Source organism: Phacochoerus africanus, chromosome 2 (genome assembly GCF_016906955.1).
Source record: "Phacochoerus africanus isolate WHEZ1 chromosome 2, ROS_Pafr_v1, whole genome shotgun sequence".
Classification (NCBI taxonomy): Eukaryota; Metazoa; Chordata; class Mammalia; order Artiodactyla; family Suidae; genus Phacochoerus; species Phacochoerus africanus.
Window position 1 is genome coordinate 147,502,676 of NC_062545.1, and position 114,482 is coordinate 147,617,157.

Consider the following 114,482-nt stretch of genomic DNA (forward strand, 5'->3'; position numbering starts at 1 on the left):
GAGATAGTGCACATCAGGTGGATATCAGGTTGGTACCCACCCTACCCACAGACTCAGCAGGATGGTGTCTTGTCCCAGAACTGAACCAGCTCCTACAAAGTAATTCCAGTAACTTTAAAGCTCAGACCAGATCTTTATGAAGCCAAGAGGTCAACTGTTAAAAAGCATATGGTCTCAGCCACTGCAATAGCTCAGGTTGCCACGGTGGCATGGGTTTGATCCCTGGTCCAGGGAACATCCACATGCTGGAGATGCGGCCCAAAGAGGAAAAAAAAAACCATATAGCTCAGTCATGACCCCAGTTTTTTGATGGCAGATAAAGAAATGGAATAAACAGGTCCAGAAACAATGTAAAATGTTAACTCACATATAAGCGGGAGTTTTGAGACAGAGGGGAATTTAAGATGCCACTCCTCTTTTAATATTTTTTGAGAGCTAGAATTTTTGAAAATTAACATTTGTCCTGGGGTGGAAATATGTGTTCAAACAGTTCCCTGATGGACATGCACAAGAATACAGAGGTGTATCTACAACTCAGATAGGAAGAATTTTCCTTGTTTTTCCAGAGGTGGAGTATAAGGAGTATGTGGAACCCCAAGTACCCCTCCCCACAACCTGATAATGTGGGTCTGCACAAATGACTCAGACTTTGGAGATTATTCCTCCAATATTTAGGAGAATGGTCTTTGATGACAGGGAGATAACGTTAGGAACTAAGGTATAAGTACCTTGGCTACTTTCCCTTGAACCCTGGAGAAATCAATATTTACCTTACAATGAAGTTTTTTTTGTCCTAACTCTGTTTTTTTGGGTTTTTTTTGGATTTTGTTTGTTTTGCTTTTTAGGGCCACACCTGCAGCATATGGAAGTTACCAGGCTAGGGGTCAAATGTGAGCTGCAGCTGCCGGCCACAGCCACAGCCACCGCAACACAGGATCCAAGCCAAGTCTGCGACCTACACCACAGCTCATGGCAACGCTGGATCCTTAACCCACTGAGAAGACCCAAGGATCAAACCCACAACCTCATGGACATTAGTTGGGTTTGTTACCACTGAGCCACAATGGGAAATCCTTCTTTTCCTAATTCTTAATCCCATTTAACCACCCCTAGGAGACCACTGTGGAGAAAGTTTCCACCTCTCTCCACTCCCTTCATACCTTCTCTAATGGGGTCGTATTTTTATTGGCAGCCTTGGCTGGTATGTTCAAAAGGCAGGAATCCAGGGTCCACCCTCTTGTTTTCTTGTAACTCAGGAAAACTGGCTCACAACCATTTTTGACCATGGTTCACTTCAGGCAAACAACTCCCAAGGTCATTTACCTCACTCATTTCTAATTTCTAGTGCAAAAGAACTCCATAACAACAAAGAATTATTATTGTTATTTTGGGCAAACATAACCAAGATGTAAAAACAAAGCAGTTATAAAAGAACAAAACTATCAACAAAGGTAGTATCTAATAATCCTTCTACGATATATTGATTCCATAATATCAGCAGTTGACAGCTACAACCAAGTCAAGATAACACTCATGAGTGATAGCAAAGCATCAAGCATCATTTCCCCCAATCGAGAAGAATTCCAAAAAAGGGTATAAGAACAGGAGCCTTGAGATACTGTTAACTGTAGCAGGGCAGCTGACTTTAGAAGGATACTAAATCCTTCTGAAGGAGTCCTCAGTAAATGCTAGCAAAATGCTAATTTTTGCTTACGCATATCAGACTTCAAAAACCTTAACAGCTCACTGAAAAGGTTTATATTAAATAGCCCTTAGCTGTAGTGATAAATAGTAATGTGTGGAACCGCCTATAATTTGCTTATTAAAGAAACTAAAGGGAGTTCCCCTCGTGGCGCAGTGGTTAACGAATCCGACTAGGAACCATGAGGTTGCGGGTTCGGTCCCTGCCCTTGCTCAGTGGGTTAACGATCCGGCGTTGCCGTGAGCTGTGGTGTAGGTTGCAGACGCGGCTCGGATCCCGCGTTGCTGTGGCTCTGGCGTAGGCCGGTGGCTACAGCTCCGATTCAACCCCTAGCCTGGGAACCTCCATATGCCGCAGGAGCGGCCCAAGAAATAGCAGCAACAACAACAACAACAAAAAAGACAAGAAGACAAAAAAAAAAAAAGAAACTAAAGAAGGGTTTGGATATAGGTCCCATACCTCTGTGACCTGTGAATGGACCACGGGCCATCCTGGGATAAACAACATCCTATCAGACACTTTCCCATCTTTTTGTTCAATCTCTCCTTCTGGACTGGCATGTCCTTGCTCAAATGTATTTCCAACCCCAAGAACTGGCATGAGACCTTATGTGTGACTCTGGGCAAGCCAATGACCTCGTTTGTAAAATTGGGGAGATATGGCACCCACCTCACTGGGTGCTATAGAGTAAATGAGAGGATGATGGGAAAGCAGTCTACAGGGCCTGCCAGGGAACAATCTCAATGAAGAGCCACTCTTCTTATTTTGGGAATCTGATTGTCAGATGACTACCTGAATGGATGAATGGATACTGGTGACCTTCGCTAATTACCAGGAGAAAGAGATTTAGAAGCATGATAATGCCAGATCCTTAACCTGCTGCACCACCAGGGAACTCCATAAGAAAATGAAATAACACTTTTCCCCCTAAGGTCAGGGTAAACAAGCCTAAAAGGACTCAATGCAACAATCAAGACTCTGACAACAATAAAGTTATTATGAAAATATTTTTCATGTTTCACCTAAAACAGACAGGAGTGACAATTATTTGGGCCTCACATTCAATGAACAGCAAGGAGCTGGCCAAGGTACCTACACTGGACTCAACAGTGCCCTCCTCCCTACGCCTCCTAAGCCCATGAATGTGACCCTATTTAGAGAAAGGGTCTTCATAGATGTCATTAAGTTAAGGCTCTCAAGATGAGATCACCCTGGGTCATCCGGGTGGATCCTAAATCTGTGACAAGTGTTCTGATAAGAAACAGAAGAATAGAAGACACAGACACACGGAAAAGGCCATGTGAAGGCACAGAGACTGAAGTGATGCTGCTGCAAGGAAAGCTTGGAGCCACAGACACCTGAGGAGACGAGAAGGATGCTCCTCAGAGCCTGTGAGGGAGCATGGTCCTGCCGACACTCTGATTTCAGACTTCTGGCCTCCAGAACTGTGAGAGAATAAATTTCTGTTGTCTATGGCCATCTGTTGCAGCAACTCTAGGAAATACAGTGCCGCACTGCTTCTGTTTACCACCAGCAATTACTGGAGGCCCTCAAAGCAGGCAGCAACTGCATATGCATCCTCGTGGATCCTAATAGGGTTCGTGAACTGCTCAGCCACGAAGGGAACTCCTGAGTTCCAAGTTCTTGAACAGAAATGACTCAGAACCAAATGCTGCAAACTCTCCTACTTACTAAATTTCTTGGAAAAAGAAGACAAGAAGAAGGCTGCACTGATGCAAGTCTGGCCACTTGTCCACTTCAGTTTCTACGTAAAATGGTCGGCAAGCATAGTACTCCTGAAAGGATTCACAGAGCCACTAGGAAAAACAGAAAGATATTGCAAAAAGCAAAGCAGATGAGCCCAAATGACCAAACCAGATAGAAGTGTGTGTGGGGCCAAAGCACTAGCCCGATCAACCTGAACCTTCACTTAGAGGGCATAAGCTTTGCAGGCACGCAGTATTCCCACACAAACTGTCAACGGTTAAAAGAGAGAGAAGCACTGGAAGCATACACCTCACCACAAAAACCTTCACCTGAGCCATGATCAAGGATCAGGGTAGGTTCTCACATCTTGGTGCTCTGCTCTGGGTTTCCACCCATCACGCTGGAGTCAGACCCATATCCGCATATCCTCCAGCCACAGAGTGGTGCTGTCCATCTCAAATTCTCTGTGTGCAGTTGCTAGGACAGTGGCAAAATGAAATGTCATCTAGAAAATACATTCCAGAAGATGTAAGGAATCCATATTCTCCAACTTAAAAAAGGACTATACACAAATCATCAAAAAGTACTAGAGCTCTGGAGAGTGTGCGCGCACCCTACCTTGCCCCTTGAGAAACCAGATGAACATCTGCAAATCTACTTAATATTGAGTGGAAATTCTGAATGCTCATTTAAGATTGTGGAAAAGCACAACAAAATCCTCCTGCTCTTTCCAGGCTGCCTCTTTTTAAGACGTTTTTTAATGCTAGCCCCAGTCATTGCCTGCCTTGAACGTGACTCTCTAGAGGAAAGATGTTCTTTGTGTTCTCTTCACAAACTCTTTATTGGGGAAAGCAGTTGTGGAAACCGCCCTCCAGTGATCAAAAAGAATAAACCTGCTTTCTTGACCTTGGGACCTTGGGACCAATTGCTGCTAATATTCATACCTAACAGCTCCTCGAACATTATCTCCATATCTTGGTTTTTAGATGTAACATCAAAAAACTTTCCTTAACTTTCTTTCCCAGTTACATATTATTAAGAATTCATTTAGGAGTTCCCATCATGGCTCAGCAGTAAGGAACTTGACTAGGATCCATCAGGATTCAGGTTTGATCCCTGGCCTTATTCAGTGGGTTAAGGATCCGGCATTGCTATGAGCTGTAGCTTAGGCTGGCAGCTACAGCTATGATTTGACCTCTAGCCTGGGAACTTCCATATGCCACGGGTGTCACCCTAAATAGACAAAAAAGAAAAAGAAAAAAGAATTCATTCATTTAGGATTCCTCCTGTGGCACAAAGGGATGGACAGCATCTCTGGGCTAGGACACAGGTTCAATCCCCAGCCTGGCACAGTGGGTTAAAGGATCTGGGGTTGTCGCAGTTGTGGCTCGGATCTGATCTCTGGCCCAGGAACCCCATATGCCACAAAAAAGGGGAAAAAATCATTTATTCAATACACATCTTTTGAGAACTGATTTTGTACTAGACACTAGCTGCAAGGAATTTAGTAGTAAACAAAACAGACAAAAAGCCCTGGCCCCATGCAACTTACATTCTAGGGCGAGGGAGAAGTGACTTACATAAAACTTTAGTAAAATATGTAGTTTGTTCAATACTGATCAGCGCTCAGAAGAAAAGGTGGATGGGGATTAAGACTGTTGGTGTGGACCTCTGTTGTTTTTGCTGTAAACATTCATCTAAAAAGTTATCTTCAATTGTTACTTCTTTTTACTTCATGATATCACCATATCCTTTTTTTTCCCCTGCACTAGAGTCATGTGGAAATTGCCAGGGCCAGGGATCCAGCCCACACCACAGTAGCGACAACACTGGATCTTTAACCTGCTTCACCACAAGGAACTCCCCGTGACATATTTTTGATGTATTTACTAAAACCCTCTTCCATGGACATTTCTTAATTACAGCCAACTTTTATCAGCCTAGTCTTCCATGTGTTGACACTTGCTGTTCATCAAATTAAAATACCTTCTGCAGAATAAATTTCTGTTTTTAAACAACTGGGAGGCAGGGAGAGGAAGACACTAACATTTACTTGGCACCTACTATTTGGCCAGGCATAGAAGCAGGCAGGCACTTTGTATTTACCAGGGCTTCTGATCTCCATATGACCCCAAAAGATAGGTAACATCGTTCTCCTGTTACAGAGGAAGAAACAGATACTCCAGCAACTTGTCTAAAGTCACACAGTAAGAGTGGCATGGCTGAAATTTGAACTTCGAGGCCCATATTTTTCAGTCTTTCCTCCAAAACTTTGCACTACTGGGATTTTTTTTTTAATCTTCTGTTTTTCTTGGCTGATCGATCTTTATATTCTTTGGATCGTTATTATATTTTGTCTTATATAGCAAAAATTTTACTTTTCTCCAGTGCCTAAAAGCGGCCTCACATCCCTTCTCCATAACCTTAAAATTAAACTGGACTATGTTTAATGTTATCGAATAAACCTCTCTGAACCATATTAACCACAATTTAAAAAAACTTGAAGTGACCCCTGAACTCGAAGATCACTGGCACCTTTTTTCCCCCTACAGTCACCATCCCCTTACCTGAGCACTCCTTTTGCTATAGAACCTCACATCTAGGTCCTAAGTCGATGGAATGAATGCCTAGGTAGCCACTGGGATTTCACAGGGCATATTTAAACGCTAATAAAACGCAACACAATCAGAGATAATCAACTATGAACATCAGATATGGATAACCCCACATATCTTTCTTAGGGGTATTCTTCCCCATCACCCCAACAGCAGTTCCCAGGTTGGAAGAACTGGACCGCCCGCAGGTAAATTACAGTCCCCGAAATCTCAACAATGACCCGCCACTGACGCCCCGAGCGAGGGAGCGGCGCGCCCTTGACCGCGGACCGGGCAGAGGATGGATTCTGAGAAAGCTCAGAAAGCGCTCACTGATGATACACGGTTCGCTGCCTCCGCGTCAGCCCGGCTGGAGATTCTCAGCCAGAACCCGCAGCGGCGGAGACCCGGGAACCCGCCCCGCCGTGGGCTGCACACTCACGGTAGTCCAGGCGAGGGTCGTGAACGCGCCCCGCCCCCGTCCCCCCACCCCCTTCCCCGACCCTGGTCCGCGCACCCCGCGCCCCGCGGCCCTTACCACAGCTTCCTCTTGAGCGGCAGGAGGCTGCCGCGGTTGGACGGCGTGACGCCGATGGCCATCTGCAGCACCGTCAGGTATTTCTGGTACTTCATCTTGTCCCCGCTCCGCTCGCGGCCAGGGCCTCGCCGCCGCCGCCGGCGCCGCAGACACAGCCCCTCCAGGCGCCGCATAGGTCAGCCCTGGGCCATCCGCCGCCCCGCTCCGCCGCCAGGCTCCGCTTTCACCACCGCCGCCGCCGCCGCCGTGCGTGCCGGCCGTGCGCGTCCGGGCTCCCGTTCCCGCGTGCGTGCGTGGTCTCCGCTCCCGCCGCCGTGCGTGGCCGCCGCCCCCTTCCTCCCCTACCCACCCAGCTCCAGCCCCGCGCCGCGCGGCGCTTCACACCCGCCCGCGAGCCCGCGCCCGCCCCTGTGCCGCCTGCTAGTGGGTTTCTGGCTCCCAACTGCGGGCGAGGCCGCCCCTTCAACCCCGCGCCGCCCCGGCGTCCTCCGGTCGCACAGTGCGTTCACTCCCACAAAATCCCAACCACAATCTTCCAGAGGAGAAAAAAAAAAAATTTTTTTTTATAATTACTACTTGACACCATCATTTATGTTCTCCACCCAAAGTGTGTGCACGTGTTATGTGTCTATATAATGCACGCACATACACATGCTGTTTGTATGTATAATATGTGTATATATGTCGGTCCTCTCTGGCAGGCAGACCAACTGTGGAAACAACCCTGAACCGTGCAAAACTATCTTAAAAAGAATCGACGGGAAAAAATGAAGACTGTTACACCGACCTTGAAACATTTTGTCCAAACATTCCTAACTCTTCACTGGTGGTTATAAGTGTATAGAGAAATGGGAAAATAGCAAAACGAATCATTTGTTGTACTGTAAAACAGTGCAAACGTTGAGAACTGAAGTGTTTTATTCCTTTTCTTGTCTTTTTAGGGCCACACGTAAGGCATATGGAAGTTCCTAGGCTAGGGGTCAAATTGGAGCTGTAGCTGCTGGCCAATGCCACAGCATAGCAATCCTAGGCCAAGAGCTGCGTCTGTCACCTACACTATAGCTCAACGTGGAATCCTTAACTCACTGATGGAGGCCAGGGATGCAAGCAGCATCTTCATGGATACTAGTCAGGTTCCTTACCTCTGAGCCACAGGGGAACTCCAAAGTGTTTTATTTCTTGTAACAAAAAAGTAACGAGTAACATAAAGGGTGCTTGTCTTTTCCTAGAAGAGTTGTTATATACCCACAGAGCCTGTTTTCTGTGTCTTGGCAAAGAGTCATGTTTGGATCACTTTCAAGATTTTATCCTCTGGGTGATCACTGTGGTAGGGTATATTAGAGTTCCTTTAGCCTTATGTCCTCTGGGACATCATCATCCTTTCTGTCACAGCCACTGTCCTCATTCAAGTTTTCATTTGGTACATTCCTCTGGCAGCATGTCCAGAGTCTCTGGAAAGGTGGCAATGTCAGCATTCCCACAGTTGCCTATTTTTTTAATAACTCCAGTTACATTCCATTCATATTTCATGTCTCTTCCATCTTTACCATTTTTGTTTCTTTGCTGCACTTCCATCTTTGTTGGCTAATTCACTCTTTCATTTAACCTGATTTTTTTTTTTACAAAGCTGTGTACGTTTACTACTGGGAGAAAAGAAGGCAACATAATTGTACACTTTTCTGCCAGTGGCTAAGCTAAAAAGTGCTCAAAGAGGAACACTGACAATTTTGAAAGAACTACTGATTGGTCATTGATCGTGATGTATGTGTATGTCGTGATTTGTGGACTCAAGAGCTGACATCAAGTTTCTACTATATGCACTGGTACTAGATGAATTTACTCACAGTTAATATGCCATGATAATGGAAATGTGAAACATACTGTTGAGCAACTGGTGTTAATTAAAATGTGGCAGCTAACATCAGACATATCTGAACCTGCAAAGCAAGGACTGCCTGGAAGTATGTATATATTGTATGTGTATGTGAAGAGTACAGACAACAAGTGCCTATACACCCACCAAGCAGAATGATCAAATGTCAACCCACTCCACCACAGTGCATCTCTCCTGTATGACTACTTAAACACTTCAATTTCAAATTAATTAGCACATAGGAAAATTAGAACAAAACAATCTCCTTCTGGTTTAGGCTCTCAGCCTAATTTCACAGTCACTTTGGTAGAAAAGCAGGTCTAAATCTATTTCACTTTTGCTTATTCTGAAGTTTTAGCTCTCACATAAAATGAGGAATTGGCAGATCTTTCACACTTCAAATGTATATTCGTACCTAGGAGAGGATCTTTTAAAAATACTGGGAGCAGTGCTTTTTAAAAACTTATCTAGTCACCATGTCTTAGATGCGCTTGGCCTTTTGCACCGCCTTACTATATTGTTGTAAGATATTTGATGAAAATACTGCACTGAACTCAAGGATTTAGGTAACTAGAGGCTAAGGGGATCTATTCAGGATAATGATTGATAAAAATAAATCTGGCAGAAGCACTTGCAGAATGACAGAAAAATCTGCTTTTCCATTAAAAAAAGAGGGAGAGAGAGAGAGAGAATACTGCATTAAATTGTCAAATCAACCTTTCAGAACTCCAGAAATGAACCAAAGGCTTGCAACAATCCAAAGTTTGTTTTTCAAGGAAAATGACTGAATCTTGGTAAGAACAGTTAGCCTTATGGCTTTTTAACTTGCCGAAATTCCCAGCCTCTTCTACCCAGCTCTGTGGTAGCCTTGAAAACTAATAGCCTCAAAACTACAGTAGCTTTGAAATCCTGTAGATTAGCAGCCATTGGAGGGGAAGAATGTGTTTGGAGGTCCCCAAAATCCATATTTCCAGAGAATTGTCATTTTTTGACCTGTTGGCAGCTCCATTCATAAGGCTTGTCTCTATTTTACCTGGCTCAGTATTTACTCTGTGTACAAAGTACAAGCCCTAGGGCATTTTTGAAAAACAATCGGTAGCAGTTGTTTGACATCACACTGCCTGTGATGGTGAAATCAGTTAGGGCTAACAAGAGGTTAACCCAAAATGAAAACAAAAATGGGAATGAGAGTCCATGGGATGCCTTGAAAGCTCTGACATATTCTTGGGAATCCAGAATGCTATGCACACATGCAGAACTGTGCACACAGTCAAGAAACACCTAAAAAGGCCCTAATCTCTCAGCTGATTTACAATGATATGCTAATTCCTGCTGTACAGAAAAGTGATTCAGTTATACACATTTATAGATTCTTTTTTAAAATAATCATTTCCATATGGTTTATCCCAGGACACTGGATATAGTTCCCTGAGCTATACAATAGGACCTTTTTGTTTATTCATTCTAAATATAATTGTTTGCATCTACTAACCCCAAACTTCCAGGCCATCCCTCCCCCTCCCCCTCCCCCTTGGCAACTACAAATCTGTTCTCTATGTCTGTGAGTTTGTTTCTGTTTTGTAGATAGGCTCATAAGTGCCATGTTTAAATTCCATACTTAAGTGAGATATAGTATTTGTCTTTCTCTTTCTGACTTACTTCACTTAGTATGAAAATCTCTAGTTGCATCCATGTTGCTACAAATGGCATTTGGCTGAGTAGTTTTCCTTTGTATATATGTAACATCTTCTTAATCCATTCATCTGTCATTGGACATTTAGGTTGTTTCCATGTCTTAGCTATTGTGAATAGTGCTTCCATGAACATAGGGGTGCATGTATCTTTTTGAATTGTAGTTTTGTGTGAATATATGCCCAGGAGTGGAATTGCTGGATCATATGGTAGTTTTACATTTAGTTGTCTAAGGAACCTCCATACGGTTTTCCATAGTGGTTTGTACCAATTTACATTCCCACCAACAGCGTAGGAGGATCCCCTTTTCTCTATACCCTCTCTAGCATATGTTATTTGTAGACTTATTAATTATGGCCATTTTGACTGGTGTGAGGTAGTCCCTCATTATAGTTTTTATTTGCACTTCTCTAATAATTAGTGATGTTGAGTATCTTTTCATATGCTTACTGGCCCTCCATATGTCTTCTTTGGAGAAATGTCTTTTTAGGTCATCTGCCCATTTTTCACTTTGTTTGTTTTTTTTGTTGTTGAGTTGTATGAGTTGTTTGTATATGGTGGAGATTAAGCCCTTATCAGTCACATAGTTTGGAAATATTTTCTCCCAGTCCATAGGTTGTCATTTCAGGTTTTTTATGATCTCCTTTGCTGTACAAAAGCTTGTGATTTTGATTAGGTCCCTTTTGTTTATTTTTGTTTTTATTTATATTGCCTTAGGAGACTAAGAAAACATTTGTATGATTTATACCAGAGAATGTTTTGCCTATGCTCTTGTCTAGGAGTTTCATGGTATTATGTCTTATGTTTAGGTCTTTGAGCCATTCTGAGTTCACTTTTGTGTATTATGTGAGGGTGTGTCCTAACTTAATTGATTTACATCTGGCTGTTCATCTTTCCCAGCACCATTTGCTGAAGGAGACTGTCTTTTTCTCACTTTGTATTCTTGCCTCCTTTGTTGAAAATTAATTGACCGTACACATGGCGGTTTATTTCTGGGCTGTCTATTCTGTTCCATTGATCCTTATGTCTGTGTTTGTAACAATACTGTTTTGATTACTGTAACTTTGTAGTATTGTCTGAAGTCTGGGAAAGTTATGCCTCTTGCTTTATTTTTTTTTTTCCCCAGGCCTAATTTTTCACTTCTGGTTGACCTCAAGGTTCAGTGCAAGCACAAAGTAAAGGCTAAGGAAGAGTTGTAAATTGCCTACCAGAATACTGAAGGTATGGCCTGATACACACAGCTTCTCAGCAAAGGCTAAGAGATTTACTGGTTCAAAACATTTAGTTTAGTTGACCACTAAATTATCCAAGCAGAGACTTTAGTGGCCACATATGACAAAGAATACAGACTTTACAGAATTAGTCCAGACAAGTCACTAATCAAACAAGAGCAAGAACAAACTTTGGGGTGGAAGAAGAATATTGCCACATTTTATTATTAAAAATGTCCACACTCCAACAAAAAAAAAATTTACAGGACATGCAAAGCAACAGAAAAATATAGCCCATATACAGGGGGGGGGAAAGATGTTAATAGAAACTGTTCTTGAGAGAGCCTAGGCATTGGACTTACTGGACAAATACTTTATATTATAGGTATCCTAATTATAGGAAACCATGAGTTAAGATTAAAGGAAAGTATGACAACAATGTCTCAAACAATAGTAAATATCAGTAAACAGAAATTAAAAAAAATAGAAACTCTGGAGTTGAAAAATATAATATCTGCAATTAAAAATTCACTAAAAGGGCTCAAAAATGTATTGGAACTGGCAGAAGTAAGAGTCAGTAAACTTGAATATAAATCAACAGATTATCCAGTCTGAAGAACAGAAAGAAAAAAGAATGAAGAAAAATGAACAGAGATTCATAAACCTAGGAAAAAACATGTAGCATACCATTATATGCATAAAGTCTCAAAGGACAGGAGCAGAGAGAGGACCCAAAGAGTATTTGAAAAAACAATGACTGAAAACTTCACAAATTTTGTGAAAAATGTTAATCTGCATTCAAGAACATTCAAGGAGTTTAAAGAACTCCAAGTAGAATATATTCAAAGCAGTCCACACCTAGACTAATAGTCAAACTGTTGACAACCAAAGAGAATGAGAGACTCTTAAACCAGCAAAAGAAAAGCAGCTTATCACATATAAGGGATCCTCAATAAGATTAACTTCTGATTTCTCATCAGAAATCATTTAGGTCAGAAGGCAGAATGAAGACATTTACAGGGCTAAAAGAAAAAAACTATCAACTGAGAATTATACATTAAGAATATTATCCTTCAAAAATAAAGGAGAAAGTAAGGCATTTCTAGATAAACTAAAACTGAGAAATCACCAGTAGCATACCTGCACTATAAGAAATACTAAAAGACTCCTTCAGCCTGAAATGAAAAAATACTAAACAACTTGGCTCCACATGAAGAAATATAAAACACCGGTACAGATAACTATCTAATTGAATGTAAAAGAGAGTATAAAATATGCAAAATTTTTTAACTTTTAAAATCTTTTAATTAAAAATATTTTTATTTCAAACTCTTTAATCTGATTTAAAAGACAACTCCATAAAGCAACAATTATAAACTTGTTGATGGGCTTATATGTGTGCATATATCTACATATAGATGTAGATATATAGATATATACATAATTTGACAATAACAGTACAAAAGAGGAGGGAGAGAATGGAGCGCTACTGGGGCCTAGTTTCAGTGCACTATTGAAATTAAGTTAGCGTCAATCCTACCTAGATTATTTTAAGCTGAGAAGTTAATTATAATCCTCAAGACAACCATTAAGAAAATAACTTTTTTTGGATGACTAAAATTTTGTTGAGAATTTTTGCATCTATATTCATCAAAGATATTGGCCTATAGTTTTCTTTTTTGGTGGTATCTTTGTCTGGTTTTGGAATTAGGGTGATGGTGGTATCATAGAATGTCTTTGGGAGTGTTCCTTCTTCTTCAATCTTTTGAAAAAGTTTAAGGAGGATGGGTATAAGTTCCTCTTTGTATGTTTGGTAGAATTCACCCGTGAAGCCATCTGGTCCTAGACTTTTATTTGTAGGGAGTGTTTTTTATGACATATTCAATTTCATTTCTAGTGATCGGTTTGTTCAGTTGATCTATTTCAAGAAGATTCAGTTTTGGCAGGCTGTAAGTCTCTAGAAAGTTGAGATGTGGTATATATACACAATGGAATACTACTCAGCCATAAAAAGAACAAATTAATGCCATTTTCAGCAACATGGATGGAACTAGAGAATCTCATACTGAGTGAAGTAAGTCGGAAAGAGAAAGGCAAATACCATATGATATCACTTATATCTGAAATCTAATATACGGCACAAATGAACCTTTCTACAGAAAAGAAAATCATGGACTTTCGGACAGACTTGTGGTTGCTAAGGCGGGGGGAGGGAGTGGGGTGGTTGGAGAGCTTGGGGTTAATAGATACAAACTATTGCCTTTGGAATGGATTAGCAATGAGATCCTGCTGTGTAGCACTGGGAACTATGTCTGGTCACTTATGATGGAGCATGATAATGTGCGAAAATAGAATGTGTACATGTTTGTGTAACTGGGTCACCATGCTGTACAATAGGAAAAAAAATGTATTGGGGAAATATCTATTAAAAATTAATAATGAAAAAAGAAAATAACTTTTTAAAATATAGTAGAAGAAAAGAGGAAATTAAAATACTACACTAGAAAGTATATAACACAAAAGAAGGCAGTAATAGGAAAATAAAGGAATAAAATCACAGGATATATAGAAAATAAATCACAAAATGACAGCCATAAATCCTACTTTATAAGTAATTTCATTAAATTTAAAAATACTAAATATTCTAGGGAGTTCGCATCATGGCTCAGGGGTTAACGAATCCGACTAGGAACCATGGGGTTGCAGGTTCAATCCCTGGCCTTGCTCAGTGAGTTAAGGATCCGGCGTTGCCCTGAGCTGTGGTGTAGGTCGCAGACGCAGTTCGGATCCTGCGTTGCTGTGGCTCTGGCATAGGCCAGCGGCTACAGCTCTGATTTGACCCCTAGCCTGGGAACCTCCATGTGCCTCGGGAATGGCCCAAGAAATGGCAAAAAGACCAAAAAAAAAAAAATACTAAATATTCTAATCAAAAGACAGATTGATGGAACGGATATAAAAACATGATTCAACCTACATGGGAAAAGAATCTGAGAAAGAATGCATATATGTATATGTATAGCTGAATCACTTTTCTGTACACCTGAAACTAATACAACACTGTAAATCAACTATACTCCAATAACATTTTTTAAATTTAATTTTATTTTAATTTTATTTATTTATTTTTGTTTTTTAGGGCCACACCCGTGGCATATGGAGGTTCTCAGGCTAGGGGTCAAATCAGAGTTACAGCTGCCAGCCTACTCCACAGCCACAGCAATGCCAGATCCTTAACGTGATGCGGGAGGCCGGGGATCAAACCTGCAACCTCGTGGTTACTAGTCAGATTCGTTTCTGCTGTGCCACCACAGCAACTCCTCCAATAAAACCTTTTTTTTTTTAGGGCTGCTCCCTCGGCATATGGAGGGTCCCAGGCTAGGGGTCTAATCAGAGCTGTAGCTACCAGCCTATACCAGAGCCACAGCAACACGGGATCCGAGCCAAGTCTGTAACCTACACCATAGCTCATGGCAACACCAGATCGTTAACCCACTGAGCAAGGCCAGGGATTGAACCCGCAACCTCATGGTTCTTAGTTGGATTCGTTAACCACTGCGTCATAGCAGGAACTCCGAATAACATCTTTTAAAAAATAAAATAAATATGTATGTGACGGCTAGGTTAATTAAAAGGGAGGAATCCTTTCACAATGTATATGTATATCAAGTTATCACAACATACAATTTAGATATCTTACAATTTTGTCAGTTATACTTCAGAAGGCTGATTTTTGTTCCTGCAAAAATCTTTACTGCTTCCATTTGGCCCAAGCGTGGGAGAGGGCTCCAGGGTGGTTAAAAAGCTGCCTAGTGGCTGCAAAGAGGGGCTTCAGGCAGAAACCTTAACAGCAGAAGGGTTCGCCAAAGGCCCCTGGGCTCCAGAAGCTCCTCATGTTGCCTGAGGATGAATCTTTCAAAGAGATACTTGCCCACCCCAGCCTGGAAATAAGCCAGCCTGCGGAAGTTTGTCAGATGGTCGCCGCTCTTCTTGATGAGCTGCACCTGCTCATCCGAGAAGCGGCTCTTCAGGAAGTCACAGAGGTGGGGGGCTGCACGGGCAGAACCAAGGGCATGCAGATCCAAAAGGGCCTGGTTCAGGTTCTTCATGAAAATGGCTGCTTCCATAGCATCCTGGGTCTTACCCCACTCATTCTGAGATGGCCTCTGCTTGTCCTGGAAGAGGATGTGGCTGCCACATTAGTTTTGCATTTTCAAGAGACGCTTGGCATTCTTGCACTTCTCCTTGGCCAATTTGTGAAAAAAGTGGCCAGTACCCTCCAGAGCCACATCCTCGCATTTGAAATAGAAGCCCAGAGAGAGGTAGGTGAAAGAGGCCTAGAGGTACATGTTGACTAGGTGGTGACCTTCACCTTCAGTGGAATAATTCTGACAAATCTGGAAGTTCCTGGATGCTCAGCAAAAAGGGGTTAAGCCCCCAAAATGGTATTGGCTTGTCCTGGAGGCCGAAGATAGCTGAGTGGCTTATTCCCAAGGTTGTGACTTGGAAAAAAAGGTTGGAGGGTGGTCGGAAGTTGGAGCAAGGAGCATCCCCATGTCTGCTCCATCCAAACACTGTTGAAGCAAAAGACAGATCTGCAGGCCCACCAAGCACACTGCTTGAATTTTTTTTAATGATAAAAAAACATGATCCAACAATATGCTATCTATAAGAGACACACTTTAAAGTCACCAATAGGTTGGAAGAAAAAAAAAAAAGGAAAGACATGTACTAGGTAAAACATAGTAAAAGAAAAATGAAGTGGCTATACTAATATCAGACAAAATAGACTTTCAGAGATAAATTATTCTTAGACACAAAAAAGAACACTTCATACTGACAAAAGCGTCAATCCATCAAGTAAATATAACATTTAAGAAACACATGTATAAGTAACAGCTGAGCCCCCAAATAGCAAAAACTGACAGAATCAAAGGGGGAAAATAGGCAACTCAATAATAATAATTGGAAATTTCAACACCCCCACTTTCCGTAATGGATAGAACAAGATAGATGATCAACAAGGAAAAAGAAATCTTGAACAGCACCAAAACCAAACTAGACCCAACACATCTGTGGAACATTTGCACCCAACATAGCAGATACACCCTCTTTTAAAGTGCACGTGGAACATTCTTCAGGATAAAACATATATTAGTTCACAAAACAAGTCCTCAATAAACTTTTAAAGTACAAAAATCATACTAAGTATGTTCTCCAACCACAATGGAATTAAATTAGAAATCAGTACGAGAAGGAAATTTGGGGAATTCACAAATACATGGAATTTAAAAAAACAAAAAATACTTCTGGAGTTTCCTACGTGGCACAGGGGAAACGAATCCAACTAGGAACCATGAGGCTTCGGGTTCCATCCCTGGCCTCACTCAATGGGTTAAGGATCCAGCATTGCCGGGAGCTGTGGTGTAGGTCACAGACAAGGCTGGGATCTGACGCTGCTATGGCTGTGGCATAGGCCAGCAGTGACAGCTCCAATTAGACCCCTAGCCTGGGAACCTCCATGTGCCACGGTCGCGGCCCTAAAAAAAGACAAAAGACAAAAGAAAAAAAAACCAAGAAACTCCTAAACCTAAATAAGTACCAGAACAAAGAAGAAATCATAAGAACATTAGACAATATTATGAGTGAGATAAAAAGCAGAACATAGGACTAAATGCAGCTAAAGCAGTGCTTTGAAGGAAATTTATAATTGTGAACATGCATTTTAAAAGATGAAAAGACTCAAATTTATAGCCTAACCTTCCCCTTAACAAGTTAGAGAACACTAAACACAAAGCAAGAAAAAGGAAAAAATAAAGATTAGAGTGTAAATTAATGAAATAGAGAATAGGAAAACAATAGAGAAAAATTAACAGAACTGCAAGTTGTTTCTTAGCAGAGATCAATAAAATTGACAAACCTTTGGCTAAACACCAAGGGGAAAAAAGGGAGAAGACCCAAATTACTAAAATTTGGGATGAAAGGATATCGCCAATAATCTTACAGAAATAAAAGGATTATAAGGGAATTATATGCCAACAAATTAAATAACCTAGATGAAATGGAAAAAATCCTATCAAAGACCAAACTACTGAAACTGACTCAAGAACATATAGAAAATCTCAGTAAAACTGTAATAAGTAAAGAGATTGTATTTTATTTTTTTAATTTTTTTTGCTTTTTAGGGCCACATCTGTGGCATACGGCAGTTCCCTGGCTAGGAGTCGAATCAGAGCTGCAGCTGCTGGCCTACACCACAGCATCTTTGACCTATACCACAGCTCACAGCAATGCCAGATCCTTAACCCATTGAAGAAAGGCCAGATCGAACCCACATCCACATGAATACTAGTCGGGTTCGTTACCACTGAGCTGCAAGAGGAACTTCCAAGAGATTGAGTGTGAAAACCTCCTTTCAAGAAGAGCCCAGGTCCAGGAGGAAGGACTGATATCAGTGTTGTCCACTGCTATATCTCTAGTCCTGAAAACAGGGTCTAGCATGTAGTAGGTACTCAATAAATATTTGTTGAACTTGGGTGAGGGCATGAATGCAAAACAAAAGACTCCATGGCTTTTCATAAGGTGTATCATTTTCCTAACAAATGACACAACTACAGGTATAGTTTTGCACACAGTGCATATAAATACTACAGCTGGAAATCTGACAACATTTTACAAAGTCAAAGAAATAAAAATGTGCTATTGGTTTGCAGAGGCTAGCCAGTGCCTCAGAAGAAAGGAAGGGGCTGCCACAATGACACTGTGAAGGCTCATAGGAAACCATCCAGCAAGCAAGTCACTGGGGATTGTAACACCTGAAACTAGCTGTTGCCCACCTTCCTCTCATGTAGGGTCCTTAAAGTTGTTTTGACTACCACCCCCAGTAAAAAGCACATTTTATTTTTTCTTTTATTTATTTTTAAATTTTATTTTTATTAAAGTATAGTTGATTTACAGTGTTTCTATACAGCATAGTGACCCAGTCACACATATACATCCTTTTTCTCATACTATTTTCCATCATGTTCTATCCCAAGAGATTGGATATAGTTCCCTGTGCTGTACCATAGGACCTCATTGCTTATCCATTCTAAATGTAATAGTTTGCATCTACTAACCCCGAACTCCCAGTCCATCCCACTCCATCCCCCTGAACAACCCCAAGACTGTTCTCTATGTCTGTGAGTGTTTCACTTTTGTAGTTACGTTCTTTTGTGCCATATTTTAGGTTGTGCATATGAGTGATATCATATGGTGTTTGCATTTCTCTTTCTGACTTGCTGCACTTAGTATGAGACTCTCTAGTTGCATCCATGTTGCTGCAAATGGCATTATTTCATTCTTTTTTATTGCTAAGTAGTTTCTATTGTATATATGCATAGCATCTTCTTAACCCATTTATCTATCATTGGACATTTAGGTTGTTTCCATATCTTGGCTATTGTGAATAGAGCTGCAATTAACATAGGGGTGCGTGTATCTTTTTGAATTGTAGTTTTGTCTGACTATGTGCCCAGGAGTGGGCTTGCTGAATCATATGGTACTTATATATTTAGTTAGTTAATTTGTTTGTTTTTTGCTTTTCAAGGACACATTTGGAAGTTCCCAGGCTAGGGGTCAAATCAGAGCTGCAGCGGCCACCCTAGGCAACAGGCACAGAAACTCGGGATCCAAGCTATGTCTTCAACTACACCACAGCCCATGGGAACACTGGATTTTTAACCCACTGAATGGGGCCAGGGATCGAACCCGCATCCTCATGGATACTAGTCAGTTTCGTTACTGCTGAGCCACAACAGGAACTCCAATATTAATTTTCTGAGGTACCTCCATGCTGTTTTCCATAATGGTTGTACCAATTTACATTACCACCAACAGGTGGGCTCCCTTTTCTCCACACCCTCGCTAGCATTTGTTATTTGTAAACTTATTAATTATGTATATTCTGGCCAGTGTGAGGTACCTCATAGCAATTTTGATTTGTATTTCTCCAATAATTAGTGATAAGTACATTTAAAAAAATTTTTTAGGAGTTCCCTCTGTAGCTCAGTGGGTTAAGGACCCAACATTGTCTCTTTGAGGATACAGGTTCAATCCCTGGCCTTGCTCAGTTGGTTAAGGATCCAGCATTACCACAAGCTGCAGTGTAGTCTACAGATGCTGGGTGGATCTGGTGTTGCAGTAGCTGGGGCATAGGCTTCAGCTGCAACTCCAATTCAGCCCCTAGCCTGGGAACTTTCATATGCTGCAGGTGCGGCTGTTAAAAAATTTTTTTCCTGGACCCAGCCTTCCGGGAGCCCTCCATCCTGCTGCTCCAATGTGCACGGATTTGCTCTCTGGCCTTATGATATTCTCTTCATTCCTCATCTGTGTTGGGTCCCATGGGTTCTGGGCCTCATATCTTCTGTCTTGGTTTACTTGTTTTGGTGGATAATCTCTTTTAATAACTTCCTGAGGAAGAATACATGAGACCTAGATATTTGGAGACCTTGCATACCTGAAAAGTCATGATCCTACCATCATTTTGATTTATTATTTGATTGAATATAGAATTCTAGGTTTCAACCTAATTTGACTCAAATTTAAGTCATTGCTGCGTTGTCTTCCATTGTTGCTTTTGAGAAATCCATTGTACTCTGTCCATTGTTTGTTTGCTTGATTTTCCCACTTTTTTTTTTTTTTGTTTTTTTGCTATTTCTTTGGGCCGCTCCCGAGGCATATGGAGGTTCCCAGGCTAGGGGTCGAATCGGAGCTGTAGCCACCGGCCTACGCCAGAGCCACAGCAACGCGGGATCCGAGCAGCGTCTGCAACCTACACCACAGATCAGGGAAACGCCGGATCGTTAACCCACTGAGCAAGGGCAGGGACCGAACCTGCAACCTCATGGTTCCTAGTCGGATTCGTTAACCACTGCGCCACGACGGGAACTCCGATTTTCCCACTCTTTGGAAGCTTACAGATCTTCTGTTCATCCCACTGCCCTTACAGTTCATAATGATTTCTTTGGAGTGGGTCTCTGGTCAGTAACTAAGGCCCTTTCAATAGAAAACTGTGTGTTCTTCAGTTCTGGGAAATTTTCTTATATAATTTCTTTGATGTTCTCCTCTCCACTTTTTTCTCTCTTGACTCTTTCTGGAACTAACTAACTCCTTATTAGCTGAATGTCCGATGTCCTTTTTGAATCCTTATTGTCTTCTTTTATCTCTTAGATGTTGTTTTTTCTGCTTTGTTTATTCTTCTTTCTGGGAAATTTCTTCAACTTTACCTTTCAAACCTTTTACTGACTTTTAAATTTTTGCTATTACATTTTTATTGACGTATAGTTGGTTTATAACGCTGTTAGTTCCTAGTGCACAGCAAAGTGATTCACTTATACATATATATTCTTTTTTAGATTATTTTTATATGTATTACAAAATACTGATATAGTTCCCTTGCTATAAAGTAGGACCTTGTGGTTTATTTTATGTACAGTAATGTGTATCTCTTAATCCCAGAGTCCTAATTTATCCCTCCTTCCTTTCCCTTTGGTAACCATAGGTTTGTTTTCTATGTCTGTGAGTCTGTGTTTTTTGTTTTGAAAATAAGTTCATTTGTGTCATATTTTAGCTTCCACACATAAGTGATACATTATGATATTTGTCTTTGAATTACCTCACTTAGTATGGTAATCTCTAGGTCCATCCATTTTGTGGCAAATGGCATTATTTCATTCTTTTTATTGCTGAATAATATTCCATTATATATATACATTTATATATCACGATGTCTTATTCTCTGTTGATGGACACTTAGGTTGCCTCCATGTCTTAGTGATTATAAATAGTGCTGTAGTGAACATAGGAGTGCATGTATCTTTTTGAATTATGGTTTTCTCTGGGTAGATAGATGCCTAGGAGTGGGATTGCAGGATTATATGGTAGTTCTATTTTTAGTTTCTTAAGGAACTCATACTATTTCTCCATAGTGGGTTACCAATTTACATTCCCACCTACAGTGTAGCAGGGTTCCCTTTTCTTGACACCCTTTCAGCATTTATTATTTGTAGACTCTTTGATGATGACCATTCCAGCTGGTGTGAGGTGATACCTCATTGTAGTTTTGATGGCACTTCTCTAATAATTAATGACGTTGAGCATCTTTTCATGTGCCTGTTGGCCATCTGTATATCTTCTTTGGAGAAATGTCAATTTAGATCTTCTACCAATTTTTTTGATTGGGTTGTTTGTTCTTATATTGAAAACTGTATGAGCTGTTTGTATATTTTGGAAATTAATCCCTGTTGATTGCATAACTTGCAAATATCTTCTCCCAGTCTGTATGTTGTCTTTTTTTGTTTTTTTTCAGTTTCACCCTTAGTTTTTTTAAAATAAATTTCCAGTGGAACTGGTCTTCAATAGAGCAGGCAAGCAGGCACCTGGGAGGGAGGCCTGTCTTTTTTTTTTTGTAATGGTTTCCTTTGCTGTACAAAGCTAATGTTTAATTAGATCCTATTTATTTATTTTTGCTTTTATTTCTTTTGCCTTAGGAAACTGACCTAAAAAAACACTGCCACTATTTATGACAGAACATTTTGCCTGTGTTCTCTTCTAGGAGTTTTATGGTGCCATGTCTTACGTTTTAAGTCATTATTGCTATTATATTTTTAATATCTAAGAACTTTTTCTTGTTTTGATTGATCGATCAAATATCAGATATGTGTATGTACGTGTGTGTGTGTGTGTGTGTGTGTATGTGTGTGTATGTATGTTATCTCATGTATGCAATATCTTTTAAATATCTCTCTGGGATATTAATTACAATTTATTCTCCCCATTTTCTGTTCATCTGTTGCTTTTGCCTCTTAAGGTCGTATTGGAAGCTTTGCTCAAATATTTGGTCTTCCTTGCCATTCATATTCAAGAGTGAGTCACTAAATCCTGATGGGATGAGGTTCCTTTACTGGTGGCCCTCATTAGAGGGCAATCTTTATCACTGTAGGTCCTTCTCCCCCCACAACCAAAAGTTGTAATCTATAGCTCTCTCCTTCTCCCTGACAATGCCATTTATCCAGAAAAGGAGCCTCTAAGGAGAGGAAAGGGAGTGTGAGAAAGCTTAACAGTTCATGTCAGAGCAGGAAGTAAATAAGTAATTGAAACGAGAAACAACAATATTTGAATATTACTTAGAAATAGAGGGGTGATACCTTTAAAAAAAAGCTAAAAATTCAGTGACTACCCTTGGGGGTGGGATGGGACAGAGTGCTGTTGGAGTTGTTTCCTTAAAAAACTTTTAACAATATTGTATGTCTGTTATTGTGATTGAAAGATTTTAAGGATGTTTATACTTTCCAATGAGTTTTTCTAAAAAAATCAGATCATATGACTCTCTACCTAAAATCCTTCCAGTGTCTTTCCATTCCACTTAGAATAACCTTCAGACACTTGTCTATGGCCTAGGAGGCCCCACCGGCTCAGTGACAGCCCATGCTATGACCTCATCTCCTGTCACTCTCCTTCTCACTTTCTAGAGTTTTTGCTTTGCCAACTCCTTCTTATCCATCCAATATCATCTCCCCAGATCTGCCTTCTCTGAGTGCCCAATTTAAATGTCTCCCTTACATTCTATTTCAGTAGGGAAGCCCATCTATTTCCTTCTTATCACAAAATTATCACAATCTATAATTCTCTCTATAAATTTTTAAAAATTCTGTTTAAAGATTATATTTTAAGATTATATTTAAAATATATTTAAAGATTATTATCTTTCCCGCCAAAATGTAAGTGCAGTGAACTCAAGTTGGTTTGTCTAATAGGACACTCTTCTCCATAAAATATACTAGGTCCCCAAAGGGCTCCATCCTTATTGTGATTTAAATCAGATTTAAACCTATCCTATATCCACGTTCAGGAGAAATATTATCTTGGTTCTGAGTTACACCAGAGGCCAAAAAAAAAAGAGTGGGGGGAAGCCCATAAAGATCTATCGCTCCCACCAATGTGCAGCCCAGAGCACACAGGTGATCTGAAGTAATTAAGGTGTGTATTTGGTTTAAAGCCACAGGATGGTGTTCTTGACAGGAATACAATTTCTTTTAGAATACATCTCTGTACTGAGACTTTAAAAATCCCCACAAATGATTTTTCCAGAGAAATTAGCAGTTCATACAAATGTTTGTTTACATTACAAGGAAACAAGTTACCATGAGTGAGAACTACAGTAACAACAGAGTAAAGACAAGCACAATGCCTTAAGAAATTGGAATTAATACATACAATTGATAAAGTAACTGTGTTAAAGAAAATAAAATTTTAGAAATGTGTGAAGAAAACTATAAGAACTACATAATTTATATAATCCCAAAGTATTTCTCCACACATTACTTGTACATTACAAAGGGCCAAAAAAATATATCTTTACAGTGGCAAAATGTGTCGGTCACCTTAACTAAATGATCAAAGTTAACCTCATCAGGAGTTCCCACAGTGGAGAAGCGGAAATGAATCTGACTAGGAACCATAAGGTTGCGAGTTCAGTCCCTGGCCTCACTCAGTGGGTTAAGGATCCGGCGTTGCCATGAGCTGTGGTGTAGGTTGCAAATGCGGCTCAGATCTGGCGTTGCTGTGGCTCTGGTGTAGGCCGACAGCTGTAGCTCCAATTAGACCCCTAGCCTGGGAACCTCCATATTGCACGGGTGCGGCCCTCAAAAGACAAAAAAAGTTAACCTCATTAATCATGAGACAAATTTATATCATGTGCCTTCTTATATGGTGGAATGAATTCCTGCCAAAAATATGTAGGAATTCTCACATTCACTAGGATGGCTACCATAAAAAAAAAAAAAAAAAAGCAGAAGAGAACAAATGTCAATAAGGACATGGAGAAATTGGAAATTGAAATCATTGCGTTGGTAGGAATGTAAAATGGTATAGCTGCTTGGAAAACAGTATGGCAGTTTTTAACTCAAAAAGTTAAAAATAGGATTACCATAATATCCAGTGCTTCAACTTCTTTGTATAGACCCAAAAGCCTTGAAAGCAGAGTCTTAAAGAGATGTTTGTTTACCTATGTTCATAGCAGCATTATACACGATAGTTAAAACGTGGAAGGAACGTATGTCCATCAATGGATAAATGGATAAGCAAAATATGGTATATACATACAATGGAATAATTATTCAGCCTTAAAAAGGAAGGAAATACTGACGTAGTGGTGGATGTACTTTGAGGACATCCTTATTTGAGAAATAAACCAGTCACAAAAAGACAGGAGTTCCCACTGTGGCTCAATGGGATTGGTGGCGTCTTGGGAGCACTGGGACGTAGGTTCCATCCCCAGCCTGGTATAGTGGGTTAAGGATCCGGCATTGCCGCATCTTTGGATTAGGTCGAGACTGCACCTCAGATCTGATCCCTGGCCCGGGAGTTCCATATGCTGCTGGGTGGCCAAAACTGAAGGAAAAAAAAAGAAAGACAGATACAGTATGATTCCACTTATATGAAGCACTCAGAGTAATCAAAATCAGAGAGTCAGAAAGTGGAATGGTGGTTGCCAGTGCTGGAGGCAGGAGTCATTGTTTAATGGGTATAGAGTTTCAGTTTTACAAGATTAAATGGGTTCTAGAGATGGACAGGGAGATGGCTGCACACATAATGAGTGTATTTAACACTGCTGAACTGTACACTTAAAAATGGTTAAGATGGGAGTTCCTGCTGTGGCACAATGGGATCTGTGGCATCTTGAAAGCACTGCGACGCAGGATTAATCCCTGGCCCAGCATAGTGGGTTAGGAATCCTGTGGCAGCTGCGACACAGCTGTAGTTTAGATCTGATTCCTGGCCAGAGAACTCCATATGCCACAGGGTGGCCAAAAAATTTAAAAAAAAATGGTTAAGATGGTAAATTTTATGTTATGTGTATTTACCACTATTAAAATTTGGAGGGAGAATGCAGTACTTGATTCATGAAGTGATATTCTACAAAACAATGGACCTGTACTATTCAAAATTGTCAGTGTTGGAGTTCCCGTCATGGCGCAGTGGTTAACAAATCCGACTAGGAACCATGAGGTTGCGGGTTCGATCCCTGCCCTTGCTCAGTGGGTTAAGGATCTGGCGTTGCCGTGAGCTGTGGTATAGGTCGCAGACACAGCTTGGATCCCATGTTGCTGTGGCTCTGGCATAGATAGGCTGGCGGCTATGGCTCCGATTTGACCCCTAGCCTGGGAACCTCCATATGCCACAGGGGCAGTCCAAGAAATGGCAAAAAGCCAAAAAAAAAAAAAATTGTCAGTGTTAACAAAAACAAAGGTGGACCACAGAATTGATCCAGATTAAAGGAGAAAAAAGAAGTAAAAATGAAGTAAAAATAAATTACTTTGAAATATAGTACTGGGATAATTGTCAAAATTTGAATATGAACTATATATTAGATAATAGTATCAACTAATGTTAAATTTTCTTAATTTGATAATAAAAATTTTATAATAAAAGTAATAAAATGACATTATGGAAAAACAACTAAATAAAACTTGTAACAACAAGAAATTAAAAATTGAAATAAAAACAAGTGGATGAGTTTAACAGATGATCACAGAGAGCTAAAGAGTAAACTAGAAGTGGTACAGAGACAAAAGATGGGAAATATGAAATAGACATTAAAAGACTTGAAAGTTGCAGTGAGATGATCTAAAGTAAGTAGAGCACTGAAGGAGGGGCAAGGGAGAAAGGGGGTGAGATGCAATATTTAGAGAAGTGTTTAAGAGTATATTCTAAAACTGATGACAGGCCCACTTCACAGATTCAGGAAGCCCAGTGAATCCCATGCAGGATAAATAAATAGAAATACACACCAAAGTACCCCATAGTGAAATTGCATAACCCTAAAGAAAAAGAGAATATCTTACAATAAGTCAGAAAAGAAGGAAAGTTTACATTTAAAGAAACACCAGTTAAACTGACACTGGTCTCTCCAACAGCAGTAATGGAAGCCAGAAGCCGGTGGAAGGATATTCAGTGTACTGACATAAAAGGACAGTCACAGTAGAATTCTACAGTCACTGAAAATATCTTTTAAGAATGATGGTGAGACAAAGACATTCTCAGTCAAACAAAATGAGTTTATCCCCCCAGCAGACTCTCAATGGAGAAAATTTCATATGATATATGTTTGTCAGAAGGAAAGTTTTCCTAGATGGTAGGTTTGAGAAACAAGGGACGAAGAGTTAAAAAGTGGTTAATATGTAGATGAATGTAAGCTAATATTGATTAATAGCAGTAATTATTAATAGTTAATAATAATAATAAATTAATTATTAAAAACAATAGTTATGTCTTAAAAGGTAGAATAGTTAAAATACATGGAAAAATAATTTGTAAGTTGGGAAGTGTTCTAAATTTCTTTTATTATGCAGGAGGATTTATTTAGACTTTATTAAGTAAGGATATTATAACTTACAGGACAACTACTAAAAGAAATGAACATGATGCATAACTTCTAAACTACTTAGAGGGGACAATATCAGAATAACTAAAATACTCAGCAAATCCAAAACAAAGTAAGAAAGGAGAAAAAACATGCAACAGATATGATGAGTTGATGAGTTGAAAGCACAAAATATATTTGCAGATTTAAACCCAAATATGTATACAGTGTGATTGTGCATTTAGGAATGGTGTGATGTCATGGCATTATAATGTAGTACTAAGTACATTTTATGTAAATGAATTAAATGCTCCAGTTAAAAAACAAAGATTTTTACATGTGATAAAGACAAAGTCTACCTCTATGCTATTTACAAGAAGCATATCTTAGAAATATAATATGATGATTAAAGATACAGAAAAGTTGACTGTTAAATGATTAAATAAGACATACCAACACATTTTAAACCAAAGAAAATTTGTGTAGCTATATTAAATAAAAATTATCTTTGAAGAAAATAAAATTATGAGAGTAAAGAAGATCAATTTATTTTGATAAAAGTTTCCATTTGCTGGAACTGTATGACAATTTAAAATTTGTATGTTCCCAATACATACCTTCAAGATATGTAAAGCAACCAATGACAGAACTTCAAAGAGAAATAGGCAGATCTATAAGCATGGATGGAATGTTGTTTTTGGTACTAACTAAATCTTAGTTATTAATAGAAAAAACAAACGAAGAATGAATAAACACATGAAAAGATTTGAATAAGATAGTAAAATTAACATAGTGTGATCTCCACCTAACTACTGCAGAATATATATTCACACATATAGAACATTTAGTAAATGTAAGTGAACCATAAAGCAAGTCTCAATCTATTTCAAATATGACCATATACAGCATGTTCTTGGATTATAAGGCAAACTATGTCAGCAAAAATTCAAATGAGAAAAATCTAACCCAGCTGTTAGAGACCTAAAACAATCATACATCAAAACAAAGTTATAAAATATTACAAAATATTTTGAACAGAACAATAAGAAAATACTTCATATTCAAACTTACGAATGTAGTACAGAAAGGAAAACTCACAACCTCAAAATGTTCAGATAGTCTGAAATTTAATTAATTAAACATCCATAGGAAGAAGTTAATTTTCTTCTTGCTATACCAGCAGTAAGAAAATAATAAAAATAAAAGGATAAACTTACAAATAGAAAACAATTACATGACAGTGATGATCATCAGAGACAAAGTTGCTTTTTGAGTTTAGTAAATTAAAACATCTCTGTCATGAGTGACCAAGGAGCTAAGAAGGCACAAATAACCAACATCCAGAAGCAAAAAGGAGACATACTTGGAGACGTTACAAATATTACAAAGGCAATGCAAGATTAACATGATCCTCAATAAATGTGGCGGTGGGGAGAAGAACACAAATAAAAGAAAAGGATAAACATGAAATATTTACATCAATACACTTGAAAAATTCGAACAAAATGGAAAGAATTTTAAAAACCATATAGCAAAAATTTTATTCGAGAAGAAATAGGAAATCTGTAATTGTGGTATCCACAAATTCCATTTTGCCTAGAACAGTTCCAGTTTATACCTCTTATAAATTAATATCCATTAATTACTTTAATAACCCTTTTAATTATCAAAAGTGTTCCATTTTGGAGGATAAGCCATATGTTCATCCTTCCTACTTAGAAGGATAATTAGAGAAACAAAATCCATGTCCAAAATGTTCCTGCTGGAAGATTTCCAGGACCAAATTTACCAGCAACTTCTACCAAATATTCATGAAAGAAATCCTTTTAATCTGAAACTCTTTCAGAAAAAAAAAGAGGACACACCAACTTTTGAGAATAATATAAAATCTGGCAAAGACAGTGCATGAAAAGAAAATTAGGGGCACTCTTACTGATAGACACAGATACAAAAATCCTAATCCAAATTTCTGCAAACTAAATCCAGCAGTATATAAAAGGGTAATACGTCATGACCAAATTTGTTATATCCCAGGAATTCAAAGTTGTTTTACATTAGAAAATGAATTAATATAATCCACCATGTATATATTAAAGAAGAAAAATAACATCTCAGTAAATATTAGAAAAAGCATTTGATAAAATTCAACATATATTCATGATTTCAAAAAATGATTCTCAAAAGTTCCTGTCGTGGCCCAGTGGTTAACGAATCTGACTAGGAACCATGAGGTTGCGGGTTCGATCCCTGGCCTTGCTCAGTGGGTTAAGGATCTGGTGTTGCCATGAGCTGTGGCATAGGTCACAGACGTGGCTCGGATCTGGTGTCGCTGGGTCTCTGGCATAGGCCGGCGGCTACAGCTCCGATTAGACCCCTAGCCTGGGAACCTCCATATGCCATGGGAGCGGCCCTAGAAAAGGCAAAAAGACCAAAAAAAAAAAAAAAGAAAGAAAAAGAAATTATTCTGAAAGTGAGAATGAAAGGGAGCTTCTTTGATGAAAGTTTCCTTTAAAAATCATACAACAAATAGAATTTCCACATAGGGTAATGAGTTAAGAATCCTACTGCAGGGACTTGGATCACTGTAGGAGCTACAGGTTCTTTCCCTGGTCTGGCACAGTGGATTAAAGGATCCGGTGTTGCCATAGCTGTGGTATAGGTTGCAGCTGTGGCTCAGATTCAGTCCCTGGCCAAACTTGCATGTATTCCAGGTGCGGCCATAAATTTTTTAAAAATTAAAAAAAAGCAAATATTCTTAATGGTAATATTTCAAGATCAGGACAAGAATTTCTACTGTTATCACCTCTCTTTGACATTGTAGTAGTGGTCCTAGACCATAAAGTAAGAAAGAAAAAAGAAAAAAAGCTGTGCAAGAGCTAAAAAGAACAAAACTGTTATTATAATATAATATTTTTATATAATAGATAATTCAAAATAGAAGTAGATACATTTGATTAGAATTCATAAGAGAGATGAACAAGTTTGCCAGATACAAAAAATCAGTAGCATTTCTATACACTAGCAGCAAAAAATTGCAAAATGATAAAGAAAAAGAGATACTATTTACAATAGTACCAAAAAGATATGACATACCTAGGAAGGAAATCTAACAAAAGATGTTATGGAGAAAATTATGAAATTTTATTGCAAGTTATCAAAGAAGATATAAATAGAGAAATATAACAGACTTATGAATTGGAAGATTGAATATTATACTCAGTTTTCCCGAAGTTAATATATGAATTGAGTGTAACCACAATAAAAATACTAGTTTAAGTTGCTATTAAACTTGGCAAACATTCTGAAATTTATATGGAATAGAAAGAGACCCAGAAAACTGAAACAAAGAACGTGGGAATATTTTCAGATGTCAATATTTAAGACAACACCATGACAATTAAGAAGCTATAGTACTGGCTCAGGGTTATATGAACAAATCAAGGGGCCAGAGGGAGCACACAGAAATACACTTATGCATATTTGGACACTTGAGAGAGGATAGAGTTGGCCTTGCATGTAGTGACAAAAGGATGGATTATTCATTAACTGGTGCTGGAACAACTAAGATTTCATATGAGAAAAACCCTGAATATGGTCCTATATCTTGCATTACACACAAAAGTCAGCTATAAACAAATACATGTGAAAAGCAAGACCATAGTAGTTTCAGTAGATATATAGGAGGATATCTTCAAGACCTGGGAGTAAGGAAGGATTTAAATATTATGTAAAAAGCATTTAGCAATAAAGAAAAAGATTAATAAGGAAGACAGCATTAAGATCAAGGGCATCATCTTCCACATCATCAAAAGCCCCAAGACTAGAAAAAGATACTTGCAATGAATATAAGTGACTAAGGACTCGTATCAATCGTATATAAATAGGAGTTCCTGCTGTGGCGTATTCGGGGGATGGGCAGCATCTCTGCAGCCCCAGGACACAGGTTCTATTCCCAGCTGGCACAGTGGGTTAAAGGATTGGCATTGCTGCAGCTTCCACATAGGTTGCAACTGCCACTCAGATCTGATCTCCGGCAGGGGAACTCCATATGCCCCGTGGTGGAAAAAAAAAGAAGAAAAAAAAGAATATATAAATAAAGAATATTTAAATGCCTACCAATGAGAAAAAGGCAGATAACTCAATAGAAAAATGCACAAAGGATTTGAACAGGCATCTGTTCAAAAGGAGGAATTCCAAACGCATAATAAACATATCAAAAGTGTCTAGTCTATTTTGTATTCATAGAAATGTACCTAAAAAACACAGTGAGACCCCCTACAATCCTATCAGACCAGCTAAAATTATAAAATCTAAAATAAGTTTGGGAGAGGCTGAGGAGACTATTTACATACACAATAGCAGGAAAAATTGTCTCTGTGTTATAAAAACAGCAGTTAAATGTATTGGAAGAAGCAGGTGGTTCTGGGGAGCACTGTGATGCACACCTGTGCACTTCCTGTGCTTGTGGGTTTGAAGAGCATCACAGTCAGTTCTGGCTCTTGTCAGTCTCAGGGGTGAATTGTTCAGCTACCACCTAGTGGAAGTAACAGCTGTCATATTGCTTTAATAGTTTCCTTCCACTGACATGAGGTGAGGAACTTCTTCCACAGGAATGCTCGAAAGTTGGCAAAACTTCTAATGGCATCCTTCAGTTTTGACCTCTAGCAGCCCTTATTCAGGTGAATTACATAGAAAACAGAAAGAAGGAATGATCAATCACATTCCTCTCTCTCAAGGAAATGTACCACTTTCTTTCTTTTGTCTTTTTGCCATTTTTTGGGCCACTCCGGCCTACGCCAGAGCCACAGCAACATGGGATCTGAGCCGACTCTGCAAGCTACACCACAGCTCATAGCAACACCGGATTCTTAACCCACTGAGAAAAGCCAGGGATGGAACCTGCAACCCCATGGTTCCTAGTCGGATTCATTAAACACTGAGCCACGACGGGAACTCCGGAAATGTACCACTTTCTTCTTCTCTTCTATAGTCTGACATTTCCTCCCCAAGCTTGTTCCATTTAAACCCTGCACACCTCACCTTCTTCAGGAAGTTCTACTAAACTGATGTTTTATTGCCAGATGTCCTCTGATCCTTTTCCCTTTCCATCCTGTGTTACTATTGGACATGTCTTAGCTCCTTCAGTGGACAGTGACTTTGTGGAAGACAAGATCCTTGTCTGATCCTTTTTTGAGTTCTCTACAGAGAACTTTCCCAGTTTCTTACATATAGTAGGTAGTTAGTAAATGTTTGTCTGATGAGTGAATTGCTCTTCAGTTTTCTAAGTAATGAATGTGAGAGTTTTAGAGGAGAGCAGGTACGTTCAGGGTGGTATGGCTGTAGACCATGCAGAGTTTTAGGATGTATCAATTAGGAATAGTCTTGGCACTAGTACTGAGAACCTGTTATAGTGACTCAAACAAATGAAAACTTTTTTTCCTCTCATGTGAAAAAGAAATTGGTCTGTCTGTCTGGAGTTGCTGAGGTGGTTCCACAAAGTCCTGAGAGACCCAGGCTCTTTTAAATTTCTGCTCTGCATTCTTTAGCATGTTCCACCTTCATAGTCACAAGATTGCTGCCAGAGCTCCAGCCAGTACGTCTGCATATCAGGAAAATAGAAAGGGAAATACAAGGAGGCAAACAGGATCTTCTCTCATCCAAGTCAGGCCTCCTATAAAGAAAGTTTCAGGAAACACTAACCAAAGACTTGTATTTAAATTTTAAAGAATATTCCCTTAACTGCAAGGGAGGTTGGGAAGTTAAGTTTCTTTTTTTCTTTTTGTCTTTTTTTTTTGCCTTTTCTAGGGCCCTTCCTGCGGCATATGGAGGTCCCCAGGCTAGGGGTCTAATCAGAGCTGTTGCCGCTGGCCTACACCAGAGCCACAGCAACAAGGGATCCAAGCCTCATCTGCAACCTACACCACAGCTCACAGCAACGCCGGATCCTTTAACCCACTGAGCAAGGCCAGGGATCGAACCTGCAACCTTATGGTTCCTAGTCAGATTCGTTAACCACTGAGCCACGATGGGAACGCCGGGAAGTTAAGTTTCTTAGCTTGGCGCACTGACCCTCTGAACAAAATCTGAGTTATATTACTAAGGAGAAAAAGGAAATAATATATGGGGTAAACCACCTGCAATCTTTGTCATAAAGATTCTTAATCGTTCATTAGTAACTGTTATTTTTTTTCCCACAAGTGTTTTTTATTTCATCAAGATTTTCAAATTTCTCTTCAAAGTCTATAGGTGAGTTATTGAAATTTATCCAGACTTTAGCTTTCACATCCAGGGTTTCAGTATAATAAATCCACTTGATACTCTTCCCTCATCAAATGAACTTCATTTGTTTGTCCTCTATCTCTAAATAGGTACGAACATCTGGTGTTTTTCTGGTTTTGATCGAAAGCCACTGTTGGCATCATCTGACTAATCAAGAGATGGGAAGGGACAGGGTCAGGAATGGATTAGTGTCACAAATCACCTGGTAATTTAAAACCCTTGGTTATAATACTTGCTCCCCACAATGAAATATCCATTGCAGGATTTTGATAAAATTATGTTATATTAAACATCAGTAATTGGAAAATAAAAGTATGAGTCTAATTGATATTACGGATAAGAAGTATTGCATTTCAAAAAGACAGAGAGGCAGTTAAAGAAACATTTCTTGTATGCTTATTCTTCGCCTACCATTTCATTACTTTAAATTTCTTCTAAAGTAATTTGGATGACTGAGGTACTAGTGACTAAAGATTATAATCAATCTATTTATTATCCATTTCATTCAATCAACAATTGTCAAATACATACCACTAGCCAAGCACCGGGCTAGTTTCTAGGGATTTAAACAAGGATTTTTTTTTTTTGGCCATGCCTACAGCATGCAGAAGTTCCCAGGCCAAGAATAGAACCTGAGCCACAACAGCAACTGGAGGCAGTGACAATACCAGATTCTTAACCCATTAGGCCACCAGGGAACTCCTTAAATGAGAATTGTTAAATGTAGACATTTCAGAGATAAAGATATGTTGAAAGGCTATAGTGGACAGCAGAAAACTGAGATGAGTAGTCTGAAATCAGCTTTCATAGACTAATACTCTCAGAAAGACTGCCAGAATATTAATATCAGAAACTAAGCTTTGAGGAGTTCCCATTGTGGTGCAGCAGAATCTGACTAGTATCCATGAGGATTCAGGTTCAATCCAGTGTTGCCATGAGCTGTGGTGTGGGTCACAGATGTGGCTCGGATCCCATGTTGCTGTGACTGTGGCATAGGCCAGCAGCTATAGCTCTGATTTGACCCCTAGCACCATGGCACCATGGTGTGCCATGGATGCGGCCCTAAAAAAAAAAAAAAAAAAAAAACTAAGCTTTGATATATATATATTTTTTTGTCTTTTCCAGGACCGCTCCCGTGGCATATGGAAGTTCCCAGGCTAGGGGTCTAATTGGAGCTGTAGCCACTGGCCTACGCCAGGGCCACAGCGACGCAGGATCCGAGCCGTATCTGCGACCTACACCACAGCTCACAGCAACGCCAGATCCTTAACCCACTGAGCAAGGCCAGGGATCGAACCCGCAACCTCATGGTTCCTAGTTAGATTTGTTAACCACTGTGCCACGATGGGAACTCTGGTTTTTTTTTTTTTTTTCAGCTTTGATATTTTGTAATTCTCTTTTAGCCACACAAAAATTAGAAATTCTCAGAAGGCTTAGGCATAGATTGTTAATATGAGGTTTTGACATACAAATTAGACTATCTTAGTGAATAAAGAAAAGAAATACAAGTTGCTTATATGGCACAATATAGAAATGTTATAAATTGTCAACTGTTTGAAAGATAAAAGATTTTAATAGATTACAGCTGAGTGAGTGGCTCACTATTCCATCAGAATCTTTTTATATTTAGTTCAGGAGTTTACACAAGAGTTAGAAAAAATGAAATTTAAAACCAAGATCTGGAAAGCACCCATTACTTTAAGGGCAGGTCATTCTGGGGAGACAACCACTGGATTGTCAAAAACTGAAATAGGTGGAGTTCCCATCGTGGCTTAGTGGTTAACGAATCCGACTAGGAACGATGAGGTTGCGGGTTCCATCCTTGACCTTGTTCAGTGGGTTGGGGATCTGGCATTGCTGTGAGCTGTGGTGTGGGTCGCAGACATGGCTTGGATCTGGCATTGCTGTAGCTGTGGTGTAGGCCGGCAGCTACAGCTCTGATTAGATCCCTAGCCTTGGAATCTCCATGTGCCACAGGTGCAGCCAGAGAAAAGACAAAAAGACAAAAAAAAAAGGAGTTCCCGTCGTGGCGCAGTGGTTAACGAATCCGACTAGGAACCATGAGGTTGCCGGTTCGGTCCCTGCCCTTGCTCAGTGGGTTAAGGATCCGGTGTTGCCGTGAGCTGTGGTGTAGGTTGCAGACGCGGCTCGAATCCCGCGTTGCTGTGGCTCTGGCGTAGGCCGGCGGCTACAGCTCCGATTTGACCCCTAGCCTGGGAACCTCCATATGCCGAGGGAGCGGCCCAAGAAATAGCAACAACAACAACAAAAGACAAAAGACAAAAAAAGACAAAAAAAAATTTGAAATAGGTTAATTTCGCTGACTAATTGGTCAAATCTCAGCTGAAAGTCATGGATTTAGAAACTGCTGATGCCAGGCAGATAAAATCTGCACATAAGAAGGTGTCTAATTCAGAGCTGCTGGGGATTCTGTACCCCATAGGTTTCCAGTACGTTTCACTTGGAGCTCAGGCCACTGTCCTGAGCTTTTAACCTTGGAACATCACTTGGTCTGATGTGCTTGTTTTGTTCCTATTAGATGAATAATTTATAATCTCTAAAGTTCAGTGTACTCTTATGTAAGTTGTGTTTAAATATAACCATTATGATGTTCTGTACATAACATACCCTGTTAATTTTCTTAATGATTTTTGAAAGGCTTAAAAGGATTTATCTACAAAATTTATAAGGCTGATTTAGTAGATTGAAAAGAGTGGCTTAAATGCTTAGGAAGATTTTGTTTCTTACATTTGTAATCCTCCCTTAGTGTATTTGAAATGTTTGAGAGAGTCAATTATGTTAAAATTGTACTTTGAAGAGTTCCCACTGTGGCACAGTGAATTGAGAATCTGACTGTAGCACCTCGGATCACTGACGAGGTGCTACAGTCCAATGCAGCAGGTTAAAAGATCTGGTGCTACCACAGCTTTGGGATAGGTAATAGCTATGGCTCAGATTCAATCCTTAGTCCAGGAACTTCCGTATGCCATGAAAAAAATTTTTTAATTAAAAAAATTATACTTTGAAATAGCCAAGGGAATTTGATTAATGTTAAATATGTAAATATGTTACAAGTATAAATTAACTGAAGAAACTCAAGGGAAAATAATTGTTCTTACTTTTGATTAAAATTATAAAATTTGTAAATAAAATAACAGCTGTTAGTTAAACAAATGTTTAAGGGAAACAAGATTTTTACCTTTGTAGTTATATAATATAATATGGATTAAAACAAATAATTATAAGGATTTCTTTTTATGCACAAAAGCCCAAATAGATTGGTAAAAGCCTCAACTTGGAGTTAACAAAAGCAGGAGTAGGCTGCAGGTGGAAGTTGTGGGTCAATCATTACGGTATTTGAAGAAAGATCCACATTCCTAGCAGCAGGGTCAGTGAGACTCCACAGCTCACACATTGGTTCAAAGTGAAAAAGATGGAAAAAGGTATTCCATGCAAGTGGAAACTAAAAGAGGTAAAGGGTAGCTATACTTATATCAGACAATAAACTGGACATCTACATGCAAAAGAATGAAATTAGAACACTCTCTAATACCATACAGAAGAATAAACTCAAAATGGATTTAAAACCTAAATGTAAGGCTGGATACTATAAAACACCTAGGGGAAAACATGGGCAAAACATTTGACATAAACTGCAGCAATATCTTTTCAGATCCATCTCCTAGAGTAATGGAAATAAAAACAAAAATAAGCAAATGAAACCTGATTAAACTTACTTTTGCATGGCAAAGAAAACTATAAACAAAACAAAGAGGCCACCTAAAGAATGGGAGAAAATATTTGCAAATGGTGTTTTGGCATTAATATTAAAAAAAAAAACAGTCAAAAAATGGGCAGATCTAAATAGACTTTTCTCTGAAGAAAATATACAGACAATCAATAGGCACATGAAAAGATGCTCAATATCTCTAATTATTAGAGAAATGCGAATCAAAACTACAAGATATCACCTCACACCAGTCAGAATGGCCATCATCAAAAAGTCTACAAATAATAAATTCTGGAGCAGCTGTGAAGAGAAAGGAACCCTCCTACACTGTTGGTGGGAAAGCAAATTGGTATAACCACTATGGAGAACAGTATGGAAGTTCCTTAAAAAACTGAAAATAGAGTTACCATATGATCCAGCAATCCTACTTCTAGGCATATATGTGGATAAAAACATAGTTTGAAAAGAAACATACACCCAGATGTTCAAAGCGGCATTATTTACAATAGCTAAGACATGGAAGCAACCTAAGTGGTTCACTGACAGATGAATAAAGAAGATGTAGTATGCATACACATGGAATATTACTCAGCCATAAAAAGAATGAAATAATGCCATTTGCAGCAACTAGGATGGACTTAGAGATTATAATACTAAGTGAAATAAGCCAGTCATAGAAAGACAACTATCATATGATATTGCTTATATGTGGAATCTAAAAAAAAAAAAAGGATACAAATAAACTTATTTACAAACAGAAATAGACTCAAGACACAGAAAACAAATTTGTGGTTACCAAAAGGGAGGGGGGGAGAGTGACAAATTAGGAGATTGGGATTAAAATACCCATACCACTATATATAAAATAGATAACCAATAAGGACCTACTGTATAGCACAGGGAAATACACTCAACATCTTGTAATAACTTATAATGGGGAGTTCCCGTCATGACTCAATGGTTACCGAACCCCGACTGGAATCCACTAGGACATGGGTTTGATACCTGGCCTTGCTCAGTGGGTTGAGGATCTGGCATTGCCATGAGCTCTGGTGTGGGTGGCAGATGTGGCTCAGATCCAGTGTTTCTGTGACTGTGGTGTAGGTTGGCAGCTGGAGCTCTAATTCGACCCCAGCCTGGGAACCTCCATGTGCCATGGGTGTGATCTTAAAAAGACCAAAACAAAACAAATTTATAATGAAAGAGAATGTTAAAAAATGAATATATTTACATATATATGTATAACCAAATTACTATACAACTGAAACTAACACAACATTGTAAAATCAAATAATTTAAATATTTTTTTAAAATAAGATATATGGGGCAGCTATATTTAGATAAAATAGATATTAACTCAAAAATTATAATGAGAGACAGTCGTTATATAATGATAAAGGAGTCAATGCATCAAGAGAGTGTAACAATCATAGATATACATGCACCCAACATCAGAATACCTTAATATATTAAGCAAATATTAATAGATCTGAAGGAAGAAATAGGCAACAATACAATAATTAGAGGTGACTTCACTGCTGTACTTTAAACAATGGATAGAGCATTCAGATAGAAAATCAATAAGGAAACATTGAATTTGAGCTATACTTTATATGAAATGAAACAATAGACAACTACAGAATATTCCATTCAACAACAGAATACACATTCTTTTCAATTGCATAAGGAATATTCTATAGGATAGATCATAGGAGAGATCGCAAAACAAGTCTTAGGAAGTTTAAGAAAAATCCTACTGTATCTTTTTCAATCATAATGGTATCAATAACAAGAGGAAAATTGGAAAATTCACAAATATGTGGCAGTTAAACAATACAATTGAACAACCCATGGGAGAAAGAAGAAATCAAAAAATATACTGAGAAGTTCCTGTTGTGGCTCAGTGGTAACAAACCTGACTAGTATCCATGAGAATTCAGGTTCAAACCCTTGCCTTGTTCAGTGGGTTAAGAATCTGGTGTTGCCATGAGCTATGGTGTAGGTCACAGACACAGCTCAGATCCCATGTTTCTGTGGCTGTTTTAGCAGACCAGAAGCTACAGCTCCGATTCACCCCCAGCCTGGGTACTTCCATGTGCTTTCGGGTGCATATGGAAAAGAAAATCTTACAGAGTTCCTGCTGTGCCACAATGGGATCACTGGTATTTCTTCAGTGGCAGGAATGCAGGTTCAATCCCCAGCCCAACATAGTGGGTTAAGGATCCAATATTGCCACAGCTATGGCATAGGTTGCAACTCCAGCTCAGATTCAATCCCCGGCTGAGGAACTATACCACGGATTTTCTTTTGGGTTGGCAAAAAAAAAAAAAAATTGAGACAAACTAAAACAGAGACACAACATACTGAAACATGCGATGGAGCAAAGGCAATTCTAAGTGGGAAATTTACAGCAATAAAACTTAAGGAAAAAGAATGATCTCAAATGAACTACCTAAATTCACACCTCGAGGAACTAGAAAAATAAGAAAAACTAAGCCTAAAGTTAACAGAGAAAGAAAATAACAAAGATAAGTGCAGAAATAAATGAAAGAGTGACCAGAAAAGTAACAGAAAAAAAATCAAGGAAACTAAGAGCTGTTTTTTTGAAAGAAATAAACAGAATTGGCAAACCTTTGGCTAGATTAAGAAAAAAGAGAGAGTAACTTATAAATAAAGAAATGAAAGAGGCAGTATTACAACCTGATACCACAAAAATCAGAAGAGACTACTTTGAACAATTGTATACCAACAAACTGGATAACATAGAATAATGGAATAATTTGCAGAAATATACAACCTACCCAGGCTGAATCACAATGACATTGAAAACCCAAACAGACCAAAAGTGAGTGAAGAGATTGAATCAGTTATGGAAAACCTCCCAACAAAGAAAAGTCCAGGACCAGATGGTTTCACTAGTGAATTTTAGCAAACATTTAAAGAATAATTAACTCTAGTTTTTCTCAAACACTTCCAAAACATTGAAGGGGCGTGAACACTCCCAAATTTATTTTAGAAGGCCTAGTTTGCAGATACCAAATCTAGGTAAAACAGTACAAGAAGAAAACAAACAAACAAACATAGGCCAATATCCTTAATGACTATAGATGCAAAAATTCTTGACAAAAAGAATTCAGCAGCACAGTAAAAGATCATACATGATCAAGTAGGAATTATCCCTAAGATGAAAAGGGCAAAGATGATTCAACATATTGACTTAATAATTGTTAATATAATTAAAGATAAAAATCTTAGAATCATCTCAATAGATGAAGAAAAAACATTTTAAAAAATTCAACATCCTTTCATGATAGAAACTCAACAAATTGAGTATAGGAGGAACGTACCGCAACATGATTAAAACCATACATGACAAACCTACAGCTAACATCCTATTCAATGTTGAAAGCTTGATCAGAAACAAGACAAAGGTGCCTAATCTCACCATTTCTATTTGACATAGTACTGGATTCCTAGCCAGAATAATTAGGCAAGAAAAAGAAATAACCGGCATCTGAATTAGGAAGAATTAAAATTGTAGGTGACATGGTTTTATATATAGAAAATCCTAAAAACTCTACCAAAATACTGTTAGAACTAATCAACAAATTCAGTAAACCTGCAGGATACAAAATCAGCATACAGAAATCAGTAGGATTTCTATAGACTTGCACAATCCCTGTCAAGACTCTAATGACATTTTTAAACAGAAATAGAAAAAAAAAAATCCTAAAATTTATTTGAAACTACAAAAGACCTCAAATAGCTAAAACAGTCCTGAAAAAGGAGAACAAAGCTGGAGGCATAATACTTCCTAATTATAAACTATATTACAAAACGACACTAATTAATACAGTATGATATTGGCATAGAAATAGACACATTAGATCAATGAAACAGAATTGACAGCCCAGAAATAAACCTTCACATTTACAATCAATGAATATTTGATAAGGGAGCTAAGAATACTCAGTGGAGAAGAGACAATCTCTTTAATAAATGGGGCTGGGGGAATAGAATATGCATGTGCACAAGAATGAAACTGGACCCTTATATTACACTACTCACAAAAATTAACTCAAAACAGATTAAAGACAGCGTAAAACCTGAAACCATAAAAATCCATTTTTTTGGACATGTCATCTAAAGAACAAGCAGCAAAAGAAAAAATCGACAAGTAGGAGGACTGTATTACACTAAAAAGCTCTGAGCAGTAAAAAAAACAATCAACAAAATGAAAAGGCAACCTATGGAATGGGAGAAAATATTTTCCAATCATTTATCTCATAAGGAGATAATTAAATTAAATGAAGTTAATATCTATAATATATGCAAAAATACAAATTATCCCATTAAAAATTGTCAGAGGACTGAGATAGGCATTTTTTTCCTAAAGAAGATATTCAGATGGCCAGCAGGTACATGAGAAGGTGCTCAACATCACTAATAAATGGAATGCAAATCCAAACCACGAGAATTACCACCTCACACCTGTCAGAATGGCTATTATCAAAAACACACAAAATAACATGTGTTGGTGAGGATGTGGAGAAAAGAGAATCCTTACATGATGTTAATGGGAATATAAATTGGTGCAGCCACTATGGAGAACAGTATGGAGGTTCCTCAAAAAATTAGAAATAGAACTACAAATTTGATCGAGTAGTTTCTCTTCTGGGTATCCTATTGAAGGAAATGACATTGTGATCTCAAAAAGATATCTGCACCTCCATGTTCACTGCATCATTATTTATAATAGTCAAGACATGGAAACAGGAGTTCCCGTCCTGGCTCAGTGGTTAACCAATCCAACTAGGAACTATGAGGTTGCAGGTTCAATCCCTGGCCTTGCTCAGTGGGTTAAGAATCTGGTGTGTGTGGCTACAACTCCAATTAGACCCCTAGCCTGGGAACCTCCACATGCCACAGGTGTGGCCCTAGAAAAGACAAAAAAAAAAAAAGGCGTGGAAACAATCTAAGTGTCTGTCAATGGATAAATGAAGAAAATGTGATATATATAATATTTATAAATATACTTAAATGCATACACAATGGAATGTTATTATTTCAGCCATGAGAAAGAGGAAATTCTGCCATTTGGGACAATATAGATATACCTGGAAGGCATTATACCAACTGAAATAAGTCAGACAGAGAAAGACAAATACTGTATAATCTCACTTATATGTGGCAGAGAACAGAAGTGGAAGTTGGGGAAGTTCCTGTCGTGGTGCAGCAGAAATGAATCCTGCTAGGAACCGCGAGGTTGTGGGTTGGATCCCTGGCCTCACTTGGTGGGTTATGGATCTGGCCTTGCCATGAGCTGTGGTGTAGGTCACAGATGTGGCTCAGATCTGATGTTGCTGTGTCTCTGGCATAGGCCAGCAGCAACAGCTCCAGTTGAACCCCTAGCCTGGGAACCTCCATATGCCATGATTGCGGCCCTAAAAAAAGACAAAAAAAAAAAAAGAAGTGGAAGTTGGGGCATGGGGGTATGGGTGAAGGTGGTCAAAGGGTAAAACTTCCAGTTATGAAATAAATTAGTTCTGGGGATATAATATACAATATGGTGACTGTAGTTAACAATGCTGTATTGTGGTTTTTATTATATAGTTGATTTACAATGTCGTGCCAATTTCTCCTGTATAGTAATATATTGCATATTAACATTGTTAAGAAAATAGATCTTAAAAGTTCTCATCACAAGAAAAAAATGTAACTGTGAGGTGATGGAGGTTAACTAAATTTATTGTAGTAATCATTCTGTAATATATACATATATCAAATCATTGTGTTGTACACCTTAAATTTATACAATGTCAATTATGTGTCAATAAAACTGGGAAAAAAGAGACATTTTTTGTTTTTCATTCACTTGATCCACATTTTTCCTTTACATTCTTTAGTGGATTCATACTAGTTACTTATAACAAGTCCTTTTTTTTACTACCTCAAATAGCTAGGATATTTGCAGGTCTGTTTTATTATCTATTTTTTCCTCCTGGTTGGTCAGTCATGTCTCTCTGCTTTTTCTTATGTCTCAAAATTTTTGATTGTATGCTGAATATTGTGTGTGAAATAACCATAGAAACTGAAGTTAATATTTATTTTTCTCAGGAGGTGATTCCCCATTTCTTCCATGAGACAGAGGACTGAAAGGCTGAACACTCAATCTGGTCAGGGATTGTGCTAGTTTGGGATGATTAGGTTTGCTGTCCTGGGCTTTTGACCTCAGTCACTAGGGTTCGTTTATAGATAGTATCCCACACACACAATCAAAGTTGCTCTTCCAATACTGCATAATATTGATATTACATAATATGCAACAGCAGAGGCATTGGACTTTACCATTTTGGTTTTTTTTTTCTCTCTAAGCACAATATTTGCCATTAACCTTGAGACTATTTTTATGAGGTTCTTAGAAATACAGTGATCTGTACCAGGTTTTGCAGAATGCAGCGATGATCTTTAGAGACACAGTTCATCAAGTTTGTGCTGGAAAGCATTGCTGGTTTTGTAAAGCTTCTGTTGCTTTAACAAATATCTCACTGTGCTCTCCTTGAAAATTGCATAAAACATCAGTGGTTTATGCCATCATTTGTCAAATTTATATAATGGGGGATTACTGGAGGAGTAGATTGCCAGTCCAAAAATCACCAATTTTCAGAAATTCGTCTTTGTACTTCCTATTCAGTGATTCAAATATTTATTTATTTTGGACATTTATTTGAATTCTCTACACTGGCAGATACCTAGTCTGAGCACTATTTTTTTTTTCTTTTTAGGGCCATACCTGTGGCATATGGAGGTTCCCAGGCTAGGGGTTGAATCAGAGCTGTAGCTGCCGGCGTACACCACAGCCACAGCAACACTGGATCTGAGCCATGTCTGCGACCTACACCACAGCTCATAGCAACTCCAGATCCTTAACTCACTGGGCGAAGCCAGGGATTGAACCCACAACCTCATGGTTCTTAGTTGGGTTCGTTGACTGCTGAGCCAGGACGGGAACTCCTGAGCACTTTTTTTTTTTTTTTTTTAGTCCTTTTGCCTTTTGTGGGGCCACTCCTGCGGCCTATGGAGGTTCCCAGGCTAGGGGTCTAATCAGAGCTGTAGCTACCAGCCTATGCCAGAGCCACAGCAACACGGGATCTGAGCCAAGTCTGCAGCCTACACCACAGCTCATGGCAATGCTGGATCCTTAACCCACTGAGCAAGGCCAGGGATTGAACCCACAACCTCATGGTTCCTAGTCGGATTCGTTAACCACTAAGCCATGACAGAAACTCCCTGAGCACTATTTTTAAGCTGAATGAATAGCTCTGAGCAATTGGTCCACTTGGAAACGTTGTATTACAACACAATAATAATAAAAAGAAAAATGTGAAAAAATGTTCATTGTAAAGAATATCGTAGTTGAGAACCATAATTGAGTGTTAATGATACAAATTACCCAATGAAGAAATAAACAAGTGAAGTTAAAGTAAACTAGGGATGCTTGTTTTTGAATACTGAACAATCATCAGAGTGATCTGTGATGCTTGTAACCTCACAGGAAGGAGAGAAGAATGGAAAGCCCTGTAGAACAGTAATGGGGCCAATCATCTTTAGGAACAGGGATAGGGCCTGTAGAGGAAATATATTTTCTTCCAATATGAGTTCAGATCAAAGTTTGCAAATTCATGCCCTATGAGCTATATTGGGTCAGAGACATCTTTGTTTGGCCTACACAGTATTTTTTTAATTGGGAAATTTTATGTGAAAATCTGACACCTCTTAAAACAATCATTCCTTCATGCCAACAGTTGGAGCTGCCTAGAAGTTGTTCTCAGATGGGGCTTGCATCTCCAATTTGCTACAGTTGCCATCACTTCCTATTTTGAAACATTTGACTTGCCTTATGCTCTAATATTACCTGCCTGCCTTCTCTAAGAGTTTTAATTTGCAAGTGTTGACTATGCACTGTTCCTGAAGCGGGAAAAATGGATCCTTTAGTAAAGGAGCTAGAGATCAGGCTCCTGTAGACAGGAAGACTAGAGAGGAAATTCAAAGCCGGGATATCATAAAGCCCAGACTTTCTCTCAAGACCCCAGGACTCAGAAAGGCTGAAAGAGCTACTCCTCTTCTTGTGGAAATAAATAGAGATTCAATTTCTAGAGAGAAGAAAGTGGAATTTAGAATTGAAAGGCTTGAAAACAGGAGGTACTTATTTGCTCATTGTGGGCTTAAATCTGAGTGTAGGTAAAATCCCATTAAGATGAGATGGAGCCCTCAGTCAGATTACAATTAATTTTTTAAAAATTTCTAGCAATATGCTAATGACTATAATGGGTTGGTTTTTTTTTTCTTCTTTAATTAAATTAACATTTTTACAAAGGTTAAAATTCTAAGTCTAGGAGTGTGATTGCTGGGTCATGAGATGTGCACATTTCCAAGCTTTCATCAAAAATTCCAAACTGTTCTTTACACACTCCCACTAGAATGAACCCACATATTCTTCTGCATCTGGCCAGTGCTTGATGGTTTGAGTCTCTGTACTTGTTGCAAGTCTGACAATTATGAAATTATGTCTTTTTTGTGGTTTTACCTTGCATTTTCCTAATGATTAGTGAAATTGAGCCTCTCCTATCTTCTCTTCTCTGAATTGTCTATTTTCTCATAATTTTCCTGTTGTGTTGTCTTTATCTTATTGATATATATATTCTGAATTAATGCCTTGATTATGATATGTGCTGAAAGTGTTTTTCCCTACTTTACACTGACTTTTCACTTTTATTTGGCCCCACCCATGGCATAAAGAAGTTCCCAGACTAGGGATCGAATCTGAGCTGCAGCTGCAACCTATACCCGAGTTTTAGCAACACCGGATCCAGGGATCAAACCAGCACCTCCTTAGAGACAAACTGGATCATTAACTCCACTTTTTTTAGTGGCCCTTCAATGAGCAGAAGATTTATATTCTTGTTTAGTTTAATGTATTAATCTTCCCCTTTATAGTTTGTTCATAGTTTTTGAAAAATCAAGAACCATTGTGGCAATATTTCAACCAGCTTTGCCTGTAAGACACAATGCATTTTGTATGTACATATAAAATATGTCAAAATAACAAGTATGCCTAAATTATACAGCTCTAACTAGGCTTAAATATTGTAATTAAAAGTGTATAATTAAAATAAGCTTTGCCAACCAATGGTTTTAAAAATGTTTCACTCCAGCTTGGTATTTACTTCGCTCTTGAGCTACTGAAATCGATGGCCGGAGTAAAGCAATTATCTGATGCTTGTGGGTGGCATCAGAATCTCAGCCTCCTCTTTCATCCCGTCCTATTTTTGTACTAAATAGCATCTATTTATCTCAGTTTTAGATTCTATTATTTTTTATAATCATAATCTTAAATTTTTTAAATAGTGCTAAATTTCACATGGAATGAAACCAGATTCTTACCTTTCTTAGTAATTTCTACTCTAGCCCCCAATATTATTATATAAACTCTTATGTAAACTGTTGTGTGTTGTTGTTTTTTGTCTTTTTAGGGCTGCACCCACAGCATATGCAGGTTCCCAGGCTAGGGGTCCAGTCAGGGCTACAGCTGCCAGCCTACACACAGCCACGGCAACACTGGATCCTTAACCCACAGAGCAAGGCCAGGGATCGGACCCACAACCTCATGGTTCCTAGTCTGATTCGTTTCCGCTGCGCCATGATGGGAACTCCAACTATTGTTTTTATTTAGTATTATCTAAAAGTAATGGAAAAGGGAAGAACATAGCCCTCTGTCTCTGCCTTCTGAGGAAGTCAGCATAATTTATGTGAGTGAAGAAAAAAATCTCTCTGTGGCTTTCCTCTCCTAACAGAGACTAGAGGGAGAGAGAAGGATGTGAGACTCAGGTTTAGCAGAGCCTCTGGGTATTCAGTCCAGAGCTGAGTTCTCCAAAGGAATAGGCAGAGTTTGGGGGGATGGAGGACAGATGGGGAGGAAGAGGGGGAGAGAGGGCCAACTATTTTAGGATGAAAGATTACTTAAGAATAAAAATTAGAGATCTGAGGTGACCCTACTCTCACTGTTACCTTAGACCCTTCATCTAATCTACTTTATTAATATGTGGACAATGCCTTTGAGGACAGGAAATCTATGTTTTGTGTGATACAGGGTGTAAAAGGAACAGCATTTATGGGATGGTGAAATTATCTTCCACTGAACTAATTCAGCCATGGATGATCAGAGCAAGCAGGAACTAGGCTGCTTTGTGGTCCTCAAAGACATTGAGAAGGCTGTATATGTATCTGATTGCCCACAGCAAGGGGCTCAGGCAATTTTATTACAGTCTTGTTTCATCTGAGTTATATGATCTAAGAAGAAGGGTGGGAAACATGTAGCAGTCACTGGTTCATTATAGCTCCAGAGTTCAGCTAGGCACATATCTACCAGTAGCAGCAAAAATAAATAAAATAAAATTCCTCAATTAAGGTCCATTTCTACTCCCTGGAAAAGGTTCCCTGGTCATTATCTTTTGAGGCTCTTGAATTCACTCTCAGCTTTGCATGTTTAATCATCCTTCCTTTTCATTAGAAGGTTCTCTCTCAACCTGCCTTCCCCAAATTGGGGAGCTCTTTCCATTTTGAACTATCTCTGCTCCTTTTAGTTAGAGTTGGTGATGTTTTCACAAGTATAATTGTCTTTAAAATGTTCTATGTTCCCTGTGAGTCTTATTGGGGATCACACCATGGCAAAAAAAGAGAAAAATCCATAATTCTTTCTAAGATGGATTTCTCTTTATGTTGTGTCACCTGCGAGGCTGCTGTGGGAAAATATGGCCTTAATATTCTTATTAAGGGTATTTTTATTTTATTTTCTATTTTTTGGCCATACCTATGGCATGCAGAAGTTTCCAGGCCAGGGATCAAACCCATGCCACAGTAATGACAAAGCCAGATCCTTAAACTGCTGAGTCACCAGGAACTCCAGCCTTCATATTTTTAGAAGTCCAGCTGTCTTTTTGAGATGTTCTACTGGGTGCTGCCTTAAGCCTTACAGAGGTTTTAACCAGGAATCTTACAGCCAAGCCCTTGATTTAATCTTTTTTAAAATTATACATTTTTAGTTGTATTTTTTAAAATTAAAGTATAGTTGATTTACAATGTTGTGCCAAGTTTTACTGTACAGGAGTTCCCGTCGTGGCTCAGTGGTTAACGAATCCGACTAGGAACCATGAGGTTGTGGGTTTGATCCCTGGCATTGCTTAGTGGGTTAAGGATCCAGCGATGCCATGAGCTGTGGCGTAGGTTGCAGACGCGGCTCGGATCCCGCATTGCTGTGGCTGTGGTGTAGGCCGGCAGCTACAGCTCCGATTAGATCCCTAGCCTGGGAACCTCCATATGCCTTGGGAGAAAAGGCAGAAAGACAAAAAATAAAAATAAAAATAAAAATAAAAAAATAAAAAGTAAAGTTTTGCTGTACAGAAAAGTGACCCAGTCATACATATATATTCCATTATTGCCCTTGATTTAATCTTTACTGTGAGACTTTTTCCAACTTTGAGAACATTTTGCTGGCCAGAGAGACTATCTTGGGCCCTCTATATTTCTTCTTTATCCTGCCTAATAACTAAATAGTTCCTTCTTTAGTTAATCTCTCTCTTTCTGCATTGTTGTTTTTGTATCTTTGCTATTGCAAATAATGATGCAATGAATGGGAGTGCAGATACACTTTCAAGTTAATGTTTTTGTTCCCTTTAGACAAATACCCAGAAGTGGAATTGTGTGATCATATGGTAGTTATAATTTTAACTTTTTCAGGAACCTCCATGCTGTTCTCCACAGTGGCTGCACAAATTTACTTTTCCACCAATAGTACACAAAGGTTCCCTTTTCTCTATACTCTCACCAATGCTTGTTATTGCTTGTTTTTACTGTAACAACCATTCTAACAAATGTGAGGTGATATCTCATTGTGGTTTTGATTTGCATCTCCCTGATGATTAGTGATGTTGAACATCTTTTCATGTGTCTGTTGTGTTGGCCCATCTGTATATCTTCTTTGTAAAAATGTTTATTCAAATCCACTGCCCACTTTTTAATGCGATTGATTTTTTGCTACTGAGTTGAGTGGGTTCTTTATATGTTTTGGATATTAACCCCTTATGAGATAGATGATCTGAAAATATTTTCTCCCATTCTTTAGGTTGACTGCACTCTCACTATTTTGCCTAAAAATCTTATCCAGATCAGCCACTTCATTAACTGCAGTTTTTGTTACTGTTGTTTTGCTTTTTAGGGCCCCACCGGCAGCATATGGAGGTTCCTTGGTTAGGGGTCTGAAAGGAGTAACAGCTGCTGGCCTACACCACAGCTATAGCAGTGTGGGATCTGAACTGCATCTGCGATCTACACCACAGCTCATGGCAACACCAGATCCTCAATCCACTGAGCGAGGCCAGGGATCGAACCCACAACCTTACAGTTCCTAGTCAGATTCGTTTCCACTGCACCATGATGGGAATTCCCATTAACTGTAGTTTTTGATCTCCCAAAATACCATAGGCGATAGTGTGGCTCAAAATTCCACCAGATGTAATACAGGTCACCCTTTTCTTGAACCTCCAATAGCAATTTTCTCACTGCTATACTAGGCTCCCCAACACTTTTCTTACTGCTTTACAGCCTCTGTTCCTCCCTGGTATCAAAACTCATGACAAATATTTGTAATGGCATCACCTTCCTTCCAGATACCAATTTCTGTTTCGGTTATCTACTTCTGTGTAAATAAACCAGAATTTAAATTACTAAATTTAAGCATTTAGTAGCTTAAATCAATTTCACTTGTATCACTTATAGTTATGTGGGTCAGGAATTTGGGCAAGGGTGGGTGGAAGCAGCTATTCTCATTCCAGTGGGGTCAGCCGGGGCAGGTAGGTTTGGAAGACCCAAGCTGCGTGCTTGTCAGTGCTGGCTGTCAGCGTGGGTATCTTGGTTGTCTTCTGTAGGACCTCTTACTTTCCATGTGGCCTCTCCCATTGGGTAGTCTGGATTTCTATATAGGGCAGTTAACTTCCCAGAGGGCAAAAAACAGAAGCTACAAGGCCTCTAAAGGCCCAGACAGAGAAGCCACACAGTGTGACTTGCACTGCATCCCACTGGTCAAAGAAAGTCACAGGGCCAGTCCCGATTCAAAGGAAAGAAATTGTATTTCTTTGTTGGTACAATCACATTGCAAAGGCACATATAGGATGGGACAGATCAGTATGACCATCTTTGGAAACAATTTACCCCACAGATGGAAAGAAAAAGATCATGAACCCATATACTCTCTGAGGTCATCTCTCTTTCCTGTCTAGCAATAAACCTGATGGTCAAACTGTCCCCTTAGCTCCCTGGCGAATTAAGACAAAGAAGGTCAGAATGGTGTTAGGACAACAACTAATTGACCTGGGATGCTTTTATGACATTCCCATCTGTATTTCCCTGTGCATTTTGAGAGACAAACCAGCTAAGACCCATCCCATTGTTGAACAACTCTGACTTCTAGAGCAGTCTTCCATTTGTGAGGCTGACACTGCCTTTCTGTGACCCCAATCCTCCCCCACCCAGGGTCAGATACCTGCCCTCTGGACCAATCACAGGGAGCCCCCTTTTGAATTTCCTTCTGATTTAGATATTTTCAACTCAAGGCTCCATGTCTTCCAACTTCTTTACTTGTTTGTCCCAAGTCATGATTTCCCAAATATTTGCATGTATTTGGGAAGGAAGGTCCCCCAATGTTTAAGAAAGTAACAGATCATTGAAATTTAAAAATGTCAGACAGTGCAAACAAATGGATTGTTTACTATTAAGTGACAAACTGGCCTGGCTTAAACATTCAGTTTGATCTTGTGGAAATCCAGTGCTTGAAATTTATCTTGTCCCAACTTTTTCATAATTTATTCACTCTTAACCAAAATAATTATCTAAATGTAGCATTTGCTATAATTAGTTTTCAGTGGGTAACACAAGTAGGGAGAAGTAACACACAAATTCTGAGAAAAGCCGAAGGCAAAGTTTACTGTTATGTTATAACTGACAAAAAAAAAAAAAAATTTGCCCAGATACAACAAACTCTGCCTGATGCTTTTTGTGCCAAATGAAAAGTGGGAGCCTGTCTGACTGAATTGAATCATTTCTTCCTGTGGATGGTGCTTTTTGTAAGTAGATGTGCCTCAGACCCAAAATTAGAGTGAAGGTTTCTCTAGTCGGGGAAGGTGGCTATGAAAAGATAAGAATAATGAAAATCTATGACCGATAAAAAAAAGAATGAGAACTTAATCACAGCTTTATCAACCCCCAACAAGTGGTCACAAAAAGCCATAATCATGTCCTATAGTATTAAGACAACAACCCCAAATTTTCCTGACAACAATCTTTTGGTGCTAATACTTTGGCCTTTTGCCTTCAAGTACTAGCTTCCTAATAAGTCAGAAAGCTTTAAAAATGTATGCGTGTAAATGTGTTTATTTTATAAATAGAAATATATTTAAGGATATATGAAAGGAGCAAAGTATTTATCTCGCCACAGAGTTAAGGATATTCATTGTTGTATAATGTTTTTTAAACATTAAAATAAGCAGGACATTTGCTTTGAATTTATGAAGAATAACACATATATAATTAATGACTTTTTGTATTGCACTTGCTTAGATTTTTTCTGGCTTAGTAAAAAGGCTATATATGGGAAAAACAATGTGTATATGTAATAATAAAGAAATAATGTGGACTATTCGTGAAAGGAAAAATAGTCTTTTGCAAACTTAGTTTGAAGATATTTGCAAATATTTCCCTACATTCACCTTTCATATTTAGTGCATAAATGGCATGAGAAGATCTTCAAATTTAGGTAACTCAGGAGTTCCTATTGTGGCTCAATGGGTTAAGAACCTAACTAGTATCCATGAGGATCCGGGTTTGATCCCTGGCCCCGCTCAGTGGGTTAAGGATTTGGTGTTACTGTGAGCTCTGGTGTAGGCTGCAGATGTGCAGCTAGGATCTGGTGTTGCTGTGGCTATGGCATAGGCCAGCGGCTATAGCTCTGATTCGACCCCTAGCCTGGGAACTTCTATATGCTTCAGTGCAGCCCTAAAAAAACCAAAAAAAAAAAAAAAAGAAATAGGTAATTGAAATGTATCCTTGTTAAACACAACAAAATGAGAAAAAACTTAATTTTCATAAATATATAATAGGGGGTAGAAGATTATTGGAATTGTAGCAATCTTTTTTCAAAATTGATTCTGAAAGTAGTTAGTACATGGATGTACACAATTGTGACTGGACTAAATGCATCTGAATTTTACACTCTAAAAATGCCAAATTTTGTTCTATGTATTTTACTATAATAAAAAATGACCTTTTCCCAAAACCCCATGATACATCTAAATCTTCCTCAATATCTACTTTGTCAGGAAGCTAAAATCTGAGATCTGCAGGAAAAAAAAGAATAAACTCGGTTTGAATTTGCTGAGATTGCCCATCATTTTCTTTGTTGACAACCTGCAAAATGTTTATAAACTTGTGGGCAAATCTGAGTTTAATGGTATACACAGCAAAGAGGTGATGTGCACTGGGCTCAGGCAGACTGATCCCCAGGGTGTCTTTGAACATTTAATTGGTTTGAGTTCACTGCTGAGCCTACTGAAGACTGGAGCAGGCAGGTTCAAGAGCTTCTGATGCTCAGAGTGCACAGTGGAGTCAGCTGGTCATGAACGGGCAAGACAAGTGGCCTTTTATGCTAAAGCCCTGCTGGTTGCCCACAGGACAATCCTCCATTCATTTGTTCCCTTTGGATGCTTGTGGTCTTGGAGCCTTTTGGATTTTTGTTGCTGCAGATGACAGAAAACAGGGTGGGGGCTGTTAGAGTAGGGTTTTCTTTAACACTAGGAAAAGCTGGTTAGAAATAAAATAACAACAAATGGGAAAGGTGGGCAACACCAGGCAGCATAGCTCCTGAAAAAATGACTTTACTCAGGTTTTATCCTAAAATATAAGCCAATCCAGCACAGCTCTAGGCCTGGTCACAGACAATATTAAACTGTCATACGTACAGATGGCCAACGGGCACATGAAAAGATGCTCTACATTGCTAATTATTAGAGAAATGCAAATCAAAACTACAATGAGGAGTTCCCATTGTGGCTCAGTGGTAATGAACCAGACTGGGATCCATAAGGTTTTGGGTTCAATCCTTGGCCTTGCTCAGTGGGTTAAGGATCCGGCGTTGCTGTGAGCTACAGTGTAGGTCACAGACATGGCTCAGATCCTGTGTTGCTATGGCTGTGGCATAGGCTGGCAGCTACAGCTCCAATTCAACCCCGAGCCTGGGAACTTCCATATGTCATGGGTGCGGCCCTAAAAAGACAAAAAAAAAAAAATACTGGCAAGAGTATGGAGAAAAGGGAACCCTCTTACACTGTTGGTGGGAACGTAAATTGGTGTAGCCACTATGGAGAACAGTATGGAAGTACCTCAGAAAACTAAATATAGAACATCATATGATCCAGCAATCTGACTCCTGGGCATATATCTGGCGAAGATGCAAACTCTAATTTGAAAAGATACATGTACCGCTATGTTCATAGCAGTACTATTTACAATAGCCTAGACATGGAAATAACCTAAATGTCCATTGACGGAGGAATGGATAAAGATGTGGTATATATACACAATGGAATAAAAAGAATGAAATAGTGTCATTTGCAGTAAAATGGATGGACCATGAGATCATCATATTAAGCAAAGTAAGTCAGAAAGAGAAAGACAAGTACCATATGATGTCACTTATATGTAGAATCTAAAATGTGACACGAATGAATTTATGAAACAGAAACAGACTCACAGACACAGAGAACAGACTTGTGGCTGCCAAGGGGGGAGGGAGGGATCAATTGGAATTTGGGATTAGCAGATACAAACAACCAACTATAAAATAGATAAACAACAAGGTCTTACTGTATAGCATAGGGAACTATATTCAATATCCTGTTATAAACCAGAATGAAAAAGAAAAAACTGTCATAGACTGTTAAGAGGAATAACTGGGATCACCTGGTATTCTGGCTTTCTCATAAGTATAAGGCAGCTTGGTTGATGTGGTGGAGCCCAAGCTGGTGAGGAACACAGTGGTTCTTTGCTAGAGAAGATGCTACTTCCATCATAATGGCAAAGTCAGACTGGAAGGGTTTATGCCATCAGAGGTTGGGATCTAAATCATTTGTGCCTCTGAGTGGGGAAAAGTCTAACTATAAGAGCCATCAGAAGACTGTCCAGGGTATTCTCAAAAGCATCACATTTCAGACCTTAATGTTTTTATGGATTAAATGGGGATCTTTTAAAAAATAGTTTTTGATTCAGTAGATTTTGCATTTCTAAAAGCTCGCAGGTGACCCTAATGCTGCTAGTGTGAGGACACACTTCACATAGAAAGGCTCGAAAAAACTGAAGGCCAACAGGGAACAACTAGAATGATTCCAGGTGGATCTGATATTTCTACTAATTCATTGAAAGTTTAAAAATGTAGCTTTTGAGTTAGAGAATAGTTTACCAACATGAAATTATAACTCAACCAAGTGCCCTAGAATCACCCATCTGTACTTTTAAGGCTAATGGATCTCAGTTGGAGGAGATGCCACCTCTAAGGGGGTGTTCAGAAACATATGGGATCATCATGGTTGCCATTGATAGTACGGAAATGCTACCACTATTTGGCGCTTGAAGGCCCAGGACACTAAATGTCCGATAATGTGTGGGGTAGTTTTTTTTTTTTTTACTTAAAATATAGTTGATTTACAATGTTGTGCCAATTTCTGCGGTAGAGCAAAGTGACTCAGTCATACACATATATAGATTCTTTTTCTGTATTATTTTCCATCATGGTATATCCCAGGTGTGGCATAGTTATAAACAAAGAATTGTCCCACCCAAAATGCCAAGAGAGCCCCATTGAGATACCTATCCAACACCAGTGGAGACAGATACTGCCCTCAGACCTGGGACCTGGGCCAATCAGTTATTTGAACATCTTTTTGAACTGATAGTCTGGAACAATTGGCCTTGCCCATAAAATTTTGTCTGCCTTTGGAATTTTCCAATGGGAGGTGAAGCCCTTCTCTCTAGTGCACCACATGTGGTACCATAATTTGATAAAGTCACCACATGTGGTACCATAATTTGATAAAGTCAACAGAGGATGAGCTCAATAGGAAAGACCTAAGAAGGTCCTACAGAGTCTGGATCCATCAATATTCTGAATAAATTCTCATAAACAGGAATGTCCAGGGTCCCCCTTGAGATGGTGCTCTCAAATGCTGCTGCAGGGGTCACCTTGCTCCAAATGACCACTGTACTTCACTCCACACATAAACAACTCCAGGGCTTAGGGTCTACCAACCCCCCACCGTATTCTTCTTCCACAGAAGGAAGAGTCCCACTGTCCTAGATTTGCCAGCCATTGAAAGCTTTCCTAAAGCCAGATTCTGATCAATGATCCCAACAGACAGTGTCAAACAATACAATGAGCATATTAGAAATTCTTCTGGTATGTGAGCTGAGATGAAAACCGATGTAGGAGTTCCCGTCGTGGCACAGTGGTTAATGAATCCAACTAGGAACTATGAGGTTGCCGGTTTGATCCCTGGCCTTGCTCAGTGGGTTAAGGATCTGGCGTTGTCGTGAGCTGTGGTATAGGTTGCAGATGCAGCTCAGATCTGGCGTTGCTGTGGCTGTGGCGTTAGGCCGGCGGCTACAGCTCTGATTTGACCCCTAGCCTGGGAACCTCCATATACCACAAGAAGCAGCCCAAGAAATGGTAAAAAGACAAAAAAAAAAAAGAAAGAAAGAAAGGAAAAGAAAACTGATGTAGATATGAGAAATAAAATAGAGAAATAAAGGAGTGTCAGGGCAGTGTTAGAGAAGGACCAGGCAGTAAGATGTTTTTAAAGATAAGGAAGACAAGTGTGGTAGAAAACAGGTCTTCACAACTGTTGTTTCAGAGACTGGTGGAAAATAAAGGGTGAAATACTAGATACTGTGATAAGTATATTCAATACAATATAAGGAAGAGAATTGTAGCTTCTCAAGCTTCTATATTAAGTTCAAGAGTTGGGAAACTTCTGAAAGGGTCTGGCAGAATTGGTGTGATTCAGTCCAGGGAAGATTTGTTCATTCTGGCTTGGTCTTGGGGAAGCCAGGAAAATGGGAACCATCTCCAACACCCCAGGGGAGCAATTTCCCTGAGCCGAGACCCCAAGACCCCTTCACTGCATTGCAATGCCCCGGGGGAGAAATTCTGCCACTGATTGCTATGTTCCAACAACTCTAAGATGGGTACACAATCTGATAAAAATTAGTTACATAAGTAAAATTGTGTGTATGTGACACCCATAATCATCAGTTCACATGAAGATGCTAATTCACAGGTGGCTGGGCAGGCCCCTAACATGGGTTTCCCAGAACACAGGACAGGGTGATGATCTGGGGCCTCAGGAATAGCGGGGCTTTCTTTCTCTGGAGGAGAATTGGCTGCACTGATACTGACTTTGCTTCACCAACCAGGAGCTCTCTCTGATGGTGAGTCAGTCCCCTTTTATAATGGTTTGTGGAAGTTCTGAAATGATGCTGCAAGCCCCTTAGCAAGGATATCCAGGACTGTCCCTGCAGGAGGAGGGTCCTTCACAGCTGTGAGCCTGGAAGGGACTCAGGGCAAGAGAGAGCTATGTGGAGAAGGCTGTGTCTGCTTAGCTCTGCTCCTGACACTCACTCCTCTTAAGTGTTGGACCACAGTTACAGCAGGTGTGAGAGCGCATGCCCACACAGGTGCTTCCCTCAGCCTGTAACCTGTCTGCAACAATACCTGTGCAGAGAAAATGTTTCTCATTCTATTACACAATCTTGCCTTCCTCAAGTACTTGGCAGGGAAACAATGCAAACACACCAACAGAACCCGCTTTAGTGACCCATCAGGTTTAAACAATAGAGGCACACATACTTTAAGTAGTCTTTTGGGTGCTGCCCAGCCACCCAGTTTCCACCTGTCTGAGCCCTTGTGCAAGATGGCCCTCCTCTCACTGGGGTCCCAGCGATACTCCTGGCAAGGTGGGTGCTGGGCTTCCTGCTAGCTTCTGAGCTGAGGCCTGAGGCTGGTCATTCCTAGTAGGATCTGCAGGTTCCCACTGGGAGGCATGGTCCCTGAAGGATCCAGCTCCTCCTCCATCTCACTGGCTGAGAACTCTCTAAGAGCCTGCAACATCTTCCCTGCAACTCTTTCGAGCCTTCTACAGCCTGGCCCACTCCACCACCAGGACTCAGGCCAACCCAATGGCTCTCAGCTCAGGGCTGTGCTGGTGGGGACTGGAAAATTCTCTGGCTGACACTTGGGCTCAGTGCTCTTCAGGAGTCTGGGCCCCCTCTTGTTGGCTCAAGAGCCTCCACTGAGCAGCTCCTTGCAGAGCCCGTGAATTCTGCACCCCCTCCTGCTAGAGCTTCATGGGACACTCAGCACCAACATCAGACTGACCACTTGGCCAGGGCCTTCTTGCTCTTTCCTACCACCATCCTTCAGAGGGGAGGGGTGGGCTTCCCTTTTACATCTCCTCTATGAGAGCTTCCACCAGACTGAAGAAAGCCCCGAGACCTGGCAGAGACAGATGGAAGGACCCTCTTCTCTCTTCATTTTAGGAGATGGTATCAGTTATGAGTCAGGTCTGGACCATTTAAATGGCAGCTCAGTTAGTCAACCAAAGCCTGGATTTTAAGCCTAGCTTCTTGCCAAAGAGGGCACATACATGCTCTCTGCCCCAGGCAATAAGCCTCTTGACTCTACATCAAGATGAGAGAGGTTGAAATGAAATAGCTAAAGGGGAGTTCCCATCATGGCTCTGCAGTAATGAACTGATTAGTATCCATGAGGATGCAGGTTCAATCCCTGGCCTCGCTCAGTAGGTTAAGGATCCAGTGTTGCCGTGAGCTGTGGTGTGGGTCACAGACACAGCTTGGAGCCTGTGTTGCTGTGCCTGTGGTGTAGGCTGGGAGCTGCAGCTACAATTCAACCCCTAGCCTGGGAGCCTCCATATGTGGCAGGTGTAGCCCTAAAAAGCCAAAAAAAGAAAGAAAGAAAGATATATAGCTTAAGATAAAATGCATTGGTTTTGTATCTGTAAAATACTGTTTTCATTGCAATTGTTTTATAGGGTCTCTCAGGGGAAAACAAGACCAAGCAACAAAGAAATATACAATTCAGTAACTTTAATGGATGAAGAGAACCATTATTACCACAAGGTTTTCCACATTATGAAATAGATATTAATCATATTTTGCTTATTACCTCTTTTTGGACTATGCCTATACAACTTGAACGCTTATTGTTACTGGTCCATGCATTTGCATTTTCCAATTATTCTCCTTGTCCTCTTTTCAACCTCCCACAACTAATTTACATTAACCTTCAAAAAAAAAAAAAGAAAATGAGTACTTGAATGTCAGGGTAAGTGACTTGCATTCTAGGACATACTGTAACTTCCAGAGCACTGAGTCAGCAATCTAACGATTTAGCCTGCATATTCCTGACAGCTGTTTATTTCTTTCAATGTAATTTCAGAGAAAAATATCCAGAAGGGACTTGCTGCCCTAGATCTATCAGGAAACATATTTAAGATAATTCTGTAGTTTCATAAGACAAAAATCTAATACTAAATAATCATATCATAAAAGGGTTACAGTTTCAGTAATAGTTTATCTGAACTCATGCCAAAAAAAAAAGGGTGTTTAAATCACCCAACTGCTACACTGTAGAGATTCAATGATATGGTGAGTGGAAACAGCAGAAATTGAGAAATGGCTCCAATATTACTTGAAGGCAGCTGGGGTGTGTGGGTAATAAAATTGGAAAGAACCTTTCAATATTATCTGATTCAGATTCCTACTTTTAGCACCTGGAATTGGAGCTTCCTTACTGATTTCTAGCAGCCAAGCAGGGCTGCTCAAAGATCAGAAAGCCTTGGAATCATAGTCAGGGCTTGCAGTAAGAGCCCAGGTCAAAAGTCTGATTCCATCAGGCTTAGGCTGAAGTCAGAGGCTTGGACAACAGGCCAAACTGGGACCTAAAAGCAAAACCAATCCCCGGAGAGAAAGACTGGACCAGACGGGCTTCCAGAAGCCAGTGGCTCCAGCAGGTATCAGAGAGCATGGATTGTTTATATCCAAATGGTAACTGTGACCAGCTCCTGAAGCCAGTTCTGCCTTCCTCAGTGCTTCAGACTTAAGCAACTACCAGGAAGAAACTAAAACCAAAAATAGTCCCTAAATCAACAAAAGAATGAAAATTATATACCAGAAAATGTCGACTACCACAAAAGAGGCAGTGGAGGAGGAACAGAGGAACAAAACACATAGAGGCATAGGGAAGACAAATGTCAGATGGCAGAGGTAGTTCCAACTAGATAAATAAGAACAGTAAAAGTGAATGGACTAAACACTCCAGTCAAAAGTCAGAGACTGTTAGACTGGATTTAAAAACCAAGATCCAGGAGTTCTCATCATGGCTCAGTGGAAATGAATGACTGGTTTCCAGGAGGATGCAGGTTTGATCCCTGGCCTTGCTCAGTGGGTTAAGGATCAGTGGGTGTTGCCATGAGCTGTGGTGCAAGTCGCAGACATGGATCTGGTGTTGCTGTGGCATAGGCTGGTGGCTACAGCTCCAATTCGACCCCTCTCCTGGGAACCTCCATATGCTACAGGTGCAGCCCTAAAAAAGACACACACACCAAAAAAACCACAAAATCCAAATATATATTGTCGACAAGACAATCTAATACACTTTAGATTCAAAGAGGCTGAAAGTGAAAGGAATGGAAGAGATATATCATGCAAACAGTAACTGTAAGAGAGCCAGAGTGGCTATATTAATATAGGACAAAATACACAGGAAGACAAAGTTATTAAATGCAGAGTGACTCAGCATTTAAAAAAAAGAACAAAAAACCCTGGAGTTCTTTTGTGGTGCAGCAGGTTGAGGATTGGGTGTTGCCACTGCAGTGGGCTGGATCATTGCTGTGGTGGGGGCTTGGTCCCTGGCCCAGGAACTTCTGTATGCACAACCAACAAAATCCTCCAAAAACCCTAACAGCCATAGTTTACATTAGAGTTCCCTTTGTGTCGTACAGTTCTATGTGTTCTGACAAGTTCACAGTCATGCACGCACCAGTATTTTATGTATTACAGTATACACTGTATCATTACAGTATCATACAGAAGAGTTTCACAACCTCAAAAAAGTCCTGTACTCCACCTATTATTCTCTCTCCTCTTGCCCCAAACTCCTGGAAATGACTGATCTTTTTACTGTCTCTATGGTTTTGCTTTTCCAGAATGTCATGCTGTTGGAATCAAACATTATATAGACTTTTCCCAGACAGGCTTTTTTCACTTAGTAATACACATTTAAGGTCCCTCTATGTCTTTCTGTGACTTTATTACATATTTCTTTTTTATTGCTAAATAATATTCATTGTATGGCCATATCATAGTAAGTGTATTCATGTACCCATTAATGACTTGGTTACTTCCAAGTTTGGGCAGTAATGAATAAAGTTTTATAAATGTGTGCATATTTTTGTATGCACTTAAATTTTCAACTAATTTAAGTAAATACCTAGGAGCATGATTGCTGAATCATAAGGTAAGAGTATGTTTAGCTTTGTAAGAAACTACCAAACTATCTTCCAGCGCAGCTGCACCATTTTGCACTCCTATCACCAAAGAATGAGGGTTCCTGTTGCTCCATGTCCTCACCAGTATCATTTTCTTTATATAGATCCTTTACGTGGTTTGTTAGATTTATACCTAAACAGGTCAATTTTTTTGTGCCAATGTAAATGTAAATGATGTTGTGCTTTTCATTTCACTTGTTCACAGATGGCCAGTGGATACATAAAAAGATGTTCAAAATCACTAATCATGGAAATGCAAATCAAAACCACAGTGAGATAGTCTTCACACTTGTTAGAATGGCTGGTGAGAAGCTGTTCAAATAGATATTAGTCATTCTGAGAGTTGTATAGTGATGCCTAATTACTGTTTTAATTTTCAATTCCTTAATGACATGTGATATTGAATATTTTAATATAAGCAACTTTGCCATGTGTATGTCTTCTTTGGTGAGATACATGGTCAGATTGCCTACCCATTTTGTTTCGTTTTTCATTTTGTAAAGTTTTATTGAAGGATAGCTGTGTTGTGATATTTTTTGCTGTTCCCACCCATTTTAAAATAAGCTTGTTTGTTTTCTTATTGTTGAGTTTTAAAAGTTCTTTGTATATATTGGATAACAGTTTCAATCACATTCTTTTGTAAATATTTGCTTCCAGTCTGTGGTTTGTCTTTGCATTCTCTGAACAGTGTCTTTGGTAGAGCAGAAGTTTTTAATTTTAATGAAACCTAACTTTTTTCCCAAAATGTCAAATTAATATATTTTAATTGGATAAAGCACAATGAATACCAAAAGTTTTAAAAATATGCCATAGTTAGAGCAAATTGATTGGTATTAGGTATGTTAGATGTGTATCTAGACAGAAATGCCTTTTCATTTCCTTATTATCAAGGCTGTTTACATATTTTCTCTTGTGTAGCTAACAGGTATTCAAGTTTTGCGTGCTTTAATCTTCCCTTTTAAAATGGCACTTCTTTTCTGGAAGTTGATAACCCTTAAATAAGAGAAAAAGTAGTTACCACTTCTGGCAGGACAATAATTTTATTGCTTTGTCCTTAGGCTTTCTGTTGCAATAGATTTACCAACAACTGAATAAAAAGGAATTTTACACATTTTTCTGGACAGAAAGTTCAGCCTGTCCTTTGTGCTTTTGCGTTCTGGTCCTCTTTACCCCAGAGAAAAGTTTATACCAGTTTAAATATTTTTTTCTCATTTAAAATACTCAAACCCAAAATAAGAAAACAGTTCATACATTTTCCCTACCTCCTAACCCCCCTCTGGCAATGACATTCTCTGGATTTGTGAGCTTGGTTTTGATTTTTTTTTTTTCATTTTTGGCCACCCCACGGCATATGGATTTCCCTGGCCAGGGCTCAGATCTGAACCATAGTTGTGAACTAAACTACAGCTGAGGCAACGCCAGATCCTTAACCCACTGTGTTGGGCTGGGGATTGAACCTGCGTCCCAATGCTCCCAGTATGCCACCCATCCTGTTGCACCACAGTGGTCACGCCAGTTTTTTATTTTATTTATTTTTAGATTTCCTGAATAAGAGAAATCATATGGTATTTTTTTTTCTGGCTTATTTAGCTTACCACAGTGCATCAGTGACTGTCTATGTTGTTGCAAGGGGCAAGATTTCATTCTTTTTGTGGCTGTACACACACACACACCCCCACACACACCCACACACACACCCACAGACACACCAGTTTCTTTATGCATTAATCTATTGATGGATTAGTTTGTTTCCATATCAAGGCTATTTTGAATAATGCTGCAGTGAATGTGGGGGCGAATATATCTTCTTGAGATAGTGTTTTCGTTTTCCTCAGATAAATACCCAAGAAGTGAAATTACTGGGTCATATGATAATTCTATTTTTAATGCTTTGAGGAAACTCCATACTGTTTTCTTTCTTTCTTTTTTTTTAATTTTTTTTTTGTCTTTTTGCCATTTCTTGGGCCGCTCCCGAGCCATATGGGAGGTTCCCAGGCTAGGGGTCTAATTGGAGCTGTAGCTGCCAGCCTACGCCAGAGCCACAGCAACACGGGATCCGAGCCGCGTCTGCAACCTACACCACAGCTCACGGCAACGCCGGACCCTTAACCCACTGAGCAAGGGCAGGGATCGAACCTGCAACCTCATGGTTCCTAGTTGGATTCATTAACCACTGCGCCACCACGGGAACTCCCCATACTCTTTTCCATAATGGCTGCACCTGTCTGCATTCCCTTTTCTCCACACCCTTTCCAGCATTTGTTGTTTGTAGACTTTTTAATGATGGCCATTCTGACCAGTGTGATGTAGTACCTCATTATAGTTTTGATTTGCATTTCTCTAATAATTAGAGATATTGAGCTTCTTCTCATATACCTGTTGGCTCTCTGTATGTCTTCGGAGAAATGTCTATTTAGGTCTTCTGTTCTGCCCATTTTTTGATTGGGTTGTTTTTTCAGTATTGAGCTGTTTGTATATTTTGGCTATTAACCTTTTGGCGGTTGCATCATCTACAAATATGTAGGTTGTCTTTTTGTTTTCCTTGACAGTTTCCTTTGCCTTGCAAAAGTTTTTAAGTTTGATTATTTGTTTATTCTTGCCTTGGGAGACTAATCTAAGAAAACATTGTTACAATTTATGTCAGAGAATGTTTTGCCTATGGTCTCTTCTTGGAGTTTTATGGTGTCATGTTTTATGTTTGGGTCTCTAAACTGTTTTGAGTTTATTTTTGTATATGGTGTGAGGGAGTGCTCTAATTTCATTCTTTTACACATAGCTGTCCACCTAACCCAGCACCACTTGCTGAAGAGACTCTCTTTTCTCCATTGTATATTTTGCCTCCTCTGTCATAGATTAATTAGTTATTGGTATGTATGTACTTAATGCCATTTTGTTAATTGTTTTTGTAGGTCTTTTTTGTTCCTTCTTTTGTGACTTGATGACTATCTTTAACATTGTATTTGTATTTGTATTCCTTTCTCTTTTTGTGTATCTATTATAGATTTTTGGTTTGTTGTTACCATGAGATTTACATATATATATATATATAGCCAAATATATGATTTTTAAGTTGCTGATCTCTTAATTTCAAACACATTTTAAGAACCCCACATTTTTACTCTCCTCCTATCACGATTACTGTTTTTGACATCATATTTTACAACTATTTTTTTTTTGTATCTCTTAATTTCTTATTCTGGATATAGATGATATTACTACTTTTTTTCGTTTAACTTTCCTACTACCTTTGTGTGTGGTTGATTTACTACCATTCCCATGTATTTGCCTTTACTAATGAGATTTTTCCTTTAATAATTTTCACATTCTAGTTGTGGCCTTTTCTCTTTCACTTAGAGAAGTCCCTTTAACATTTCTCGTGAAGCTAGTTTTGTGGTACTGAACTGTTTTAACTTTTGCTTGTATGTAAAATTTTTCCCTCTCCATCAAATCTGAATAAAAGCTTTGCTGGGCAGAGTATTCATGGTTGCATGTGTTTCTCTTTCATACATTAAGTATATCATGCCACTCCTCTTTGCTGAAAAGCAACGTATAGCCTTATGGGAGTTCCCTTGCATGTCACATGTTGCTTTTCCCTTGCTGCTTTTCTTTCTTTTTAGGGCCACACTCACAGGATATGGAAATCCCCAGAGCTGGTCAAATTGGAGCTACAGCTGCTGGCCCATGCCACAGTCATAGCAATGCCAGATCTTTGCCACATCTGCGAACTTTGTTGCAGCCTGCAGCAATGCTGGATCCTTAACCCACTGAGCGAGGCCAGGGATTGAACCCTCATGGATACTAGCTGGGTTCTTAACCCACTGAGCCACAAGAGAAACTCCACCCTTGCTGCTTTTAATATTCTCTCTTTATTTTTACTTTGTGCCATTTTAATTACGTGTCTTAGTTGGTCCTCTTTGGGTTAATCCTGTTTGGGACATTCCTTCTAGGATGCCTATAATGCAAAGGGTAGTGCACTTGATATCATCCCAGTGGTCTTTTACTGTCCTCATTTCTTCTTGTTATTTATTCCTTTCTCTACTCATCCTCGGTGATTTACACTACTCTTCCTTCCAGATCACTGAACTGTTCCTCTGTATCATTTAGTCTACTATTCATTCCTTCTAGCGTATTTTTCACTTCAGTTATTGTATTCTTCATGTCTGTTAGGTTTTTCTTTATATTTTTTAACCCTTTATTAAAACCCTCTAACTTCTGGGGAGTTCCTGTCATGGCGCAGTCGTTAACGAATCCGACTAGGAACCATGAGGTTGCGGGTTCGGTCCCTGCCCTTGCTCAGTGGGTTAAGGATCTGGTGTTGCCGTGAGCTGTGGTGTAGGTTGCAGACGCGGCTCGGATCCCGCGTTGCTGTGGCTCTGGCGTAGGCCGGTGGCTACAGCTCCGATTAGACCCCTAGCCTGGGAATCTCCATATGCCACGGGAGCGGCCCAAGAAATAGCAACAACAACAAAAAAGACAAAAGACAAAAAAAAAACAAAAACCCCTCTAACTTCTCACTCGGTTCATCCATTTTTCTTGAGTTCTTTGATCATCTTTATAATCAGTACCTCGAACTCTTTCTTGGGTAGATTGCTATGTCCACTTCACTTAGTTCTTCTTTTAGGGTTTTATCTTGTTTATTCATTTGGGACATGTTCCTCTGCTGCTTCATTTTACCTAATTGGCTGTTTTTGTTTCTGACCTAAATCAGTTTCCTTATCTCTGAAGATCTTTGCATGTCTCCTGGCAACAAATTACTTCTGTCTTTTTTTCTTCTGAGAAAGTCTTTCTTCCTCCTTCATTTTGAAGGATAACTTCACTGGATATGAACTTCTAAACTGGTATTTTTTTTCTGTACTTCAAGTATTTCACTCCACTCTCTTCTGTTTACATGGTTTCTGAGGAGAAATTGGATGTAAATCTCCTCTTTGCTCCTCCATAGTTAAAAATGTTTTTTCTCTTTGTCTCTGGTAATTTTCCTTGTCCTGAAGTCTATTTTGTCTTTTATAAATAAAGCCACTTTAGGAAAAGCTGATTCCAATGACATTTAAACTGTTGTAAAGCACAGAGGAATAAGGAAACCATGTGAATATATTCTCCTAAGTTAGTGCATTATGGCTTCTAAAACCTGATGCAGGTGGCTCTCACATATATATGTACACTCACAAAGCATCTCTATTTTATTTTATTTTATTTTATTTTTGGCCATGTGTGGAACATGAGAAAGTTCCCAGGCCAGGGATCAAACCCATGTCACAGCAGTGACCCAAACCACAGTGTCAATACCAGATACTTAACCTGTTGAGCTGCCAGGGAACTCCTTCTATTTTAAAGTCTTACTTAGGAACTTAGTTACAAATCTCCAACATATTCCTAAAGAAAATATATTATAAGAAGCACACAATATTACCAAGCAAGGCTTAACTTAAGAATTAAAAAATCCTTTGATTTAGGAACTACATTCATTAAAAATTAGGAAATAGGCCTTAATTTATGAAGCCATTTGAAAAATTCAATTTCCATTAATGAAAAGGCTTTCAGTACTAGTGTAGCAGAAAGAATAATTAATTTAAAAAAATGTTTTTATTTTTTGTCTTTTTTTTTTTTTTTTTTTTGCTATTTCTTGGGCCGCTCCCGAGCCATATGGGAGGTTCCCAGGCTAGGGGTCCAATCGGAGCCGTAGCCACCAGCCTACACCAGAGCCACAGCAACGAGGGATCCGAGCCGTGTCTGCGACCTACACCACAGCTCAGGGCAATGCCAGACCCTTAACCCACTGAGCAAGGGCAGGGACCGAACCCGCAACCTCATGGTTCCTAGTCGGATTCGTTAACCACTGCGCCACGACGGGAACTCCAATAATTTTTTTTTTTTTTTTTGTCTTTTGTCTTTTGTTGTTGTTGCTATTTCTTGGGCCGCTCCCGTGGCATATGGAGGTTCCCAGGCTAGGGGTCGAATCGGAGCTGTAGCCACCGGCCTATGCCAGAGCCACAGCAACTCGGGATCCGAGCCGCGTCTGCAACCTACACCACAGCTCACGGCAACGCCAGATCCTTAACCCACTGAGCAAGGGCAGGGACCGAACCGGCAACCTCATGGTTCCTAGTCGGATTCGTTAACCACTGCGCCACGATGGGAACTCCAATAATTAATTTTTAATAGATAGTACCAGGGTAGGTTTAATGATGAAATGGTCTCTCTGTTTTCAAAAATATTTTGATTGGAAGGCAAAGCATTGAGTGAGTAGTTTGCCCTGGAATGTCCAGCAAGAAAATAGTGACACTACTTGGCACAAAAACAGAAGTTAAGGGAAGGAGAAAATAGATGGGAGGGAAGCAGAATACAGTGTGTATGTTTGAGCAAACTTGGTAGAAGTATGCACTGCCAATGAGATTCTCAACTGGTAAGATGACCAAAGAACTTTAATGTTCAATTTATGGTTGCTGTGGCAGCAGGAAAGCTACACTTCCCATCTTGACCCTATAGAAAAGTCTGTGTATGAGGGACTTTGGTGGAAACCAAAGAGAAAGTTGAGTTTCTCATCTGGGTGAGGGAAGAGAGAGCAGAATATGGTGAGGGTTGGGGAATAAAATGGAGCTCAACAATTCAGCCAGAGGAAATAGTCAGGACTAACCTATGGAACCTACAGAAATCTTAGAAAGGGGCTTGGGCTTCCCCTCAGGTATGCAGTGGGGATTTGGGTCAATTTTTTGGTAAATCTCAAAAGACAGCTGAAATCTTCATTATGCTAAGAATACACATGATCTCTTTGTAGTTCTTACAATGTCAAAATATATAAGCACATGCAAATTTAGTGTCAGATGTATTAAAGATTGGAGTTCTACAATGACCATTTATAATAAGGAAATAAGGGTAAATATTTTAAATAATATGGTATAGGTAAGACATCAATCTGAAGAAGCCAAGTAGGAAAAGATTGACAAATTCATGGACATAAAAATTAAGCTCCTTTGCAAAGAAAAAGAAAAGTACAATAAAAACTACAAAAGAAATTTGGGCAAAATACTGGTGATATACGATGAGCAATGCTTACATGTTCCTAATAAACAAAGAACTGTTATAAATCTGAAAGAAAAGAGTAAACATCCCAACAGAAAAATAGGCAAGCATCTCATAGAAAAAAATACAAAGATCAAATATAAACATATGAAAAGATGCATAATTTCATTGTTAGGTAGGACATGAAAAATAGAAATCATAATGGTTGATGACAAGATGTTAAAAATTCATTATAACCACTGTTGGTTAGGATGTGGGGAAAGTCACTCCTATGTATTATTCATTGAAAAATATACTAGAATAATCTTTTTGGAGGACAGTTTTCCTTCTCAGAAGAGTACACAGAGGTGTATGATAGTTTGAGTGCACAGCTAACTCAGGCTCTTGAACAAGGCTGTCAGGGATCCAATAACACCTCAGCAACTTTCTAGCTATATGACTGGCAAGTTACCTTATCTACCTGGGCCTCATCTCTAAGGTGGAGGTAATGGACTCAACTCACAGAACTGTTGGGAAGATTAGTTATGTGAATATATGTAAGACCAATGCTTAGCACACAGGTAGCAATCATTGCAACACTAGTCTAAAGACAATATCCTACTGCTTCTCTGTGCATGCTGTTGTAGGAAAACATGGCACTGCAGCTCAGGGGCCCTGTATGACATTCACAGGATTGTAGCCGACCTCCTTTGACTGGTGAGCAGTGTTTCCACTCCATTAAATCCTGGATGTGGGAGCTTTAATTTTAAATGTGAAGCCATTTCAAATCCAACTCTGGTGTGGCTTGCAAGCTTTTGGTTTACAACCATAAGGTCATCTCTTTAATGTATAGTATGTTATAGTTTAAGAAGTACTCTCGCATTCAGGTCTTGCTTGAGACTAACTGTGCAAGGCAAGTCCTATGCCCGCTACATAAGAGAGGAAAGGAAAACACCGTGGGGGGACATGTTTGTTCAAGGCCACGCATGTTGTAACAGGCAGAACTGTAATCTGACCTAAGTTTGCTTCCACATCAAGGTTACCTTCCCTGACTTTCTTCCAAATCCCAGGCTGCCTGGCTCAAGGCATTTGTACCCACAAACATGTAATGGGGGCCCATGCTGCCCTCCAGAGCAGCAGGACCAGGAATCTTTGGAAGGCCAGGAAGTAGGAAATGGCAGGAAGAGCCCCTCTGGGATACAGCTATCTCTGAGGCTGCTGCCGTTATGGCAGTATGACCTCTAACCTCTGACGCTGCCCAGGTCCTTGCATCATATCCTCAAGATTCAGTGTGCTAGGAGCCAACATGTAGCCTCCAGGCTCCACTGGGGCAGGGGAGAAGGACCTGGTGCCCCTCTGATGGAAGATTCCCAAAGATGGACATTAGGGTACTACACTAGGGAGCCCCAACAAACCTCTAAGTGCTCCTGCCATCTCCTAAACTCTGGTGGCAAATACAATGAATACTCTTTAGTGACCTCCTTTCTCTGCAAAGTCTTCTCTCTTTCTTTCTTTAAAAAAAAATGCTTCAATTAATTTAAAGGGAATTCAGTCCAAAAGGTGAGAGTAGAATTGAGGCTGAGGTCAGGGAGCTGACCTCAATCAAAATTTAGGGAAAAAACACATGTGGGCACTAACATACTTGGATTCAAACTGAGTCACCAAACTTTATTTGGATACATGCTGGGCATCACACACACCCTTTGATGTCTGCATGAGTCCAGGCACGCCACAACAGTGTTATTGCATTTTTGTTTTTAATTCTAGGTTTATTTTTAGATCCTAAAGCACAAAACGGAATTCAGGAAGTGTGAATTTACTTGAACCAAACTGAAAAAAGGTTTTCTCAGCCTCTGCAAAATGCAGCTGTAGAATTCACAACAGTTTTAATTATAACACACTAAATAAATACAGTAAGCAGCTCTTTGCTCAGAGGTTGAAATCTCTATTTATTTTTATCTTCAAGCACATAATAGACCTTAAGGGAAAGTTACTACATTGCGAATGGATTATTGAACCTAAGCATCAACAACTTCTTTGACATTATTTTGTACTGTATGCTAAAGAAAATCATTTACCCAAAGGTATTACTGTAAACAGACCGAGCAGAAAAAAAAATTAATATCTTTAAGAAATTTTCTTCTCATATGTAAAGAAAGAGTAAGCACATTAAAAACGCTGCTGTGCAAAGTGTGTTCACTCTGTAAAATAGAATATTATTCAGCCTTAAAAAGGAAGGAAATTCTCACATCTGTTGCATGGATGAACCTGGAGAACATTAGGCTCAGTGAAATAAGCCAAGCACAAGAAGACAAATATTGTATATCATCACTCATATGAGGTCCCTAGAGCAGTCAAATTGATAGAGATAGAAAGTAGAATGGTTGTCAGGAGTTGGGAAGAGAAGGGTATGGGAGTTACTGTTTAATGGGTGCAGAGTTTCAGTTTTGCAAGATGAAAATGGTTCTGGACATGGATGATGGTGATGGTTGCACAATATTGTGAGTGCATTTAACATCACTGAACTGTACACTTAAAAATGGTTAAGATGGGAGTTCTCATATCATGGCTCAGTGGAAACGAATCTGACTAGTATCCATGAAGATGCAGTTTCAATCCCTGGCCTCACTCAGTGGATTAAGGATCTGGCATTGCTATGAGCTGTGGTATAGGTCACAGATGTAGCTCAGATCCTGCATTGCTGTGGCTGTGGTGTAGGCCAGCAGCTACAGCTCTGATTCAACCCTTAGCCTGGGAACTTTCATATGTCATGGGGATGGCCCTAAAAAAATTTTAAAAATGGTTAAGATGGCTATATTAAAAGCCTCATATACCGTGATCAAGTGGGATTTATTCCAAGGATACAGAGATGTTTCAATATCTGCAAATCAACTAATGTAATATACCACATTAACAAAAGGAAGGATGAAAATCACATGATTATCTCAACTGATGCAGAAAAGGCATTTGACAAAATTCAACATCCATTCATGAAAAAACTCTCATCAAAGTTGATATATATAAATGGCCACTGTTTGCAGATGACATGATAATAATAGAGAAAACCCTAAAGTCTCCACCAAAAAAAAAAAAAAAGAGAACAAATACATGAAATCAATAAAGTTGCAAGATATGAAATTACTATACAAAAATCTGTTGCTTTTCTATACACTAATAATGAGCTATTAGAGAAAGCAAGAAAACAATTCCCGTTAAAACTACATCAAAAATACTAAAATACTTAGGAATAAATTTAACCAAGGAGGTAAGAGACCCATGTTCTGACAACTATAAGACACTGGTGAAGGAAATTGAAGATGATATAAAAATGGAAAAATATCCTATATTCATGGATTAGAAGAATTAATATTGTTAAAATGTTGACACTACCCAAAGCAATCTACAGATTTAATCCAATCCCTATGAAAATATCCATGATATGTTCCACAGACCTAGAACAAATAATCCTAAAATTTATATGGAACCACAAAAGACCCCAAATTTCTAAAGAAATCTTGAGAAAAAAGTTGGGGGACATCATGTTCTCTACAGTAATACAAAGTTACAGTAATTAAAACAGTATGGTACTGGCATGAAAACAGACACATAGATCAATGGAAAAAAAATAAAGCCCAGAAATAAACCTACACACTATGATCAATTAATCTACAACAGGAGTTCCTGTCGTGGCTCAGTGGTAATGAATCTGACTAGGAACCATGAGGTTTTGGGTTCAATCCCACCCTCAGTGGGTTAAGGATCTGACATTGCTGAGAGCTGTGGTATAGGTCGCAGACGTGGCTTAGATCTGGTGTTTCTGTGGCTCTGGCATAGGTCGGCGGCTACAGTACCGATTTGACCCATAGCCTGGGAACCTCCATATGCCATGCGTACAGCCCTAGGAAAGACGAAAAAAAAAAAAATTTGAATCTACAACAAAGGAAGTAAGAATATACAATGGAGAAAAGACAGCTTCTTCAATAAGTAGTTCTGGGAAAACTGGACAGCTACACATAAAAGAATGAAACAAGAATATTTTCTTAACACCATACACAAAAATAAACTCAAAATGGATTAAAGATCTAAATGTAACACTGGAAACCATAAAACTCTTAGAAGAAAACATAGGTAGGACACTCTGACATAAATCAAAGCAGTATTTATTGATCTGTCTCCTAAGGCAAAGGAACCAAGAAAAATTCAACAAATGGGGCCTAATTAAAAGTTTTTGCACAGAAAAGGAAACCACTAAAAAAATGAAAAGACAACCTACTGAATGGGAGAAAATATTTGCAAATGATATGATCAGTAAGGGGTTAATATCTTAAATATACAAATAGTTCACACAACTCAATGTCAAAAAGACAAACAACCTAATTAAAAAATGGGCAGGAGAACTGAATAGACATTTTTCCAAAGAAGATCTACAGATGGCCAACAGGCACAGGAAAGGATACTCCACATTGATAATCATCAGAGAAATGCAAATCAAAACCACAGTGAAATATCAAACCACATCTGTCAGAATGACTATCATCAAAAAGGTCACAAATAGAAATTCCCATCATGGCTCAGTGGAAATGAATCCCACTAGGAACCATGAGGTTGCAAGTTCGATCCCTGGCCTCACTCAGTGGGTTAAGGATCCTAAACCATGAGCTGTGGTTTAGATCGTAGACCTGGCTCGGATCTGGCATTGCTGTGGTTGTGGCATAGGACGGCAGCTATAACTCTGATTAGACCCCTAGCCTGGGTACCTTCATGTGCCACGGGTGTGGCCCTAAAATCAAAAAATTAAAAAAAGAAAAGGTCACAAATAACAAACATTGGTGAGGATGTGGAGAAAAGAACCCTGTACTCTCTTGGTGGGGATGTAAATTTGTGCAGCCACTGTGGAAAACAGAATGGAGTTTTCTCCAAAAACTAAAAGGAGAACTACTGTATGATCCAGCAATTCCACTTCTGGGCATATATCTGAAGAAAATGAAAACATTCATTGGAAAAGACACATTCACCCCCAGTGTTCATAGCAGCACTGCTTATAATAGGCAAGATATGGAAGCAACCTAAGTGTCCATCAACAGATGGATAAAGAAGATGTGGTACATGGAGGTACTGTTGTGGTGCAACGGAAACGAATCTGTCTAGTATCCATGAGGATGCTGGTTTAATCCCTGGCCTCACTTGGATCTGGCACTGCCATGAGCTATGGTGTATGTTGCAGTCACGGCTCAGATCCTGCATTGCTGTGGCTCTGGTGTAGGTCAGCAGCTGTAGCTCCGATTTGACCCCTAGCCTGGGAACTTCCCTATGCCTTGGGTGCGGCCCTAAAAAGAAAAAAAAAAAAGATGTGGTACATATGTAAACAATGGAATATTACTCAGCCATGAAAATAATGAAGTGTTTTTTTTTTTTTAATTCTTTTTTGGCCATCCCATAGCATATGGAGTTCCTGGGCCAAGGATCTGATCCAAGCTGCAGCTGTGACCTATGCTGCAGCTATGGCAACACTGGATCCTTTAACCCACTATGCCAGACTGGAGATCGAACCTGTGTCCTAGCACAGCAGAGACCACTACTGATCACATTGTGCCACAGCAGGAACTCTAAAATTTTAACATTTGCAAACATGGGTGTACTTGAACCATATTATGCTTAATGAAATGTCAGAGAAAGATAAATTCTGTATGTTATCACTTATTTGTGGAACCTAAAAAATAAAACAAGGAGTTCCTGCTGTGGTTGCAACAGGATTGGCAGCATCTTGGGAATGCTGGGATGCAGATTCAATCCCGGCACAATGGGTTAAGGATGCAGCATTGCCACAGTTGCAGCTTAGGTGACAACTGCAGCTCAGATCTGCTCCCTGGCCCAGGAACTCCATATGCTGTGCAGCGGCCAAAAAAGACAAAAAAATAATAATAATAAAACAAATCAATATAACAAAACATAAACTCACAGATACAGAGAACAAACTAGCAGTTACCAGTGGGTAGAAGTGAGGAGAGGCAATATAGGAATAAGAGGTGAAAAGATATATAAACTACTATGTGTAAAATAAATAAACTACAAGGACATAGTGTACAGCACAGAGATATAGTCCATTTTTTTTGGCTGTGCCCACAGCATGCTGAAGTTCCCAGGCCAGGGATTGAACCTGTGCCACAGCTATAACCAGAGCCACAGCAGTGACCAATGCCAGGTCCTTAATCCACTGAGCCACCAGGGAACTCCATTTGTAACAACCTTAAATGGCATATAAGCTATGAAAATATTGAACCAGTATGTTGTACACCTGAACCTAACATAGTGCTATAAATCAACTGTACTTCAGTAAAATAATAATAATAACGGTTAAGGTGGCAAATTTTATGTTAGGTATATTTTACCAATGTAGAAAAATTCAAAACAAAAATCCACACTACTGTGAAATAACTGCAAAGAGTAATTCTCTTGACACTCAGAAGAGCCCTTGAGAGAAGGCAGACCTCTCCCTTCTTACCTCTCCAGTCACCGGGGTCTTGGTGCTCAGGCCATGAAAACAAAGATCCGTCACTGCTACAGCTGGGCTCTGGAGGACAGTGAGATCTAGGAGCAGAGCACCCTGGTGTGCTTGGTTGGGGCTAGGCCAACCTGTTGCTCTCCTCCTAGAAGCTCCTCTCAGAAAAGACTATGAGCTGAATTCTTCCCCTGTGCACGGGCGTCACATCAGAGAACCTGCTCTTCTATACCAGGTATAGAAGAGGTATATAAGAAAGGGAGGCAGAGCAAGGAGAAGGGAATAGACATTAATGTGTCCACTCACGTAATTTTCAAAGAAACCCACACTACCGATGAGGAAACTGAGGTGTACGAGGTGAAGAGACTTGCCCAAGACTGCACTTCACAGACTGACTGAAGCCAATTTGAATCCAGCTCTGTCTGACTCAAAGCTTTGAATTATATCACAACGAATTTTAAAAGAAAGAATTGATCCTCACAATTACAAAAAAAATTAAGCAGCCCAAATGACTTTTTTTGGGAAATGCAGTCAAATGACTACACAAGAAGTTTTACATCAAGGCAATCTTATTGAATGCTTAAATTATGTTTTACCTTAAACAGTTATTAAATCACTTAAAGATGTTTCAGAACTGAATGGGATATTTCTTTATGACACATTCCTAATGAAAGAAAATATGAACAATTATTATTCGTTATAAAATGTAAGACAAGAGATTTCACAGCCCATCAAACCAGAGTGTGGAACTGGGTCCTTCTGCACTTTTCCCCACGTTGGGGTCAGAGCCATTCCCCTCTCCAGGCTTCTGATGACTTGGGGTGCACTTGACCACCAGCAGGACGGTGCTGCCTGCCTGATCTGGCTAGGAACATGCCAGGGGGAGAGGCACCGTCGTCTGTGGAACTGTCGAAAAACACTGGGATCTTTAGAGTAAGTGAAAGATGACTGCCTTCACTTACTCTAAAGATTTATCAAGTCAACAAAAATCCTATAAAACCTCAGTGCTTGGCTTGGGATTTTGACGATCAATGGCATCTATTGATAGATGGCCTTGGGGCTTTCCCAGCTCCAACTGATTGATTGATTGATTGATTGATTGATTGGGGTACAGAGGCCTGAGGGCTCTTTGCCCCCAACTCTCTCTGCAATTCATTGCTGATTCTTCTGCAGACTCTCACTGCAGCTCTGCTTCTGACCTCTCCATTCACACCATGTGGGACCTGAAGCTTTTCTGTTCTGCTGGCTCCCTGAACCTTGACTGGGCAGCCTTTCCTCTTGTCTCAGGGAGATTCAAGTTACCTTTTCTGGTTGAGGGCTGTGTGATCGACCCACACAGAGTTGCCATTTTTGTTGGCATTTTTTTTTCCTGCAAAAAAGACAGTTTAACCTCTTTCAGTTTAATGCTTCTGGATGAGTAAACTACCTGCTTTTGTTGCCCAACACAGGGAAAAATCGTTGCTTCCTTAAAGAACTTTTCTGAGCCAAACAATATTTTTTTGATGCCTCGTTCTTCTTCAGTGACATGTATGGCACAATAAGTGTGGCTCTGATGCCACCTTCCTGCCACGGGGGACTGGATCCTCTCCAGCCTTCCTCCAGAGAGCCCCTTACTCTTTTCATGATGAGTTCCCTTCCTCTGGACAGCTCCACTGGGATTATCTTTCTGAGGGTACAGTGAAAAGAAGAATGTGAACTATCGCTCCTGTTAAGTAATACATTACAGTTTCTTTCATTTTTCTCTTTACACAACATTAAACTGTCCTCTCCATTATGCAAATAGCAAAAAGAATGCAACGTGTCCCCCCAGACTTAGGCTGTGTAGAGTTGGAAACATCACTGACCCCTTTGTTTACTGTCTTAGAAGCCTCATTGAGCCGTTGATAAATGCAGTTTTGCTTTAAAATGAGCTGGAATAGATGACTTCCCACAAAGCCTTGGCCTGGGCACATCGTATGAGAATGTGAAGTTTGTCGTAGAAGCTCAAAGGCCCTGGAGGCCTGCCCAGCCAGGGCAGCTGGTCCCCAGTATGCACCATGCCACACTCTGAAAGGGACTTGGTTGTACTGTAGAAATATGATGACAAAATAAAAATAAAATAAGCAAAGAATTGGAGATGGAGGAGAATGAAGGTAAAACGTTAAGATGCAGCCACTTTTTTCTTTTTGCCTATTCATATTTTGTGCTTTCTAGCTTTCCTTACTTACTTGCAGGAGTTCCTTGTATATTCCAGGTCTGTGCTGTCTAGCAGGTCAGCCACTGGTCCCTGTGCCCCTTAGGATGACAATTAATTAAAAGTAAATAGAACTAGGAACACATGGCTAGGGGCCAGCACAGACTGGGACCGTTGCCATCACTGTGGCAAATCCTCTCAGACAGATCCTGTATTTAATCCCTTGTCAATTTTATTCACTTCAAATCTTCTTCCAGGTTATTATTTTCTGCTGACTTTGACTAAGACGGCTTCACTGAACCACAGGTAGAGTTTTTATTGGTCTTATCCCTCCTAGCTTGCCCTATCATTAGTGCAGTGAGTGTCTTGTTTAGAAAATCTCCTCCCTGAGCTCTCAAAGACGTTTCCTGTCACCCTTCTGTACCTGCTTTAGGGTTTTACTTTTTCTGTTTAGATAGTGAATCCAGTAGGATTTTGCCTTTAAAAAAATTATTTCTTAAAAGTAATCTCGGTTTTCCATTTCTCTTTTTTCTTTTTTTGGCCACGCCCGCAGCACGTGGACGTGCCCAAGCCAGGGACTGAACTCCCGCCACAGCAGTGACACAAGCCACAATAATGACAAAACCGAGTTCTTAACCCAATGAACCACTAGGAAACTCCCTGGACTTTGCCTCTTTTGCACAGTGTGAGGGAGGAATCCATTTACTGCAACAGTTTTCCCCATCATTGCTGCTAACACTTTGGTCTTTTCCTGGCTGGTCCAGAGGGTTGATGCTCTCCCAGGTGTGTATCAGGCCTATGTGTGGTTGGTGGGTTTGGGGCTCTTTCATAGGCTGCATCCACCTCTTTGTGTTTCCTCTGCTGGAGCAGATGCCTTATTGCTCCAACTCTGTGGTATGACTTCATATGGGGGCGTGCCCCAACCCCTAGCTCTTCTTTTGCCAAATTGCCTTAGCCATTCATGGATGCTCATCTAGATGCATTTTAAAATCCATTTTTTGAGTTCCATATATATATATATATATATATATATATATATAGAGAGAGAGAGAGAGAGAGAGAGAGAGAGAGAGAGAGAATCAAATATATATATAAAGAGAAAATCAGTAATTATTAATGAAATACACTTCTTTAATTTTAAAATAGCACGTGTATGAGGCAAACTCTGAGATATCTTTTGAACCTAAGAGTGAAGTTACAAGTGTTAACAGTGATTTAAAATCCATTCCACAGAGTTTCAATTAGTCTGGGGCATCTGTAAATGCTTGTTTCCAAAGTGCTTTCCCTTTGGAGGCTACTAATGCAGGCAGTGTGTTGCCATGGTAACAGTTACTTTTAGTACTTTTTATAAAGTGTTATACCCTGGAGTCTCTTCATGTAAATGAATAAAACTTAAGGCAGTATGGTGCTTTTAATATAGATATTTAGTGGCACAGAGTCAACTTAACCCATCCAAAATGTGGAATTTCAGCCTTTGTATTTAATGTGGACATACACTATTACCAGGACTACAACATTTTCATTAAAATCCTCTTACAAAATACAGAGTTCCCGATGTGGTACAGCAGCTTAAGGATCCAGCATTGCTGCAGCTGTGGTGTAGGTTGCAGCTCCGGCTTGGATTTGCCCCCTGGCCTGGGAACATCCTTATGCTGGGGGTGTGGCCAAAATTTTTCTTTTTCTTTTTTTTTTTACAAAATACAAGTTAATCTTTTTCATCCATTACAATGTATCAATAATAAATTGTGGCAGAAATATGTGTGTCTGTCAGGTGTTTGCCCATATCACGTTTTCTACCTGTGGGCAACATCCCCAGTTACTGTGGGGAATCACAGAACTTGAAGAACAGTGTCTCCTGACCTAATGGGAGTGGGCACTGGGCACCTGGGTACAAGGGAGCGAGTGGGCCGGCGTTTGGATCCTGGCTGTGACTAGCTGTAAAGGCTTGGGCTTCAGAAGATGAGAATTAACGGAGTTCCTGTCGTGACTCAGTGGTTAACGAATCCGACTAGGAACCACGAGGGTGCGGGTTCAATCCCTGGCCTTGCTCAGTGGGTTAAGGATCCGGCGTTGCTGTGAGCTGTGGTGTAGGTCACAGACGCAGCTCGGATCCTGCTGTTGCTGTGGCTGTTGTGTAGGCCGGTGGCTACAGCTCTGATTAGACCCCTAGCCTGGGAACCTCCATATGCCGCAGGAGCGGCCCAAGAAATGGCAGAAAGACCAAAAAAAAAAAAAAAAAAAAAGGTAAGAATTACCATATCTACTTTGCAAAGCAATCGTGATGATTGAAATAGATCCATGCAGTTCCCTGGTGGCTCAACAGGTTAAGTATCTGGCATTGTCACTGCTGAGGCCAGGGCTACTGCTGTGATGTGGGTTTGATCCCTGGCCCAGGAACTTCTACATGTCAGTAGTGCAGCCAAAAAAAAAAAAAAAAACCCCAAAAAACCGAAAACAAAACAAACCACAAAAAAGAAATAGATCCAGGTCAAAAGTGCAAAGGAAACGCAACAATGAGTGCCTGGCACCTGGGAACAGTTTCATGCAGAGGGAGATAGAGCATAGAGGGTGAAAATGGGAGGCCCCTGGGGCAAGCCGAAAGCCCTGTGCTTTACACAGGGAGTGGCTGGGTAATCAAAACTAAGGGGCACATGTATGCCCCTAGCCTGGGGAGGGCATGGCCAACCTCAGTCAGTGACTGGAGCGGAGTGAACCTCAGAGTCACCAAAAACAGCCCTCCTCTGGGGATGGAGGATCACTTGCTGTCAGAACAGAAGCAGAAGGAGCCAAAGCTTATCTGGAAAGATTTGCTCTTTTCTGACAACCAATTGTATAAAGCAATAGCAATGATAATAACAATATGTGGTTTGAATATCTGATATTTGTCCTTTAAAAAACTTTTAAAATGCATTTATGAACACTACCTCCTTTGGCCCCCATGAGAACTTTGTGAGATAGAGAAGGCAGATGTTACATCCTTGTCAAAAACAGAAGAAAAGCTTCTAGAAAAGTAGCAGACACAATTAAGGCAAAACAATGTTTAGGCCTTAAACAGTGTCAAAAAAAAACAGAAATGGCTTCTTTTGCCTGTGTGGTTCAACACCATGGCCAAGGTCAGTTTCACCAGTCAATTCTCTGGGAATCAGGAGGAAATCACTAAAAAATGGCCAATTAGAGTTCATTTGGAGTCCCTTAGAGTTCGGGGTCCCTCAGAGTTCTCAGGGACAGACTTGATTGTCCAGATGACAGATCAGTTTATTGTGCAATGAAGTTCAGTCTACACCCTGCATAAGGTCAGAACAGGGTGCTCCCTAGTTTGTCCCCATCGTGCCCTCTTTCTCAAGCTCTCCCATGGCTAGGATGGGTGTGGGCTGAGGTTCTGGATCCCAACCTCACCTCACCCATCATCTGGGTCCCCATGACCTCCATCGGACTATCAGGGCCCATGGTCTTTCCACTCTTCCAGTCCCCTAGGGTGGTGGGCAGCTTCCCACCTGACTTCCAGTGCCTCCACCTCTTGTGTTCATGCCTATGCATGGATGGGTTGGACCTGTGACTTAATCTTAATGAAAATCCTCAAAGGGATGGTCCTTTTTGGTTGAGGTTATAAAAGAATGACTTCTTCTTTTTTTTTTTTTTTTTAGGGCCACACCCATGGCATGTGGAAGTTCCCAGGCTAGGGGTCAAGTTGGAGCTATAGCCGCCAGCTCACACTGCAGCCACAGCAACTTGGGATCTGAGCCGAGTCTGTGACCTACACTACAGCTCATTGCAACACTGGATCCTAAACCCACTGAGAGAGGCCAGGAATCGAACCAGCATCCTCATGGATCCTAGTCCGGTTCATTAACCACTGAGCCACGAAGGGAATTCCCTGACTTTTATCTTTTTATACATTCTGTCTTTCTGACTCTTCTCACATGTTGCTCTCATTAAAGTAAGTAGAAAAGTTCACTTGGCAAGAAACTCTGGGCAGCCTCCGACTAACAGCCAGTAAAGAATCAAGACCCTCATCCTAACATCTCATAAGAGCTGAATCCTATGACACCTGTAGGGGTGAGACTTGTAGTGGGAAATTCTCTTGGGGAACCTTCAGATGTGACAGCAGCCCTGGCTGACCCCTTGATTGGAGCCTGTGAAAACCCTGAGCTGTATGACCCCACTAAACTGTGTCCTGATTCCTGACCCACAGAAAAGATCAGATAATAGCTGTTTTTCAAGGCACATGTTTTGGAGTGATTTGGGGGTAAATTGCTATCTAGCAACAGACAGCTAATACACCCAGGTTCCAGCACTTGGGGCTTTGATCCTATCAATTACAATAAGGCACTTAGAGGTTCTCCTGCCTTTTTTTTTTTTTTGTCTTTTTGCCTTTTCTAGGGCCGCTCTCGAGGCATATGGAGATTCCCAGGGTAGGGGTCTAATCGGAGCTGTAGCCACCGGCCTACGCCAGAGCCACAGCAACGTGGGATCCGAGCCGCGTCTGCAACCTACACCACAGCTCACAGCAACGCCAGATCCTCGACCCACTGAGCAAGGCCAGGGATCGAACCCTCAACCTCATGGTTCCCAGTCGGATTCGTTAACCACTGCGCCACGACGGGAACTCCTGCCCTTTTCTTAAGACCTCTAAATGTATGATTTTATGGAATTTGAGGAAAGACAATGGGTTGTTTAGGAAGGAAAAGATCACCCAGGATCAGCCTCCAGGCACATTTTTCTCTGCTGGACAACTGCTTCTCCAGTATAACCCTGCTTAGGCTTTTTGCTAGAAGAAAACACCCTCCTTACTCTTCTGCCTTGGACTTTCTATGTTCCAAAACTCAGCTGGAGTCCAGACTGTATTCTTCATCCTTGACCTGGATTCCAATTCCAGGGCCTGAGTGCTGTGGCTCTGAGCCTGACCCAGTCAACCAATCTTTTATCGCTGCTGAATTCCATGGTTGGTCTGCGGCATTCTTGACCTCCTACTGCACCCACATGGATCCAAACTGCCTGAGCAGCCCTGCAGGACAGCTGAGTCCCCCCACTAGCAGTACACAGCCAGTCCGGAGCTATCAAGACAGGGGCCCTGACACTCCCAGTGCCCAGCTTTTCCTATCACTGACTTCCCAGCTCCACTACCTCCAGAAGGCACACACAGTCTTTCAAAAGCACGGGCCAAGATCTCCACTCCATATTCCTATCTCTCCAGGGGGTGTGGGATGGGACTTGTGACCAGGCCAGCTCTTCAGGGGAGGTGTGACTGCAGCGGCTCCACAGAGAGTTTGGCAACAGGCGCTGCCACTCAGCGGCACAGCAGTGACTCACAAAACGGTGGGGAGTGAGATGTGTTGTCAGAATTGGTTCTTAGGCCCTCACAGCAGCGATGCAGCAGACTTCTAACTTGCAGCCAGGAAAACAGAGTAAAAGTTCCTTGTTTTGGCTTCCAAGGACTATCACAGATGATGCCAACCCACTCACCCAATCTGTCCTCATCTTGAGCCCTCTGCTCCTGCCACTTTCTAGCCTAGAATAATTTACTTTAAAAAAAATGTTTATTGAATGGATGAACCCCACATTATGTGAAGCAAAAGAATCAAGATGCAGAAGATAAATGCTGTGCACTTCATTAAATGGTATTTTGGAACAGGCAAAGTTCAACTAAGTTAAAAAAAAAAATCCTATCAGTTGCCCCTGGTTGCTGAGGTTGGCTGACAAGAGATGTGAAGGAAACTTCTGGAGTGACAGAGATGTTCTCTGTTGCAGGGGTGTGGGCTCCTCAGATGTACGCATTTGCCAAAATCGTGCAGCCAACTGTGTGGCTCTGTTATTGCGTCATTTTGGTACAGGTAAACTTTACCTCCGATGAAACTTAAAAAGCAATAATTAATTCAGGGCCAGGGAGTGGGTGGAGTTACGAAGAAGCAGAAATGGCAGAATATTGATAATTCTTGAAGCTGGGTAATTGGTACCTGGCGGCACATTATGTCATTGTTTACTTTACAGATGTGTAAATTTTGCCACAATAAAAAATGGAAAAATTGTCTATTGAACACATATTCCAAACTAGACACTAAGCTAAGTGGTGCAGCACAGGCAGAAAAGGCTACAGATACAAAGAAAAGTAAATTAAACCTGGAATTTTTACTTACAAACATTAAGTGCATTAAAAAGGGGGGAATGTGGAATAAAGGGAATAATGTGGAAAGAGATGCTGACCATTTTGTAATATCTTAAATTGTTCTTCATTAATAAACCTTTAGTGTTATAGTGAATATTAATGATGTCATCAGATCTCTAGAGAAAAGTTGCCCTGAAATATCTTGTTTCTCCCCATTCCTGTACCTTTGTTTTTGCTATTTTCATGAATGCTTGCTTCCTTCTGTTCCTCCAAACTTATGTGAGTAAATTCCACTCATGATTTAGCAGCGCTACTCAAAACATGGACCCAAGAAGATGAGACCCTTTTACCAGCGGGTAATCAACCTACTGCTTCTTTCATCGAGAATGTCATGTCATGTTATTTTCCTAAGAAGGATGTCAGCAGAACTGAACATTGTGCTCTGTGACATAGCTGACTGACATTCTGATCTTGGAGCAGCAGGCAGTCCTGGGACCAACACTAGAGCAACGTCCTTAGATTCAGCTGGGGATCTCTGAGGGTGGCGCCCAGGCATCAGGGTGTTTAGATGTAATCCACGTGAATCTAATACATAGCCAGGGTGGAACAAGTGCTTTATGAACTGCTTGAGTCACTTGGTTTCCAGGAAGTCTCTGTGCTGGCTCTTGAGTTTCTTTTATCCACCACCCTTCACATTGCTGACTTCCAATCTGCTGTCCAGGTGTATGGGGCCTTGTACTGTTTTAAACAATTCATGCTTGGTTTCTTCAATGAGAGTGTGTGGACATGTGTTTTTGAGGAAGGGGACTGTCTTTCACTTTTTTGCATTCCTCCCAACACTTAGCACTATGATTCTCAGCAAACATTTGTTCAAAATTTTTATTTAGAAAATAACAAAGTATTTCCTTATGAAAGCTTGGCTATAGGGAGCTCCCCTTATGGCTCAGCAGGTTATGAACCTGCCTAGTATCCATGAGAATGAGGTTTAATACCTGGCCTTGCTCAGTGGGTTAAGGATCTGGCATTGCTATGAGCTGTGGTGTAGGTTGCAGATGTGGCTCGAAACCCACATTCCTGTGGCTGTGGTGTAGGGCAGCAGCAGCTACAGCTCTGATTTGACCCTAGCCTGGGAACTTCCATATGCCACAGATGTGGCCCTAAGAAGCAAAAAACAAAAAACAAACAAACAAACAAAAAAAACCCAAACCAAAAAGAACTTGCTGTATTCTTTAATTAGATATATATATAATCATATATAATCACTATTAGAATAATCACTATTCTAACCTGAAAGGTAAGGTGAGAGTATTAGGAGGTGGGCCTTTGGGAAGTGATTAAGTCATGAGGGTAGAGCCCTCAAGAATGAGATTAGTGCCCTTATGAAAGAGACTCCAGAAACTCCCTCACTCATTCTGCCATGCGAGGAAATAGAATACAGCTTCTATGAATCAAGAAGCCCTCACCTGACATTGAATCTGCCAACACCTTGATCTTGGACTTCCCAGCCTCCAGAATTGTAAGTAAATGTTTGTTGTTTATAAGCTACCCCATCTATGGTATTTTGTTAGAACAATCCAAATGGTTAAAGACATATATGTACTTATAAATATCTCAAGAATTCTTTCACAAAGTATCAAACCAAGTGGTTAATTGTTACTGGGAAATGCTCTTTTATGAAGGAACTATAAAAATAGATGTAAACTTAAAACATAACTTTTCAGTTATTTAATTTTGGAATACATCAATTCAGTGTACTTCCTATCTAACAGATTCTATCTGTATTATTATTATTTGTGTTTTTGGTTTTTTGGATTTTTTAGCCATGGCTTGCAGCAGCTTGATGTAAGATCTTAATCCCTAGATCAGGGATCAAACCCAAGCTGCACTGGTGAAAGCTCCAAGTCCTAACCACCTAGACCACTAGGGAACTCCCTATATTATTTTTGCTAACTGTGTTCATGCATACCATTCATATGCTGACTTGGTTGTAGGGGAAACATTTATTTTAATGGAGTTACTTGGAGTTGAACTGAACTGACTCAGACCTTGGAAAAGGTCATCATTCTTACCAGTTGATCACAAACGAGAAAGGAACTATATGTATCCATTACAAATCAACACCAGAATGAAATGCAGAACTGGTACAAAAATTTTTTTTCCAGACGTTCCTTTCATGGCACAGGGGAAACAAATCCAACTAGGAACCGTGAGGTTGTGGGTTTGATCCCTGGCCTTGCTCAATGGGTAAGGATCCGTTGTTGCCGTGAGCTGTGGTGTGGGTTGCAGATGTGGCTTGAATCTGCCTCTGTGGCTCTGGCGTAGCCTGGCAGCTGTAGCTCCAATTAGACCCCTAGACTGGGAATCTCCATGTACCATGGTCACGGCTCTAAAAAGACCAAAAAAAAAAAAAAAAAAAGATTTCCAATGAAAAATGGAAACATTTAGCAGCCCAAAGTGAAGTTGCCTTCAAGCTCTCTGGGGAGTTCCCTGGTGGCTCAGTGGGTTAAGGATCTAGTGTTGTCATTGCTGTGACCCAGGTTTGATGCCTGGCCTAGGCACTTCCAGCCAAGAACAAAAGATAAAAGCTCTCTAGAGAGAAACCGCTGTATTCTCCGGATCAGAGAGCCTGTTACTAATGTCCATCAGAGAAGCTGCTGAGAACCACATTGCTTTGATGAAGCTGCTGAGAACCACATTGCTTTGATTAAACAGTGTATTAACCAGAGCCTGGTTGCTTGAACCACACTGATAAAGACAGTATCACTCTATCTACCAAAAACATTCTTTCCATGCAAGACTTAGCAATGAAAATAAACAAAAGCTTTAGCTGTCAACTACGGCTACCATTTAGAATGGTGAATTTTTTTTCTGTTAATGCTTCTTTGTCTTTTCTTTTAATTGCCTAGTTGATTATGAAAAGTATTGTTCACATTCCTTTATGATATTGTTTTGCTTGAAGTTAATCGTGAAAGAAAATGAGAATATCACTTCTCAGAAGCCCACATTTAATTTAACCTAAAGAACTTTACGTAAGAGATTTCATTATGATTCAGAGGCCATTGTTCCTGCATAATACAGTAATTTAGCAAATTAAAGTTAGGAGAGGAGTAGGTAGTATTAACGGGAATGGAAAAAATATATTGAATGATTAATTGCTTGAAGAAAAAAATCACTGTCAACACAGGTTAAACCAGGTGGAATTTAATCACTGCCTCATATTGCCATCTAGTGGTGACTTACTTCCATCCTAGTGTTAAATGAGGGTTGGGGCTCATCTTAGCCTGAAACTGGCAAATCCAGTTGATCACACACAATAGTGACTGTAAACCATTAAAAAGGTGAAAGGAGAAAGGTATCTTCTATTTAAAATTCATTTAATAAGATGAAGTGAGTTAATATAGATAAGGTAAGCAAAGTAGTAGTATCTTATATGCTATAACATGAAATTTTAAAATGTTTCTAGGTCTTAGATATGTCCAATATGGATTCTCAATAAATTTTTAATAGAATATTGAACAAGTACTATGATTACTTTTTTCACAATAAATACTGCAATCTCTTTGGGGTTATACCATGGAATACTGAATACTGCTTTGTTTTTTCCTTACTCTGAGCAATTGTAGTTTATCCATTTTTCAAGTAAGTGTAATCTGAAAATCAAATGTTTTTGACCTGGCAGGTGTTTTGGAACACAATTGTCTTTATTTAATGAGATTTATGGAAGGTGAAAAAAATTTTTTTAAAGGACAGTTGCTCCTATGACAACTTGAGGGCATAGTTGAGAGCATTATGGGTAATTTGGACACTTTTAGATCAAATTTAGATATAACAAGGCACTTACACTTAGTTTACCAATATTTGTAATTATAAGCACATTTTTAGAATTACAGCTCTAGTTTAAACATAGACAAGATTCAATATGAATATCATTCTTCTCTTGTGTCAACTATTGTTTTATAAAAGAGACATTGACTTGTTTGGCCTGGGTAAACCTAATCTAATCTAGTAGATGTCATTCTCAATAAAGGGTCTAAAGAAAAAATGCTAATAACTAGGCCTGAAATTATTTTTATTTTATTTTAATTAATTAATTAATTTATTTATTCATTCTTGTCTTTTTGGTTTTTTAGGGCCACACCCATGGCATATGGAGGTTCCCAGGCTAGGGGGGTCTAACCTGAACTATAGCTGCTGGCCTACACCACAGCCACAGCAACACCAGATCTGAGCTGCCTCTGCCACCTACACCACAGCTCATGGCAATGCCAGATCCTTACACCACTGAACGAGGCCAGGGATAGGACTCGCAACCTCATGATTCCTAGTCGGATTCATTTCCACTGTGCCACAACGGGAACTCCCTGAAATTATTTTTAAAATCTACAGTGTGCCTATTCTATTTTGCTTACTGAATTAACAAATGAAAGAAAACCTTCATGTGTATTATGGCAATTTGATTTACGCCAGATGGTGATATGACTTACTGACTGTGAGAAACTACAGTTTCCCTCACAGCTACTCAACTTTGGTGGCAGCACAAACTATATGTAAGTGAACAGATGTGCCTGGGATCCAATAAAGTTTTATTTACAAAACAGGATGCGGGTTGGATTTGGTCCACTGCCATACTGGGCTAACCTTGATCTCTACCATCAGCAGGGATGTTGTATGTTGATGCATTTTATTAAATTCTATTCAATATTTTTATTATTTATTTATTATAACAAGGATTTATTGAGCACCTACTATGCTCCAGGCATTGCTCAAGATACTCGGGAGATAGCTGGGATTTGTTCCTACTAAGTTACAATGTCACAGAGCCTGCATTCTTTTGGGAGAAAACAAAAAATAACTAGACTGTCAAGCTTTCTTCTCCACTCAAATTAGGCCAAGCCACCAGCTCATCCCAGGCTGTGCTGGACTCTGAGAATGAAGAGATGGATTTAAAAGGTTCCTTCCGTGTGTGGGGGGGTGGTGTGTCGGGGTGGGGGGAGGTATGAGGGTTAGGAGGAGGAACAAACAGGGGAAACAACAAATCTATTCCAAAAAGCACAAAAATAGGGGCCAGAGTGTGTGGAAACGGAGGCATGGGTCCCATCTGGCTGGTCAGGTCTGCTGGACTGTGGAGGACATTTCGCAGTAAGATTCCAAGGTTTTAATCAACCAAAAAGCCTGGACCCCACACAGGTGATGGCCACTGTGACCAAGCCCAGTGGCCTGAGTCAAGCTGATAGTTTGGCTGTTCCCAATCACCAGTGGAGGCCTGGTGGGCGAGAGACCCATGGCTTCCTCCCATCTCTATGAGTGTTAAGAACCAGCCTGGCCATGTCCTTGGGTTTGCAACTTGCACACACACCCTCCAGGTTCTTGGAGGCTATGGGGCCCTGGAAAGGGCACAGAACATGTGGCCCGGGGCAAATCCCTTTAGCTGTGAGCCTCAGTTTCTAAGCCTGCAACCCAGGGATAATCACACTTTGTGGGATGAAGAGAGGAATTAAGACAAAGTGCAGAAACAGCTTGTGAACCATGGGGGCTGTGGGTGTGGTGAGAATGTCCTCAGTACTCCGTGGAAGCATCCAGACCCACCCAAGAATTACGACCAGGTGCCAGGGTCATCCTTCTTAAGTGAAAGATTTAAGTATAAATACAACCAGCATTTCTTTCTGTTTGTCCCTCATTGGCTGTTTTGATACATTTAATATTTGTAAACAGAAACACAACATGAACTGGGCTTCTCCCTGCCTCCCGCAGCCTTGCCTGGATGCAGACAGCTGTGTCTGGGCTACTGACTGGGTGTCTGTTGCAGGCTTCACATTGGTGCAGGATACTGTTGCCTTGGTGAATTCACATTGTGTGCTGGTAGGAGGGACATCTCTGATTTATTCTCTGCTCTTAATAATTGAGGTTATCCCTGATGAGGCTTAAAATTAGGCCTTTCCCTCTCTTCTGATTTATTCTCCTTCAGTGTATGCTTCTGGGAGCAAGGAATGTTCCTTTTTAGAAAGCTGAATAAAGAGAAAAAGGAGAGATGCACATGCTTGCTGTATTCCTGTTGGTCCCCCTCTCTGGCCCACGAAGGAAAGGAGAGAGAAACCTCACAAAGCGCTCATGGTGCTTCTTCTGAAGTCAGGTCCCAGTGATGAGTGGAGTCGGGGAGCCACTTTGAGGGCCTCGCTCCAGCCTGCTTTCTCTGCCAACAGTGAGCTCAAGAATGAGGGGAGCCTGGTGACCCCATGGAGCACAGAGCAGGACCCTCACAATGACAGCTGTGTGGCAGACATATGTGCAGGTGAAACATCTCTAACAGTTGATAGAATCCACCTTGATTTTGCTACTAATGTGGCAACCTGGTCAGGAAAGACGCTTTCCCCATCTCCTAATAAAAATCACATAGTGCATCTCTAAATTATTCATTAACTCACAGAAACCAGATATAAATTTGGGGGGATGAGCATTATCACATTATTGCTCTTTTCAAGAGGCATATTTAGGAGCTGGCCACATAGGTACTTAACAATACCTATTGCCATTACTAGTGTGATAAAACAACCTAATGAAGTGTGTTTTTCACAGGACTCCATGCAACGTAAGCATGAGCTGATTAATGATTTCTTTAGAAAAGTGTTTCGTTGATGCAGAAAAATCTACCTGTTACACATTGTTTTATAACCCAAATAAGATTTAGGTTAGGCACTCTGTAGGATAACCTAACAGACCTAACTAATGTTCTAAAATTTATTCAACATGTAGGGCAATTTTAACTTTTTAAGTCTTGGCTAGATACAGTTGGGGGTTTGCAGGGAAGTCTGAAGAAACTGTTAATGATGAACAGCGAACCCAGAAGGACTGATGATATGATGCTAAACCAACACAGGCAGAAGGTCCAGTGATGGCCCTGCAGGGGAGGTTTTCCACATGCTCCCCAGCAGGGCTGAGGTATCCTGCTTAGAATTTCAGGCTGGGAAAGGGCGGTGAGATCAGAAAGAAGATAAACATGAGCAGAAAGGGAAGAATGGTCAGGGAGGCTGGTAAGAGCAGAGGTCATGGCTACGGAGAGATGGGCCAACCGAGAGATGCAGGTGGGGTTGGCTGCAGCCAACCTGGGAGATGGCTAAATGTCACTAGCTAAGCCGTAACCTCAGAAGGGGCTGAAGCTGGGGGCAGGGGGAGATGGTGTCCTACTCCTAGACCACATGAGAGCACAGCTTACCCCACATGCACCTGTATCCTCACAGAATGGAGGAGAAAGAGAAGGTGTCATTTTCCTGCCCCCGCCCTGCCCCAAGGAATCAAGAAAACCCAAAGCCTTAGGAACTCAAAGAAACCAAGCTATAGCAAGTGGCCGCTTGGGAGCCCAGAGTTCCCACTCTTTTGGCCTCTGACATAAAGTCACGACCTGAGGACTAGTCTTTCCAGCCTTATGTTATTCCTGGGGAGGGGGCCAAAAAAGAAAAAGAAGACAAGCAAGAAGGAAAGGGGAAGGTGGAAAAGCTCAAGAAGTAATCATCGGACACTGTGTTTAGACACAGGACAGAAAGTCAAAACCAGGATGATCTGCTGCTCTTATTAGGTCAGCATATGGGCCTCAGGTCCCCCCTGGGGTGGTATGGGGCCAGGCACAGGGGACATAAAGAGTAGAGTGGCCGCAGGCCTGGTATGCATGGTTAGACACACAGAGTAGATGTTGGACTATTGTCTTAACTGTAAAGAGGAGCTGAGTGCAGGATGCAGTGAGTAGGCTTCTAAGTCTTGGCATGAGCTGAGTGCCAACTAGATGCCATGCACAGAATAGTTTGGGCACAAAGAGGGAAGAGTGAATCAGGGGAAGCTGATTTACACATTTTTTTGTGCATTTATAACTCCTTCTCCCCCTACTCCAACAAGTTTATGAGATAGCTACTATTCATTATCTTCATTTTCCATGAGTAACCCAGGGGAAAAGAGTCTAAAAGCTTGCCCAGGGCTACATAATACTTGCGACGTTTATTTTTATGTGTGAGTCTGTCGAGGCCACGGTGCCGAATATTTGATCAAACACCAGTCTAGATGTGGCTGTGAGGAATTATTTTTAGCTGCAATTAACATCTAAATCAGGAGATTTTGACTAAAGCAGATTGCCCTTCCTAATGTGGGTGGGCCTCACACAATTACTTGAATAAAGAATTAAGATAAAGATTTCTGAAAATAGAAGGAATTCTCCATAAGACTGAAACATAGAAACTAACAGAGTTTCCAGCCTGCCACTCTGTGGAATGCAGACTCAAGACTCAGTAAGTCTGACCTGAATTCTCACCCAGCTGGAGCTTGCCTTATGGATTTTGGACTTAGCAGCTCCCACAAATGCATTAGCCAATTCCTTAAAATAAATTTCTCTTTCTTTCTCCATAGATGTGTTGTGTGTGTGTGTGTGTGTGTGTGTGTGTGTGTGTATCCTCTCTCCTTACAGAAAACAAGAAGTAGACAGGGAAAACTATAAGACACTGTTGAAAGAAATTGAAGATGACACAAACAGATGGAAAGATATACCATGTTCTTGGACTGGAAGACTCAACATTGCCAAAGTGACTATACTATCCAAGGCAATCTACAGATTCGATGCAATCTATATCAAATTACCAATGGCATTTTTCACAGAGCTAGAACGATTTTTTTTTTTTAGGGCCACACCCGAGGCATATGGAGGTTCCCTGGCTAGGGGTTGAATCGTAGCTTCATCTTCCACCTACACCACAGCTCACAGCAATGTTGGATCCTTAACCCACTAAGCAAGGCCAGGGATTGAATCCACATTCTCATGGATACTAGTCAGATTTGTTTCTGCTGCAGCACAACAGGAACTCCTAGAACAAAAAAAAAATTTTAAATTTGTAGGAAACACAAAAGATCCTGAATAGCCAAAGCAATCCTGAGAAAGAAAAACAGATATGGAGGAATCAAGTTCCCTGACTTCAGACTATACTACAAAGCTACAGTCATCAAAACAGTATGATACAGGCACAAAAACAGACATATAGATCAATGAAAAAGGATAGAAAGGCCAGAAATAAACCCACCCACCTATAGTCAACTAATCCATGACAAAGGATGCAAGAATATATAATGGAGAAAAGAAAGTCTCTTCAATAAGTGGGGCTGAGGAAACTGGACAGCTACATGTGAAAGAATGAAATTTGAACACTCTAACACCCCACACAAAAATAAACACTAAATGGATTAAAGACCTTAATATAAGTCTGGATACCATAAAACTCTCAGAGGAAAACAAAGGCAGAACACTCTCACATAAATAGCAGCAATATCTTTCCAGATCTACCTCCTAGAGTAATGAAAATAAAAACAAAAATAAACAAATGGGACTTAATTAAACTTAAAAGTTTTTGCACAGCAAAGGAAACCATAAACAAAATGAAAAGACAACCCAGAGAATGGGAGAAAATCTTTACAAAAGAAATGACTGACAAGGGATTAATCTCTAAAATATACAAACAACTCATGAAGCTCAATATTAAAAAAAACCAAACAACCCAATCAAAAATTGGGCAAAAGATTTAAATAGACATTTCTCTGAAGAAGACATAGTTATGGCCAAAAAGAACACAAAAAGATGGTCAACATCACTAATTATTAAAAAAAATGCAAGTCAGAACTACAACAAGGTATCACCTTGCCTCAGTCAGAATGGCCATCATCAAAAAGTATACAATCAATAAATGCTGGAGAGGGTGTGGAGAAAAGGGACCCTTCTTATACTGCTAGTGGGAATGTAAATTGGTACAACCATTATGGAAAATAGTATGGATGTTCCTCAAAAAACTAAAAGTAAAATTACCATATGATCCAGCAATCCCACTCTTGGGCACATATCCAGAGAAAACCATAATTCAAAAGATACATACACCCCAATGTTCACTGAAGCACTGTTGAAAACAACAGCCAAGATATGGAAGCATCCTAAGTGTCCATCAACAGAGGAATGGATAAAGATGTGGTACATTTACACAATAGGATATTACTCAGCCATAAAAAAGAAAAAAAAATAATGCCATTTGCAGCAACATGGATGGACCTAGAGATCATCATACTAAGTGAAGTAAGTCAGAAAGAAAAAGACAAATATCATATGGTATCACTTATATGTGGAATCTAAAAAAAAGGATACAAATGAACTTATTTGCAGAACAGAAACAGACTCAGAGACTTTGAGAACAAACTTATGGTTACCAAAGGGCATAGGTAGAGGGAGGGATGGATAGGGGCTCTGGGACTTGCATATATACACTGTGGTATATGAAATGACTGGCCAATGGGAATGTGATGTACAGCACAGGGAACTCTACCCAATATTCTGTGATAATCTGTATGGGAAAATAATCTGGGAGAGAAAGGATGTGTGTATACTTATAACTGAGTCACTTTGTTGTTATAGCATAAATTACCACAACATTGTAAATCAATTATACTTCAATAAAAAAAAAAGAAGTAAACAGAGAAGAAAAACAGAAATCATCTCTTTGACAAACCCTGATGGCACCTGTCAATCTGGAGCCTGTACTGAGAGGATTGGGATTCCTGGGGGCCAGCCTTCTGCCTGCAGAACAAGGCTGGGAGGACATTTTGCTATCCACAGAGGGGGCTCACCCTGTGGGAGGAGCTCTCATCACAGAGAACCCATGCCCACCTAGGTCAGGCTCAGGGACCCCTGAGAGCTTTGCCCTGAGCCTACAAGGGTTGTCCACACAGCCAGAGAGAGAGGATCAAAAGCAGGATGTATACTTTCCAAGTGAATAGATGATGATAATGGGGCCCCAAGTACATAAGTTAATAAGCCCAATGAATGGCAAAATTGATTATATATGCTAATTAAACACAGCAAATGTTGGCTTGTGCACTTCCCCTGCAATACTTACTAATTATCATAACGTAGTTATTGATAAGCAAGCCATAAGCAAAGAAAATCGATGGTTTTACAATTTTCAGGCCTTTTGGAGGGGGGTGGTCTTTGAATGGAGTAGGAACCATTTCGAGAGTTGCTTTTAGTTCTTGATTTATTTAAATCCTTCCCACTGGAATCTGTACCTGCAAGAAACAGCCTCGGAGACTGAGCACAATTCAGATTTCATTCTAGCCCATAATACATATAACCTGTGAGCTGGAAAAGCAGACAAAGGCCACTCATATTTGAACACTTACAGAATGTCACATAAAAAGCTGAATATTCAGGGTTTGGCGGGGGGAATATTAGAACACATTTTACGGGATCACTGCACAATTCTCACCTTCCATTCAGATTTGAGAATTTTACCACTGAGATGCAGAGTTATCTGGATGCTCTAAAAGTGCAGAATCTGGGGCTCTGGCAAAGAACAAAAACCGAGGACATTCAGGAGCAGGTTTCAATGGCATCAACAGCCTGTGATAGCATGTGCTCTCCAAGAGTCGTTCTTTGTATGCCTTGGAAAAACCCAAGAAGCTACATGTGTTCTGGGCACGTCCTTGAAAATATGGGCATCAGCAAAACGATTGTAAATGGCCAGGGTCAGGGTGAAATGAGAGCTACACAGGGAAAAGAAAATGAAAAGGAAAAAGATAGGATTTTGGAAAGGATGCAAACACATTTAGACTGTGAACATACCTGTTAAATAATTGAAGACTTTGTTCTTAATCCTCAGTCTCAAGGACAACTATTAGGTTCGGGCTGAGTTCCAACCCTTGCGTTTTCCTCTGCAGCTGATGCCTCTTGCAGGATCCCGCGGGTTTGCTCTGCATTGTAACATAAACAGGAATCACAGTTTTGGCAAGATGCTCATCCACTTGTCGCTGCTTTCCTTCCTTTCTCTAAAGCCATCTGTGCTGGAGATGTGGCTGTTTCAATAGTACATAAAAGGACAAATAATCATTGAGTTCATATCTTTCTAAACAAACATCCATTAGTTCATTGAAAATTGGATCATTATAAGTCATTCGATATAAATAATTGCTTCTTGGGCTAGGAAGAGAGGGGCCATTTTTCAAAAGCAAATGTTGGTATTTTTGGGTACATGGCTTTGGAGTAAATATTCGCATTCCTTGTAACATGTAAAAATGGGTTCCATGGAAACAGGGAAGAAGGAAAAGGAGGAACCAGAATCTCTTTCTTTTCTTTTAATTTTTATTTTATAGGGAGGTATGTATAGTTGATTTACAATGTTGTGTTAGTTTCAGGTGTGCAGCAAAGTGATTCAGTTATACATGTACATATATTTGTTTCTTTTCAGATTCTTTCCTCATGTAGTTTATTATAGAATATTGGGTAGAGTTCCCTGTGCTATACGTAGGTCCTTGATTATCTATTTTATATACAGTAGTGTGTACAGAATACCTTTCAAATGTGGCTTCTTCCGAGCTGCTGCCCCAGGACACACATGGCTTGGCCTCAGCTTGGGTTTGAGAGACAGAGTCAGAGGAAGGTTCACCAGTAAAGCTCATTTTCTTCCCATCAGGGACCTGACCATGATTTCCACCTTAGCTTGGGGCAGCATCTTCATCTCACACCCAATTCAAGACATCTGAGGCTTTGTTCCCTGTGAGCCTCTTCATCCCACATCCCATCTGTCACAAGAGGCCATCTTCCCTGGCAAAGTGCTGATGACAGCCGATTCAAAACCTTCCATGGGGCCCCTTCTGCATCCAAGGACCACCCAACAACCTCTCTGCTTGCCTGCCTACACCGACCCTTGCTCTCACATATACCTCCTTTGTTGCCATCCTCCTGTTCCAGCCCCCATCCTCCCAGGGTGTGTACCCAGTGCTGGGTCCTGAACCTGCCAGGTGCAGACATGTCATGATCCATGCGCTCACATGGAGTCTCAGCACCATGGAAGAGCTCACCCAAGAGATAGAATGAGGGAGAGGCTGGCTCTCTGCATGTTACTCATATGCTCACATGTACATGGTCCTTACAGCACTGGATCTTGCCTCTCCTCCCAAGAGAACAAGGGTGGGAACAGGAGAAATGCCACGGCCACCCTAAGGGGTTGGAACTGCCATAGGGATAGGCCTCTTGCCCTGGTGCAGGGACTTCTCCCCCACAGTTAGGGATGTTGGATATTCTTCTCATCTCTCTTGGCACAAATGACCTGTTATAACAACTAGTGCTGTCCATAAACAACATTAAAATGGGGACATAAAAGACCCTATAGTGTTCCTGGGCCCCAGGATCTCACTGGCTGGTGATACTGGTTGAAATATAGTAACTTTTGGCCTCTGCCTTTATACTGATTAGATCATTTTGCTTTCACAGATGCTCCAGAGCATAACTACTAAATTGGAGCCTTTCTAGCATGGTTTAATAGTATGCATTTGTTTAATAGTCCGTATTTCTGGTCATGGCAGCCGGCCCTGTTTGTAGTGTAAGAGCAGCAAGCTGATTCAACACCCTGCACAATGAGAGGAGATGGGTTTCCTTCTGAATGGAGATGTCATGATAACTCATCATAAAGCAGACCCCTCCAGGCACCCACAGAGGGTGAGTCCCATGGGGCACAGGTGGATCCCTGGACGCTAGAAGGAAGTGAACCCAGAATAGCCAGGAATTTCCTAGGGAATCACCGACAAAATTTAGTGTTTGTGGGGTTTTTTGGTGGTTGTTGCATAGTTCTACAGATTTGTGTAACCACTACAATCAGATTATTTCTTTTACAAATCAAATATTTCTATTTTTATTTTTACTGAGGAACATGTTCAAACATGCAGAAAAGTATAGACAATAATATAAGAAATAGAATATCCGTATTTCCAACTCTATGTTCAACAAGTGTTATATTTTCATATAAGAGAATTTTTTAAATAATTAAAATGTTAAAGGTACAACTAATACTCCACTTGATCCTATTCCCTCTCCCTCTTCCTTTTCAGCCAAGGTTATTTCTTTACAAGAAAAACATTAAGGAACAAATAAGTCACTCTGTAATTGACCCTTGCCTAAAAAGTTAAATAACTACTATAATAGATATTCAGGCTATTTTTGACTTACCAACATTTTAAGTTAGATTGTAAAAAGTATTTATCAAAGTTTTTTGTTTTTTTTTTGTCTTTTTGTCTTTTTTGCTATTTCTTGGGCCGCTCCTGCGGCATATGGAGGTTCCCAGGCTAGGGGTCTAATCGGAGCTGTGGCCGCCAGCCTACGCCAGAGCCACAGCAACGCAGGATCCGAGCTGCGTCTGCAACCTACACCACAGCTCACGGCAACGCCGGATCGTTAACCCACCGAGCAAGGGCAGGGACTGAACCCGCAACCTCATGGTTCCTAGTCGGATTCGTTAACCACTGCGCCACGACGGGAACTCCTATCAAAGTTTTTTTTAATGTATGACAGATGTTTAATAGCAATAAAGGTCTTGACAATAAAAAATAAAGAACTGTATTGTTCTTGTTTACCATAGTACTCTATAGAGTTGTACCGAATTAATAAATGAATGTATGGAAAAATACTTCTCTGATAAATTTTCGTGTGTATGTACATAACATATATATATTTACAACCTGAAATATGTATAAATATTTATATTACATCATAGCCTAAAATAATGTATAAGTAAAGATAGACCATTTCACAGAATATTATGGGAGCTGTGGTACGTATGGGAGAGTTTACAGAAATATAATTCACAATAACTTTTTTTTTGCTTCCCCCTCCGCCCCCCGGCCCTGAGGCACATGGAAATCCCTGGCTAGGGATCAGATCCGAGCCTCAGTTGCCACCAAAGTTGTGGGAACTTGAGATACTTAAACCCCTGTGCTGGGCCGGGGGTAGAACCTGTGTCCCAATGCTCCCAAGACACAGTCAGTCCTGTTGTGTCACAGCAGGAACTCCCACAACAGCCTTAAAAACCAAGGATCATTCTTCCACTGAGACAAATCTCAAAATACACGTTCTGTTGTAAAGCTGGGATTCTTAAGTTTCAGGCAAATGAAGAACAATAACCAAACATTTCAAAATCCTTTTCTGTAATTCTCAGATCAGTGGTACCCACGTTCCTAGGCCACAGCATCATATATAGGGATCCCCTTCTTTTGCCTCTGTTCCCACAGTCCTACAACTGCCCCAGTCCTACAACTGCTGTCATCACTTTTCCCAAACCTACCTTGTCTGTCCAGTTCTGTGCTGCTTTTCTCTCTCACACTTCCCTCCCTTCCCTCACTCTTCGTTCCTTTAATATATTAATATTGATTGACCCAAACCCTTTCTCTTTAGAAGGAAGGAGGCAGAAATTGGAATAATTATAAGGCTCTCTTTGGAAGGCTAGCAGAAGAGAATGACTTCCATGCTAATTGTTGGAAATAAATTTTCAAAGATATAACACACATACAATAAAATTCCTCCTTTTAAAGTAATACAATCCAGTTTTTTTTTTGTTTTTTGTTTTTTTGGTTTTTTTTTAGTATATCATGGATGTACTCAACTTATCACCACTACCTAATTTCAGAACATTTTCATCACCACCCAAAGAAACACTGTATCCAAGAGCAATCATTCCCATTTCCCTTTCTTCTAGTCCCTGGGAACCACAAATCTGTCTCTGTGGATTTATCTATTCTGTATCTATTCTGGACATTTCTTTTTTCTTTTTTTTCATCTTTTGCCCATTATTAAAGAGCATGTATTTTTCTTTTTTTTTTTTTTTGTTTCTTTAGGGCCACACCTGCAGTATATGGAGGTTCCCAGACTAGGGGTTGAATCAGAGCTACAGCTGCCTACCTACACAAGCCGCATCTGCGACCTACACCACAGCTCATGTCAATGCCAGATCCTTAACCCACTGAGTGAGGCCAGGGATCGAACCTGTGTCCTCATGGATACTAGTCAGATTCATTTCCACTCAGCCATGATGGGAACTCCTATTCTGGACATTTCATATGAGTAGAATCACACAGTATGTGGCATTTTGTAACCAGCTTATTTCTTTTAACATAAAGTTTTCAAGGTTTATGCATGTTGCAGCATGTTTCAGGCCTCCATGACTTTTTATTACAGAGTACTATTCCACTGTGGATATGTCACATTTTGTTTATCCACTCATCACTTGATGGACATTTGGGTCATTACTTTTTGGCTAGCATGAATAACGCTTCTGTGAACATTCTCACACAGTTCCTCCCCCCTACCTCCCATGGACATATACTTTCATTTCTCCTGGGAGTATACCAATAAATAGAATCCTGGATCATATGGTAACTCTTACATTTTGAGGAACCATGGCAATTTTTTTGTCTCCACCTGTAGAATGAAACTTCAGGCAAACTTCTATTAGCAGGACCTTAATCTATTAACACTTTATGCCTTGCAATTAAAACCAGAAACTTAACCAGCAATTAAAACTCATTAAACCCAGAAAGGTACAAATCGTTCCATCAGACAACTGAAATCACCCCCAGGCTGTATCAGAGGTTGTGGAGGGTTTTATGTGGTATCACAGATCTTTACTTCAGTAACATGAGATTTTAGAGAGACATATTGGATATTTTTATTAAAATAAAAATCAGGGTTGCGTAGAAGCTCATGATTAAATACCCTGGCTGTGGTGCCTGATATTTCCAGGAAACCGTCATGAAGCTTTCCACTTAACATAGCAAACTCTGTTCTTACTTTAGAAATAAAGAAAAAAGCAAGTGAGCAGGTAAGGGCAGAATTCCTCCAAATGAGAGCAAAAAGCACAGAAAGCCTCTGGCCCCCTGGAGCACAGCTTCCGGAAAGAGAACTGCACCCTCTTCTCAGCACCATCCCAAGAGAGGAGCTGGTTGTACTTCTGCTGTCTACACCCAGCGTGGGAGCACCCAGCTCCCGGCCAAGTTCCTCTGCATCCTCTCTTTATAACTGCTCTGCCCGCATCTCTTTTCTGTGTAGTCGCTCTCAGTCGTAGGACCAAGGCCGACCCCACCCCCACCCCCGCCCCTGGCTTGGTCTCAGTACCTGGCTGCTGGAGCCCGGGCCACGCCTCCCTCTTGAGTAGACCTGCTCCACAGCGGGCCTCCGTGGGCACTGGCTGCCGCTCATGGGCCCCTGCCTGCAGACTCATCCCGCCGCAATCTGGAACCATTGCAGGTCTGTGGGGAGAGGGGGCCTAAGATTAACCCTGCAGTGGTGGCGGTAAGGGGATTGCGCGGAGCCAATTAGCCCCTTGCAGTGATGAACTTGGAAAAATGAACGAGACACAGCCTTGCTGCTTCCCAGAATTCCTCCCCTGGTCCCCAGCGAACACTTCCCCAGGTATCCCCCTGCATTCCCCCAAATGATTATTTTCAACATCTTAGACATAACAGGCTCAAGGTCTATACTGAAAGGTCTGGTGACAATGGAAAGCTGTGCCTGGGCTCAGTGGGCTCAACCACTCATCTCTGCCTGGACTTCTCTCCACGGTGGTTTGGGGTTGGACCTCTCCTGACAGCAGCCTGGCTGCAGACAAGGGAGGAATTTAGCCAAAGCCGGAAGTTGCCTAGGGCATTTGGGTTTTCCTAAACTATCTGCTGGCTGCCATTCTTTAGCAGCATGGTTCCACTTCTTTTAGAAATTCAGGCCTTTAGGTATTATCACTTGGTTAAATGATTCAATCCCATGTGACCTCTGTCCTCTGATCCAACTCTGGTGTCCACTTAACGGAGTCAGATTATAAGAAGGCATTATTGCTAGGTCAGGGGAGGCTTCTGCACAGGCCACGCCACACTGCAGGTTGTACAGAGGTAATATGATTGCTGCACCTGCCTGGAGCCCCCAGGCCCTGATTTACCCCAAACCACTCCCTGGCAGGGTCTGCAGGGACCAGTTCTCCTCTAGCCTCTCTCCCTTGTCCCCTGTGAAGGAAGTGTGGCCTTGGGGCCCTTTTCCCACTCACATCATTGTGTCTTCTTTCTAAAACTAAAATAATTTGCGGGTGCAGAGAAATGATTTAATGAAGCCCAATTTTTTTTCCAGTTAGTAAATTGATGAAAAGATCTGGGATTATTATTATATTCTTGCCAGTTCCATTTATAGAAGCCATTAGATAGTTTTCTGTGTGGAAGTTTTGTCAGAAATCCAAACTCCCTTGGGGTGGTTTAGTGGTAGTGCCGCAAGAAAAGACTCTTCCTGGCTTTGCTTCTGATCTTACATGTGACCTTGAGAAAATAATCTTATGTCATCATACTCCTTTGTATTAACCACATGTTTCTGATGTTTCAACATCTTGTGGCCTTGCTGACTCTGAAGAGATTGCCCCTTGAGGGCTGGCCAATTCTTAGAGATAGCAAAGGACTCACCTGCAAGCATGCCTTTCATAAGCAAGCTGACCAATCCAGAGCCCAAACCCCCAAACACCTTTATGAAGCCCTTACACATGGAGCTATTCTCCACCTGCCTTCATCACTACAGGGCCAAGTATCGGAAAACTAGGGACAGCCCCTATGCCCCACAGCCCACTGAAAGTATTCAAATTAGCCCATCCTAAGCCTGCTTACCCTGCCTCACTCCAGCTCTTCCTGCAGAAACTGCAATAAAGATTCTTACACATCTTCCTCCTGCTTTTCCTGGTTCCTCATGGGTCCCCTGGTGCTTCCCCTGTATGGTCCTGCCTGGTTAGAACAAACCCTCCTCTTAGCAACTATGAGTAACAGACTATCTTTTCAGTGGCAGTGGGCTGCTTATCTGTTTGCCTCACCCTGCCTGAATAAGGATAAACTGGACATTTCAAAATATCCATGGAAGAACAGGCTTGTAGTTGCCAAGGGGAAGGAGGAGGGAGTGGGATGGACTGGGAATCTGGGGTTAATAGGCGCAAACTATTGCATTTGGAATGGATAAGCCAAGAGATCTTGCTCTGTAGTGCTAGGAACTATATCTTGTCACTTGCGATGGAACATGATGGAGGATAATGTGAGAAAAAGAATGTTTATATATATATATGTGTATGTGTGACTGGGTCACTTTGCTGTACAGTAGAAAATTGACAGAACAGTGTAAACCAAATATAATGGAAAAAAATAAAAATCATTTAAAAATAAAATAGAAACAAAACATCCATGGAAAATACAAAGCTGGGGCTGAGCTACAACAATATGATGAAGCACTTTGAGTTTCATAAGAACTGGCCAGGAAATCACAGAACCCCACCACTTTCTTCAGCACCAGCAAGGAAGGTCATGTGCCCCATATTGAAACTTCTAAGGGAATTAGTGCCATCTTGTGGTATTTTTTAGTTTCTCAAGCTATTTCTTTTTCTTTTTAACAGCTCTGTATTTTGAGAGCAGTTTTAAGTTCGCAGCAAAGTGGAACAGAAAGGACAGTGAGTTCCCATGTATCTCTCCACCCCCTCACACTCACATTATTAACATCCCCCACCAGAGTGGTATGTTTGTTACAGTTACGAAACTACTTTGATAAGGCTAATCACCCAGAGTCCAAAGTTCATATGAGGGCTCGCCTTTGGTGCTTTACATTCTATGGGTCTGGACAAATGTATAATATATGTGTTTATCCTTATAGCAGCACACAGAGTAGTTCACTGCCTTAAGACCCCTCTGCATTGCCCCTAGTCATCCCTCCCTCTCCTCTAATATCTGGCACCCACTGATTATTTTACTGCCTCCAAATGTCACAGGCCATTTTTACTCTAAGATTCTCTTTATTTGGATGCCTACGTAGGGCTGGCGCATGATATAAAATAATGGTGAGAAGACAGACAACTTCCCTACCCAGAGAAAAGGTACAGGTTGGGAGAGAAAAAAGTCAGATAACAAATGAATAAAGTAATTACAATATAGCTGGAAAAGATGCTCAGAGATATCTTACATAGAGTAGAAAGGTGGCACATAAGCCAATACTTCCAGGATGAAAAGAAGTCAGGTGTTAAGAGTGGACAGAAACGATAACCTGGCAGGAACTCAGAGTGTGTGATACCCCAGAGCGGTGGAGAGGGGACAACATCTGGGCATCTGATGGCTGCGTGAACTGGCATCTGGGCTCGGAGGGTGTGGGATCAGGGCCATGTTGGAAAGGCTATCAGGAGCTCAGTCTTGCCAACCTTCTACGTTCTGATAAGAAATTTGGATTTTCCTCTGTTTGCAGTAGAAAGTTCCTGAGGGCTTTACCCAGGGGAGGGTTATCATCTGAAAGATGTTTTCAGAACTGGTATTAATTATCAGAAGCCTCACATTTGAGGCTGTTAGCAATTTTCATTACCCTTTGCTCTACCATTTGTTCTCTCTCCTGCTATAATATTTTTCTGAACTATTTGAATATAAATTATATACATCATGACACTTTACCCCTAAATTCTTCAGCTTGTTTTTACTAAGAATGGAGATAATCTCTTATATAACCTTAGAACAATTATCAACTTCATAAATTCATGTTAATCTTGTTATTTAATATTCCATTCCTATTGCAGTTCTGTCTGGCTGATCTAATAATTTCCTTTATAGATGTTTACCCTCCAGGAGCAACTTGGGAGTCAGGCGTCACATTTACTTGCCATGGCTTTTTCCATGCCCTTTAAGCTGGAACATTTCTACAGACTTTGTCTTTCATGATATTACATTTTTAAAGAAAACAGTTCCTTCTCCCCTATCATTACAATTTTGTTAATACTATGTCCCTCATTTTGTGTTTATATGATGTTTCCTTGTAATTACACTGGAGTTATGCACTAGGGGTACAGGATGTCCATCTGTTACTCATAGGTGATGTTAAGTTTGCTGCCTCCCCCTCAGTCAAGGTATTGTGTGATTTCTCAACCCTATGATTACTCCCCCCCCCATTGCAACTAATCAACAGTCTATAGGGAGACACTTTACAACCATAAAAGTATCCTGCTGCATCACCAAAGTGCTCCCAAGATTGCTCTTGCCTCATTCCATCTTTACAGTGATGGTGGCAAAGAGATGATTTTTCAATTCCACATTTACCTCTGTATTTCCCATTCAGGTTCGACTGCTCTGCGCTATCTCTCTTGGTCCTTGCCTACACACAACAAAGATTTGGAGGTGCAGGCCAAGAAGTGCAGTAGCTGCACTGGGATAGAGCCAGCGGCCCTCATCTCAAAAGGATGGAGGCAGGTGGTCTCTCAAGGCAGGAGCAATTAGCTCAGGACAAGAGCAGTTCTGGGTGGAAGGAAATTTTCCTTTGAACCGACACCTCATTGTAACAGTTCTGACCTGGGCTCTTTTTTTTTTTTTTTTTTTTGGTCTTTTTGGAGCTGCACCTGTGACATATGGAGGTTCCTAGGTTAGGGGTCGAATCGCTGGCCTACACCACAGCAACAGTAATATGGGATCCTAACTGAGTCTGTGACCATACACCACAGCTCATGGCAACATCAGATCCTTAACCCATTGAGCAAGGTCAAGGATGCAACCTGCGTCCTCATGGATGCTAGTCAGACTCATTTCCGCTGAGCCACAGCAAGAACTCCTGACCTGGGCTCTTTTAATGAGCCATTCTGGTCCATCTCCCCAAGAGAAAAAACGCTCCTGCCAGTTACCTCAGAGGTTGAAATCAAGAGTTAAGTAGCAGTGTACAGCAAGTCTTATTTAAGCCCTCAGAGAGAGCAGGTCGCACTAGGTAGGGGCTGGTGCTGGCTGCAACTGGATCTTTACTTATATTCCTGTATCATGGACCTGTTTGAGGACCCCCTATTCTCTTGCCCCATGGCCCCTAATTACATGCCCCCCCCCAGCCCTGCACGCTAAGGGCTGAATGTTGTTTTGATCTCTGTATGGGGGGGGGGGGCGTTTGGATCCTTTGATTGGTTCCAGACAGGACTCCTTATTTGCATAGGAAAAAGGTTATAGGGAGGTGCTCCGAAGAGCATTCCTCTGGTATCTGCAGGTGTCTTCATTGTTTGTTCACAGGCCTCCTGTTTTTTGGTAACAATAAATGGCCTATTTTGAATTACCTGCATCAGAGTCCCTAAACTATCCTACCTAACATTATCAGTAGGAATTCCTCTATTTTTCAGTGGTTTATCACACACTCTGTACTTAATTGTTTTTGATACTCAAATGGTCCCAGGTGTGGCCAGTGGGAGCCCCTCCAAGCTGGTTCCCATATTCTTGTGGCAAGTTCTTATCATTTTGGAGGTGGTGGTGAGCACTACTTTACTTTCCAGCAGAACAACGTGCTCCAGGTTTATCTTCAACCTACATGCTCCAGCCCTGGAATCAGCCCCTTCTCCAGGAACCCTGGTTCCTTTAGTGAGCAATGGCACCAGCGGTCAAAACCTTGATGCTAGGTGTGTTCATTGCTGCTGGGTATATTTCCTTCTTGACCCCGTCAGCATACAGATTTAGGAAAAATATGCATGGATGTATACATACACATATGCACATACACATATGTGCATCAGTGTTAAGTACACGTGCACACAAACAAGCATATTCACACATTTAATGAGTTCATACTGATCTCTCCAATTCCAGTCTATTTTCATAGGGTTGTTTCCTGACTTCTCATATTCTGTATTCATATTTTTCTTCTACAATAAGAACTGTAGTTCTCAATAACATCAACACAGCTACTCATTTATTCCATCTTATTACACACCAAAATTTGTTTCAGAACTCCTTTGCTCAGGAGTTCCTGTTGTGGCTCAGTGGGTTAAGAACAAAACGTTATCTCTGTGAGGATGTGGCTTTGATCCCTGGCCTTGCTCAGTGGGTTAAGGATCTAGTATTACCAGAAGCTGCGGCATAGGTTTCAGATACAGCTTGGATCTGTGTTGCTGTGGCTGTGGTGTAGGCTGGTAGCTGCAGCTCTGATTCAACCCCTAGCCTGGGGACTTCCATATGCTGCAGGTGCAGTCCTAAAAACAAAACAAAACAAACCCCAAAAACATCTTTAACATGTTTAAGTGTCATTTACTATTTCTTTTTGTAAATTGTGTATTTCTCTATGGGATTTTGGATGTTTTTTGTTCTCAATTTTTAAAATAGTCATAAATTTGGGAAATTAGTCCTTTATCTGTGGTATACATTGAAAATATTTTTTCCCAATTTGTCATGTTTCTTGACTTGCTGATAGTGACTTTTCCCATGTGAATGTTTAAATTTTTTAAGTAGTGAAATATATCCATCCTTGTTCATTGATTTGCCTCTAGGTGTTGAGTCATAGTTTAGGATGCCTTTACTTATACCAAAGTTGAAGAATTCACCTATATTTTCTTCCAGTATTTGTATAGTTTCTATTTTTACACTTAGATTGTTCATTCATCTTCAGTTCATTCTTGTGCCTGATGTAAGGAATGGTTAACTTCAACTTTTTTCCTAATGGTCATTGAATTCTCCTTCTACTGTGCAATTTTCTCTCCAAAGATTTTTTTTTGGGCCACCCCACGGCATATGGAGTTCCTGGGCCAGGGATCAGATCTGAGCTGCAGTTGTGACCTAAGCTACAGCAGTGGCAATGCCGGATCCTTAACCCACTGTGCCAGATGGGGGATTGAACCTTTATCCCAGCACTCCCAAGATGCCGAATATCCCAGTGCCCCACAGCAGGAACTCTTTCTCTGCAAAGACTTGATTGAATTCTGTAATGAAAGGCACCATCTGGGCCTGGTGCTTCTTGTGAGATAATTATTTATTTCTATTTATTTATTTTTTGTCTTTTGTCCTTTTTAGTGCTGCACCAGCAGCATATGGAGGTTCCCAGGCTAGGGGTCTAATCGGAGCTGTAGCCACCGGCCTATACCAGAGCCACAGCAATAGCAGATCTGAGCCGCATCTGCGACCTACACCACAGCTCACGGCAATGCCAGATCCCCAACCCACTGAGCAAGGCCAGGGGTCGAACCCGAAATCTCATGGTTCCTAGTTGGATTCGTTTCCAATGCGCCACAGCGGGAACTCCAAGATAATTATTTGGTATAACTTTACTTCCTCTATGGAAATTAAAGTGTTAAAGTTTCTATTTCTGCTAGGGTAAATTTAATTTGCCTTAAGAAATTATCACTTCTTTTCAGTTTTTGAATTTATTTGTAGGGGTGTGTAAAGTAGTTGCTTGTACTTCATTAAATTTCTTCTGTATCAATAGTTATTTTCTCAGTATTCTTATTCTGCATATTTGTGCTTGCTTTCTTTTATAATGATTGTAGAAGTAAATGGTTTGTCTGTTTTGTTTATGTTTCTGAGTCAGGATTTTGATTTATTTTGTTTCGTTTTGTTTGCTTTTTAGGGCCAACCCTCAGCATATGGAGGTTCCCAGGCTAGGGGTCCAACTGGAGCTACAGCTGCCGGCCTACGCCACAGGCACAGCAATGCCAGATCCGAGCTGCGTCTGTGACTTACACCACAGCTCACGCAATGCCGAATCCCCAACCCACTGAGCAAGGCCAGGGATTGAACCTGCAACCTCATGGTTCCTAGTCGGATTCGTTTCCAATGCTCCACGACGGGATCTCCTGATTGGGTACTCTGAATTAAGATTTTTCGGTTCCGGAGTTCCCGTCGTGGCGCAGTGGTTAACGAATCCGACTAAGAACCATGAGGTTGCAGGTTCGATCCCTGGCCTTGCTCAGTGGGTTAAAGGATCCGGGGTTGCTGTGAGCTGTGGTGTAGGTTGCAGACGCGGCTCGGATCCCCTGTTGCTGTGGCCCTGGCATAGGCTGGTGGCTACAGCTCCGATTAGACCCCTAGCCTGGGAACCTCCATATGCTGCAGGAGCAGCCCAAGAAATGGCAAAAAGACAAAAAAAAAAAAAGATTTTTCGGTTCTCTCTCACGTTAATTTCTGCTTGTATCCTTATTATTTCCTTTCATGTGATTCCTTTTGCTAAATTTTGTTGTCATTTTTCTATATTTTTTAAATTTTGAGAATTTATTTCTTTTATTTTTATTGATATAGGTGTTAGAGTTATAGATTTTCCTCTGATCACTGATTTAAATGTATTCCATAGATTATTTATTTATTTATTTGCTTTTTAGGGCTGCACCTGTGGCATATGGAGGTTCCCGGGCTAGGGGTCAGATCAGAGCTACAACTGCTGACCTATGCCACAGCCACAGCAATGCAGGATCTGAACTGCTTCTGAGACCTACACCACAGCTCACAGCAAAGCCTGATCCTTAACCCACTGAGCAAGGCCAGGGATCAAACCCACAACCTCATGGTTCCCAGTCAGATTCATGAACCACTGAGTCACGACGGGAACTCCCGGAAAAATTCTTTATTTCCCCTTCTATTTTAAATGATATTTTTGCTGGATAGAGTATTCTAGGTTACAGATTTTTTTTTCCTTTCAGCACTTTAAATATTTCTTGCCACTCCCTTCTGGCCTGTAGGTTTCTGTAGAGAAATCAGCTGATATCCTTATGGGGATTCCACTATAATTAACACTTTGCTTTTCTCTTGCTGCCTTTAGAATCCTCTCTTTATTTTTAACTATTGCCATTTTTATTATAATGTGTCTTGGTGTTGGTCTGTTTGGGTTCAACTTGTTTGGGGCCCTCTGTGCTTCCTGTATCTTGATATCATTATCCTTTAGATTTGGCAAGTTTTCAGCCATAAATTCTTTAAATATATCTTCAATCCCCTTTCCTTTTTCTTTTCCTTCTGGAATTCCTATTATGTGTAGGTTGCCCTGCTTTCTGTTACCCCACAGATCTCTTATATTGCTTATATTGCTTTCATGCTTTTTCATTTGGTTTTTTGTCTGCTGTCCTGATTGAGTGATTTCCATTATTCTATCTTCCATGTCACTAATTTGTTTGAATGCGTTATTCATTCTGCTCTTTATTGCCTTTAGCTCAGTTTGCATCTCTGCAAATGAATTTTCTAGTTTTTCTTGGCTCCTCCTCTGCATTGCTGTTCATATGTTCTCTTAATTCCTTGATATTCAGCCTTAATTCCTTCAGAATTTTCACTGTCTCCGTTTTGAACTCAATGTCTGTCAGACTGCAGAGGTCTATTTCATTATTGACTGCTTAGGTGAATTCTCCTGTTCCTTTAACTGGGGATGGTTTCCGAGCTTCTTCATCTTGCTTCTGTTTTTATTTTTTCTGTGAGTTTGGGGAAGCCAAACTGTAGTCTTGTAAGGCTACTTTTATGCAAGAGCACCTCTTTGTATTTTGGGAGGGTTACTATTTCTTTTTGATGTGGGAGTTTGAATATTTGCTGTCTTTTTCTTCAGTGTGAGCAGGCTGTTATTCCCAGGATGCTCGGTGTGTTTTCAGGGAAAAGGAGCCAATGAGTAGGGCCAGCAGTAAGTGCCTGGTCGTTGGGCTCCCAACAGCAGCAAGGACCTGCAGGAAGGTGGCGCAGGCTACTCCTAGTTGCAGGGTCCTAGGAAGCGGTAATGAGCTCTAGGTAGATCTACAAGGTGACCAGAGCATTTGTTAGTAGCAGCAGCAGGGTGTGTGATTTCCCAGGGGAGTAAGAGCAACAACAGCAAGTGTTCAACTGCAGTGCCCCACTCTGAGGTGATTGGAACCGCAGGTGGTACCTGTTCAAGGACCCCTGGTGGTAGCGGGCCACAGCCACCTCTGGAGTCAGTGATAACTGTGTTGGTTTGTCCCCAGCACCTGCAGACCTTGCATGGAGCATCCCGTCTCACTTAGCTAACATAAGAGGTGCTGCACAGGCTGCTCCTAGTTGCAGGATCCTGGGAAGTGACAAAGATCAAGTGTGTGGGTACTGCCTGGAGCATTTGGCAGTGGCAGCAGCAGGGTGGGTTTGTTCCCAGGGGTGCAATAGCACCAACAGGTGATGTTCAGTCACAATATCCTCCTCTGTAGTGCCCTTGAGGTGAATGGGGCTGCAAGTGGTGTCTATTCACAGACCTCTAGTGGTGGTGAGCCACTCCCACATCTGGAGCCAGAGATAACTGTGGTGGTTTGTTTGCCCCTGCCTCCTGTAGACCATGCGGGAAGCACCTTGTCCTGCTTAGCCCCCACAGGAGGTGTTGCACAAGCTGCTCCTAGTTGCAGCTGCCTGGGAAGGGATAGTGATCAAGAGTCTGGGCATTGCCCAGAGTGTCTGCAGTGGCAGCAACAGAGTGGGTGTGCTCCCAGGTGAGTGAGAGCAACAACAGGTGGTGTTCTGTCACAATGTCTTTCTCTGTAGTACCCTCTGAGGTGGTTGGGGCTGCAAGTGATTTTTGTTCAGATATTCCCAGTGGTGGTGGGCCATGCCTACCTCTGGAGTCAGAGATAACTGCAGTCATTTGCCTCCACCACCTACAGACCACACAAGAAGCATCCTGTCCCACTTAGCCCACACAAGAGGTGCTACATCAGCTGCTCCTAGCTTTAGCATCTTGGGAAGGGACAGTGACCAACTGTCTGGGCACCACCCAGAATGTTTGGCAGTGGCAGCTGCAGGATGGGTGTGTTCCCAGGGGAGTGAGAGCAACAGTGTATGGTGCATGGTTGCAGTGCCCTCTTTTTTCTTTTCTGCCAACCCCTGAGGTGACTGGATTTGAAGGTGGAGCCCACTCACAGGCCCCAAGTGGTGGCAAGCCACGCCTCCCTCTGGCCTCCGGGAGGACCACTGCAGTCTGCCCTGCCACCTGTAGTTCGTGAAAGAGGCATCACATTGCACTTAGCCCCCTGATGCCCTTAGCCCACATAAGAGGTGCCTGGCTATTGGTAGCCTGCAGGAGAAGCACCCAGTCTCCCCTAAATGAGCAAGAGGCTTCTCACTGCCCGTAGCCTGCACAGACACCCCCCCCCCCCCCCCCCCCCCCCCGGCTGAGAGCCCGTGGGCATGCGCATGCTCCAGTGCAGGGAGTTTCCTATGGCGGCCGCCCCTCCTCCCCTCCCCTCCCAATAATGGCGCCTTGCCTCTCCTGTGGGGCGGACCTTCTCCCCAGTTCCCTCTGCCCTGGCATTCCCCGCCTCAGCCCATGGCGTACCACTCCCTTGCCTGTGGTGCCCTGGTCCTTAGTCCCTCAGGCTGACCCCACACAGCCAGCCCCTGCCCTTTCCCTGGAACTCACCTCCGTAGCCTAAGTCTCAGTGCCCAGCCCCTGCCCGAGGGTCTCAGGGTGTGGTGTCCAGGCCGGTGGTTCAGATGATCTGTGCGGCTCTCACAGATGGTCTGCTTTGCCCTCCTCAGTCCAGCTGCTGCACTTTTCTCAGCGACTTTGAGGTCCCTGTGACTTGGCTGATCTCCCTGTCCGTTAGGTGTCTTCCCAGGATGTGGGTTCCTTTTCTCCTTCACAGCTCCCTCTTGGGAATGCTAGTCCTGTCCTGATTCCTTTTCTCTCTTTTTTTCTTTTGTTCTACCCAGTTATGTCAAGAGTTTCTTGCCCTTTTTGGAAGTTTAAGTTCTTCTGCCAGCATTTGGTTGATGTTCTGTGTGAGTCATTTTACATATAGTTTTTTTGATGTGTTTGTGGGAGAGGGTGAGCACGGCTTCTTATTCCTCTGCCATCTTGCTCCACTGGTTGAGTTTTTTTTAAGGGCTGCATCCATGGCATATGGAGGTTCTCAGGCTGGGGTCAAATCAGAGCTACAGCCACTGGCCTACTCCACAGCCATAGCAACACTGGATCCCAGCCACATCTGCAACCTACACCACAGCTCACGGCAACACCGGATCCTTAACCCACTGAGCAAGGCCAGGGATCGAACCTGCAGCCTCATGTTTCCTAGTCGGATTGGTTTCTGCTGTGCCAAGATGGGAACTCCCCCTTTGTCTCATTTAACACTTTCTGTTTTTGAATAATTTTTTAGCATAAAAACTATGTTCCAAATATTGCGTAGAGGATACTTATGCCAAAAATTATTTGTTGTTTATCTGAAATTCAGACTTAACTGTGCATTTTATCTGGCAACCCTAAATACAAAAAAGCCCTACAGTGAGGATCACTGTCTGCACCCAAATTGTGTAGTCTAAATGTCAATTCCCACTAAAGGGACTAGTACATGGCACCTTGGAGAAATGACATATTCCATGTGCACAAGATGAGTCTGGAATATTTTACCACATCAGAAAGCAAGGGAATGATTAAATGTTTCAGGAGTCAAGTTGAAGAGACTTCTTCTACTCCACAAGAGTGCAAAGCCATCTATAAACCAGGCTTAAATGTTTTTCTTCATCAGTCAACTGGTCACACGGAATTTCCAATGAGGCCATCAAAGCTGTTGTCATGTGGGTGAATCACTTATGCAACTGACTTGTGTTTCTAGAATCTGCTTGAGCCTGATCTTGTATATCCCACTTTATTTGATGCAGAGTGCTGCTGTGAACAAGCCCAGACTCAGGGTTTAGAGAGTCAAACAACACCCCAGTTCATGATGAGCAACTTAGGTAGCTTGGTAATTTGATGACCATGATTCTTCCAGTAGCAAAGCAGAAGCTGCTTCTCAAAAGCAGAGACTGACATGCTTTTCTTCCCAATCCTAAAGGACAATGCTGTGATTCACCTGTAACAGTTGTCAAAGATCAGATTCGCATCGTGGCTCAGTCATAACAAACCCAGCTAGTATTCATGAAGATGTGGGTTCAATCCCTGACCTTATTCAGTGGGTTAAGGATCTGGCATTGCTGTGAGCTGTGGTGTAGTTCAGACATGGCTCAGATCCTGTGTTGCTGTGGCTATGGCATGGGCCAGCAGCTGCAGCTTTGATTCTCTGGGAACTAAAAAAAAAAAAAGTGAGTTGTCAAAGATCATGTTCACCACACTTATCTTCCAAAGCCACTTTCAGCACCATCAACTCTCTAGATCATATGGTCTTTCATATGATGAAAGAACAGCTTGCATAGCAGCTCACCTTGTTTCAGAACTTTTTGTTCTTGGTCTTACTCAAAACCTAGTCTTTTGAGTTAAGCAGCAATTAGGTCAGGTAACATGCCCAGATGAGGTATAAGCTGTCTCCAAGATCCAGAGAGGACCATTAGGCATCATGCCTCTTAGTGAAAAGAAGGCAAGATGCAGGAAGTTATCCTTCACCCTGGAAATGGCATTGCTATTTGCCTGGAACTACTGGACCACTAAAAACTTCACTGAGATTAGCAGGCCCTTGAATTTTTTAATTTGGGGGTTTATTTCTCTATATATATAGCTTCCACATGTCTATCAAAGTAGTGTTTCCTATTTCCTGCTTACCAGGTACAATCAGCATGGTACTATCAATGATAGAATACAGTAATCAATATCTTTGTGGACTAGATTATGACATAAAACCGAAGAGTTTATGTAGCCCTGAGGTAAGAATATGAAGATATTGTTAGTCTTGCCAGCTGAAAGAAAACTGCTTTTGATGGCTTTTAACTAACAGGGAGAGAGAAAAAAAGCATTAGCCAGAACAGCAGCTGCATAATCAGAGCTTATGTTGATATACTCCACCAATAATAGCATATCTGGAAGAGCAGCTACAACTAAAGTCACCACCTAATTAAATTAGTGATAAGCCACTGTAATTCTTCAATGCATATCTGTCATCTACACAAGCTAAATAGGGGAGGTAATGGAGGTGTGGTGAGAATCTCCACACCTGCATCTTTCAAGTCCTGGAGGGTGACAGTCATCTCTGCAACTCTTCCAGGAGCGGTTTACTATTTTTGAAGGTTGAGAAAATTCAGTGGCTTCCATTTAGCCCTTCTTAGTAGAATAGCCTTAAGTCCGTGGGTCAAGGAATCACCATCGGGTTTCTGCCAGCTGCTAAGGATGGCTATTCAAACTCTGCTTTTTGAAACTAGGGAAATAAGTACAGTGTGAGTTCGGGGAACTGATTAGCTCACTGTGAACAGATCCTAGACCAAACCTGGACACAGTCCAGATGTCCAGCAACAGACAAATGGGTAAACAAATTGTGGTGTAGCTGTACAATGGGATACTATTCAGAGAAAGAATGGGGCAGGGGAATAGATATATCTGACAACATGGGTAAATTTCAAAATATTATACTGAGTATAAGAAGCCAAACAAAAGGAGTACACATTGTATGATTCCATTTATAGAAAACTCTGGAAAATGTATACTAACCTATCTGACAGAAGGCAGATCAGCGGTTTCCTGGGGATTGGGGATGAGGGCCCGAGAGAGACAAATTACAAAGGAGCCCAAGGACACTTTTGGGAGGCTCAGTTAAGGCCATGCAGGAACCAGATGGTAGCAGGTGGTGAAGAGAATGAGAAGGCTGTGTAGCCTGTGAGTTTGTAATCAGGGAAGGCAATAACAAAGACAGTGGTATTAGTGTCACACTTTATGGACCCTCCTCCTGGGAGCTCTGTGTGACTTCAGTTAGCATACTTCAACTGGCTTGTCCTCTCAGCTCCTCTGGCAAATCTATTCGGCTCCTCCAGAGGCATTCATTCTTCTCTCTCCCTTTCTACTATCTGCCAACCTTTGTCTTCCAGAGAATCTGTTCCTCTTCTTGACCGCATCGGTCCAAACTAAACTCTCCCATTTGGGGACCCCAATGGCATTCATGACCTGTATCTCACCACAACATGTTCAGTTAAACTTTACCCAAGTTGAAAGGCACTGCAGTGCTAAGCACATGAACACTGTACCAGATTATCTGTTTGACTCTCATGTCTGTTATGCAATGGTGCTGTGACTTGATCAACTCATTCAGCCTCTCTGTGCTTCAGTTTCCCCATCTATAAAAGGACATAACAATAGTGTCTCTCTTCCTATTAAAGGAATTAATTTATGTAAAGAACCTAGAACAGGGAGTTCCCCATAGTGGCTCAGCGGTAACCAACCTGCCTAGTATTCATGAGGACATGGGTTCAATCTCTGGCCTCAGAGGGTTGAGGATCCGGCGTTGCCATGAGCTGTGGTGTAGGTCACAGATATGGCTTGGATCCTGCGTTGCTCGGGCCGGCAACTGCAGCTCCTATTCAACCCCTAGCCTGGGAACTTTCATATGCTGCAGGTGTGGCTGTAATGAGCCAGGAAAAAAAACAAAACTAAACAAACAAACAAAAAAAACAGAACAGTGTTTGCCATATTCTAAGCCCTAGGAATGTAAATTAAAAAACTTTTGTTTTACTACAGGAAGGTTTGTGCTGATGATTATAAAGATATATGTGGCATTTGCCCTACCCTCAAGGAGCTAGCAGTTTTATGCTGTCAGAGTCAAATTTTCATAGAAACTTGACTGCCTTGGTGCAGCTGCTCTGCACTTGGGCAGCCTAGGCGTGAGACAAAAGAAGATTGATTCTAAACGGCCACTTTTCAGAACCTGGTGGCAAGTTAAAAGAATGGTGACTGCCAAGAGGGGAAAGATAAGAACCATTCTGGGAAGGGAGATCTTAGCCTTTCCAATACTTCTGACAACTTGCATTTCAGCTGAAAAATGGCGACATGCT

The 114,482-nt window shown here is 40.7% G+C and overlaps 1 pseudogene; it reads right to left on the bottom strand.

Annotated features, from left to right (window-relative positions):
* Positions 1-15,123: 15,123 nt before the first annotated feature.
* LOC125120776 (uncharacterized) lies at positions 15,124-99,274 on the bottom strand (annotated as a pseudogene).
* Positions 99,275-114,482: the final 15,208 nt, after the last annotated feature.